Source organism: Manihot esculenta, chromosome 3 (genome assembly GCF_001659605.2).
Source record: "Manihot esculenta cultivar AM560-2 chromosome 3, M.esculenta_v8, whole genome shotgun sequence".
In the NCBI taxonomy this organism is placed as follows: Eukaryota; Viridiplantae; Streptophyta; class Magnoliopsida; order Malpighiales; family Euphorbiaceae; genus Manihot; species Manihot esculenta.
In genome coordinates this window covers 28428205-28551080 of record NC_035163.2, presented here as the reverse complement: position 1 = coordinate 28551080, position 122876 = coordinate 28428205, and the positions used below count along the sequence as shown (strand labels likewise).

Here is a 122876-nt window from a genome sequence, read left to right as displayed (position 1 = left end):
TTCCGACACCATTGAACCAAGAACAGTCCAACAAGCAATGCAAAATGAGCACTGGCGTCGGGCTATGGATTCTGAATACAATGCTCTACTGTCTAATAAAACTTGGGAATTAGTTCCGAAAGCTCATCATCATCCTATTGGCTGTAAATGGGTGTTTCGTATCAAACGAAAACCTGATGGCTCGATTGATCGGTTCAAAGCACGATTGGTTGCCAAGGGTTTTCTTCAAGAAGCTGGGCGTGATTATTTTGAGACCTTCAGTCCAGTTACGAAGCCAGTTACAATTCGTGTTGTCCTTAGTCTTGCTATCTCTAGAGGTTGGCCTTTGCGACAGCTTGATGTTAATAACGCCTTCCTTCAAGGTACTCTTCATGAAACTGTTTATATGCAGCAACCCCCAGGATATGTGAATTCTGAATTTCCTGATCACATTTGCCGTTTGCGCAAGTCTCTTTATGGCCTTAAGCAGGCACCTAGAGCATGGTATCTTGAACTTACTTCGTTTTTGCTCTCACTTGGGTTTCGCAAATCTACTGCAGATGCCTCTCTGTTTATTTTCACATCCAGTACTGTTCTTGCTTACTTTCTCATATATGTGGATGATATTGTGCTCACTGGTAGTAACACTGGATTTTTAGATGATTGTGTTTCAAAATTAGCCAACCGTTTTTCTATTAAGGACTTGGGGCATTTACACCATTTTCTAGGTGTTGAGGTGATTTCTACGCCTACAGGGCTTTTTCTTTCCCAGCATCGGCATATTCATGATCTTTTGGTTAAGTTTGATATGGCTGGAGCAAAAGAGGTTCACACACCTCTATCTTCAAGTGAAACCTTAGTTTTATGTGATGGCTCGCCTTCGGCTGATGCTACGATTTATCGTCAAATTGTTGGTGCTTTGCAATATTTGGCAATTACTCGTCCTGATGTCTCTTTTGCAGTGAACCGCTTGTCTCAATTTATGCATGCTCCAACATCTACACACTTTCAAGCCTTGAAGCGAGTGTTGCGTTATCTAAAGGGTACTATTTACTTTGGTCTGTTTCTTCGTCGCAATTCCGTTCATACCTTGGCTGCCTTTTCCGATTCTGATTGGGGTGGTGCACTTGAACATGGACGATCAACGACTGCCTATGTATTGTATCTTGGGTCTAATGTCATTTCTTGGAAGTCTACAAAGCAGAAAACTGTCTCTCGTTCTTCCACTGAGGCTGAGTACAAAGCTTTGGCTAATGCTGCAGCTGAACTTATTTGGGTCCAAAATTTGTTACACGATTTGCAATTGCCTATTTCAGACTCTCCAACTATTCATTGTGATAATATTGGTGCAACGTATTTTTGTGCGAATCCAATTTATCATACTAAAATGAAACATTTGGCACTAGATTATCATTTTGTGCGTGAGCGGATACAAGCTGGGCAGCTTCGAGTTCGCCATATTAGTACCAAAGACCAACCTGCTGATGTGCTTACAAAAGCGCTTGGACGACCTCAGTTTCAATATTTTCGATCCAAGATTGGAGTTTCTGATGGAACGTCCATCTTGCGGGGGCGTATTAAGGATAAGGATAATGTACAGCTGTAACCACATTTGTAATTTGTATTTCATATTTCCGATTCTAGTTCCTGATCTTATGTTAGTTAGTTAAAGGATTACTTGTATTTAAAGAGTTGTAAACTTCAGTTCAGATATACAAAAAACATAATCTTCATACGCATTTGGGTCTTTCATGGCTTATTGGATGCAATAAGAAATAAGTTTTCGGCTTTATTAAAGATAAGCTTTGGAAGAGAATCAATAATTGGAATAACCGTTTTCTTTGAAGAGCTGGTCGAGATGTCTTGATTAAATATATTGTTCAAATTATTTCTCTATATATATGTTTTTCTCTTGCCTAAATCACTTTGTGAGGAATTGCATATTATTATGCTTAGATACCGTTGGAACAGCAAGAAAGAAAGGCATTAACTTGCTTTTTGGGGAATATATGACTAATTCGAAGAGGAAAAATGGAATGGGGTTTCGGGATCTATACCATTTTAATATTGCTATGTTAGGCAAGTAGGGTGGCGTTTATTGACACAGAAATATACTTTGTTCTATCATATTTTCAAAACTAAATACTTTCCGTTAGGAGATTTTTTGAAAGCTTATAGGAATACTAACTCAACCTTTATTTGGACAAGTATCTTTGCTACTATTAATTTGTTAAATAAGGGGTTAGGTGGAAGGTGGGTGACGGAATAAGCATTTTTACGGGTAGTGATCATTGGATTTCGAAGCATAATTCCTTTGTTGCTGAAGATGAGAGTATTTTTGTGGATACAGCTCTGCCTAAGATATAGGTGCAATTTTTTCTATATCTCTTAGTTTGTTTAGATGTAGGTGCAATTTTTTCTATACCTCTTAGTTTATTTAATATTCATGATTCATCGTGTTGCATTATGAAAGAAGAGGTAATTATTGGGTTAAATACGGATATCATCTTAGTCAGCAAATTAAGCCTCCTAATGCTACTATCGTAAATGGAGAATTATGGAAGCATATTTGAAACTTAAAAATTCTTTTGAAAATTTGTGATTTTATGTGGCATAATGATGAGGAATGTATTACCCACTAAACATAATTTGTAAATAAGAGGGATTAGTGTGGATGTTAGTTGCCCGTGGTGTTTTGTAGTTGAGACGGTGGATCACATAATTTTACATTGTCCAAAAGCTCTAAGCTTAAGGGACACAAGTGATACCTTCTCTAACAAATTTATACAGGTTTAGAATTCTATGGAAATGGAGAGTGGCTGAGTTATATACTTTTGTTGCTTGGCATATCTGGACTACCATAAATAATTTTGTTTGGTTCGCTAAAACTTATAATCCTAACCAAATTGTTTACAATGTTGTCTCCCATCTCACGAAATGGAGATTGTCATAGACTGCGTACTAGACAGACTTAGCCTACTAGTCTTCTGCAGGTACAGTAGCGGTGATTTCTAGCTTGAACTCAAACATTAATAATTCAGGTTGAAACTTGTTCGTGGATGCAATGACCTTTCAACATGAAGGTGTGTGTGGCTGAAAATGCAGAAGGTGGCTATATGGCTTCGGTTTCCAGCTATCAGGAGGGTATTTGTGAAACCGCTACTGCAGAGGCTGTGACTTGTAAAATAACCATTTTATTTGCGATTCAAAGCTTGAAGATAGTAGCTATATCTATTCAGATAATTAGCTGATAGTTAATGTTTTGCAAGTCTTTTATTTCGCATAATTCTATTTTTGGCTTAATTATCCATGACTGTACGGTTTTATTTCAATCTCGTCCTAATGTTAAGACGAGATGGGTGCAATGGATAGGTAAATAGAGCAACTCATTCTTTTGCTAGAGCCTCTATTCGTTGGGGTGCAATGGATAGGTGAATAGAGCGACTCATTCTATTTATTATGTTGTTTGAGAAGTGATTCTGATAGTACTCATTCTCTTTATAGTAATTTATGAAATTGGTCTTTGATCTTAAAAAAAAAATAATATTTTAAAAATTTATGTTCTCTATTTTTACAAGATTTTATTTTAGTTTTAATTAAGAAGCCACAACAAATAGCAATGCTTTAAATTAAATCAAAATATCTTTACATAAAATAAAATGAATATTATTTAAATATACTTTTCACAAACGGAGGGATGAAAAGTGATTAATGAATAGTTTAGGGACTATATAATTATTTATTTAAAAGAATATTTAAAAAAAATTAAATATTTAAAATAATTTATATTTATATCTAATGCTTTAAATTTTGGACAGTAAAATTAAATTTTTTTAATTTATCATAATTATAGTTAAGAGAATTTTTTTTAATTGAAATTATAGTTAGGAGAATTAAATTGAATTTAAAAATTTAATGATAAATTATAATATAGTTATTAAAGTTTTATCTTATAAATAAAACATATAATTTCTTAATTTAAAATTTATATTAAAATTAAATATATTTTATATTTATTATATATAATATTAAATATATTATAAATATTTATTACAAATAAAATTATATTATATAAAGTAATATATATAAATAATATATGTTAAGATATTTAATTGAATGCTTATATTTAATATTATAAGTTACATACATTTTTTATATTTAAAAAACTTTACTTTTTATTAATAATATTTTAAATAAAATGAAATATTTTATGTTTTAAATTGTAAATTTTTTTTTACATTTTAAGTTTTTATTAATAATTTATAAAATTATGTAAAAGTAAAAAAAGGGAATAAATAATAGAATTAAAAAAATAATACTGTTGTAATAAAAAATATATTTAAGGAGTATATTATTTTATTAGTCAAATAAAATTTTAAGTACTATATTATAATTTATCATTAATTTTTTTAAAATTTTATATAATTTCTTAGCTATAATTATGGTACATGGAAAAAATTTATTATTATCATCTAAAATTTAAAGTATTAAATATAAATACCATTTAAAATTTAAAGAATTAGATATAAATATAAATTATCCTATATATTTATATTTTTTATTCAATTACCCTTAATTAAAATATTAATTTGTGAAATATATAGAAATATGTTAAAAAAATTTATTGAATTAATGATTTGAAATGTAAAATAGTATAAAATTTTAAGAACATTTTAATGAATTTTTTAAATATAATAATTAATTTGTAAATAATAATACTAGTTAAGCTTTTATTGTCCCATTTATATTTTTTAATATTTGAAATAATAAAAATATTTATTGGTCAAAAAATAAATTAACTCATTCAAGAAAAAACATATTATTTTAAATTTTTAAAATTTTATTGATATAATTAAATAATTAAAAAATATAAAAAATATTTTATAATTTTACTCATTTTAATTTTAGAATATATAATTCAATTTATAATAAAAAATATTACTTGTGATATTATATCTTAATAAATAATAATAATTTTCTAACATTATTAAAAATTATTACACCGTGATAATTAAAATATAATTATAAATTAAAAAGTGAAAATATAAAAAAATATATTATTTATGTATTTTCATTTTACCTTTATATGTAATTATTTTTGAAAAAAATTAAATTATATAAATAGAATTCAATTTATTTTTATGAAAAAAATTATTTATTCGAAATCAATTTAAATTTAAAAGAAATAGAATTCAATTCAACTCTTTTATATTAAATAAATTAATAATAAAATTTAAATTAAATTTATTTATACTTTTATTATTTTTTTAAAAAATATAAATATTTATTTTTATAAATAATAATTATTTTTATCACAAAAAAATTATTATTATATTTTTATAATATTTAAAATTTAAATTTTACATAATTTTTTATTATTAAAAATATAAAAATTAGTTTTTTAAATTAATAAAATAATATAATAAAATTTTAATATTAATTATAAATATATTAAATATTAATAGTTACTATTAAATTAATATAATTTTTATATTAATATTTTTATCGATATTTAAAAATTATCACTTTAGTAATGATGTAATATTATAAAGATTATTTTAATATAATTTAAATTATAAATGTGAAATAAAAATATATATAATATTTATATATATTTTTCAAAATATTTTAATATAATAATTTAATATTTTGCTATTAAACCAAAATATCAATGATATACATTTGGGTCTGCTAGTGCATAAACTCTTTTTAAGAAATTGTCTTTGTACCATCTAAAATTTTCTAATTTTCTGCATTTTAAATTTTGTAATATTTCGCTATTCCTTTCTGTGTATAAATCTAAGTCTCCTATAAAATGTGATATAATATTGTAAACTAGGTATTCTAAGATAAAAGATTGTGGTTGTCCTGTTGTTGGGTCAATAACTGGTTCTCCTGTAGTACTATCAATTCTTCTTGCTGTTAATATATTAGTTTTGATTTCATTACTTAGTAATTTGTCCCACCAAGTTCTTAATTCTCCTGTAAATCCTAATATGATATTTTCAGCTGCTTGTCTTTCTGTAACTCCTACTCTCTGTTTATATATGTTTCCTACTATTACTATTTCCTTGGTGATTTGTATAATTTCTACCTCAGATAAATCATCTATATTCCACTCATATATATTTTTTGCATTATATTGTTTTTGTTTTCTGTCGAAAATTTTTAAATCATCTGGTTGATTATTATATTTTCTTTCTATGGTATTTAAGGGAATATCATATTCTTGGTCAGAGTCTGATATTTCTAAGGGAGTGTATATAGTTTCATTTTCAGAAGAAGAAGTGTCATTATATTCAGTTAAAATTGTAATTTTACCTTTGTCTTTACTAGTTTCTGGTTCTTCTATCTTTATTCCGCCTGAAGTGCTAGTTTGTGGAGATTTTCTTTGTTCATTTATAATTTTTTGTAATAATTTAGACATATCATTTAACTCTGTTTTTGGATTTATAGTTGTTATGTCTATTGGATTTTTTGATGGTGGTATCATTTTTGTAAATGGTTTATTTGTTGGTTTTATAGCAGGATCTATATCATATGGTTTTGCATTACTATATCTCTGCAATAAATATGTTGTGTTTGGTTTGGGTGTTAGGGGAGATGGTGCCTGAGGTGTTTCTATATGTTCTATATTTATTATATTTTCGTGGTTTCTATCTATTTTGTCTTCCATTCTATCTAATTGAGTTCCTATGATATGTAATGCTACATTTGTCCAATTATTTTGTAAATTAATATTTCTTATTTCTTCTTTTTCTATATTCTTTGTATTTATGATTGGTTGCATTCTATGATAAATATGTTCCTTTTTAAAAAATGCTATGTCCATCGGTGGTTTTTCACATTCATAATATTGATCACTCGGATCTCCCATACTATTTACTTGATGCCATTTATGTATTTTCTTTTCTAACACATTTAACTTATGTTCATGAAAATATTTTAAATATGTAAAAAATGGAATAGTTTTTTCTACTTGTTCACAAAATGCAAAGAATTGTTTCTTAATTAAACTTTGTTCTTTTCGGGAATAGGTTTGTTAAAATATATCTCTTTTCCCCAGGTTTTTATCTGACATATAGTTAGCTTGAATTTGGTCTCTATCGAGGATAAAAGTCTGGGTTAAGGTATTAATAGAAAAAGTGATATCTTCATATGGTTGACTAAATTGGCCTTGTCTAAAGATGCCTTCTTGTATGTTAATACCTTTGGTGGGTTTTGGAATGGTTTGATGATTAAATGTGTCTTCTACAGGTTTGGTGCCAGAGGTTTCTCCAACAAAAAGTCCTGTATATGGTGGGATAGTAGTGTCTTCAGAAATACTAGTATCTGTATGGATTTCAATATTGGGTCTTCTTTGGGAAGATCCTATGGAATGTCTGGATGGCTGATAAATGGTTGAACTGGTTTGTTTAAAAGAGTTTGATCTTTTATATTTCAATTCTATTGATCCATCATCATTTTGTATAATATAATCTATGTCCTTGTTTTCTTTTGCAGGTAATGTTGGTATTGTTCTAACTGGGTATTTCCAACTGTCTGGTAAACTAATATCTTTCCATTGTATGGTTTTTGGTATATTTATGTTTGCTTTAGTTTGGTCAATTTCCCAGAAAATTGTTTCTCCTGTTTGTCTATTATGATCAATAGCATTTGGACATAATCCTGTGTTCATTATTTTATAATTTAGTCTATAAAATACTTCATAAATATGTGATCCTTTAAGCATATTGTAATTATGAGTTAAAATATCTAATGTTAATATTTTCATTATATGGGACACAACATATTTATCGCAGAGATATAGTAATGCAAAACCATATGATATAGATCCTGCTATAAAACCAACAAATAAACCATTTACAAAAATGATACCACCATCAAAAAATCCAATAGACATAACAACTATAAATCCAAAAACAGAGTTAAATGATATGTCTAAATTATTACAAAAAATTATAAATGAACAAAGAAAATCTCCACAAACTAGCACTTCAGGCGGAATAAAGATAGAAGAACCAGAAACTAGTAAAGACAAAGGTAAAATTACAATTTTAACTGAATATAATGACACTTCTTCTTCTGAAAATGAAATTATATACACTCCCTTAGAAATATCAGACTCTGACCAAGAATATGATATTCCCTTAAATACCATAGAAAGAAAATATAATAATCAACCAGATGATTTAAAAATTTTCGACAGAAAACAAAAACAATATAATGCAAAAAATATATATGAGTGGAATATAGATGATTTATCTGAGGTAGAAATTATACAAATCACCAAGGAAATAGTAATAGTAGGAAACATATATAAACAGAGAGTAGGAGTTACAGAAAGACAAGCAGCTGAAAATATCATATTAGGATTTATAGGAGAATTAAGAACTTGGTGGGACAAATTACTAAGTAATGAAATCAAAACTAATATATTAACAGCAAGAAGAATTGATAGTACTACAGGAGAACCAGTTATTGACCCAACAACAGGACAACCACAATCTTTTACCTTAGCATACCTAGTTTACAATATTATATCACATTTTATAAGAGACTTAGATTTATACACAGAAAGGAATAGCGAAATATTACAAAATTTAAAATGCAGAAAATTAGAAAATTTTAGATGGTACAAAGACAATTTCTTAAAAAGAGTTTATGCACTAGCAGACCTAAATGCATATCATTGGAAAGAAAAATTCTTAACAGGTCTACCTAGATTATTTTCAACAAAGGTTAAAGAAACAATTGAACAAAAATTCGGACACATTTCTTATGATGATTTAACCTATGGAGACTTAATAACATGTGTCAACTTAACAGGAATCAGATTATGCAGAGATATGAAACTACAACAAAAATTAAAAATGGAAAATAAACAATCTCGAAAAGAATTAGGAAATTGGTGTGAACAATTTGGATTCGGTACCATAAAGAAACAAAAACATAAAAGATATAGACATTTTAAAGACAAAATTTATAGACAATATAGATACCCTAGAAGGAAGTTATATAATAAACAAAATAATAAACAGCTTACTAAGAAACCTTTTAACAAGCGACCATTTAAAAGAAATAATTATAAGAAAAACAATTTTAGAAGATCCAATGACAAAAATAACATAACCTGTTATTTGTGTAACCAAAAAGGACATTATGCAAAAAAGTGTCCTGCAAGAAGAAAAATATATGAACTAGGCTTGGAATTAAAAATAGACAATATAGAACAATTATTAGAAAAGATTGACCAAATTAAGTTATCTTCCTCAGAATTAGATGATGACTATCATAGTGATAATTCTTCAGATACAAAAACTAGTACAAATAGTGATCATGATTGTAAGGGAGAAATTTGTAATTGTAATAATAAAATAAACGTTTTAACAGAATACAATCAGATATTAGAACAAATAGAACAAGTGCAGGACTCAAATATTAAAAGAAAATTCTTCAAAAAATTAACAAAATTAATTAATGAAGAAATAAAACAAGAAACTGAACCACCAACCAAATTCGAAGACATTGAACAAATGTTTAAGCACAAAAAATCAGTAACAACAATTTCTTCTATGGATTTACAATCAGAAATAAGACAGTTAAAATTAGAAGTAAGACAATTAAAACTAAGGTGTGATTATTTAGAACAAAATCAAAAAATAAAACAAAATTTAGATTTAGGACAAAGTTCAGGAAAAGATAAAATAAAGATAGAACAAAACCCAGAAGAACTGGATTCAGACACTGAAAATGATAAGGATTTAAAGTTTAATGATATTACCAGAATTAAGTATCAAAAATGGTATGTAAAAATTAATCTAACAATTAAAGATTTTAAATTAGAAACCATAGCTATGTTAGATTCAGGTGCAGACATGAACTGTATAGACCAAGGTATAATACCAAGTAAATACTTTCATAAAACAAAACAAACCCTGTCAGCCGCAAATTCAACAAAGGTAAAAATAGATTATAAAATACCAAGTGCACATATATGTAACAATGGTATCTGTTTTAAAACTAGTTTTATGCTAATAAAAAACCTTAATACACAGATTATATTAGGAAACCCATTTTTACAAATGTTGTATCCATTTAAAGTAACACAATTAGGTTTAGAGACAAATGTATTAGGACAAGACATTATTTTTAAATTTATAACTCCAATTAATTATCATGATATTAATATAGTCCAAAAAGAAAACATAAGCAAAATAGAAAACCAAATAAACTTTCTTAAAGAAGATTTACATCTAGTAAAAATTGAAGAACAGTTAGAAAAATCAACTATACAACAACAGATAAAAGGAATACAAGAACAATTTGAAATAGATTTATGTTCAGATTTACCAACTGCATTTTGGAATAGAAAACAACATATAGTCACATTACCATATGAACCAGACTTTAAAGAACAAAACATTCCTACTAAAGCCAGACCTATTCAAATGAACCAAGACATGCTAGAATTTTGTAAAAAAGAAATACAAGATTTATTAGATAAAAAACTAATTAGACCCAGTAAATCACAATGGTCCTGTGCTACTTTTTATGTCATAAAAAATGCAGAAATTGAAAGAGGAGCACCTAGATTAGTCATAAACTATAAACCTTTAAATAAGGTTTTACAATGGATTAGATACCCTATACCAAATAAGCAAGATTTATTAAACAGATTATACAAAGCACAAATATTTTCAAAATTTGACATGAAGTCAGGTTTCTGGCAAGTTCATATAGCTGAACAAGACAAATACAAAACTGCTTTTACAGTACCTTTTGGACAATATGAATGGAATATCATGCCTTTTGGACTCAAGAATGCACCAAGTGAATTCCAAAAAATAATGAACGATATATTTAATCCATATGATTTTATAATTACTTATATTGATGATGTTCTAATTTTCAGCCAAAATATAGACCAACACATAAAATATTTACATATTTTTTATAAAGCTGTGAAAAGAAATGGTTTAGTTTTATCAAAACCAAAAATGAAATTATTTCAAACAAAAGTTAGATTTCTAGGTCATGAAATTTATCAAAATACTATAATACCAATTCAAAGAAGTATAGATTTTGCTGATAAATTTCCAGATGTAATTAAAGATAAAAATCAATTACAAAGATTTTTAGGCTCTTTAAATTATATTGCGGATTTCTTACCAAACTTGCGAATATTATGTAAACCTTTATATAATAGATTGAAAAAGAACCCTAAACCATGGACAGAAGAACATACTAAAATAATACAAGAAATCAAAAAACATGTAAAGACTTTACCCTGTCTAAATATTTGTAATCCAGACCTTCCCAAAATTGTAGAAACATATGCTTCTGACCAAGGTTATGATGGAATATTAAAACAAAATATCAATAATAAAGACTATATTATAAGGTACCATTCAGGAGTTTGGAATTCAACACAAGAAAAATATTCTACAATCAAAAAAGAAATTTTATCGATCGTTTTATGTGTGACAAAATTTCAAAGCGATCTTTTAAACCAAAAATTTACTATTAGAGTTGACTGCAAAGCAGCCAAAGATGTTTTGACCAAAGATGTAAAAAATTTAGCAGCAAAACATATTTTTGCTCGATGGCAAGCTTTTTTGTCTATATTTGATTTTGACATTATACATATAAAAGGAATTGACAATTCTATTGCTGATTTTTTAACTCGTAAATTTTTACAGGGAAAATGACTGACAAGGGAAAAGAAGCAGAGAAGGTCTCTTTGAGATTACAGACTAATGTTACTAAGACAAATTTGACAAATTTACAATTATTCAACTCTGGACAAACTTCAGTTCATCGACCAATATATACTAGTACTTCAAGCATTATGCATAGACCAATGAGCCAAATGTCAAGTGCCCTTATTACTCAACCAAGTTATCCCAGACCTAGGTCACCGAGACCCAATTTTGTTTCACTCAACAGATTCAGCCCACTACAAACTCCTATCAAACCAATAACACCTTCTACTTTCAAACAAGCAGTCACTGGTCCATCTTCTTCTAGCCCAAAACCAATAATCTCATCCGACCAATCTCAATCAGAATATAAATATAAATCTGTTGAAGACTATATTCTTACCATAGAACCTGAATATTGGGCTCAAAATCCTAACTTAAATGTATACCAACTTTGTGATTCTATTTTTCCCAAAACTCATTTCTATATACCAGATAATTTTCATAAATCCCAACAATTCTATGAATCCATTCTCATTAATACCAATTCCATTATCATGCATAACAATTTTGATCCGCAGATTCCAAATAAATTGAGATATTGTAAAGTTAGATTATTAAAAATTTGGACTCTCACAGATTGGGGTCAAGAACCCCATAAAACAAAAGAGATGACTATGACAAATGGACAAATGAGACAAAGTATTAAATACAATTACTATGATTATCAAATTGCTTGGGAAAGAACCTTCCTAAAGCAAAATGACCAATTATCAGTTTCTTTCTTTTTCTTCTTTTTAGATAATTTTACATATCCATTACCTTATTGGTTTCACCAATGGTGGAACAAATTTGGTTTAAATGAAGACGTTATTCCTGACCAAGTAAAATTAGCCAAAGACCAATTCTTTGCTAAAAACCAATTACCTGATCCCATTACTTGTTCACCCCAATGGCTAATCTATTGCCACTATTTTCATATTCCTTGGATTCTTATGATTAAATATCAAATAAAGGACCAGACTATTGACAATTTCCAAATACCCATTTTAGTGCGACAATATAAAACCAAATGGTGGAATAAAATCAATGTGCAAGCCTGTGGCCCCACTGCTATAGACCAATTTTGTTCAGAACATCCACAATATTGTAAAACTCCAAGTCCATCTACTATAACCAAACATGAGACTTTTCTAGCCCGAAAACAACACATAATAGCACAAATGGCAGCATGCACTTCAGAAAAGGAATATGACAAATTATTAGAAGAATTAAAAGAAACAAGAAGTTCTACTGCATCACCATCACCAGTAGATCTTTCAGATGACAATGATGATTTCTTTACACAAGTAGAAATGTGAGACAGAGACAAAAATATTGTTGTAAGCAATGACGTCACAAAGCATTCATCAGACAAAAACAAAAGAAGTTGACTCAGCATGGCCCACCAAGCATTCAACGTGGCAGACAAAGTGGCAGACACTGGGACCCACACTGGGACCCACAAAGCACTCACAACCAAGTCACAGACAAAGTGGCAGACATTGGGACCCACAAAGAATTGACCAAAGACCGCTCAACCAAATTGAAATCCATTCTGACGTCCGGACCGCTCAACTCCATTAAATAATTTTTGGCGTCTGCGACTATAAATAGGAGGTTCCAGACCATTTGAAGGACACATCAAAATTCACCAAGAAATTTCTCTCTCTTTCATTATGTATTCCAAAGATAGCTTAGTTGTATTTTTAACAATCTGTAAGGAAATCGCTGTTTACAACAACGCGATTGTAGCAGTATTTATTTAAATATTTGTATTACAAAGTAAGTTTGTTTGTATTTGTAATTTATACTCAATAATATTTGTATTATACAAACTGTTACTGTGTAAGTCCGTATTGACGGCAAACTATTCTCTCTCCCTCCGTTTATCATTCTGAGCTAACTCTGGGAATCCAGAATAGCGTTGCAGGAACCTTAAACCTAAAATACTATTTGCATAACATATTAAGTATGGTCTGTAGTTGCAGCTTCGGCTGATCTTCTACATCAGAAATATTGTTCATCATTAAACCATGAGATTTATCACATCTGCACTAGAAAATTTAAGTTTAATAGATTTAACCAATAAAAATGAAGTAGAATATTTTAAGAGATATTTAATTAGACAAGGATCTTATGTCATGGACTGGCATGTATCAAACCATAATGAATTCTGTGATTGTAGAGAAACACAAAGAACATTAGAATTATTTAATTGTATGATCATGTACTTAGACATATTATTAAGAAATAATAATTTTTAAGCATGTATATTACCATGTATTTATTTTTATATTTATCTGGTATGATGTATGCATGGACCATTGTAAGTATACTTTATGAATTATGTTTCAATTATTGGTATTTTGCTGACAATGACATCTAGATATACTGTTCATATTTATTATTGTTTAAATAATAGAAGATATATAAAGATTATTACAAAATATTACGAATATTATTGTTTAATTCGTAGAATGTATGTACAAGGTTATACAGAATATTATTATGTATATGTATAAAAGTAATACATGGGATCGTAATTATGGTATCAGAGCCTTGTGAAGACTCTAGCTATATTAAACTATTCAAATTAAGACTTTAGGGTTGTAACTGTGTCACGAAAGTCATAAGTCAGGCAAAAGGTGTAAGACCTGCAGAACGAGTAGAGAAGGAAGTGTATGTGAAAACCCTAGAATCTTACAATGAATATGTTTCGAAGAACTAAATCTTCTAGGACCAGACAACCTGATGACGAACTCATAAATGATTTAAACATTAATACAGATAATACTAAAACTATATTATCAAGAGAAAGCAATTGGAATAATCAACAATTAACCAATTGGAAACCACCTAAGACTCCAATAGAAACAATCTATAAAAAAGGCATAATAGATTTTAAATCACTTAGATCTATTAAAACCAAAGAGAAAGTAGTACCATTATATTCTGAAAATCAATCGATGAGTCTATTAAGTAAAAAGACAATATTGAAATATATCAATCAAGGATACAGGTTTATGCATATAGGATTAGTACAAATTGCTATTAAACCATTAACTGTCGAAGGACTAAATACAAGTATGCATGTAGCTTTAAGAGATTGTAGACACATGAATTACAAAGACTCTTTGTTAGGATTATTTGAAACTAGTTTAACAAATGAACCAATTTATTCAAACTGTTTTCCTAATTTTACAATTTCCTTAACTGATCCCCATATAATGAAAATATTAACATTAGATATTTTAACTCATAATTACAATATGCTTAAAGGATCACATATTTATGAAGTATTTTATAGACTAAATTATAAAATAATGAACACAGGATTATGTCCAAATGCTATTGATCATAATAGACAAACAGGAGAAACAATTTTCTGGGAAATTGACCAAACTAAAGTAAACATAAATATACCAAAAACCATACAATGGAAAGATATTAGTTTACCAGACAGTTGGAAATACCCAGTTAGAACAATACCAACATTACCTGCAAAAGAAAACAAGGACATAGATTATATTATACAAAATGATGATGGATCAATAGAATTGAAATATAAAAGATCAAACTCTTTTAGACAAACCAGTTCAACCATTTATCAGCCATCTAGACATTCCATAGGATCTTCCCAAAGAAGACCCAATATTGAAATCCATACAGATACTAGTATTTCTGAAGACACTACTATCTCCCCATATACAGGACCTTTTGTTGGAGAAACCTCTGGCACCAAACCTGTAGAAGACACATTTAATCATCAAACCATTCCAAAACCCACCAAAGGTATTAACATACAAGAAGGCATCTTTAGACAAGGCCAATTTAGTCAACCATATGAAGATAGCACTTTTTCTATTAATACCTTAACCCAGACTTTTATCCTCGATAGAGACCAAATTCAAGCTGACTATATGTCAGATAAAAACCTGGGGAAAAGAGATATATTTTTACAAACCTATTCCCGAAAAGAACAAAGTTTAATTAAGAAACAATTCTTTGCATTTTGTGAACAAGTAGAAAAAACTTGGGTCCCCCTCCTCCCAGGGCTCCCAAGTAGAAAAAACACGAGAAGAAGCATGGAAAGAGGCCTGAGCCATACAAGCAGGCCTGGGAAAGAAGGGATCAAAGGCCTCCCCCTCCTCCCAGGGCTCATGAACCAAGAGTGCTCCCTCCTTGGGTCCCGGAGAAACCGACTCCATTAAATGCGTCCAGAGCCGAGGTGCTCATGGCTGTCCAGGATAAGGAGTTTCTCCAGTGGCCCAAACCTTTGAAGTCAGAAGCAGATTAGAGGAATCCTGACAAGTATTGTCAGTACCACCGGACGCATGGCCACGATACAAATAACTGTTTTCAGTTAATCGCGGAAATTGAAAGATTGATAAAAAGGGGGCATCTCAAAAATTTTGTGAAGAAACCGGAGGGGCAGAGGCCTCAACCCGGTCCGGCAGCCCAGATGCCCAGGAGAACTGGAGCTGGACCAGTGAATGATGGGTCCAGTGGGACTATTAATATGATTGTTGGAGGAACTGGAGGACGGATGAACCATCGAGGAAAGAAGAGAAACCGGGAAGGGGAGACCAGCAATGGCGAGGTTATGCAGATCGTTGAACACTCTCCCATGACCATCGCTTTCTCTTCGGAGGATGCACAGGGCATTCAGATGCCCCATGATGACGCGCTTGTCATTGAAGCAGTCATTCATAATTTTCGGGTGAAGAAGGTTTTGGTGGATGATGAGAGTAAGGTCAATTTATTGCCATATCGGGTTTTCCAGCAGATGGAAATCCCAGAGGAACAGCTGGTTCGGGACCAGTCACCCATCAAAGGGATCGGAGGAGCACCGGTACTTGTAGAAGGGAAGGTGAAGCTGGCCCTTACCTTGGGAGAAGCACCCAGAGCTCGCACCCATCATGAGGTGTTTTTGGTGGTTAAACTCCCACTGAGCTACAATGCGATTTTGGGGAGGCCGGCGTTGTTCAACTTTGAAGCTGTCACTAGCATCAGGTATCTGGCACTCAAGTTCCCAACGGAAGAAGGAGTGGGAATGGTCCAGGGCAGCCAGGAAGAAGCAAGGGCAGTATACTTGGCCACAGTGACGGAACCGAACTCAACCGGAGAAGCGCTTGATTCGGAAGTTTTGGAGGTCAGGGATGAGACAAAGGAAGCCCGGACAGAGCCCGTTGGAGAGCTGGAGACCTTCTCCCTATCAAAAGAAGAAGCGAGTAAGGTCTTCAGTCTCAATGTCGGCCTCACCAAAGAACAAAAAGGTGAAGCCATGGCCCTGATCCGAAGTCACTCGCCGACCTTCGCATGGAAGCCCTCAGACATGCCAGGAATTGACCCCAAAGTGATGACACACCGATTGAATGTCCTCCCCGAGGCCAGACCAGTAAAGCAAAAGAAGAGAGTAGTGGGAAGAGAGAAGCAGCAGGCTACCCAGGAAGAAGTGCAGAAGCTAGAAGAGGCAGGCTTTATTAGGGAGGTTATGTACCCACAGTGGTTGGCAAATCCTGTGTTAGTCAAAAAAGCCAATGGCAAATACAGGATGTGTATAGATTTTACCGACCTGAATAAGGCCTGCCCTAAAGATTGTTACCCCCTCCCCGATATTAATAAGATGGTCGACTCAACGGCCGGTTTTGATTATATGTCTTCTTTGGATGCTATGTCTGGTTACCACCAAATCCCAATGGAAAAGACGGATGAGGAGAAGACCTCATTTATAACTGAAGACGGGACTTACTGCTACAGAGCTATGCCCTTCGGATTAAGAAACGCCGGGGCAACTTACCAACGATTAATGAATAAAATCTTTAAGAACCAGATCGGCAGGAATGTAGAAGTGTATGTGGATGACATGGTGGTTAAAAGTTCAACTTTTCAACAACACATAACGGATTTAAGGGAGATATTTGGGGTGTTAGACCAATACAGGATGAAGTTGAATCCAGCAAAGTGTGCTTTCTTCATCAGGGGAGGAAAGTTCTTGGGATACATGGTGAGTGGAAAAGGCATTGAGCCCAATCCGGAGAAGGTGGAAGCCATATTGAATATGCCAGAGCCGACCTGTGTAAGGGACGTCCAGAGATTAACCGGGAGAGTAGTGGCGCTTCACCGATTTATGTCAAGGTCGGCAGAAAAGTGTTTGCCATTCTTCAAAAAATTGAGGAAGGTCCCGAATTTTGAATGGACAGAAGACTGCCAAAAAGCCTTCACAGAGCTTAAGGAATACCTCAGCTCGCCTCACGTGCTCAGCAGCCCCATAAAAGGGGAAGAACTCCTGATATACTTGGCAGCCTCAGAGCAAGCAGTCAGCGCAGTACTAGTAAGGGTGGAAGAAGGAGAGCAGAAGCCTGTCTTCTACGTTAGCAAGGTGCTCAGAGATACCGAAGTCAGGTATTCAAACATAGAAAAATTGGCGTATGCCTTGTTGTTAGCAGTCCGGAAATTCAAAGTTTATCTGGAAGGCCACCAAGGAATTGTGATGACGGACCAACCTTTAAAGAAGATCCTACGTAGGCCGGAAACTTCAGGACGGATGTTAGCATGGTCCGTGGAAATCAGCCCTTACTGTCTGGAGTACCGACCTCGGACAGCTATAAAGTCTCAAGCGCTGGCTGACTTCATAGCAGAATGCACATTCAACGAGGAGAAGGAAGGATCATCCTCGGAGATACCAAGAAAAGAAGGAGAGGGAGAGCTTTCCCAAGAGTCCAGCTGGAAGCTATATGTAGACGGAGCATCAGGCTCTGAGGGCAGTGGCGCTGGAATAATACTTAAGGGGCCGGAGGGCCTTAAAGTATGTTATGCCTTACGGCTAGAATTCAAAGCTTCTAATAATGTGGCCGAATATGAAGCCTTGGTGAACGGAATGTTGGTAGCTTTGGAAATAGGGGTAACCGACCTCGAAGTAAATAGTGACTCTCAGCTGGTGATCAACCAGGTAACGGGAGTATATCAGGCCAGAGATCCCATCATGCAGAGTTATCTTGATAAAGTAAAAACTGTGGAAGCCGACCTCACGAGCCGAGGAGTTATTACCAGATTTCAGAGGATACCTCGAGATGAAAATGAGGAGGCAGACCTGCTTAGTCGACTGACCAAAGAAGAGTTAGAGCAGCTCCCTGATGAAGTATACATACAGCATGTCAGCACACCTGCTTTCAAGAAGACAAACACAGTACTGTAGGTGGAACAGAGCCCAACTTGGATGACTCCATACCTGAGATACTTGGAAAAGGGCGAACTCCCCGAAGATAAAGTTGAAGCCAAAAAGATAGCAGCGCGAGCTGCCAATTACCAAGTAGTAAGGGGAACTTTATACAGAAAAGGGAAGTCCAGCCCATGGCTCCGGTGTGTGAGTCCGGAGGAAGCTGCAAAGGTAATGGAGGAAATACATAGAGGCCTATGTGGGGCTCACGAGGGAGCAGGGACATTAGCTAACAAAATATTCAGGCAAGGATACTACTGGCCCACTGTTAAAAAAGAAGCCGAAGAGTTTGTCCGGAGGTGTGACGTATGTCAGAGATTTGCTAATGCCATCAGGACCCCTGCCACTCCTCAAGCAAGCATATCCAGTCCATGGCCTTTCTCACAATGGGGAATTGACATCCTGGGACCTTTCCCCAAGACTACGGGGCAAAGGAAATTCGTAGTGGTGGCTGTGGAATATTTCTCGAAATGGCCAGAGGCAGAAGCAATAGCCACAATCACAGCTCGCAAGATGATAGATTTCGTATGGGGACATATCATCTGCAGATTTGGCATACCAAGAGTACTTATCTCAGACAACGGCAGACAATTCGACTGCAACACTTTCAGAGCCTTCACAACGAACATGGGCATATGGCATAAGTTCTCCTCCGTGGCTCATCCTCAGACTAATGGCCAAACGGAAGTCACTAATAGAGCTATCCTTCAAGGATTAAAGAAACGGCTGGATGGCGCAAAGGAGAATTGGGCAGAAGAACTCAATAGCACTCTATGGGCACTCCGAACCACTCCAGGGCGCCCACTCAAGAAACCCCGTTTGCACTTGCTTATGGCACAGAGGTTGTAGTCCCAGTTGAGTTGCAGATCCCCACTCATCGAGTTCAATTCGTTAGTGAGAACGCTAATGGGGACAAATTAAGGAGCAACCTAGATGCTCTTGAAGAAGTTAGGGAAGAAGCCCAAATCCGAACTGCTGCTTATCAACAACGAGCGGCAAGATATTACAATCAAAAGGTCAGAGAAAGAAGCTTGAAGGTGGGAGACCTGACTTTAAGAAACCTGGAAGCTACAGGAAAAAGAGCAGCTGTAGGCAAGCTAGCACCGACCTGGGAAGGTCCATTCAAGGTGACAATAGTGGTTAAGCCCAGGGTATACCGAATCGAAGATATGCAAGGAAACCCCGAGCCCCACGCTTGGAACATCCAGCACCTAAAAAGGTATTTTCCTTGAAATATTCGTAAAAAAAAAAAAAAAAAAAAAAAAAAAACGTTGTATTTTGACAGACATGAGTAAATAAAAATTGTTTATACAATGTGATTATCCTTATGAATAACGTTCTACAAGGCCTCAGTTAGGCACGAAATCAGCTGAGATGACGAAGCGACAGTAAGGCCAATGAGCCTGAATCTTGTACAAAACCCCAAAGCGGGTACCAAAAAACAACCGGCGAGGCCCCGAGGTCGTCCCGGAAATTCAAAGAAAAACAGGATCCCGTAAGATCTCCTGGAATCAAAAACAACCGGCGAGGCCCCGAGGTCGTCCCGGAAATTCAAAGAAAAACAGGATCCCGTAAGATCTCCTAGAATCAAAAACAACCGGCGAGGCCCCGAGGTCGTCCCGAAAATTCAAAACGAACCAGGATCCCGTAAGATCTCCTAGAATCAAAAATAGGTCGGTGAAGGACTTAAGAGCCTCCCGAAATAAAAAATCTTTCCCACACCACAGGGACAACTTATAAAATCCAATTTCGACCTTGGAAAGAGAAGAGCCCAGAGCTTGTAAAAAAAAAAAAAAAAAAAAAAACCGAGCTCCCAGCTCGGATAGACTTATCTTCGCAAAAATTCAAGGTACGAACGAAAAAGGCCGAGTTTCCAGCTCGGATAGTCAGGTTCCGACCTATGAAAAAAGGAACAAAGGCCTAATAAGCTAAAGCAGCCCCAACCTCGAAAAAGACGCTAACGCCAAAACTTTGGCTTTCGAAGAGGTCGAGCTCCCAGCTCGGACCAATATTCACAAAGGCCCAAGACCGAGCTCTCAGCTCAGATAGACTCATATCCTTAAAGGATCAAGATACGAAGGCCAAAGAGAAAGGCCGAGCTCCCTCCATAGAAGGACTCATAAATGAAGAAATCCTTAGGAGGATAAAAAGGCTATAATCAAAGCCTAAATCAGTTTATCTGGAACAAATATACAAAATCACAACCACGAAAGAAGGACTAAAAGCCAAAAACTGACATGATAGTTGCCATTAAAAAGGTACGAGATTTGTTCTCTCAGACTATCCGCCACGAGCTGAGCTCGCACCTTCAGATTAATTCCGAGCTTATGAATGAAAATATGTAGTTTACATCACAAGTACGAAGAGTAGAGATAAATTTCAAGAAATATAAAAAACAAGAATAAACAAGAAGGAAACTGATATTTCATTAATAACTATTACAATTTATCTCTCCGGCGAGGCAGGAGGATAAATAGTCCTTAAAGGACTTACATCAGTAAGAACACCCTCGCCTGCATTATCTCTATGTACAGCCACCTCTGATGGAAGCTCGGTGTCCCTTGGGCCAGAGCTTTCAACATTAATAATAGGGGCAACTTCCGCCCCAGGGTGGAGGCCATCTTTCTCAAAATCAAGATCATCTTCCTCTGACCCTGGCTCGGATTCCCCTGAAGAAGACTCAGCTGGCCGGTCTATGTTCCTCCGGGAATCTCCTCGGGGCAAAGGAAAATCATCCTCCCCGTATAGCACTGACTCGCCATCTGAGTCCACTTCGCGCCTACGAAGCTCGGCCAAAGGAATATCAGGAGCCTGTCTAGCTTCTCTTAAACCACGATTGTAGCCAGTTACATACATGCGGTAGGCCTTATCATAGATTGCCTGTTTCATTTCACCAGAAGCTTTATACTCATTAAGATGTTCTTCACAAGCCTCAGCTACAAACTCCTTAAACTCAGAAGAGTCTTTGTAGTCCTGAAGATGAGCTTCACAGGCCTGTTCAATTTTAACCTTCAGCTCATCAGACTCCTGATACTCTGCTAAATACTGTTCACGCTTTAGCTGAGCCTTCCCTTCGGCACACTTTACCACCTCGAGCAGGGCTAAACATTTACGCTCCAAAGCCCTGACTTCATTCTTTAGCTGTTGTTGGCGAAGGTTGAATTCTTCAGCCGATGAAGACAGATCTTTGATACGTTCAGAACTTGTGCCCAATTCCTGCTCAAGGACCTCCACCCGGGCTAGGGCACTTTCCCTCTGAGCCTTCACCTCATTCAGGTGAGCTTGAAGCCCTTCAAAATCGGCCTTTAAGGCCTCATATTGGCGCTGGACCTTAGCTTTTTGGCTTACCGCCTCATCCCTCTCTTGAAGGGCCGCTGTCATAGAGGACAGCTGCTTCACAACCTCTACACAACGAGCTTCCACCTCAGCTGCTCTCTCATCGGACTCCTGGAGAACCCTGCGAGTACGAGACAGCTCTGATTCCAGGGATTTGCTATGTTCTGCCGCCTCAGCCGTTCTGTCCTCAGCTCTTTTAGAGGCCTCCAGCGCAGAATGCAACTCCCTTTGGAGAGCCTGGATCTGCTCCCGGGCGGCTGCCAGGTGACCCCTCGCGTCGCTGGTGGCAGTCAGGTTTTCATCGCGACGCGCTTCCTCGATCCGGCGGTCCACGGACTCCCGGAGAGAGAGGTCACGGGCATCCACCTCCATAACCAGGCCTAACACCTAGTACGGAAGAACAATTGTCAAGAAAAGAAATAAAGCAAACTCAAAGAGAAGTGAAAAAAATAACTTACCATCAGAAGCATTTCTCCAATCGAGGATCCGAGCTCCTCACGAGAGCGAGATTGGAAGGACACCTGCTCCTTGGTAGAACTGGCCAAGTGACCAGTCAGGGCCAGCAGACGAGGATCCGAAGCCTTTGTTATCCCGCCGAACATCCGCTCCCGGAGAAGTGCGGCAACAGCAGAGGCCGGAGACTCAGAGGAAATGCTTGACAGGTCCAGAAGGTTGTCAGCAGGGGACGACGAAGGAACAACAGAAACACCCTTCCCCTTCCCAATGGAAGAAAGAGGTGGGGAAGGACCCGCAGCAGTCCTGGACTTCTTCCGAGCAGGAGATGGGACAGGCGTTCCAGAAGAGGTCGGACGCTTGCCCCCGGTCTTTGAGGAGACGCCCTCAGATCCCTCAGGCTCAGTCCTCACAGGGGCAGGGGCACCTTCACCAGAAACCTCTGGGCTTTGATCCTTTAGGAGGATGATCTCCATCCCTGTCCCAGAGGTCTCATTGTCTTCAACAGGGGACTTAGATTTCCCCCCTGACACCCCCTCAGTAGAATGGGCAGCACTCTGCCCCACTTGTTCAGTAGCTTGGGTCTGCTCCACAATAGCTAGGGAAGTTTCCCTCACGACCTCTGAGGAGGCTGGAACGGATCTAGACCCTTCAGCAGGCATCGAGGTTGAGCTCGACCCACCATGGCTAGATGGCCGAGCTGATTTGATGCTGCGAGAGCTCGGCTTGGAAGTGCGAGAAGAAGCTTTGACGGGAGGTCGGCTGACCTTCTTGGAGGAAGCGGCCTGAGCCAGCTCTGCAGCAATCTCAGTTACAGAACGCCCATCCCCAAAGGCGTCAAAAATTGCATGCATGTTCTCCCGAGACAGGTCAAAATTCTTGGGGAATTTGATGCCATCCATTCTAACCTCAGAAGCTGCAAGAAACAAGAAGTTATAAAGAGTCAGCATACTTCCTGATATTATGAGCAAAGAAGAAACAGAATAGCCGGACAAAGCACTATACCCGTGTCCCGGATATCCCTAAGGTTGGACGCAAACATACACTTCTCGACATCATACTTCCTCTCAACGGAAGTCAGTCGAAGCAGCCCGACCTGCTCAATAAGACTCAATTCGGGCAGATCGTTGCAGCCCGGAAAGATCTCCCCCCACCTTAGGTCCACATCCCACGATCGGCAGGACCCTAGTTTTAACTCCGCCACAAGGAAATTCTCTACCCATCCCTTTATAGAATCCTTGTAGCCCGTAAGAAGAGACAGCCCATTACGGGGGGAAAAGTAATAGAAGTTTTGCTTCGCCCTAACCAGGCGGAAAAAAGTGACAAACAGACAGGCCGTAGGTGCGAAACCCCAACCCAGACAGATAGACTCGAAACAGGACATGAATAAAATGGAATTTGGGGATAACATTCGAGGAGTTACCCCAAAGTATTCAAAGACCTCGACAAAGAAAGGGGTAAAAGGAAACGGTAAACCAAATTCTCTCTGCTTCAGGAAAAACACTATGCTACGAACCTCTTAGGGATCCACCAAACCAGGAGGACGAGGGTAAGGAAGAACTATCCTCTCATTTGGAAGAGGTGCTCGAATAAGATACAACGGAGTATCTAAAAGCCTCCGGGAAATGTGATTAGTTATGTTGGAAGGTGTAATATGCGACTCAAGGTCAAAAACATCAGGAAGCTTTGAACTTGCCATGGAAGAACAAGGAAGCATACCTGAGAACACGATGGGATGAAAAACCGTACAAAGAGTTGCAGGAAGACAGAGAGCAGACAAGAGCTAGTTCTTCAAAAGACAGAAGGAATTCGAAAAGAAAGGCAATTATGAGGCAGGGCGTTGATCTGAACAGTTTTGTCTTGGAGCGGCGCGATCATTAATTGTTCTCGAAGTTTACCCTCTCAACGGTTAGGTAATAACCGGCGAGACGGTAAAGGGGCAAAAGGATGATCGCTGGGCTTATCTACATCTATCAAGGGCCAAGTATACGATGACAGCCCATCATTTAAAAGCCCATTCGCCATCCACATAATACAGGCCCAACTCATCAGTCAGAGCAACTTAGCTTACTACTTTACCATCCCTATGGTAAATGCCGAGGAAACAGAGGGGCAAGTCATGAAAAGACTCAAAAGTACAGGCAAAAGGGAGCATGATAAAGGTCAGATTTGCTCATCACTTAAAAAGTTATAAGATTTGATTTATCGTTATTAAACAAAGGATGTGAGATCGGAAAGAGGCGCCAAGAGCACCTCGGAATCATACAGAACTGAGAGCTTAGAGTTCAACTCATTAGAAGCCGAGCTCAGAGGTCGGATTATTCCAGCTCGGACAACACGACTTGAGAGCTCGGTCAGCTAAAGGAAACTCAGAGCCCATTTCACTAAGCAAAGACAGAACTCTCAGGTCGGTTAGTCCAGCCCGGACAACATGACCTGAGAGCCCGGCCGGAGGAAGGAGATTCAAAGCTCAATTCATCAAGGTAAAGACCGAGCTCATAGGTCGGTCAGGCAGCCCAGTTCGGAAACTTGAAAGTCCAGTTAGCTGTGGATCCGGAATTCAACTCATCAGAGCTCGCAGATATGGTTAGATCAGCTCGGAAAAAAGCAGGACAGAGCTCAATTGGTTAAAATTATAAGGCGAGCAATCTAAAGTATTTCACACATGATAAAGGAAGAACAGCTTAAGCATGAGAGCAGAACAAGAACTTCATTAAAAGAAAAGTACATTACAGCACGTTACAAAGGCCTACACTACGGGATGAAAGACTATCCTTAAAGGATTTATATATCCAGATACTTCATCATCTACGATTATCACCTACCCTACTATTCTAGTCTTCAGCTCGGAGAACTTCTCGTAGCTCGGAATGTGAATTTTTCAGAAAAGGCCAAGATCTGTCCCGCTATTATAGGGAAACTGAACAAGTTGATTCCCATAAGCATTTCTCACTGTCCCCCTGGGCAAACGTTCGGTTACCCAAATGTGATGCACGATACATTCGAACAAGCTCAGATATTGTATGCCGGCCATGCACCACACATGAAAAACATAAGTCTCCGGGCTATGGCCCCGAAGAGATCGCGAAGTACACATTCGAAGAAATCGCTGGACACCTGACTGAGTGCAGCAGATCCCAGTCTCACGTAATACTGGTACTTCACACCAAAGGGAATAATAATACTGGTACTTCACATCAAAAAGAACAACAAGCTGAGCGCCGGCGCCACTCCCATTTATATCAAAAGAGGACAATAGGGGCATCGAGGAAATTCCCCTTTTCTCTGCGGGAAAAGGTGAAGTTAGAGTGAACCCCTCAATAGCCCAGAACTTCTTTGGAGCCCGGGCAACAAGCAGAGGAGGAGGCCGGCCAGACGACCTGGGTAAAGCAGTTTCAGCAGCTTCCCGAATGGTCCCACCCTTCGACTGCCATACCAGAAGGATCTTCAATGCACTATCCAGACGCCTTAGAGGTAACATCAAATTTTCAAGAATTTTGAGCTGACCCATTTTTATTTCAGGAACTGCAAAAAGTTTCGAAATAGAGACAAGTCAGAAACAGTTCTCCCTTAAGATGATAAGAGCAAAATCAAAACAAACCTCTGAGGCACAAGGCAATCTGTTTGAAGAAGGCGTCAAATAGACCTGCCACAGATAAAACAAGAATTTCTCATTTCAACAGAAGGCTCAAGAATGAAGAAAAGCTGGCGCTGATATATACTCGGAGCCTGAGGACTTAGTACGGGGCAGAGCTACACTAGACTTTAAGCCAGGGATGTCAGATTCTTAAAATATATTCACGGGAAAGGAAAGAAAGGAGATGTCCAGATAATGATGACAAAAAAAAGCAAAGGCGGCAGAGGACAAGAAGAATAGAAAAAGAAAAAAAAAAAGACAGGAAGAGAAAAGAGCAGATAGAATTCAGAAGCTGCGCAATGACTGAAAGATGAAAGGATGTTATTAAGGCACCTGAACCCAAACAGACGCGATCATACTAGTTCTTGGTATTCACCCACTCGGCAGTTGGAGCAATAACTGCCGAGAAGGTGAAGGGGCAATTGATGACCGCTGGATTCCTTCACCCCGGGCCAGGGGCTTGACCACAGCCCAAGGCCCATGACGTAGAGGCCCACACACCTGATACACATAACAAGCCTGGCTCATCCAACCCTCAAGGCCGGATTCGACCCATCCTCTCCACTCAGGCTTAGCGTCCGGCCCAACTCTCGGCCCAGCCCAGGATCCAGAAAAATATTCACCAGACAGCCTGGCAGATCCGCTCGAACGTACGCACGAGGGGAATCAGAGGCCGTTACGCATGGAGCAGGCGGCTGATACCCTAGTACCTCCGAATCCGCATGGCAGAGACGCGTGGCCCAATCCTAGAGAGACCTCAATAAGGTCTTGACAAAAGAAGACCTCACTGAGGTCCTAGCAAAGGAAGGCCTCAATAAGGTCTTGACAAAAGAAGACCTCACTGAGGTCCTAGCAAAGGAAGGCCTCAATAAGGTCTTGACAAGAGAAGACCTCAATAAGGTCTTGACAAGAGAAGACCTCAATAAGGTCTTGACAAAAGAAGACCTCAATAAGGTCTTGACAAAAGAAGACCTCACTGAGGTCCTAGCAAAGGAAGACCTCAATAAGGTCTTGACAAAAGAAGACCTCACTGAGGTCCTAGCAAAGGAAGGCCTCAATAAGGTCTTGACAAGAGAAGACCTCAATAAGGTCTTGACAAAAGAAGACCTCACTGAGGTCCTAGCAAAGGAAGACCTCAATAAGGTCTTAACAAAAGAAGACCTCACTGAGGTCCTAGCAAAGGAAGGCCTCAATAAGGTCTTGACAAAAGAAGACCTCACTGAGGTCCTAGCAAAGGAAGGCCTCAATAAGGTCTTGACAAGAGAAGACCTCAATAAGGTCTTGACAAGAGAAGACCTCAATAAGGTCTTGACAAAAGAAGACCTCAATAAGGTCTTGACAAAAGAAGACCTCACTGAGGTCCTAGCAAAGGAAGACCTCAATAAGGTCTTGACAAAAGAAGACCTCACTGAGGTCCTAGCAAAGGAAGACCTCAATAAGGTCTTGACAAAAGAAGACCTCACTGAGGTCCTAGCAAGAGAAGACCTCAATGAGGTCTTGACAAAGGAAGACCTCAATAAGGTCTTGACAAAGGAAGACCTCAATAAGGTCTTGACAAAAGAAGACCTCAATAAGGTCTTGACAAAAGAAGACCTCACTGAGGTCCTAGCAAAGGAAGACCTCAATAAGGTCTTGACAAAAGAAGACCTCACTGAGGTCCTAGCAAGAGAAGACCTCAATGAGGTCTTGACAAAGGAAGACCTCAATAAGGTCTTGACAAAAGAAGACCTCAATAAGGTCTTGACAAAAGAAGACCTCACTGAGGTCCTAGCAAAGGAAGACCTCAATAAGGTCTTGACAAGGAAGACCTCAATAAGGTCTTGACAAGAGAAGACCTCAATAAGGTCCTGACAAAAGAAGACCTCACTGAGGTCCTAGCAAAGGAAGACCTCAATAAGGTCTTGACAAAAGAAGACCTCAAAGAGGCAAAGGACCTCACTGAGGCAGAAGACCTCACTGAGGCAGAAGACCTCAATGAGGCAGAAGACCTCAAAGAGGCAGAAGACCTCACTGAGGCAGAAGACCTCAATGAGGCAGAAGACCTCAAAGAGGCAGAAGACCTCACTGAGGTCTTCTGCCTCAGTGAGGTCTTCTGCCTCAGTGAGGTCTTTTGCCTCTTTGAGGTCTTCTTTTGTCAAGACCTTATTGAGGTCTTCCTTTGCTAGGACCTCAGTGAGGTCTTCTTTTGTCAGGACCTTATTGAGGTCTTCTCTTGTCAAGACCTTATTGAGGTCTTCCTTGTCAAGACCTTATTGAGGTCTTCCTTTGCTAGGACCTCAGTGAGGTCTTCTTTTGTCAAGACCTTATTGAGGTCTTCTTTTGTCAAGACCTTATTGAGGTCTTCCTTTGTCAAGACCTCATTGAGGTCTTCTCTTGCTAGGACCTCAGTGAGGTCTTCTTTTGTCAAGACCTTATTGAGGTCTTCTTTTGTCAAGACCTTATTGAGGTCTTCTCTTGTCAAGACCTTATTGAGGTCTTCTCTTGTCAAGACCTTATTGAGGCCTTCCTTTGCTAGGACCTCAGTGAGGTCTTCTTTTGTCAAGACCTTATTGAGGCCTTCCTTTGCTAGGACCTCAGTGAGGTCTTCTTTTGTCAAGACCTTATTGAGGTCTTCTCTTGTCAAGACCTTATTGAGGTCTTCTCTTGTCAAGACCTTATTGAGGTCTTCTCTTGTCAAGACCTTATTGAGGCCTTCCTTTGCTAGGACCTCAGTGAGGTCTTCTTTTGTCAAGACCTTATTGAGGCCTTCCTTTGCTAGGACCTCAGTGAGGTCTTCTTTTGTCAAGACCTTATTGAGGTCTTCTTTTGTCAAGACCTTATTGAGGTCTTCTTTTGTCAAGACCTCATTGAGGTCTTCTCTTGCTAGGACCTCAGTGAGGTCTTCTTTTGTCAAGACCTTATTGAGGTCTTCCTTTGCTAGGACCTCAGTGAGGTCTTCTTTTGTCAAGACCTTATTGAGGTCTTCTTTTGTCAAGACCTTATTGAGGTCTTCTCTTGTCAAGACCTTATTGAGGTCTTCTCTTGTCAAGACCTTATTGAGGCCTTCCTTTGCTAGGACCTCAGTGAGGTCTTCTTTTGTCAAGACCTTATTGAGGCCTTCCTTTGCTAGGACCTCAGTGAGGTCTTCTTTTGTCAAGACCTTATTGAGGTCTTCCTTTGCTAGGACCTCAGTGAGGTCTTCTTTTGTCAAGAGATCTTTGGGAATCCTGGTCTTTGTTGCTCCAGGAGATCTTGGAGATCTTCGCCGGCTATTTTTGTTTTGTTTTCCCGAGAGTTCTAAGGGATCTCGGTCTTCTTTATTTTCCTGGGAGTTCTAGGGGATCCCGGTCTTGTTTGGTTACCCGGGAGTTCTTAGGGGATCCCGGTCTTGTTTGTTTACCCGGGAGTTCTTAGGGGATCCCGGAGTCTTCTTTGGTTACCCGGGAGTTCTTAGGGGATCCCGGTCTTGTTTGGTTACCCGGGAGTTCTTAGGGGATCCCGGTCTTGTTTGTTTACCTGGGAGTTCTTAGGGGATCCCGGAGTCTTCTTTGGTTACCCAGGAGTTCTTAGGGGATCCCGGTCTTGTTTGGTTACCCGGGAGTTCTTAGGGGATCCCGGAGTCTTCTTTGGTTACCCGGGAGTTCTTAGGGGATCCTGGTCTTGTTTGGTTACCTGGGAGTTCTTAGGGGATCCCGGAGTCTTTTTTGTAATTCGGGCTCTATGGCCTTACTGTCGCTTCGTCATCTCAGCTGGTTTTGTGCCTAACTGAGGTCTTGTTTATTTTTCTGAATTTTTCTGCAAAATAAGAGCTTGCACAGAGCGTATATAACGAGAATGCTTATTGTTAATTCAATAATATCCGTCAATAAATAATATGTCACACATGTCACTCGGTTTCACCTTTCAGATGCATGCAAGTATTAACTCATGCAATTTCAGGGATGCAATGAACCATATTTTTGCATGTGTAAATTTCTCCAGGATTTTTCAATTTATAAAATGCGTAATCTTTTTCTCAAGAGTGTCTGCCTTAGCATTAATAATAAAATTTCATGGCAATAAGCAATTATCAAGATATTTGAGAGTGGCACCATTCGCATATAAATCGTTGTTATCTTTGAAGTTATGAAAAGCGGAAGCAATAGCACCTGAACAGGGAGCTGACCTTCCTGCTGCAGCCACTGTAGCACCAGTTACTGTATCCCTCCAGCAATTAGATCCATTCCTTATTCTGCTGATAACAGACAGAGTAACAGGGGGACCAGGTACGTAAATGCTCTGTTGTTCGTGCATTTGTACACCCAAGTTAGGTGGTCAGCAAAACAGGTGATTTCATCATTACACCTAATCCACTATTTTTACTGGTGTGGCTAGCATCTGAAGTTTGAAAGTTCACTGACCCTCCAAAGGGATTAATAGCAAATAAATGGTTGGCCCCCATTGAGGAGCTTATCACAACCCAGTTGCTGTCATCATGGAGATCAATGTCTCGTATAACTGCATTAGTAAATCCACGTTGATTGTAAACTCTTCCTCTGTTCATTTGTTCTTGAGTTCTGCTATCTTTCGTTTTCTCTCCTCTTGTTGCTGGAACCAGCAAGGTGAAGACTGCACCTTTAGGTCTCAATGCTGAGACATAATTATATTCACCAATCACTCGACTGAACTTTCCTTCCATCTCTGCCTGAGATATATAAACTGCATAGCCAGAGCAATCAAGTAAAGGACTAACTTGGATAACATGATTCAATACAGATGCTTTTGCAAATTTCTTCACATCCCCAGTAGGTGAGATTGAGTACAGAAATCCATCCAAAGAACCAATAGATACCCAACCTTTAGAATCCACAACTGGAACCAATGCAGCTGCATTCAATGGTCCAATGCTCTTCTGCCATAAAATATTGCCCGTAGAAACATCTAGTGCCAACACAAGAGCCTTGATAGGTACAGTTACATACAAATGGGCATTGTTTCCGGGTGTTACAGTAAAATCTTTGTCAAATGAGCTTAGATCCTGGATCCAATTGAAGTGAGGGCTACGAATAGACAGAGAGTAAAGTTCCCCTGCAGTATTCGAAATATATATACTGCCCTCACATTGAGCAATCACAGGAACTGAATTAAAATAACAATCTGTAACGTCTTTCCTGCAACCTAGACGGTAGCCAAACTGAGAAGTCATAGGTCCAATACTCCATAGTAGTTGTCCTTGTCCCCCAATTAAGTACACAAATAATCCCTGGTTCCTGTGATTGATGAATACAGATGAACTCAGCCTGCTCACCGCAAGGCCGATAATTTCACCTGCATCTTCTTGACCGAAGAAAACTTCTTTCGTGGGCAGAGAAGTTTCAAGATCAAGAAAATTTATATTCAGGACTCTGTTCTCTGCAACCAAAAAAATCTACCAGAAACCATCACAATTCAATAATTATTGTACAATAAGCTATGATATATACTGGTTACCTTCCCTCTACTGCCATGAACAGGAGGTAGGCTTGCGTTGCAAGTGTAAGCCAAATGTAATTTCCAGGCAATGGACCCATTACTTTCAAATGCCAAAAAATTCCTCTCACAACCCAGGAGAAGAACTCGGCGAATCACATCACCCTCATCCTCTAACTTGTCAAACCCGGCCCAAAGGATCTCTTTCCTTTTGACTGAGCAAATGCAGATTTGCATGGTCGTCTTTCGCAGAGGTTAGCCCTCTCAGCCGTAACCATCTCGTCTATTTGTTGGTTGGGATCTACAGTTTCCAAGTTGGCTATAGTGCGGCAGCCGCATCTCGATTGAACTCGTCTTCAGATTGGCCAGTATGTACAGCCCGAATCCCTCCTCGATCGGCTTGGGTCTCTAATCATCTCCTGTCTTTTCCCTATTGCACCGATACTTAAAGGGTACTGTTATCCAACCAAGTCGGATAGTTATGAGTCACGCCCCAGCTGCTCGGCGACATCATTTTGTCCGACCTGAGATATGAACCCGACTTCAAACACGGCTCCGACCTTGATCAGAGATCTAAGCTCGAGCCCGGATCCGACCTCAATGAGTGATCTTATGCTGTGGTCATCGGATTTGCCGAGTTCCTCTTTGTCTTGCTAAACACAGCTCCGACCTCCGACATTACGCGATCCCCAGCAGAGAACGGCAACTGGACCCGACAGATCATTTTTATCTGACCTGAAATGTGAGCCCGATCTCCTCCGCGGCTCCGACCTCGATCACAGATCTAAGCTAGAGCACGGATCCGACCTCCATGAGTGATCTTATGCTGTGGTCGTCGGATTTGCCGAGTTCCTCTCTGTCTTGCTAAACACGGCTCCGACCTCCGACATTACGCGATCCCCAGCAGAGAACGGCAACTGGACCCGACATATCATTTTTATCTGACCTGAAATGTGAGCCCGATCTCCTCCGCGGCTCCGCCCTCGATCACAGATCTAAGCTCGAGCACAGATCCGACCTCAGCGAGTGATTTTGTGCAGTGGTCGTTGGATTTGCCGAGCTCCTTTCATTTCTGCTACTCCGACCAGCGAAACCATTGACGGTCTTACTAGCGGTGCTTGATCAGTCGTTCTCTCGACAATCAGACGGACTAATGCCGACCATGCCGACCTGGGTATCTCATCTCACCTTGTCTTTGAGCTGGACGGCATACCACGTCCGAGCTTATCCACCTTGCCTGGATATTTGATTGTTTCCTATTATCTCCAGGTTGCTCTGATACTTGAGGGGCGTTGCTCTGCAACAGAGTTGGATGGCTGTGAATCGTGTATCCTCTGACCTCATGTCCTATCCGACCTGAAATGTTAGTTCGACCTCGTCTATTTTTTTTTATGAATTTTCTCTCTAACTTGCTAACCTGGGATTTTACAGCCGACCTCACAACTTCAACAAATATATATATATACTTCTCATCCTTTTTTCCTTTTACAGAAAAGATTAAAATCTACATTCAGAGACAAGCATTTCGATTTGAAGTTTCACCTCATCAGTTCTCAAAGAAAAAGTTATTAGTAATAAAATTCAATAAATGTTAAAATAAACAACGAGGGTAGGAAAATGAAGATTAAGAGACTGTCAAGATATTCTTACACCAGCTGGGTCTTTCTTTTCAGCTGGGTTACTGTAAATCTCCAGCTTTCTTTTTCGTGTAAGCTTTCTTTTTTGTATTGTCTCCCTGTCGCCCCGATACTTTCCATCTGTCCTGAAATGCGACTCCAACCTCGACCACGAATCTAGTTTCGAACATGGATCCGACCTCAACGAGCAATCTATCGCTGTGGTCGTCGGATTTGCTGAGTTCCTTTCTGTCTTGCTAAACACGGCTCCGACCTCCTTTTTTCTCACGGACTCCTCTTCTCTTTCTCTCACCTTCTTCTTCTCTTTTTATTTTTTTTATTTTTTATATATACAGCGGACCTCATAATTTCAACAATACATATATTCCTCACCCTTTTTTTTTTCTTTTACAGAAAATATTCACCAGACTTCAAAGAAAAAATCAGCCGTAATAAAATCTAATAAATATTAAAATAAATTATCTGAAAGACCATCAAAATATTCTTTAGCACAATGAACCTTTCTCAATGGGTGGATCTGAAAACTTTTGAGATAGTAAAATCTCTTTCGTGGAGGGCACATTCCCGGCCAAGCTCGGCGAGGGGTTAAAAGGAATGGGTGGTTGGTTGTTTGGAGTTGTAGGACTGGAAAATAAGAACCGCTGCCCCTCTTGGGCAGAGCTCAGATTATTTGGAATGACGTTAAGGTTATTTTCTTGGTGGTTTGCCATTGTGGATCTCAGTGGGTTTTGAAAGTGAAAACTCCGGTGATGAAAAGATCTCCTTCGTTTCCCACAGACGGCGCCATTTGATAAATATTTTCCTCTTCCTGGTCCATGATAGATCTGGTTTTCTTCTGGGTCCCTTCTTGCTGGGCTCCCTGGTGGATCTCTCCATGTTCTTCCTGGTGAAAGGACCTGTAAATAAGAAAGAATGGTCAGGGGCCTACCGGGTGTGCCCCGGCAGAGGCCCTCCGACGCTCAAGTTAGATTTTACGGCTCAGAGTAGTATACTTAGGCAAGGGTTACAGTAAGAATAAAAATGGTGTCCAGGAAGGAGAAGGAAGAAGAAGAGAGACCCCCTCTGCGTGGCCTCTACCGTGATATATATATCTGTCTCTCTGCCACAATGCTAGCTGTCTTCTGTTGCCTAGCTCCATATGTACGGATGTGTCAGGCGCCTACTCCATGCGTAACGGCCATTAATTCTCCTCTGATACGTATGATTCTCCTCTGATACGCATGCGGAAGGACCTACCAGCGGGGCATCTTGGTCATTTTCCCCTTTCCGGGCTGGGTTGAATGGTAGGGCTGAAGTTGAACCTGGTGAGGGCCTGATTACTGGGCCGAGAGGTTTGGGCCGGTTTGATTGAGGAGTCTAGGCGGAGTCCGGCCCTGTGACTGAGCGGGCTGGACCTGGCTCTCGAGGGGAATATTGAAGCCTTCGGATCATGGACTTTTTTTATGGGCCTGACCTTTTATACCGGGGTGAAGAAATCCAGCGATCATCAAATATAATTTATATTATTAATATTTAAATTATTTTGATTAATAATAATAATATTTGAATTAATTTTTAAATAAACTATTTAAAATTTAATTAAAAATTAATATAAATTATTTAAATTCATTAAATTTAATTAAAATATAAATTATTTGAATTTATCTGTCAATTTTAATTTATATTAATAATATTTAAATTTATTTTAAATTTAACTAAAAATTAATATAAATTATTTAAATTCGTTTTAATTTTAATATTATTATTTAAGTTTAATTTTTATTATTTGAATAGAATTTAATTTTTTTAGTGTGATATATTTTAATTAATAATTTATATAAAAAAATATTTTTTATTAATAATTTTCATATAACAATATAATATTTTGAAAATATTTAAATTTTAAATTTTAAATAAAAATATTTAAAAAATTTTATAAATATTATTATAAAATATATACTTGTATATTAAATTAATTATTTATATAAATGATAATATATTTTACAAATAAAAATTAAAAATTGATTTTTTAATTTGAATCTGTTATAAGTATTATTTCTTAATTTGAGTACTTTTCATATTTGAATACGTTTTAATTATAATTATTTAAATTAGAGTTAGTTCAGATCACTCGATCCGTTTCTCATATTTAAATTTAATTATAATTATTATAATTATTTAAATTAAGTGATCCATTTTTGATATTCAAATTTAATTATAATTATTTAAATTCGTTTAGTTCGGATCATTCTATCCATTTCTCTAATTTTAAATGTTTAAAAATATTCTTGTTATTTTTGATTTTACCAAAATTTTGTTCACTTGAATTTTCAACTGCCGGTTCAACCTTGATTAGATTTTCACTTGAATCTTCAACACTCGGTTCAACCTTGGTTGTGGTGGATTGTTATTCAAACATGAATTGAATTTTGATTTTCCTCTTACAGTTGACATACACTACGAAATTCATTTCTTTTAAGATGAAATGTTTAAATTATAAATAAGTTTTTATGAAAATGATTCAAATAATTTTTGAATTGAATTTTTTTATTTTAAATAAAATTATTCTAAAATAAATAAATTGAATTATACAAATATAAATTTTATTTTTTATATTTTAAAAATCTGCTTAGTTTTTTTTTTCTACAACATTTTATTTTAGTTTTAGTTATTAGATAAATAAATAAATCAGTTAAATAAAAAATTATGTATGAAATTCAAATTTTGGTGGCAATCTCGAACTTTAATATTTCGGAAATGGGATCGCTCACCAGCCATTAAACCCACCAACTCTACCGAAAATGTCCTTTCCCCTAGCATGCACAATTTTTGAGGCTGTGAGAGAACACGACAGCATTTCTGATGTTTAACTCGATGATTTATGTATGTTAAAAGCCTTAGTAATATTTTTTATAATTTTAAAATTAAATTAAAATATTTTTATATTTTTATTGTTAATTTATTAGATTTTCATTTTGAATTGAAAGAAAATAGGTGAGGAAGGAAATAAATGTGAAAAATAATAAATTAAAATTATTATTCACTCTATTTCCAATTTAAAGAGAAATTGAATGAAAAATAAATGTAATTACTTTTTTTATCATTATAATTATTTATTTTTATATAAATATAAAAAAGGTAAAATAATTTATTTTACTATTTAAAAGTTACTTTTTCACTTTTTTTTTTTAACATCCAACAATGGGAGGAAAATATTTTATTATTATTTTCTTCTTTACTTTTCACCCTTTATTTTCTTTCCTCCCAAAAAATTATCCAAATAAGGGGTAAAGTAGAAGGAGTGATTTCTTATTATCTACAAAATGGAAATAAGTGAAGGAGTTTTTTCAATTCAATTGTTATTTTATATATAAAATAGATAATTTATCTTTATTAATTTAATATTTTTAAATTTATTATGCTATTAATATTTTAATGGAATATTCATCAATTTTTACCATTTTATTTTAGAAATGCATGAATTAAAAAAAAAATATTCAGATAATATTATAAACAATATTTTTATATTTTTAAAAATCTATTAAAAATGTTTCTATATTTTAACTTTACTAAATATCTTCATCCCTCTATTCATTTACTTATTAAATCAAAATATCTTTACATAAAATGAATATTTTAAATATATTTTTCACAAAGGGAGGGATGAAGAGTGTTATTAATGAATAGTTTACGGACAATATAATTATCTCTAAAATTAAAATATTTATAATAATTCATATTTATATTCAATACTATGGTAAAATTAAACATTTTCATTTTGTCACAATCATAACTAAAAAATTTAATTTAATTTAAAAAATTAATAATAAATTACAATATAGTCCTTCAAATTTGTATTATTAATAAAACATATAATCCTTTAATTTAAATTTTATATTGAGATTAAATATATTATAAATAAATTCATATTATATAAAAAATTACATATAAATAATATTTATTAAATATTTATACTCAATATTATAAATTATATGTATATTTTTTATTTAAAAAACTTTATTTTTTTTATATTTTAAATTTTATTAATAATCTATAATATTATGTAAAAGTAAAAATAGGGAATAAATAATAGAATTAATAAAAAATAATATTATTATAATAAAAATATATATTTTAATAATATTTTATTAATCAAATAGAATTTTTATATTATATTATAATTTATCATTAACTTTTTATAATTGAAAAAATTTAACATTGCTATCTAAAATTTAAAGCGTTGAATATAAATATAAATTATTATAAATATTTGAATTTTTTTAAAATAATTTTTATTTAAAATATTGATTAGTTTAATATATGGAAATATGTTTAAAAACTTATTGAATTAATGATTTAAAATGTAAAATAGTATAAAATTTTAAAAACATTTCAATGAGTTTTTTAAATATAATAATTAATTTGTTAATAATAATACTATTTAAGCTTTAATTGTCGTGTATATTTTTTGATATTTAAAATAATAAAAATTATTTATTGATAAAAAAATCTATTATTTTGAATTTTAAAATTTATTGATACATAATTAAAAAAATAATAAAAATATCTTATAATTTTAGTTATTTTAACTTTAAAATTTATAATTTAATTTGTATTAAAATAATATATAATATTATATTATTAATAAATAATATAGCATTCAATAAATATTAATATGATAATTAAAATATAATTATAAATTAAAAAATATATTATTATTTTACTTAATTTTATTTTAAAATTTTAATTTATATTAAATTTTTACATTATAATATAATTTTTATATTAATATTTTTCACAATATTGCTACTTTTAATTAAACGGTTTGATATTATAAATATTATTTTTAATATAGTAAAATTATAAATTTAAAAAAATGATTGAGTCACATAATTGTTTTTTATATTTTTTAAAAAATGTTAAAAAAAATTGTTATGTAAATATTTTTTAATAAAATAAATGAAGCCTTACGGACATTGTGAATCACACATTGAACGCGTAGATAATTAGAGCGATTCATTTAATTTAAAATTGAATTGAATAGATTAAAATTAAATTAAATTAATTTTTAATTAAAAATTAAATTAAATTGATTCGGTTTAGTTTAATTGGATTGATTTTAATTTTTAATAAATATTTTATTTTTTATACTTTATTTTTAATATTTTAAAATTTAATTAAAATATTTTAATTTTAATATAATTAAATTTTTATATATTATTAAAAATAATATATTATTATTATTAATTTTATTAATTTAATTTTTTTTATTTTTTTTTATTAAAATTGAACCAAATGAAAATAATTAAAATTTTTAAAATTAAAAATTAAATTGAATTAAAATAAATAAAAAATTAAATTAAAATTTTAAATTAATTTAATTTAATAAATTTTTTCAGTTTGAACGAACATTGTTTCCTCTGTATCGTTACCTCTATGGACATCACATCCGCTGTTAATTTTTATCGTTTGTTTTGGGAAACGGTGCAGTGGACCGGACAGTGTATACCATTAATAATCAATAATTCTTTTTAAAATTTAATTTAACAATTAAGCTGCAAAATATCCCTTTTTCCCTTTATATTTTAAAAATATATTAAATATTTCTAATTATCAATTATTATTTAATTTTTATCGTGTTAATAGTAAAGATTAAATAATGTTTATTTTTAAATAATAAAAATAAAATAGTTACTATTTTAAAATTATAAAATGACGTACACTACCCAAATCCCTTGAATACAAAAAAGCAGAGTGCAGCCAATTTTTTTTCTGAAACTAGAAAGTACAGCTAAATTAAAGTATTTTTTTAGATAAATGTATTATCTCCTTTACTATTTCGGATGAATGGACTCCGTCAAAATGCGGATGTGAAGGTGGTTGCTCCTTTGACTCAACCATCCACCAGTTTTGTACGTTTTGTTAGCGGCAGAGTATATATAATTTCCTTCATTTATTGCACCAACCCTCGGAAATCAGCTCTATTTTTAATATATTATTTTCATTTTATTATTTTTAATTATTTTAAAATTATTATTTACTTTTTATATAACATTAACATATAAATTAACCACTGTATATATAACTCTATTTAATTTATTTTATTTCTAATATAATATCCCATCGGTTATTATTTTTTTAATTGAGTATTTAAAATATTAATTAAAATTTAATATTTTTAAAATTTAATAAAAAAATTACTTTTTTAATATACATAAAAATAAGAGGGGGACAAAAATTTATGAAATATAGTAATTTAACTGAATTTAGATCAACTTTAATTAGTTTAGATTCAAATTATTGTAAATAGACATACATTAATGTATCTACACTTTCTACTTGCATAGTCTCAATTTTGATTATTAATTATTAATTTATAAATTTTTTAGGGCGTGTTTTATTAAAGAAAATATATCTATTTTTTTTTAAATTATTTTTTTATTTTTAAAAAATTAAAAAATATATTTATTTTAACTTTTCCACTATAATTGATAGACTATTTACATAAGTAAAATATAGTTTTTAATAATTATATTTATATATTTAAGAGTGCAAGAATTTTTATTTTTATTTTAAATTAATATGAAATGCAAGAAATTTTTTTATTTTAAATTAATATAAACATAAAGATAGAGAATATTATAAAAAAATAAATATATTTTTTAAAAAAATGATAATAATAATTTAAATATATATTTTAATTTTTAAATTGAAAATAATTTTTAATATTATATGAAATCAGTGGTTTTTAATGAGAATAATGACCAGGATACTATTGATGCGTCCTTTATTCAGCTTCGAGCAAAAGAATATATTCATGCATGGAGGTTTTCGATGCAGGCTGGGTCTGGACCGAGAGGCCGGTCTTTGAAGTATGTTGGGTGGAAGCCGCCAGAAACAGGCTGGGTGGTAGTGAATTCCGATGGTAGTGCATTGTTGTCAGCAGGAAGGGCAAGTTGTGCAGGTTGTTTTCGAAACAATGAAGGTAGATGGCTTTTGGGCTTTCAACGGTTTTTGGGCAATTGTGGAGCAATGGAAGCTGAGCTATGGGGAATATATTATGCTTTAGTATTAGCATGGGATTCAGGGTGGAAGAAGATTGAAATTCAAACGGATTCTCAACTCGCGTTAGATTTACTTGCAGGTAGAGGTGCAGGAGTTTTTAGAGTTGCTAATTTGGTGAGGAATTGTCGTGATCTTATCAATAGAAGCTGGGAAGTCAAGATGGTAAAAATTTACAGGGAAGCAAATGCGGTAGCGGATCGTTTGACTAGTTTAACCATTGGTGATAATTTTAATTTGAAAATTCATCAATGGCCTCCTGTTACTATTAAATTTTTACTGGATGCTGATAGGTTGGGGCTTTCATGGCCTAGATTAATAAAATAAGGGCTCTATCCCTCTTTTTCTAAAAAAAAAAAAAAATCAGTGGATTTTCAAATTTTCCATAAAAATAAATAAAAATAAAAAAAATATTTTTATAACTAAAGGCACCCTTAAATCTTACTATAAAATTTCAACTGTATCAGCCGCAATACCTTAACGGCCGCAATCATCGTAGCTACAAGAGTATTATCCCACGCTAAAATTATTTTATCAAATAAGCCTTTTGAAAATCAAAAGTTTGAGCGGTGGAAGATATGACTTTTAGCAATGAAAAATTGTTCAACAAAAGCATTTTTTTTTAATAATCTACTTATAAAAAAATTCATTTATGGAAATAAGCTGGAGTGGAGCGATTTCTTGATTCAGAGGATTTCGAGGTGGAACATATCTCAAATGCAGCCAGAAGCTGATAAGCAGGGGAAGCATACTTTTCCATTTTTGGGTCAAATAGGGTCCTGGTACTTGGATTTGGATGTTTAGCTTCTGAACAGGACATCAAAGATGGACATGCACCGTTTGGACATGGATTGGGAGATTCCAAAGAGAGAAGGCTTCATATGAGACGTAAGTTGGAAGTCGACAACTGTCCTACCACCTGTAATCCAAACCAAGCATGCAGGTCGTTGTCTGTTTACACGTATGCTCAGAGTTTGCACACCCACAATATTTTAAGCTTCCTCTTTCTGCTTTCATGTCTATTGCCAGAGCTTAGCCATTGGAGTCCACAAGTACTGAAATTGCAATCTGAGGGAGAATTTCTTCTGGGTTTTGGAGTTTTTGAGTTGAAGAGTTAAAGGGCAAAAAGAAAAGAGAAGGACATGGCAACTGTAGGCAGGAACCTAGCAGCTCCACTGCTGTTTCTTAACTTGATCATGTATGCTATTACGTTAGGCTTTGCTAGTTGGTGTCTTAATAGGTATATCAACGGCCAAACCTACCATCCGAGTACGTTCTCTCTCGGACTAATTTCCTTCTGCTATATATTTTTTTACCTAGATTAATAACGCCAAAATTTTATAGGTTTTGGTGGTAATGGAGCAACATCTTTCTTCCTCACCTTTGCCATATTAGCTTCTGTTGTTGGCATAGTATCAAAGTTCGCAGGTGGCACCCACATCAGAGCTTGGAGGAATGAAAGTCTAGGTGCTGCTGGTGCAACTTCATTGATGGCCTGGGCCGTCACTGTCCTAGCTTTTGGGTACAGATCCACAAATCCCTACCTCTCACTGTCATTAACTTCGTAAATGGAGAATATGCCAATTTGTTTGATTGTTTGGATTATTTTTCAGGTTGGCGTGTAAGCAAATAAACCTAGGAGGGCACAGAGGTTGGAGACTAAGGGTGGTGGAAGCATTTATAATAATCTTGACATTCACCCAACTCTTGTATCTACTGTTGCTTCATGCTGGATTGTTTAGCAGCAGGTATGGCCCTGGCTACCGGGACCGTGATTACGGTGTGACCACCGCTGGAGAACCGGTGCACAAGGGTGGTGTTACGGCAGCTGAGCCTAGAGTTTGAAGTGTTTGAAACACGTTATAGGTACCCGTATAAATACTTGATATAAACGTTTTCAGCCCTTTGTTTGGGACTATTAGACTTGTATTTGGAATTTTTTTTTTTTTTTGGGATTTTTAGGTACAAAGTTGTGTTCAACATATTGTAAATATGTGTCTGTCGGCTTATTGTTTACTTGAATGTTTAATGTATATCCATATATCACGGAGATTGTTTTTTTCCCGATTTGAATCGGAGAATTGATCATAATTAAACCATGTCGAAATCATAGTTTTTTTGGATTGTTTTTCTGAGATTTATAATTTAATTTTTGAATATTGTCATTAAATTTTTTCGTCAACGAAATAGTCTTTCCGTGTTTTTGCCATCAAGATTTTATTTTATTTATTTTCGTTAAAATTAAATAAAGTTTTTCTTTTTCATTAAAAAAAAATTTTTAAATTTAATTTTACCTTCAAATAAAATTTTTTATTTACGTTTTAAGTATTATTATTATTAATAAGTTAGTACTTATATTTTTAATATTTTTATTTTTTTTCGTATCTATTAAAACGTTCTTATCATTTCTTTTCGTCAACGCAATAGTCATTTCTCATCGTTTCTTTTCTTTCCGTCAATGAAATCATCCTTTTTTATATTTTTAGAAATTTATTAAAATGTTTTTATTATTTTTTTTTCAACAAAATAGTCTTTATCTTTTCTCAAATTTATTAAAACGTCCTTATCATTTCTTTTTATCAACGAAATAATATTTATCTTTTTTTTCTTCCTCCTTCTCTTTCTCTTCTTCCTTCGAAAAAAAAAAAAAAGAAGAAGAAGAAAAAGAAGAAGGGAAAGAAGAAGAGAAAGAAAAAAAAAAGAAAAAGAAGAAAAAGAGAGAAGAAAAAAAAGAAAAAACGAAGAAGAAGAAGAAGAACAAAAAGAAGGAGAAAAAGGAAAAGAAGGAGAAGAAGAAGAAAGAAGAAAAAGAAGAATATAAAACAGAAAGAGAAAAAAAAGAAGAAAAAGGAGGAGAAGGAAAAGAAAAAAAAGTAGAAGAACAAGAATAAGTAGAAGCAGAAGCAGTGGAAAGAATTGATGAAGAAGAAAAAGGAGGCGGAAGAAGACAAAAATAATAGAGGGTAATTTAATTTTTTATTATATTTTTAACGGTAAAAATAGATGAAATGACTATTTTATTGACGGAAAAAAAAGATAAAAATATTTTAATATGTTTTTATAAATATAGAGACCGACTTATTAATAATGATAATATTAGAGACTAAATCATAAATTTTTCTTGTGTTTTTTTAATAAACCTTGTTCTCTGGAATCTTCTATCTCGAAGGGAGAGCGGATTGTGTTTAGCGGTCTTTGATCGCGTTGGCCCAGCTCTAAGTAGTTGGGTTTTGGGGCGGAATGTATTTTGATATTAACAATATTGATAAATTTGGAATAAATAAAATAAATATGAGTATTTACTGAAGAATAATTATGATTTTTTAAAAATATTTTATGAACATTAATAATTCTAATTTAATTATATTGCCAGTTATTTTATGTTTTTTGATAGGAGTTGTTATTGATCTTAATGTTATGCAATGATATTTTTAAAAAATAAAATGATATTTTGTAAGGAATCAAGAATTTTGATAAAGAATTGGAATTCAAATCTAGTATCATTGTTATTTTCCTTTTTACAGTTGACATGCACTTGGAAATTCATTTCTTTTAAAATTAAATGTTTAAATTATAAATAAGTTTTAAGAAAATGATTCAAATATTTTTTTAATTGAATTTTTTTTATTTTAAATAAAATTATTTTAAAATAAATAAATTAAATTGAAGGGTACAATGTTGGTGCAAATATATTGATGTTATTTAATGATAGTTTGTATAAATCATATTTGTTATTTTTGATAAATAACAAGATGATTACAAATACAATATTTACTATTATTTGAATAATTAAAAATAAAAATATGTATTATAATTTTTTCAACTTAAATTCAATATTTTTTTATTGAAGTGAAATGTTTTCGTCTCTCTTTCCGTATATATTCATTAATTAATTTTTAGTGAGAAGTATATTTTTTTTTCATCATGCAATAAATTTGCATATTAAAAATATTTTAAATTTAAAAAATAAATTAAAAAATCTAATAAAAGAATGAATTGAAATTAAAAAAAGGCTATGCAGCATATTATAATCCAGCTAACAAATTAATTAAATGGCAAGTGCTTAACCAAAGGATAGGATGATAAGAAATATTAATTAATTAATCAATTAATTATATTCTTGAGAGAGTTTATCTAGTGTGAGCCAACATTGTACAAAGTAAATGGAAACACTAGGGATTGGTGGATAACGAGTTGGGTTTATCCGTTCAAAATTATGAAACGAAAAAAAAATATTTTTAATAAATGGAGAGGTGAAGCTAGGGAATTTAATTATTGATGTAATAATTAATTTTTTTAATTTATTATTGAACTAATATCTAATAGATACACTTTAATTATGGATGCCTACCTAAAAGTACATAAATTAATCTCTCTTTCTATTTGTTGGTGTGAATGATATTATTCTAATAATAAAATCTAACTAAAATTATTGTATTTCTATATTGGTTAGCTGCTTTTTATGACCAAAATTACATTAATTTTTTGTATTTATAATAATATAATACAATATTTTTATAAAATGAATGAATCGCAATATTTTAAAATAAAATAATGTAAAAGTATGATTTTTTTAAAAAAAAATTCACTTTTTTAATAATTAATTTTCTTTCCTTTTTACCTTCCTTGATAGATACAGTCAACCCCATAGAAGTTTCTTCAAACAAAAAAAAAACAGTTTTTAAAGATTTTCATAACTTAGATTTTTTTATAAAAAAAAATTCATTGATTTTTTGGATAAACATACAATGGCAAAAGTTTAGAGAATATGCAAAATTAAAGATACGAAGATAGAACTAGGCAACTTGCATTGATCAACTGGTGTCGTGTATCATGCTTGCTGTAAAGTTCAATACAGAGATATGGTTAATTAGTCTAACTAAGATACTAATTCTGGTATTTATTATTATATTTTTTTATTAAATTTTATTAATCCTGGTATATATGCAATTTTAAATTATTTTTTAATAAAATTGAATATATACTTACTAATTAGAGTTCTCTTATTAAATTATTTACTTGTAATTGATTTCATTAAAAAATATTATGCATGCCACAGCTGTAGTTAGCCGTAATCCTCCACATAATCAACTTGCTAGTGAAATTCTGACTCAGCTATTCCTTAATTACACTAATAATAAGGCTGTTTAAAATCGAATCTCAAATTTGATACCCAATATTCTACGATATTGTAAAATATACTTTATAATTTAATTTTCCCCAGAATCAGATTTGATCTGATTATTATTATTATTTTTTTAAGATCTTGCTTAAAATTTTCTTTTATTGATATAATAAAAATATTCATAAATTAAAATTAAAATATTTTAAAAAATTATAAACCAAGTTAATTTTGAATCGGCCTTGTTATGAGGGAAAAAGAGTTAACACATGGACAAAGTCACAACATTCTCTTCCAATAAAGTAGAAAACAAAAAGGAAATTAGTTATTAAATGCCCAATGCTTTATCCTAATCTACTTTGAAAAGACACCCAAAAAAAATTTTTAATAAATAAAAATTAAAAAATCTTAATCTAAGTGCCCCCATAATTAGCTGTTAAACTACCAGTTTAAGCAGGACAAGTAAGCTTTTAAACAAGGCTTAACCAGGCCAATTACTACAAGTAACACAAAAATCTTTTCTTTTTTTAAAGAAAAAAAAATTCCATAGTAAATTAATTAGAAGAGCTTTCATAGACTGATAGGATGACATTGGAGCTGACAGTCTTTTCATACATCTGCATAAGCTTAGCCCGTTGGTTCGAGTCAAAATTTAGTGGTGCAGCAAAGCAACCTGACCCTTCAGCTCAAAGCTCTTGTTAAAACATGGAAAATGCATACCCCGGTTCTCATTAACACACTTTTCCAAACTCAAAACCATGAACCTCCACCTGTCACCAATGTGACGAACGAAATCCACCAGTAGCACCAATTTTTTAATCCCCCCAAAATGGCATCCAACAAAACTTATTTAATTAGGGTTTATAAGAGACTACATGATCAATCTCCTTAAGAAGAAAGCAAAGCAGAACACCTGTTAACAACCCATTGGAACACTAGTAATTTTCAGGTTAAAAAATTCTACCACTCACTTCAATTTTCATTTTTTAATCTCCTAAATCTTGGATTACTTTCTGGGGCTATTAGATTTTGATGTCCAGATGCATAAACCCTAGAACATACGTGGCAAAAAGCCATGAGATTAATCTTTCTCTTTTGTCTGTCTCTAGAGTCCCAGTCTCATTAGAACATGCCACCCAATGCATTGACAATTTTTGAGATTTCCCAAATGCCCTTGTGTGTCACATGTTGTGGCATTCATTATGTAATCACAGCCGCTTGATTACCCAGAAATTAGAGGACACAAAGGTCAATATGGGAAATGATGATGGCATCTCATGAGAAGATGATTTGATAGTGACACTAGATTAAGTGAAGGGCTTTAGTGCAGATATAAATATGCAATAAGCAATGACCCAAATGGCATAGAATTTGGAAGACAAAACTCTCAGTACTATACAAAACCTTGAGGTTTTTTGTGCCTTCATATTTTTACATGTCTTTGGGAGTTATGGCAGGGCAACTGACTTGGGGTGGCTTCATTGAAGAAGGTTGGAGGAAGGGTCCTTGGACTGCTGAAGAAGACAGGTTGCTTATTGAACATGTGAGATTGCATGGTGAAGGAAGATGGAACTCTGTGGCCAGGCTTGCAGGTGTTTAGCTCAGTTTTGTTTGACAATTTCTACTTCTTCTAGTGCCTGCTGGTGCATCGATTGCCATTTATGGTTGTTTTTTTCCACTATTTTTGCTTACAGGATTGAAAAGGAATGGAAAGAGCTGCAGACTGAGGTGGGTGAATTACTTGAGTCCAGATTTGAAGAGAGGGCAGATAACTCCACATGAAGAGAGCATTATTCTTGAGCTGCATGCTAGGTGGGGAAACAGGTAACTTTTTGAAATTAAATTTAGTTTTATGAGTTTTCTTCTGAATCTTCAAAACAAAAAGCTTGACTGCTGAATTGTAAAAAATTCAGGTGGTCCACAATTGCAAGAAGCTTGCCTGGAAGAACAGACAATGAAATAAAAAACTACTGGAGGACCCATTTCAAGAAAAAGGCGAAACTCTCTCCAGAAAACTCTGAGAAAGCAAAAACTCGTCTCCTGAAACGGCAACTATTTCAGCAGCAGCAGCAGCAACAGCAGCTTCAACAACAGCAACAGCAGCAGCAGATGCAACTAAACCAGTTGGACATGAAAAAGATCATGTCTTTGCTTGATGAAAATGAAACCAAAGTGCCATATATGAATCAAACAAGGCAAGATATGACAACTACATATCCCAACACTACAGAGGAGCATGGATTATTATATAACTTGTTGAATGCAAATGCTTCAGTTCCTGAGGCCAGCAACGAGGAATTTCTGTGGGATGGATTGTGGAACTTGGATGATTTCCACGGCAATTTTGGTGTGGCATGTGCATCTACCAAGCTAGCATTCACAATTTAGTAGCACCCTTCTGTTAACTAAAACTTTTCAGGATTTTCCTGGTTTAGAAAAAAAATGTAGGAGTGCTGAAATGAGAAAGCTCTTAACCTGGAGCTTTAGATTGATGCTCGAAGTGTGAAATTTTGGTTGATTAAAAAAAAAAAATTATATAATAGGCATCCTCTTTAATATATTAGTGAAGTTTCTCCAATTGGGATTGGAAATTTTAGAAGCCAATTCAAGCATTAACTCTGTCTTGGTTATCTTTTTTTTCTTTTGTTACATAAAATAAAAATAAAAATAATGAATAAATGGTAATTACAAATTGGTTGAACTGGAACTTGCAAAATTAAATAAGTGCTATAATCAAACTCTAAGTTGTGGCCTAGTTGGTGGAATTACTTTTTATATTATTAGTTACCATTTTGATTGCGAACAAAGATCATAAGAAATTTATTTATTTATTTATTTCTTCATTTCCCAAAATTTAATTTAATTAATTTTAAAAAATTTAAAATTTAATTAATTTTATTCTAAAAAAAATTACTGGTATTTTAGTTCAGATTTTTTTTTAATTATACCAATTAGCATACATACATTAAGAAAGTAAAATGGTTTTAATCGAGGACTGATCACTCGAAGCAGTTTAGTTTAGGCTCCAGCCACCGATTGCACAGAAGAGGCGTGCTCAGGTCAAGCATGTCGGGCGGGGCCGGCGGTACTGTGAACACTTATAGTATTCGGTGATCAGTATGCTTTTGTCCTACAAGAATCACCCGCCAACTTCAAAACAAGCTATTAAATGATCCTACTCTCTCCATTCAAAGCATTTGTCTTCATAACATCCCCTTATCACCGCTCTGCCGCTCTCATCTCTCCATCTCGAAATCTTCTACATTTGCTTCAGCTTTCAATTGCCCACAGCTCTCTGGATCTCACCCACCAATGCCATTCTCGTATTCTCTCGCTTGGTTTCTCTCAAAACCCCTTTCTAGCCACTAAACTCATCACCGCATATGCTGTTTGCGGTTTCCCAACTGAGTCTCAACTTGTTTTTAACTCGCTTGAGCATAAGAGCGTGCATTTGTGGAACTCATTGATTAATGGGTATGTTAAAAATCAGACATACGGTGAAGCTTTTCGTCTGTTCTGTCAGATGTGTTGCTCTGGCGTGTTTCTAGATGATTATACGCTTTCAACTCTCTGCAAGGTTTGCGGTGAGATGGGTGACTTGAATACTGGGAAACTGATTCATGGGAAAAGTGTAGCAACTGGGTTTGTCATAGATATCGTTGTCACCAATTCTCTTATGTCTATGTATTGTAAATGTGGGGAATTTAGAGAATGTTTGAAACTGTTTGGTGAAATGCCAGAGAGAAATGCGACTTCTTGGAATGTTGTCATTGCGGGATATGCGGATTCGGGGGATCGTAATTTCAATAAGGAGATTATACGATTTGTAAAAGACATGCAAATTGAGGGTTTCAAACCCAATGGATATACAGTTTCGAGTCTGTTGCTGTTGTGTAATGATACTACTGAGAAAATGGACTATGGAAGGGAGCTTCATGGATTCCTAGTAAGAAATGAACTGAGCTGGGGGTTTGCGGGTTCAGATATTCATTTGGGATGTTGCTTGATTGATATGTATTCGAGGAATAATAAAGTTGATGTGGGTAAACGAGTGTTTGATCTGATGAAGAGGAGAAACGTTTATGTCTGGACGGCAATGATCAACGGTTATGTGCAAAATGGAGTTCTGAAAGAGGCCTTGGTTCTTTTCTATGAAATGCAGGTGAAAGATGGAATAGAACCTAATAGGGTGTCTCTGTTGAGTGTTCTTTCTACTTGTGGATCACTTGCTGGTTTAACTGGGGGGAAACAAATTCATGGATATGCAATTAGAAAAAAACTGAACCATGACGTGTCTTTAGGTAATGCTTTGATTGACATGTATTCCAAGTGTGGTAATTTGAACTATGCAAGACGAGTGTTTGAGGACAGATCTTTTTGTAGAGATGCGATCTCTTGGAGTTCCCTGATTTCTGGATATGGATTGCATGGGATGGGAGAGGAAGCTGTCTGTTTATATGATAGAATGCTTCAGAAAGGGAATAAACCAGACACGATAACAGTAGTAGGGGTTCTTTCTGCTTGTGGCAGGTCAGGATTGGTAGATGAAGGCCTTCGTATCTATAACTCTGCAATAAGTGAATATGGAATTAAGCCGACGGTTGAGATTTGCTCTTGTCTTGTGGACATGTTGGGTAGATCAGGGAAGCTTGGACTAGCATTAGATTTTATTAAAACCATGCCTATGGAACCTGGTCCAAGTGTTTGGGGCGCTCTTGTTAGTGCTTCCATACAGCATGGGAATCTTGAGATGCAGGATCTAGCTTACAAGTTTCTTATTCGGTTAGAACCTGAGAACCCCTCAAATTATGTCTCTCTCTCAAATTTACATGCTTTTTCTAGGAGATGGCATGATGTAGCCAAGGTAAGAAAAATAATGAAAGAAAGGGGTTTAAGGAAAACTCCTGGGTGCAGTTGGATAAGCATTAATAACTCAACTCATTGTTTCTACGCTGCTGATAAAGCACATCCTTGTTCCAACTCAATATATGAAATGCTGGATGGTCTTATATTATTGATGAAGGGAACTGTTCATCCTCCCGATTTTCAGTTCATGACGTAGATGTCAAGTGATGATCAATGATAGGTTATATTTTGCAGATCCTGATTGTTGAGGTATCATCTTGCCATAAGTGGTATAATACTATAATTTAACTGTTGAAAATACTTTTGATTGTTACCACTCCCTATAATACCTTTTATTGTTTCAGGTAACATTGTTTTCTTCATTTAAAATGTTAATACGAAACAGATAAGAATTTTGCGGCATGCATTAGGCTTACAGTCAGGTATTTAGGAGGTAATAGAATCATGTTATTTGGAAACTATTTGCAATCCAAGTACCTATACTGACTTAAATTTAAGCTTTTGCAATTTGCAGGTGAAGGGTGCACAGTGCACCCTATTACCAAAATTGTTTAAGCCATTTCAGGATCATCTGTATGATGTGCTTCTGCACACAATTGAAAAGAGACCATATGGTCCTGACCTATATGGCACCGTCAGTTGCTTAAGTTTTCTTGATTTCCTTTTGCTTAAGTTTTCCTGATCATGAAATCATCCTCAGCAACAGTTGCAACCTTTGCCAAGCACAAAGCGAGTATGCAACTGTATTTTTTGGTTGACCTATTGGATGAAGCTGAATGATAATCCATTGTTGAAAGTAGGCTTCTGTAATTTGTGTATAAATGTTGTTGCCATCCAATTTTTATTCAATACGACACAAAAGGATTGAGTCAAGAGTTCCAAAATAAAATGCATAGAGATTGTACTATTCGTTTGGATGCTTTCCTGCTTAATCCCCATCACTTTGGCTGCCTGGTCATAAGCACATCTACATTTCTAGCCTCTGGGCTTTGGCAATCAAAATAATCTTCTGAGAACTAATCTCTCGACACCCATCAACAATATCCTAACGTAGAACTTCTTACTTAATGGAGCTAGCACAGAGATGAACGCACCTGTGAAAAGCAATATTTACCACCTTTGGCAGGTAAGTCATTGGACAGACGGTTTCAATCCTAGTTGTGGCTGAACTAACCAATGCAAAATAACGGCACATCATACCTCACCTTATCAGATAGCTTATTAATCCAGCAGCAAGAGACTTGGACAGTTCCAAGTGTTCCAAATTTTTGCTCTTCATAAAATATACGCCACTTTACCTCTGTATCTCAGACTCCCTTTCTCGCCGATAAACATAAACAGAACCTAACACCACTCTTCCAATCCTTCTTGATTTTTCGACTTCTTTTACTTAGACTTCTCTTTCTTTCCTTCTCAACAATGGGTTGGGAGTGTAAGTGCCGAAGCCATCCCAAAGGCAGTAAAGCTGCGAGAACTTGTATCAAAATTCCCACTGGCAGTTTTGAGTAATTACCAGCTGTTATTCCCATAAGGAAAGCTACGCCAACACCCAAAAACCCGCCAAAAATTGATGACAAGCACAATGTTGATGCCAAGAAAGAAGTGAGGGAACCTTCACAGCCCTTGGGACATAAACTCGCCAGTAAAACTGAAAAGGGAAGAAGCTTAAACTGTGCAAGAGTTTCCGCTAAACCCGAAAAACAGCAAACAAATACCTCATTGGGAATCCCAAGTCTAAGATTGATCTGTCCCACTAGAACAAAGTCGAGAAGAAGAGAAGCAGCATACAGGAACTGCACTGCACCTATCAATTTCCTCATGGGCACTTTTTTCCAATAACGGTCATAGAGTATAGTCAAAGAAAGAAGCATCAACTGGCCAGTTACTCGTGACATCCCTATAACTGAAGGATCAAGATGTAGGCATTGCATTTGATAGCAAAAAACAGAACCTGAGAGAGTAGGGACTATGGCAATAGAAGCCACCACCCAAATAAGAGGACATGAGATGGTGTCCTCTAGTAACGCCAGTTTAAGATCACTTATCTGTTTTCTGATATTTTCCCAGACTGATTTCTTTGCAAGATTGTAATGTGCTAGTTGTTGTGATACACCAAGAGACTCCTCTCTAGCTGTTGACGAAATTGCAAGTTGAAGAGATAATAGGTAGGCAAATATGAGAAACATGTTTTCTGGTGGCATTTTCAATAAGAAACAACCACCAAGTAAGTTGCCTAGGATTCCACCCACGGCCAAAGCCATGAATGCATAGGATTGGAGGCCTCTCTTTTTGTGTTTTTGGCCATACTCTGCAACAAGTGCATCCTTAGCAACTTCTGTTATGGACGCACCAAGATTACCAAGAAGAATACAAGCCAGAAGGGTCGGAAGTGCTTCACGTGCAATTGGGGTCAATCCCATTGGCCCCCATGATAGGACCTGCAACAAGACTGAGAAATTGATTTCTATGAGAACCTTCATTAGTTTGATTGATCAGCTATGATGAAGCCTTCACTAACCATAAGATTATCAAGTCAACTTGAAACACACAAGAAGAAAAGGACAGCAGAATATTGATCCAAGAATCAAATGAAAATACAGGGGGCAATTTTCAAAGAAATATGAATTTCGTGTAAATCCAAATATGAATAATCTGAAATTATGAATTAATCCTTATAACACGCAGGAAATAATCCAGACCAAGCCAAAACAGAGGATGCAACAATAAATGAAAAATAGAAAATAAGACTTGAAAACTCACAGAACGTCTAAAATAAATTAATATTAACAATAAAAAAAAACAACCAACGTGGTAAAGTAAAACAACTATAAATGTATGTGCAATAAACAGGAACCACGTCAAGTAAAAAAGAGAAAGGAGATGTGAAACTGACCCCCAATGAGGATATAAGGTATTCTATGAGCACCACCAATGCATATAGCATCAGAGAGGATTCCATAGAGAGGTTTCGCCACCATGGGAAGGTTAGCAGAGTGCTGCACAAGCTGCAATATTGATGGGTGCAAGTTGAGATTGTGGGCCATGTGGAAGTTGAGAGCCAACCATGGAAAGCACCTATAACCCTGCATCCAATAACCAAACCCACATATTACAGCCATCTGTTGACTACACATTTGGGCAAAATCTCTCTTCCCCTCATATCCCCTGCTCGTATTGCCTTCCCGAGGAAAAACCAGTCTCGGAGTTATTAATCCAAAAATATGGGTTCTGGGTTTTGCAAGTTTGTTGCTGGCTTTGAGATTTTGATTTTCAAAAGAGCATTGAATTGGTCTCGAGTGAAAATGGGATAACAATGGAGGAACAGAACATAATTTTGGGTATTTAGGAACTATTGTTGTAATCGGATTTTTAGTAGCAGATGACGAAGGAATCATGATGGTTGAGTACTATGAGGTTGATGGTAATAAATAATTTTTCTAAACTTTCTATGTAATATTGACCCAAAACAAACTTGAATAAGTTTGCTTGGAGAGGGGGAGAAAGGAGGGCAGAATACAACAGGCACTGCATAAATAATTATAAGAAGAAGGCAGCAAAACCCACTTCGCGAATTGCTCGAGATAGAAGGAAGAATAAAGATGACCGTGAAGAGAAGGATCTGGAACAACAAGGGGAGAGAGAGTCAGAGAGATGTGCGAGTCTCTAGCCCATAATACCTTGTTTTTGTTGTTATGGTAATTGAAATGGAGGATCTGAAGGGTCCCACAGGAAGTACAGAAAGAGACAGGAATGGTGGGTACCATTAAGGAAGAGGATTGGACGTTAACGTTGCCAAAATGAAACGTGTTCTCGTGACTCATGACAACTGATGCATGTGCGCTCCGCTATTGCTACCTATCTCATCTGTAGTCTCTACAAGACATGAGATGAAATAGTGGCATGTTTAATTTTGTGATAAATATGCCTTTTTCCAACACAGGAAAAACTAGAGTTCAAATTCATGTCTCCTCTATAAGCATTGTCTTTCCACAAGTCATTTTTCATGGTTAATGAAATAAATTTCAAATTTTGACTGTTGCAGCACCCTTGGTACTAGATTTTTTTTTTTTTTTTTTTAAGTACAAGATGTAAAATTGTGTTTTGCATTATTCACAGGATGTGCAAAATGAGCAACAGAACCTCCCCAACAGCCTCATTCGGCTGTAATGCATTGATCTTTGCAAGTATAAGAATACTCTCTTTACTGACTTTAATTCACTGATATTGGAATTGCTTATATGGTTGTAAGCTCTCAAACTTGAGCCCAATCGAGCTAATTGTATCAAAATGATAATAATAAACCAGTGGATCTGCGCAATGAATTTTGTCATACTAAGCCTAACTTTATAAAAAGAAAATCCTACGTTACAAGCAATGTGCTGAGAATCCATGGAAACTAAGTGTCACTTTAAGCCAGTTTTAGTAAATTCAATATTCTACTCCAAGGCCATTAGTTAACACATACCTTGACAACTGAGCATATAGATAATCTACCAAGTTCCTACATAGAGAATGAAAAATTAGGATACCAACACCAGATTTCAATAGTTTTTTGAATGCTTTTTTGTGGTTAAAGAAACAACATGAAGCACACAAAAATATGATTTTATCTTTTATGTTATGAATAGTCTTATATCAAGAAATGACTATTACCTTTGTGGTTAAAGAAACAACATAAAAGATAAATCATATTTCACAATCATCAAAGGATGACAATCTAAAACAGAAACACACAAAAATCAGGCATGAGAAAAGGACAAAATAAACTTGATTCAAACTTTCACACGCCAAAACCAGTAAAATTCATTCATTAATCATTCCCTGGAAGAATTCCAACAGAGTACATACATCAACTGTACACCCAACATCACCCTTCAACTTCATGGATTATTTGTTCCCCACCTTTAGAATACAATCAACGGAGAGCGGCCCTGGCATATCCTATCTATCTCGGTTAGACACGGTACAGAGATGAACAGTAATCATCTAAGCTGACATTCAAATTTAAGAGAACATCATTTTAATTCCCAAAGAATGGTACAAAAAGGACAGGGACCCTAAGGCCTAGACATCTGATGACTATACAGAAATGGGTAGGATGGACCAGTATCAATCCCAAAAAGAATTTTAATTCCGAAGGATGATAGAATTTAGTCTAATCTAAGGATTAGTACTTTACCAGAAGAAGCTATCCTCTAAAAACAGAAAGGAGAGACCCAAAAAGATTAGTATATAGTAAATGAAATGGATTCATCTAAGAATTTTAGTAGAGAATTCAAATCTAAAAAGAATGAGTACTCTCCCAGGATCAGGATCAGGAATCAGCATACTGGGCCACTTAGGTGCTACTAAATGAGCTTGTAGTAGCACTCTCTTCCAGAGAGAAGAATCTGATAGCCTTTGCCACAGGGGCACTTAAAGTGGACAACTAAGCACTCCCCAGTTCTCTCAACACAAACGGCTTCTTCATATTCTGCCACTGAACCAGCCTGCAAGAAAGAGAGGGAAAAAAAAAAAAAGAACACCGCAACAGCATAAAAAGCAAAAACTTTAAGAATGAACACATCAAAATTCTGAATCGTGGGGGTTTCCATAATTTAGGAATTCCAGGTCCATACAATAACTAAGCAGAAATTAGACATGAGATTCAAAATTTATTTTCATTCGTTTTCACTCTCATACAATTTTTTTGGCAGCGGAAATAACCATTATATATACCTTAATTGCATTGGCAGTATTGCCTCGAGTGCCTTTATCTTCTTCTTCCTCTTCACCCATCACTCCATCCTGCATAAGTTCACCACACCACTGATTCATTTCCTTCATGCAATCTCTCATCTTCCTCAGCCACTGTCATCGGCCCACTTAAATTAAACCAAGTTATCAAAAGATCCACATTAACAAAAGAATGCCAAAAATCTTATTAAAAGAAAACACTAATCCATATTGAGATCCGTAACAACATCTCAAATACCATTGTAAATCCCAACAATATACCCATAGTCAAATCACATAGCATCAACATAATCTTAGCCAAATTATCAAGACTTACTAAAAAGATAGAGAAAGAAAGAAAGAAAAGAAAAGAAATAGCAAATTGACCCAAGCGCAGCAGAAGTTCAGAATCCCTAATGAAACTTAGCAACCACTGCAAACCTTATATTGGGGACTGTCTTCAACGGTAATATCGTCAGAACTCGATGACGGCGAAAAGCTTTTGTTAGATGATGGGTCCGACACAGTTCTCCTGAGTATCGGCGGCCGTGGTGGCAGAGAAGCAGTTGCCTTTGACCCGGGCGTCGACACAGCGATCGCCCCAACCGTCTTGGCGCTCTCTGGTGGTGATTGTGGCAGCAGGCTTGCTGCAGAACCAGTGCCGGCCCCAGAAAGAGTGTCCGTTCCTGCCACTGGAGGGTTGTAAGGATCGGAATGGCAGCGGCGTAGGACGGGAAGGGAGTTTGCGTGAGTCGGTTTGGCGGGTCCAAAATTAAACACGGATGAGATGCAAGGGAGGGTGATCTTGGAGAAATCACTGAGTGAAGGACCAGTAGATGTTGCCTTGGTGTTCTCATGGGGTTCAAGAAAGAGTTTCTTTGGTTTTTTGGGGATTTGATCTTGAGGGTTCAAGAAAGGAGTAGTGGATTCAGGAGAGCGGCGTTTGTTGGCGGACGAAAAGACGTTAGTGGAAGGAACAGAAGAGCCGGAGCAGCCACAGGCAATGCAGGGAGTATGGAAGTTTGTGGCCGCGGCAGAAGTGGTAGTGGTATTAGGCGATGAATTGAAGCTATCAAGGCGGAGAAGAGCGAAATCGATGGATTCTTCAGAGAGATTTTCGGGTATGCTTTTGCCATTATTGTTGGTTGTGGGGGGGATTTCCAGCTTTTGACCTTCTTCACTCATTTTCTTGAATTTTTACCACTCTGTGCTCTCTCTTTCGATCAGTTCTCCCTGCAGGAAGTGAGAGAAGTGGACTTTAAAGGGGCTTTAGTGTCTACTGGATAGCCAACTGTAAGATAAAACGCCATCAGGTTAGTTGATCTATAATCTGAATAAGGCAAAATTCCAAGTTTTGGCGCCAATTTAAACGATCATGTTAACAACACTATGATTTAAAAATTAGTTGATAATCCAATATGCAAGCCCGTCTAGCTCAGTCGGTAGAGCGCAAGGCTCTTAACCTTGTGGTCGTGGGTTCGAGCCCCACGGTGGGCGTTTTTGTTTTAATTTCCACCGTGCAGCAAGATTAAGATATCTATATGTAAGATTGCAAATATGATCAAAAGCCCGTCTAGCTCAGTCGGTAGAGCGCAAGGCTCTTAACCTTGTGGTCGTGGGTTCGAGCCCCACGGTGGGCGCTTAAAATTTTTTTTTTCCTCCACCGTCCAGCAAAATACCCAATAGCCTTCTTACACCATACATGAGAATGCGAACATGAGCAAATCAGTACGGCAGAATCTTTCTAATAACGCCTTTTCTTTAGGGATCCTTCTTTTCTAATTATAAGTGATCCTTTGGTGAAGCAGAGTTTCGACTCTCAAGTGTCAAATTTTCTATTACTGAAAATCATGGGTTTAAATCAAAATTTGCCTCCAGTAGAGAATGAACTTCATACAGAGAAGATATTTTAAAAATCTGGTTCTACATCTAAGTTGGCGAAATCAGCAGAACTCTATCTCCCTTCTTCATCCAGCAAGCATGTGAATGTTCCGGCTAGTTTCCTTTTCCCACAAGTGATCTGTAAAATTGTGATATCCACAATCAATAATCATATAAGCAGAATAATTCATCAATATCACAAACGCCCAACTTATCAGAACTAGAAAAATATGGTCTAACTGGAGCAAGAAAACACATTCCCCATGTGATCGGACCGTTATTTGTGATGTGTAGAAAAACTTCCCACTTGAAATAAGTTTCGAAGACCAAAAGAAAAAGGCAGAAATCAAAGTCTTTGACAAATAAATTTCAAAAAGATCAGGATTACATCATCTTCAAGACCATCACCAGCAATCATGACCTCATTAGGCAGCAAATCCCAAGTTGAACAGATACGCAGGACATGAGCTGGGTCTGGTTTATAACTCCAAAGAAGAAAATGAAGGAAAAGCATAGCAAGGACCATTTCTCACACTAAAACTAGAATATCTTCACAAACTCGGTAGTTAGGTTATTCTCATACGCTATTCAATACTCTTACAAATCAAGCATGAATAGATTAGATTCTAATAGGAGATATCAGACTCAACTATCCACCTCAGCTCACCACTTGAACAATCCAAAAATTCCAGTAACGGGAAAGATCAAGAATCATCCTACAGACTCAACTATCCACCTCAGCTCACCACTTGAACAATCCAAAAATTCCAGTAACGGGAAAGATCAAGAATCATCCTACATTGTAGAAAAGGGAAAGCAACATCTGAGTAACGAACATAATAAACTCGGACAAAGGAACATTTGCAAATAAAACAGAAAAATCTTAAATAAAAAGAGGTTGAGCATTGAAACTTTACCTTATTTTCTTTGAATCGAGAAACCCACACAGCTCTACTGCGCCTGCACCACAGTTAACTCCTAAAATTTTTAAGGCGATCGAGGCCCTGGTGCTCAGAATCAAGGATAATCTCATACCTCATAAGCTTTTCGCTGCTTACCGGGACTCCACTTCTCAATACGATACAAGAAATCAATTCCGGAAGGATTTTCTGCTTTAATCTACGACACTCGTCATCTCCGAAACGGCCTTGCACTTTGCGGAAAAATCGATATAAATTCCAGACAAAATTAAAAGTTGATTGACCATATTCGGCGGGAGATGGCTCCTTTCCAGGTATGGCTAGAATGCTGGAGTGGTGGGCGTGATACGGAAGCTGTTGGCTCGTAATTGGGCTGTTCATATTAGCCATGCTTCACGTTCAATGAATGTGTGTGCAGATACTATGACGAATAAGATTGTTGATTGCTGGAGTGCAGTTTTTCCAGCAGCCTCCTCCGGACGTGATGCCTCTTCTTCATCTTGATGCTATTTTTTTCCTTCTTCGTAACTCGCACAGCGTTTACAATTACACCAATGCAAAATTTTTTAGACTTTGGCCTCCGTTTAGTTGATGAAAAATAATTTATATTTAAAACATATTTTTTTATTAGAAAAATATTATTTTTTTCACTAATTTTTCTCTCGTGTATGGAATGTTAACAAGAAATGGTCATGTTTGAATGGAATTTGAGCACATCCTCGTCATTCTTAACCACAAAAGCTTTAACATTATAAGAAGTTTTATTTTCAACAATTTTGTGAAGGTGGTGAAGTTATGTGTCCATGTGGAATGATGGAGCAAGTAACTGGAGGAAGAATGCATGAGCCACTCATTCTCTTCTGCTTGGCCTTTTGCCAAACAGAGATTGGGTTTGTGAAAAATACAAGAATCTGGCAACTATTCAGCCATCGGTTCTAATGAATGGTCTCCAGATTCTTCCCCATCTCTTTCACCGTTTCCAGGAGAAACATGTGAGGAAGTAGTGTGCCTTTTTTTTATTTTTTTATAAAAAAAAATGTTATTATAATCATGGCCAAATGGTAAATTCAAATTTTTTTATTAGTTAATTTCGGTCTAAATTTTTTATAAAATTTAAAATGAGTTGCTCCAAAACATCAGCATCCTAAATATGAATCAAAATCAATTGTCAACTGAATACCAAAAACATCCCTCTAGGGCAGTGACATTTTCTTAGAGAAAGGACCACTCAAATTAATATGAAACGTCGTTTATAATAATAATAATGTGAAAGGGAAAAATTTTCCACTCCCTTTTGACCCCTATGGCTATATTTGGATCTTACAACCATGACTTTGGTCTATAATAGTTATATGTATTGTAATTTAATCATATTGTTTAGAAAAAAAAAATTATTATTATTATAATATGTGAAATAAAAAATTTTAGAAAGGAAAAAATAAAAATTAATATTTTTTCTTTTTAATACATATTCCCAAAATATAAATGAATTCCCACTATTTCTCCAACCACTTGTCCTCTCTCCAAGAAGACTCTTTCTCTTTTTTCCCAACTCTACGCATTTAGTTCTTTGAGTTTCTCTGCCTCCTCTGTTTCCATGGCCTGCTCAGCCAACGATTTGGCCCAGCTTTTCGGCCCCAACATCACAAACTCCACTGCCGCTGCTGACTTCATCTGTTCTCGCTTCAACACCTCCGAGAACAACTACTCCGCTGCCAAATATGCCATCGACAGTACCTACCTCCTATTCTCCGCCTATCTCGTTTTTGCCATGCAGTTAGGCTTTGCCATGCTTTGTGCAGGCTCTGTTCGGGCAAAGAACACCATGAACATCATGCTCACTAACGTCCTTGACGCCGCTACTGGCGGCCTTTTCTATTATCTCTTCGGTTTCGCTTTTGCCTTCGGTACCGGTGGCTCAGCGAATGGCTTTATTGGCAAGCATTACTTCGGCCTCAAGGCCGTCCCTTCCCAAGATTTCGACTACAGTAATTTTCTCTACCAGTGGGCTTTTGCTATAGCCGCAGCTGGGATTACTAGCGGCTCCATCGCTGAAAGAACTCAGTTTGTGGCTTATTTAATATACTCCTCCTTTCTAACCGGGTTTGTTTACCCAGTTGTTTCTCATTGGTTCTGGTCTGCCGATGGATGGGCTTCTGCTTTCAAAACTAATGATCTCTTATTTGGTAGTGGAGTCATCGATTTCGCAGGATCTGGGGTGGTGCATATGGTGGGAGGTATTGCTGGGTTATGGGGCGCTCTAATTGAAGGCCCAAGAATTGGCCGTTTTGACCATTCTGGCAGGGCCATTTCTTTGCGTGGGCACAGCGCTTCTCTGGTGGTTCTCGGCACTTTCTTGCTCTGGTTTGGGTGGTACGGGTTCAATCCTGGGTCTTTCAACAAAATCCTAGTAGTTTACGCCGATGGCAGCTATAATGGTCAATGGAGTGCAGTTGGTCGAACTGCCGTTACCACTACCCTAGCAGGTTGCACTGCAGCCTTGACCACTCTTTTTGGGAAAAGGATTTTATCAGGCCACTGGAATGTAACAGATGTGTGCAATGGTTTGCTTGGTGGTTTCGCTGCCATTACTTCTGGTTGCTCCGTCGTTGATCCATGGGCTGCAATAATCTGCGGGTTCGTTGCTGCTTTGGTATTAATAGGCTGCAACAAGTTGGCTGAGAAGTTAAAGTTCGATGATCCACTAGAGGCTGCCCAGCTTCACGGTGGTTGTGGCGCTTGGGGAGTGATATTCACGGCGTTATTTGCCAGAGAGAAGTACGTGGCTCAGGTTTACAAGCCGGGTCGACCACACGGGTTGTTCATGGGTGGAGATGGAAAGCTATTGGCTGCTCACGTCATACAAATTCTTGTGATTACTGGGTGGGTTAGTGCCACTATGGGTCCATTGTTTTACATTCTTCACAAGCTTAAACTTTTAAGAATCTCAGCTGATGATGAGATGGCGGGTATGGATCTGACCCGGCATGGTGGGTTCGCTTACATTTACCATGATGAAGATGAGTCTCAAAGGCATGGAATCAAGTTAATGCAAATTGAACCATCAGCCACAACTCCTAATTCATCAAGTGTTTAGATTTTTGGGAATTATTAAATATTATCTTCTAGATTTTGTGCAAGAAAAAATAAGCATTTGATGGGTGGGTGGTGGCTGCCTGGTGGGGATAATGAATGTTTGGGCTAGATTGGTTTGTTTTCTATCCTTATTTTTCTATGTTGACATAACATAAAGAAGATGATATTTTTGTTTCTGTATATATAAATGTGTAATAAATAAATTACCCTTTAATATCAGTTTATGTTTTTAATTTTAATGAAAGGAAGAAGGTGAAGAGCTTTTGCAAAAGTCTTGGGAAAATGGTGGAATTGCTTTTTTGATTAGAAACTTTTGAATGGCTTGAATTCCGGTGAGGTAATGGAATGGAATTGTACTGAAATGAGCAACCAATTGAAATTGGAAGATGTGTGATGTTTTTGACAAAGCTCCACTTGAGTTGGGATTGATTTAGGTCATGTCTTGTAGCTATTCTCTTGGGCCCCTCTCCTAAGGAAGAGGAGAGAATCTTGAGATGCAATAAAGTTGGAACTGGTAATACGCATCTAAAAATATTGAATCTTTATGTGCTTGCCCATGATTACGTGCCATTTTTTATTTATTTATTTTTATTATTATTTATTATGTACATGAGAAGAAGCAGCCAAAATATGCGTCTATAATGATTAATGAGACACGTCTATCCATGTTACCCACTTTCTTGTTAGGCAATAGGGTAAGGCTGCAAGTTGCAGTTCAACTGGTGGTTAATAAAATTTGGCTGCTTTTGCAAGGAAATTAATATTTCACATACTTCCCTAATTATTGATTTAGCCCAACAATAAATTTATATAACTGAATTTGGCATTATGATAGGCGAAGAATCTAAGTCGGGATACCACATAGCTCGCCAGCTTCGTGGTTTGAGCTAAAATAGTAACATTGCTCGTCACGGGCCAACCGCAAATCAAAGACTCGAATCCTTCTGGAGGAAAGTCTGGAACATCAAGTTGCCTAGCAAATTATCCATTTTCCTATGGAGTATGTTAAAGGAAAAGCTTCCTTCAAATAAGGATATTCACAGGCGTATTCCCTCAGTCCCACGGGAATGTCGCTTCTGTGGGAATACTGAGTCTTGCAAGCACATCTTCTTCGAATGTCCCAGAGCAGCTGCAATTTGGTTTACCTCACCTATCCCCATCAGATCAACGCTTATTTCAGGTAATACTGTGGCAGATTGCTGGGAGGAGCTTACAAGCTGGCTTAGACCAAGAAATGATGAATAAGTCAATGTGCAACTTCTGGTCTTCATCTGTTGGAGCATATGGAAATCAAGAAATGACCTCATTTTCCGATAGAATCACCAAACCCTTTTCCGGCCCAGATTCGTGGATTAGGGTTTGACATTAGGTATATTGAAATTGAAAATTTATTCCAATGTTTAATATAAAATTAAACTTACATTTATGTATAAAATAAAAAATTAAAATTTAGTATAAAAATTTTAAGTTGCTAATAAATAAAATTTATTAAAATAATTATAAAAAAGCAAGAATTTTTTTAAGATTTCACATTATTAATTAATTTTTGAATTGAATTAAGCAATAATATAATTCTCTTATTTAGTCCAACATTTTTCATGAGGTGAATAATTTATTAAGTACTAATTCTTTTATGTTATTCTATATCCCATATAGTTATTATTTTCTATTTTAATTATACTAAAAAAATTTATAATTGCTGAATTATGTGAATAATAAATTTGTAAATTATACTATAAAGTATAAATAAATTAGAGATTATATTTTATTTTCACTTTAAATATGATATATTATAATTCTCAATCTAAAATTTTATTATTTTTTAAATAAATTTAAAAGGGAAAATGGGTTTTTCAGTTTATTTTTTCAAAATATTCTTGTTCCATCATGTTAAAAGCATTATTATGATTTTTCAGCTTTACAATATGAAAGTAAAGTTTTTTTTTATTTCCAAAATTTTTATACAAATCAATTTATTTTTTTAGATTTTTTTAAATATCTAATATTACCACTCATACTAAAATCATTATTTTAAATTTTCAGTTTTATATTGTGAGAGTAGTTTTTTTATTTTATAATTAATTTTTACAGAAAATCAACTTAAAAAGGATATAAAAGGTTTTTTAAGTTTATTTTAAAATAAATATTTAAAATTACATCACACATTAAAATCATTATTTTAATTTTTCAGTTTTATAATGTGAAAGTAATTTTTTTATTTTAATTAAATATAATAAAACAAAACTTAATTAGGAGTTTAAATACAAAAAAATCAATAATTACAAATTTATATAAACTTTATATATAATAAAAAAATTAAAATAAACATATAATTGTTAGCTAATTTTAAAATAAAATTTTGATATTTTTTTATAAGTCACGTTCTTAATAAATTGCATACTCTTTTAATTATTCTATAATTTTTTCAGTTAAAATTTAATATAAATACAAGATAATTTATATTTTATTTTACTCAAAATAATTATGTGTAGTCATTTATAATTCGAAAAATATTAATAATTTTTCAGCATATATATAAATTTATATTGATAATTATTTTATTTATAATTTTATTTTATTGTAATAAAAAAGTATTATTTATAAATTTTACTCTTATTAGAAAATTTTGATTTTTTTATTTTGATAGTTTATTTTAATAGTATTAAAATTTTATTTATTATAAGTAAAAATTATAAATAAAAAAATAATTTAATTTTTTTAAAAAATAATTTAATTTTTTCGTAAAAATAAAGTCAATTAATTAATCAGACAATAACCACATTTTTTCGAATTAACTTATTTTTGTTTTATCCAAAAGTTAGATTTTGTGATTTTGTATGAGTTTACTTGTATTAATAGAAGAATATAATATTTTTTTGTCAATCATGGTTCAACAATTATTCTGTTAATGCTATTTATTTATATGAATTTTATTATGCTTAGAATTCTTTATTTGTATTTTAATTATATACTAATAATAATATATTTTGTAAATGCTATATATTTATATGATTCTTTTTTGCTTCCCCAACCTAGCTACTCCAGTTTGATCTCCATAACAACTCACTCTATGGACAGTAACCTTGACAAGCCTTGATTTGAGATACAACAACCTGTCTTGGACACATTCCATCTAACGTTGGCCTTCTTTCCGATACCTGATTCCATTGGAAATTTAAGCAACTTGAATATCATAAATCTATTCGAGAATGAGCTTTCAGGACCTATCCCCCATGAAATAGGAAAAATCAGATCCCTTGGTCACCTGAGTCTTAACATAAATAAACTCAGTGCCCAAATCCCTCAAGAGCTGAATAATCTCACATCTTTAAAACTTTTGGGAGTGAGTTCCAACAAAATTGTCTGGCTACTTACCTCCAGATATATGCCTTGGAGGAATGCTTGGCACGTTGACACAAATGAAAACAATATCACAGGTTCCATGCCCAAGAGCTTGAAGAACTGCACTAGTTTAGTTAGGGTGAGGCTGGAAAGGAATCAACTTGAAGGAAACATGTCAGAAGATTTCGGCGTATATCCTGAGTTACAATAAATTGTGTGGTGGCCTATGGGGGCAGTGCAAAAATTTAGCAAGCCTGGAAATTTCCAACAATACGATTTCGGGTAGCATACCAACAGCGATTTCCTTAGCAACTCAATTGCAGGAGCTTGATCTCTCCTCCAATGAACTGGTAGGAGAGATCCCAAAAGAACAGGGGAATATGCCATTATTGGTTCTCGAGTTCAGTGATAATATGTTGTCAAGCAATATTCGTACAAAGAACTGAGAATGCTATCAAATCTAGAGCAGCTTAACCTGGCAGCAAATCGTCTAGGCAGACTTATTCCTAGAGAAGTGCTCCAGGCTGATTTTCTTGAATTTAAGTAAGAATACCCTGAGTAATAGCATTCCCTTCCAAATTCGCAATTTACGCACTCTTCGAAGTCTTGATCTAAGCTACAATAGGCTTACAAGAGAATTGCCTTATAAGCTTGGTTTCCTTCGCAGCTTATAAGTGTTAAACATCTCCCATAATGATCTCTCTGCTGGCTCCATCCCGTCAACTTTCAGTAAGATGGTTAGCTTGACATCTGTTGACATATCCAATAATCAATTGGAAGCTAGGGTCCTCTCCCCAATAATCCAGCTTTCAGCAAGGCATCAACAGAAATGCTTGAGAACAACAAAGATTTGTGCGGCAACAACACGGCTTTAAAGGACTGCCTCATGACATCTAGAAGGAAGACAGCAAAGGAGTAGTGGTCTTGATCATGGGACCTGTTTTAGGCATTGTAATCCTGCAGTTTGCCATACTTGGAATATTTGTTCACCGCAAAAAGAAGAAGAAGAAAGATAAGCCATCAGAAGTATTCAACGAAAATTTCACAACAATACTGGAATACGACGGAAAGATGGTACACGAAAGCATCGTTGAGGCGACTGAGGCATTTGACTCCAAGTATTGTATTGGTGTTGGAGGAAGTGCGAGTGTTTATAAAGCTGAGCTGTCAGCTGCCAACTGGTCAAGTTGTTGCCGTGAAGAAACTTCACCAATTGGATGACGGTGTGATCAATCTCCAAGGTTTCACAAGTGAGATTACGGCTTTGGCTGAAGTGCGACACAGGAACATTGTGAAGTTCTGTGGGTATTGTATGAGTTCCTGGAACGAACTTGGCAAAAGAACTAAGAGATGAGGCATCAGCCGAAGATTTAGGTTGGTTAAAGAGAGTTAATATCATAAAGGGTGTGGCAGATGCTCTATGTTACATGCACCACGAATGCTTTCCTCCTGTAATTCATCGAGACGTATCAAGCAATCATGTTTTGTTGAATGGTGAATGTACAGCTCATGTATCTGACTTCGGTACGGCTAGAATTTTGAAGCCTACCTCATCCAATTGGACTTCATTTGGAGGCACATTTGGGTACGCTGCACCAGGTACACAATTCCTAGGTTCATGAACCTTTTTTACCATATTGGGTAATTACTTGATATGTTAATCAGAATCCCATAAAGAGTGATTAATTTATTTCCTTGGCAGAGCTTGCCTACATAACCGAAGCAAATGAGAAATGCGACGTTTATAGCTTCGGAGTGGTAACATTTGGAAGTGATGATGGGAAGGCATCCAGGTGATCTCATCTCCTCCATATCAGTATCAACAGGCCATCAAATTCTCTTCAAGGATGTATCAGACCAACGCCGTCGTACTCCTAATAGTCGAGTAACTGAGGAATTGGTTAATGTCGCAAAACTAGAATTTGTTTGCGTAGATGCCAGCCCCCAGTCTCGGCCGACCATGCAACAAGTTTCTCACAAGATGTCAATTCGAAAGCCAAACCATGCAAGTCTCCCACAAGTCGTCAATTCGAAAGACACCTTTGTCGAGACATTTGACGCAGTAGAATTAGCAGAACTGTTCGGTCGTATGCGCCCTTGATTTCTAGTCTTCATGATCTGGCTATTTGCTTTCCCGTGTGTAGCTTTGGATGTTTGCCTATTCGATACATAGAACGTCGAAGTCGATGAAAATCAATGGAACTAATCGCCCAATATTTAATGGTCGGCTAAACTTCACTATGGCCAACGCTGTATGTTATTGTAGATAGTGAGAAAAATCCAACAAAAAGTAGAACTTGGCAGGCATGTTAATAATTAACTAAACTAAAAATTCACCAATAAATGAGCTAGTAACAAAGGAGACAACTCAATAATATAACCTTAGTAGACAAAAACTTGTAAATAACATAGAAAAAGGGATAAACTTCAATTTGGCCCATTCGCAATGCTACAGAAATTGCATTTTCAGCCAAATTAGCACATAAATATTCCAATCAGCTCATTTAAGCCGAAATTAGAAAGCATGAAAAGCACACAACAAAGAATGACAGAAAACGAACACAAGCTCATATTTTGAACAATCAAGGCAAAATACAATCAACCATTATTAAATCAATAATCAACAATAAACAACCAAATCTCTAAAGTCCAATAAATCAATTAAACACACACATAGGCACAAAAGCCAAGGCCTCCCTTTATACATAAACCGCTAAAATTCAAAGAGTTGTATCTTAGCCGCTAACAGGAATGTCTAGGTGAGGGTTTCATCACTTCATTCACATTGAGAATTGCAGGGTACTCCCCATTCAAGAACCCTGCTAGAAATTCTAGGGTTGCAACTCCTTCCTTACCTGGTTCGCTTCTCTTTCCCCTTCCCTGACAGTGATTCACAGCCCAAAATCGCCGTATCATTTGCTCTCCCCGATCAGATCAGATTGATGCCTCTGCTACTTGCCTTCAATCTTCACACAAGGGAAAAAAGTCTAAGGTTTGCAAAGAAGAAAATGCAGCAAGTTTCATTATTATAAGAGGGAATTTGCGGGCACCATGACTGTAAAAGTAAGGGGAAGCTCTAAGCGCTTGTGAATAGCGTCTGTAGGAGGGGGGAGCTATGGGTATTGCAATGACAATAACAAAGGAAGAGGACTAGAGAGAGGTCATGATCTGAATTTTTGTTTTGGCTCACGCTTCTTTGTAGTGGATGTGACACAAGGGAAGATTATTTAGCTTCAAAGATCTGACTCGAGTGATGTGTGCTAATTTGTCCAAAAAGTTCAATTTTGGGCAACAATGAACACGGTTACAAGTCTGGACGCCAAAATTGAACTTCATTTATAAGGAAAACACCATCTTTTCAGCATATCCCTCAAAATACTACGCTAAATTAAATGATTCACGGCTAAGCTAAACAGCAACAACCAGATACAAAGATATTCAAAACCCAGAGTGTATTAAACAGCAAATAATTGTTGGTGCTGAGAATTCATGCCTGGAACCCAAAGCCGAATACAGATTATCATCAAGAAAAAAAAAATTAAAAAAAAATAAATAAATAAAAGAAAACAAGCAAACAAGTCAGCCTCGTACATAACCAGCAAGAAATAAACAATAGAAAGCAAGAAGATTCATCCATAATGTTTTTGTTTCTCGTGGAATTGTTTAATCAGAACTGAGATTATTGCACCATAAATACAAAAATCAACATAGAAAATAAGTGCATCTCATTTGCTTCACTTTTAACCTAAAGTTCCTGAATAACTAGATAAAATCGCATTTTAGTTAAATTTCAGAGAAACCTGAAACCCCAAAAAACTCGCATATATTTCCACGCGTATAAAATAAGGGGAAATCAACAAGGGCAAAGTAACTTCACACTTCAATTAAAGCACATAATCATCCAAACTACAAACAGTTTTCAAGCAAACCCTCTCTCCTCTTACTTCCCCCTCAATTTTCCTAAGATAGAAAGAAAAGAAAAGGTACATAATCAGTGGCGGTAAGGAATAAGATAGGATCAATTGATGTCCGAGTCATCGAAATCGTCCTCGAAATTGTTGAAGAAATCAGCGTCGGCAAGCTTGTTGTCGACGTTGATGACGCCCTCGCCGAATATCTCGAGTGGGTCTACGTCGTCTACGTCCATCGCCACCGTCGATCCCTGCTCCTCCATGTCGGCGAAGAAGTCCATCTGCATCGGTCTCATCTTTCTTTATCAGCTTCAAGAAAATGGCCCGATTTGTTTTTCAGCTGCATAAGAGAAGGGGCTTATAAATAAAACCGCTTATATCAAACGTCGTCGTTGGGTGGAAGAAGATTAAAGCTACGCCGTTTAACACGTGGATTATTCGAATTTTATTTTTTAATGAATGAAAAAGATGCGCCCTCTTCTGGCGATGAATTGAAGCAAATCAAAATTTAATTAGGATAATGAGAATGTGGCAAATGGAGAAGCTACGTAGTTCTGCTGCTTCTACTAGTTGTAGCGGCTGCAATTGGCAATGGAGAGCGGTGGTGCTGGCGGCGGCGGCGGCGGTAGTCTCGTCTTGTTAACGAAACCTGGCTTCATCAAATTTCATCAAAAACCTCTTTTCCCCTTCAAAAGCTCCCGTTATATTTCTCGCAGATCATACATTGCTATTGTCACACCCACCACCACCTCCGCCAGCTATAGGCCCCGGGACTCCAATGCCGAAACCGTTGGGTCTAAGAAATTCAAATTCAAGTTTCGAGACAAGAACAATAAATATAGAGGAATCGATGAAATGGAAGAACAAAATGAAGATTTAGAAGGCTATAGAAGGAAAGGCAAGAAGCGGATGTGGTGGTCAGAAGGTTCACCGGATATGGTGGAAGAAGAAGATGCTGGAATTTTAGAGGAATTTGTTGATAGTCTTTGGATTTTTAAGGTAGTTAATTTTCATCGCTTTTCTCTTTACTATACCTAAATTCTATCGTGCTATGGCGTTTGTGTGTTCCTTTTTGAGTTATTCTTCAACAATTCTTTTGAAAAGAAGTGTGCTGTTTTACTTGCCTGTCAGCATAAGTATGTAATAAATCACAGGATGGGTGCTTATGTTCTTGCGAAAATTTGTATATGAGGTTACTGAATAATAATTTTATAATTAATTAAACTTAAATATACCCAGATCATTGATCGTTAAAGGTATGACGGTAGATTACAGATTTTGTTGACAAAATGGCATATTGGCTGTTGTCATGCTGCCTTGAAAAAAAAAAAAAAAGGGAAAGGTTCTCCTGCTTGGAGTTGGCACCTTTTGCCTTTGATGGTAAAGCTATAATCATTAGGAACTTCATATGCTCTGTCATTCAACTGATTAGGCTCTGCTGCTTTATTTGCCCATGTTATAAGGTTTCAAACCTCTGCTTCCCTTGGATTTATGCATGCTTGTACACGCTTTGTTATGCAGTCATTAACTAGTGCAAGTGCTGTTCTTTGAATTAGGTTTGTGATACTGCTGCAATGCTGCTTCTTGGTGTCCTTTGTGTTTAAGAATGATTTGTGTTTAAGAATGATGAATGCGTTGAGCAATTTATATAATCAGTTTCCTTTGCAGACACTATGTCGATAAATTACATTCATTTGGTTCGAAAATCTGTTTTGGAATTTCTATTGGAATTGAATTTGAAATAGTTCCAAAATATTTCTCAATTGTTTTGCTCAAATTGGTCAGTGCAGGTATTCAAATCCTATGGTTGGGCACTTCCCCCCATCATCTTGTCTTTGCTGCTCGCTAATGGCCCCAAGGCTTTCCTTATGACATTAGCCCTTCCTCTTGGGCAGTCGATCCTAACTTTTTTGTTTGGAAAGTTGTGGGGAAGGACACAAAGTAAGCCAAAATCCAAGGCCAGAAAAAAGAGGGAACCATTTGGCAGCTTTTCCAGCAATGTTGAAATGGATGATGAAGAGCAAGAAGAAAGGCAGAAGACTATGAAAGGAGATGAATTTCAATCTTGGGTGGTTAACGGTTCAGTTAATAAGGACAGCCAAGGCACACCCAATTTTGGTGGATGGGATGAGCTGGATGGAATGGAATCAATGCAGCAGCCACCTAAAAGGGCACGTCAGACTCCAAAAACTTCTTCAGCAACTGGCAAACTAGGTAGGAGGAGGAGAGAAAGGGATGCACCCTTACTCTTGAGATTGTTAATTGCACTGTTCCCATTTTTAGGTTCCTGGACAAAGATGCTTTAGTGATTTCTGGTTTCTCCACTCTGCCAACATTAAATATGGTAGTGTGGTGCATGAATTCGATGGGTTTTGCTAGAACTAAAGCATGAGTTCAGGATTTCAAAGGATTTATTACTGTGAGCACATTCCTTGCCATTGGAATTGAGGGAAGTAAGACTTGTAGAATCATTATTTACACCCTAATCATCCTATTAGTTGCTTCTTGTTGGGATGTAGGGTGATTTTCAAAATTTTCTATTCACTGCATTTTTTCCTCCGATATTATCAAACTATAAATATATATATATTGACATGAATACCACAAAATTGAGATTTGTATTTGACTTATAATGATATGTTTTGTCCATTCTATTCGGGTGTTTTTGTTTATGCTAATCAACTTCTTCCCTCAGATCGCAGCGGTTCCATTCATTAAGAAACTACTAAACTTTGACTTTGTTGGGAAATCATACCGGTAACGGCACAGGGGTTTAGGTCACAGGGGTTTAGGTCGATTAAGATCGCCAGACTCATAACAAATCTATTATATATCATGTTCCATCACATATAATTTCATATGTGGTCATACAATTTTATATATGATTATACAAACATATAAAAACATTTTTATAACATGAATAAAAAATAATTTCATATATGATCATATAATTTTACATATGATTATACAAATATATAAAAACATTTTTATATTATTAACTAAAACTCAATCTGAGCATGCATTATAATTGAAAAATATAAAACCTATATTAGAATTATGATCAATGTTACGTGCCTCAAATTTGACTCAAGTTGAATTCAAACATAACTTGTATTTAAAAACTTTTATATAAAAATATAAAAAAACTCGGACAAAACATAATTTTAACTCACAATTTAAAACATGTCCTTAAACAATTCTTTTGACATTTCGAACTAACTTTGATTTTACAAACCTACGATTAAAAGAAATGAATAAGCTATAAGAGCTTTGCAAGTAGAAATATAAATAAAAGCAGTTTAATAAAATATATTATCATATGAATGCGTTATAACACTGATAATTCATATCAAAATTCAAAGTGAACTCGTTACCAGTAATCCTCCATAATTTCAACAGTGTTCGGCTCACAACGGGTGAGTTTCAGGACTTTCTCCTAGATCCAAGATAACATATCCATAGTATCAGGGATATAGAATGGCCCTTATCTAGACTTTTCCTTATATAATGCCAAAGGCGTAGAGTAAGTCTTGATCTGAACTTTCGTATCCATCATAATATATCATAACATGCTCGAGGACTAGTGGGTCATCCAATATCCATCCATAACAACAATAAATTATGCAATGTATAGTGAATTCTAATACAAAGCAACATAATTATATATATATAGTATTCGTGATACTTGAGTATCCTTAAAATGTTTGATTTCCTTAAAGTAGTAGTTCAGTTTAGTTCTATTCACCTCTAACGAATGCAAGTATAGCTCTAAAGCAGTTATCTTATTGCAAACCTCTACGGTTTTCTAAATTCGATCTTATACAAATAGATTTAATTGAGGGACCAAATATAACTTTTACAACATTTAAAATTATTTCAAAAAAACCTATAAACACATAAATAAATGTGCAGGAAAATGAGCTGAAAATAGTTAAGTAGGAGACTTTTAGTAGCAAGTTTGGTGACCTAAAATCCCCTTACAAATCCGAAGGTAAAATCTTCAGAGACAAGTTAGGCAGTCAAAAGGCAACCTTTACAGGCAGATTCAACGTAATACAGAACGTGATTTAACCTCAGCCAACAGCCTTGAAAACGCTTCCAACTTACATGCAACAGCTCACAAACCACCATACACACTCAATACACATAAGGACACTTAAAGCTAACCTAATCTTCATCATGCATTAACAACATAAAAAAAAAATCATCTATTGTCAAAAACTAAAAACTCAAACTCCAAAACATCTTGCATGCATCATCAAACCATAGAAATAACTAATTTTTCTTTTTAGAAAACTCCAACAACGGATAAGGATTAAACTTACCTCCCGAATGAAAACCAACACAACAATAATGGAGAAATTCGGAAAAAAAAAAAAGAAATGAGCTTTGAAGACCAAAAAAGTTAAAACTTGAAAATTAAACTCGATTTTTCAAAAATAAAAAGTAAAATAAAAAATAAAATTCAAGAAAAAATCATTTTAAAGGAGGATTTGTGAAGAAGAGGGTAGGAAACTCATTTCTACTCAAAATAGAGTAAAAATTCTTTTCTTTCGGTGTAGAGTCCCTTCTATAGGTGGTCGGACAAACACTTTCAATAACCGAACCTTAAAACTTTTTTAATTTTTTTTTAAACACATCATAAAATATTTCAAATTCATTTTGTAAAAATCTATTTTACCATTTTAAAATTCAGTTTTCAAACTCTTTCAAAATTTTGCTTTCAAAATTTTGAATTCTAATAAAATTCTGTCGATAAATTAAATTCCAACACCAGAATTTAACTACGTCCTTTAGAACCAAGGACAACGAAGTTCAATAGTTACTCGTTCAGGAATTTTTTGCCCTCCTTTATCAAATTCCCACGGAACACTACCCTAGCCGAGGTGGGCAAGGAAGGTGGTTCCACGTTAACGTTTTCCCTTCGATATCAATGGTTCCATGTTAATGTTTGCTTCTGTTTGTTTAAGAACCCAACCTCTTTGCAAGGACATCAATGGTTCCATGTTAATGTTTGCTTCTGTTTGTTTAAGAACCCAATATAATAACCTCTTTGCAAGGATTGGAATGTTAATTCAAAAGCTCCCGAGGGACTAGGGAGTAGAGAAGAGGGTGGATGTGCAGACGCCAATTTCTTGTACTCTCTAGAGAAGGTGCTTGTATTATCCCATGATAGACCCACGAACATGAGTTGATCATACCCATGACATGATCAAATGTAAGTCTAACATGGTCGTATGATTTCCAAGCAAAGGACAAGCCACAAGGAATTCTAATTATCATGATCAATTACATCCCTGGGTGCATTCTCAATTCATTTTTCAATCCTATTGACGCCCACAGGGGTCAATGAACCATCTAAAGAATGTTTAAACTACATTTCAGAAAGAATTTTGCTGCTTTCCTCAAAGAAAATGTCAAAAACGCAAAAGAATATGTCACCGAGCAAAGAGCTGGACTCTGTTAATGTAGCAAGAAGATGCAGGGTCCTGGAGACAGCCGCAAAAACTCTCCTCATCCTTCGGGAATGATTTGGGTAGCGGATGGTCTGGAATAACACCAACCTACATCATAACAACATAAAATTTAATGTGAGAGAGCAGACATACAGGCAAAGCCAGATGCATAGAATCACAACAGACCTTGTCAATATCAATGTGAGCAGGGGTTTCATAACGAGCAACAGTAACAGCTAAACCAGAGCCGTCAGAAAGCTGAAATACCGATTGAATCTTGCTGCAGCATGGGATGAATTCACCTATTAGAAATAAATAATATCATTCATAAATGCTACAGCAGCAGAAGCTGTTACCCTTTCCCAAATGTGGGTTCTCCATACAACACAGCACGTTTATTGTCTTTCAATGCACCAGCTAAAATTTCACTTGCACTTGCAGTTCCCTTGTTCACCTAATTGGAACTCAAAAGACAGAGATGTCAATGGAATGAAGAATTTGCCAATAACGTTTATAACTTTTTACAGGTAAAGTCCAATGCCAAGGCATGCACACTGAGAGTTAATGATATTGTATAGGATTCTGGATAGTGGAAAGCTTAGCACTAAGCCTGGAACAGTAATAAGAAGGAAAGATAGAGTTTACAAAAGCATGAATGAACTTAAGGATGCAAGTTTCTTAAGTAAAACACAACTCTACCACAAATTGAGAAAGGGGAATGAGATTATGACTGCAGAATCAACTGAGTAAAGCCTGAAGATGTTCTCTCAATTCCATGACGCTAAGTTATAGCAATCTAAGAATTCAATACATTGCATACCAGCACAGCTAAGTGTTCTGAAGTTGCAAAAGCACCACTTCCATCTGCATCATATATGTCTCGAACACCACGGCTATCACAAATATAGACAATCACGCCTTTGTCTAACCTGAATAATAAAAGCTAAAATTAGTAGTATGGATGACTAAAACTAGACAGAGAAGGCAATAATCAATTATTTGGATGATTAGGATTGAGATCACATATAATTTATTTTCTTCATTCTAATATAATTTATCGTCTTCATTCTTGGTTCCAACAATTCTTTTACTGAAAATAGAAACACAGAAAAAGAGAAACCATTAAACCCTAATCCCAAACTAATTACAGTCTGCTATGCAGTAAATATCCACTACCTCCTGCATAAATGATATCCAAACCGAAATTCTATTAAGTTTATCTCTGAAAAATTATTCTTACTAGCGTTTTACTATAGGGGGGAAATGTGGAATACATATTTAGACAAAGCATAACATACATGTAATGTAATCACATCCAGCCATCATCTAACTTACCAAATCTTGGCAATCTCAATTCCTTCTGGAAACAGGCCACCACTGCAGCAAATTTAAGCTTTCAGAAAAGATGCCAAACAAGTTTAAAAATATTTATTATCAAAAGCAAATCACCTATTGTCTCGAAGGTCTAACACAAAGGCATTAGCATTATTACTCCGTAAAGTGCCAATAGCTTCCCTAACAGCACCTACAAAAGAAATAATTGTCAATAAGCATGTTAAGTGGATTGAAATTCAACAATATTGTACATGCAAACAGAAATGGGGGTTTGACTGTTTGAGAGACGGAGGGGAGTCTGCAGGACACTGGATTCTGTTCCACAACCCACAGTCACTCCGCACATATGTTTGTTTTTTCTACTGCTTAAAGCGGTTGTCACGACAATAGTAAGAAATAAAAAAAATGAAAATCTATTTCAACCTTTTAATTTCATCATTCTTTAGTTTTAACCATCTGAGACTCCTGCAGACAAATTAAACAAAGCATGTTTGGTAGGATGTGCATGAATAGGAGGAGAATAAAATAAGAGGTTTCTGCTCCAAATGTAATAGTACAATGTACATAATATACACATGTTAAGTAAACAATTACTTGCTTTCTAGAATAGCTTCTTTTTCTGCATATTTTCCCCACAATTACCCTTGTTAATTCTTAAGCCTACGAGTTATCAAGTAGATATTAAATTTCAACAGAGTGACAGTAGTTGACAAAAGGTCAACTTTCCCAAAAAAAACAAAAAACAAAACAAAACTATAAGGTTCAAAAAGTCAGAGGAACATTGGAAGTCCAAGGACCAAATTAAAATCTTAATGGGGGCTATAGAATCAGAATATAAGTTCCCCAAAAATTCCATATCCACAAACAGCTCATTCTAACCATCGTTAGTTTATAATCACAGCAAAAACAAGCCTCAACAGGTACCCATGTAAAATGTAATTACTCTGCAACTTAAACTATACATATCTCAAACATTTTCCATACCCAAATAATTCAATTTTCTGTAAAAGATTTATATACACCAGTGCATTCATTTATTACTGACAATTTTATATGAGAAAAAGTGTGTCCTGTCATCTGCGACATTTCAGAATGATTCATGAATGATTCTAAAATATTAATAACTACATAACCATCTGCACCTACCTGAAGCATTTTGGCTGAATGTTGATAGTTTAATGTACCCAATCCTAGGAGAATCCCTTCCTGAGCCAGGAATTTCACACAGTCTAGACTTCACTGGATTCAGAGACACCCTCTCTCGACTGAAAAGCAGCAGTTGGTTAGTATAAAATCAACTGGAAATACAATGGTGATACGAATAGTCCTATTGTAGCTTAATTTACAATACAGCAAAGCATAATGAAGAACCATGTAGGAAATATTAGAGGAACCAAATTTCTATTAATAGAAAAAATCACAAACAATAAATACAAGATGTGAAAGCAGCAATCTTACATTAAAGCAATATGTTTTACTTCAGGTCCACTGCGAACAGTCAATTCCACTGAACTTCCTTCAGGTCCCCTACAAACCGTATTAGCTTAGAGAAAACAATACATAAGACAAAGACAAATAAAGTACCAGAAAGGCTTAATATTTTTTGAATTATTAGCTCTCCAGAATCAATGCTTTCCAAACTGTAATTGCTTAACAATGACAATATAGAGCAATAATTTCAAAATTTAGTAGCCAGTGAACCTCAGAATCATTTCCCAACTAATTAGCAATTTAAGGACACAAATTCAAGTTGACCAATGTTTAGTTCCAAATCAAAGATCCTAACCCATCTAGAGTGATATTCTCAATGAGATACTTGGAAACCAAATCCTATCCTACATCATTTTCACTTTACTATTTTCCATTTAGGTCCCTCAACTTGAATGCAATCTTTCTTTTCTCCTGGATGCATCATATAAATACCTGGAACTGTGTGTTTATTTTATGCATCTTTTGCAAGTAAAAAGACTGCATTAGAGAACAAATGTGCGGCTTAAATGATAATATATTTATCAAAGAAAACAATCACAAAAATACCATTTTCTGAATTGTAATGTCATATAAAGGATAACATCTCTACTATAGGTTAGACTCAAACATTTGATGAAGCAACAGAAACGTGTCCAACAAATCTTTCAAGACTAGTTCAAAAAAATCCCTTTAATGGGCTTTAGTTTCTAAATCCCTGGTGGCTGAGAAATTTAAATGGAGTTTTAGTTCAGTGCAAATATCATACAATAAGAATAAACTAAATAGACTGATTTGCCTGGTTTAGGTGAGTTAAAAGTCAAGATACTTACTGCAACCTGTCTGCTGCATCATATATGCCCATACTTTCTGTAGTTGTATCATCTATTGCCAAAATGACATCCCCAGATAAAATTCCAGCCCTGCTTGCAGGACCTCCTGGAGCTGCTGAAATAACAACAAGTCCAGCAGGTGATCCATCGGACCCTGTAGGATAGCCTATTGAAAGACCTACACCAGTAAGAGCACCTTGTGTTCCAGACTGCCTTCAGAGAAGATGGTAATAGATTTTAGATAAGAATGTCCCACTTTATAAATAGCCAGTGATATATTTAAATTTGTAAACTAGCTTCCACAATATTGAACGCAAAATGCAATGGATTATGATAACAAAAGACTTCATACCCGCAAACTCTTAAACTTTTCAGGCTCTAGAAACCGAGTGAAAGGATCATCCAATGATGCAAGCATCTTTCTAATAGCCACGTCTGCTTCCAAGATATAAAAATAGGACTTAGTCAGAGGTAGTGCATTAGAAGGGGGCTGCTTTAACTACTACAAATGAAACAATGCAACAATGATCGACTCTTTGTTAACTGGTCCTGGGTTGAAACTTGAAACGGTGGAAATGATTATCAAAAGGCAAAAAGTCCCAAAGGTATTACTGAGCTGGGTCCTCAACAACAAGCAAAGAATAGAGTGAAGGTTGTGAAAAAAACAAGCTGACATTATTTAAAAAATATTCAGAAACGAGCTCCAGTTAGCATTAGTATATGACAAATTATTGCTTCTATCAGCATGCATTTCAATTTCACAAGACCACAATGTCCAAAGATATTCATTATCGAGTTCTGCAAACCAAAGTTCAGAGATAGCTATAAAAACATTACTCAAATTGAAGCAAGAATTTAAACAGCATATGGATAGAGGTCAATATGCTGACACAATCTAACAGGTCTTCTTGGAAGGCATGAACGTTTGGGAGATAATACAGATATTCATGGATGCATATTTAAGCGCATATAAAAACCCTGCAACTTCAACACAATTTTAGTTTGGTGAGGTGCAGCAAGCCACCAAAACAAATTATTTAAAGAACAGATTCATACATGTCTCTTCTCTGTTGTTCATCGGTTCATTCCGCAGAGCATTTTCTCTATACCTAAACCAACTCTGTCCATTAAAAGTTTTATCAACATAAGCACGATCGATCGTTCTCCATGCCTCGAGGAACAGAAGATTCTCTTCACTGAGCGCCCCTAAATAACACAAACAACAAGAATTAGCACCAAATGAACCACCATTCATCAAACTAAATCGTTTAGTTCACTAAGTCAAAATTAAACTCACGAGAGGGTGAATTGCAGGCAGCAAGAGAAACTGAGGTGACAAACAGCACCGTAACAACCAACCGGACGAAAAGAACGGACGCATGATTTCTAAAATTTTCTGCAGAATTCGTTACGCTTTGTCGGTTTTGTCGAGATGAGAAGCATTTCCGGAGAATCCGTATCGGATTAAGCAATAACAGCTCCTGTCTAGAAGTGAACGCTTCATATTGACTGCAATTCCTACTCCTGCTTCTCAAAGAACGCCATAATCGAGCTTCTAGAGCTTGTACAGCTAGAGATTTCGACTTGCATTGAAAAACCTAGATTTCAAACGTCCAAACAGAAATATAAACATGAGAATCGAAATTGCATCAATGGAGCATGTAAGCAAGCAAGTTCGGAGATGTGGAAATTGTACCCGAGTATTGGAGGAGCTGAGAAGAAAACAAGGGCCACTGTTAGAGAGCCGAAGGTGAAGAGAGGCGGAGAGAGTTGCAGAGCTTGCAAGAACCGTCATGGCAAAGCACACCATCAGAGATGTCAGTTATTCTTTGAGCGTTTCCTTTTCTACTTATCTTTATTTTATTACAATATCCAAAATTCCCGTACTTTTTAAAATTTATTTTGTTGGGAAATTTTAGTATTTAGTCCCTTTTTTTCCAAAAATACTGTTTAGCTCCTCAATGGGCATTAGATTAAGTATTTAGTCTTTTTTTTTTCTCAAAAATAAACATCATTTAATTAAAGATTAAGACCCGAGAACATAAAATTCAATTCACATGAAAACTAAGACCTTACATAAAAGAAAAAGGGCACAATTACAACTCAACACTAAAACTCTAGACCCCAAAACAGAAAGACCTGAAATCAAATTTGAAAAAACTACAGCAATGTTGCCTCTCCAGCACAAGTTGGTGGCTGCCAAGAAGAAAATGCCTCAGAGGCTTACCAATGCTCCACATCACTAAAAATTTAGCCTTGCTATAATAACCTATTAAAAACAAACAGAGAAAAAGAAAAAACTTAACCAATCCATAATAATAAAATACACAAATTAAATTATAAAATAATTACCATTAAAAAAAATAATTTTTTAAAAATTACAGTCAATTCCAATAATAAAAACTATGTAAAAACCCTTAAATGAGTATAATAGTGGTGAATTTAAAAGATGGTTATAATATCAAAACTAAAATTGAGATCCATCGTTGCCTCTTAAACACTCATATTTAGCTTCAAAATGTAGATTTGAGGCCATTTCACCTTTATAGTACAAAGCAATCAAAATTAACTAAAAAATACGATAAGAAAAAAAAAATCTTCATCAATAGACACCATGTATTAGAAATAAAAATAAAACAATAGAAAAAGGCCTCATTTAGATGGGAGGAAAGGGACCCATATCTAAATAAGAATGGAAGAGCAATCCCAAACAGAAAAGGGTAAGGGTGACCACATCATTAAGACCTATTATCTTAAAGAGGAGACGAGAAATTGTAGAAAAATAACTCAGAGCATTATATAGACTAATTTTTGTTTTTCAGTTATTAGGTGTAATTTTAAAATATAATTATTTAGTTATGTAATTTCAAAACGGTAAACATAGCATTTACAATCAATGAAAATAATTAAAAGAAAAATTCACAATTTAATTTCTGGATATTACTATTATTAACAAGTAAGTACTTATATTTTTAAAAACTTATTAAATCTTTTATTTTCAAAATAGTCATTCCGTTCTTTTTTCCGTTAAAATTAGATAAAAGATGAAAGAGAAAATTTTTAAAATCTAATTTTACTCTCAAATAAAATATCTTATTTAGTCATTGGATATTGCTATTATTAACAAATCAGTTCCTATATTTTTAAAAGACTATTAAAACGTTCTTATTTTTTTTTCATATCTATTAAAACATTTTTATCATTTATTTCCATCAATAAAATAGTTTTTATCTTTTCTTATATCTATTAAAATATTCTTATCATTTCTTTCCGTTAACGAAATAATCTCTCCTCATCGTTTATTTCCGTTAATGAAATCGTCCTCCTATATTTTCAAAAATCTATTAAAACGCTCTTATCTTTTCTCATATCTATTAAAACGTTTTTATCGTTTCTTTTCGTCAACGAAATAGTCCCTATCTTTTCTCACATCTATTAAAATGTTTTTATTATTTCTTTCCGTCAACGAAATAGTCCCTCCTCCTCTTCAAAAAATAAGAAAAAAAGAAGAAAATAATGATGATGAAGAAGAAGAAAAAGAAGGAGAAGAAGAAGAAGAATCGATAGAGGAGGAAGAGAAGGAGGAATTTCTTTCCGTCAACGAAATAGTCTCTCCTCCTCTTCAAAAAATAAGAAAAAAAGAAGAAAATAATGATGATGAAGAAGAAGAAAAAGAAGGAGAAGAAGAAGAAGAATCGATAGAGGAGGAAGAGAAGGAGGAAAAGAATGGGGTAATTTAATTTTTTACTAATTTTTTAACAGCAAAAATAGACAGAATGACTATTTCGTTGACAGAGAAGAAATATAAGGACATTTTAATAAATTTTTAAAAATATAAAGACTGACTTATTAATAGGAACAATACTCATGAATTAAATTATAAATCTCCCTAATTAAAATGCATAACTTTCCTTTTCTTGCCGATGAAATCTTAAACTTTTGTCTAAGATTTTATCTTTTAATATTTGTTATGATAATTGAGTCCATTAATTTTGAATTAAAATTGATTAAATCCTTGAAATCTGATTTTAATCAGGTGCCACGTACAAAGAACGTGATTAACGGACCCTCAAACTGTCTGTTTAATCTATCAAGGAAACAAAAATACTCTCTCTCAAAACTTTACCATTTTTTTCTCCACCATTTGATTCTCACAATTTGTCATTGTTGGTTTGTAAACTGTTATATTGGATGAAGCAATTTCTATATTTCCTTTATAAAGCGTTGAAATTTGAAATTAAGACGTTTGTGGTGACAATTCGAGGGTGTATGTATGAAGTCGGGAAATCAAACTGATGAAAACACAAATTGTAACAGATTAAATACAATTCACATTTCTTCAATGGAATTGTAATAGAATGAATATATATAATTAAATTTAGAATAAATTCAGTTTATAAAATTAATATCCGTGATTGATTTAAATCGATTATGTTTTAAATATCTAAATTTATTTATATAAATAATTAATTTAATATAAGATTTATATTTTATAATAATTTTTTAAAATTTTTTTATATGTTTTCACTTAAAAGTTAAATGTTTTTTAAAAAATATTAAAACTTTTAAATGAAAATTATTTTTTGTATAAATTATTAATTAAAATATATAAAATTAAAAATTTTATTTAAATAATAATAATTAAATTTAAAAAGAATTCAAATAATTTATAATAATTTGTTATTGAATTTAATATGAAAATTTTTAATGTACCCTACAACAATAGCTGAGGCTCTGTTTAAGCTTGTTGCAGGAGCTTGTATAAATAACGTTAGATGAAAAAATAAGATTAAGTAGCAAAATATTTTTATTATTTAAAAGGTTTAATACAAATGCATCGATAAATACAAAATTTTAAATTATATTAAGAATAATATGGATATTAAGAAAAAGATTGCTTATCAAAAAATTTAAAAATTCATCAATTTATAAATTTGAGATTTTAAAAGATATAAAGCCTTTATTTTTTTTTTTCAGAAAATAGTCTATTTAAAATTTACTTTTTGTAGTAATTTATTTCTTTTAATTTTAATATTTATAACAATTTACTCCTTATAATTTTTATTATTCCTGAAAATTTAATCATTTTAATTTAAATTCAGTTTTTTCATTTATTATTGATTAACAGAAATTGGTTATTTTATTAATAAAATAAAAATTAAATTACTGAATTATTTACGATTAAAAAATAGGAAATAATTTGCGAGTGTTACTAAATTATATTAATTTTTTTTACAATAATAATATTTTATTTATGCAATTAACAAAAAGAAAAAAGAAAAAAAAAAAATCCCCCCACATAAATTGTCCCCTTCTCACGAAGCAGTTCCGTGTCTTTCCCTGCTTCTCAGAGTTGCCTGCTATAGAATTTTATCGGAAACGCTGTCTCTTTCCCGTGAGTGCCTGTTTTCTCGGGAAAATGATGGAAAATTCCGAAGCATGATAACGTTCATGTTCTCAAAATGAGGGGATCATATTGGGTGGACGAATCTAATGCCCCATCAACCTCCAGCTCGCATCGTCGCATTCATCATCAGCCTCCATCTTGCGCCCGTCACAGGTCTTCCATATCAAGATATCCAAATTTCAATCAATTTCTGGACGTTCTGGTTTTCTTAACTCGGTTTCTCTCGTTTATTTTTTTGTCGCACGATTAAATTGTGATTTGATTTTTGTTGTTTGATAACCATTGAATTTCGTTTCTCCGATTTTGCTTTTGATAATTCAATCATTGGTTTTTTCAGAGGCGATAATGTGTTTCGACTGCTGGCACGAAGAGAGATTTGCCCTCGAGCAAAGCATGCATCGAAAAAGTTGTGGAGCGAATGCTCCGATCAGCAACTGGATTCCTTTGAGCTTAGGTCTGAATCAGCCCTAGATGCCAGGCGCGCTCTCATTTCATGGTAAGTTTGTGGAAACTTTATAGCAGTTTCCTTCGTGTTTTGTTTCTGGGAATATTTATTTTCTCTTTTAGATAATAGTTTGAATTTTGAATTCTTGTTTTAATCAGGGTGGAGACAGAATCGTTGCTGCATTTATCAGCCAAATATTGTCCGTTGTCACCTCTTCCAAGATCAACCATAGCTGCAGGCTTCAGCTCTGACGGGAAGACCCTTGCTTCGACGCAGTGAGTTCCTTTTTTTTTTTTTTCGTCATTTTGTCTTTTCTTTATTTTCCCAATATCAAGAGGTTATGCATGACGCTTGGTCGACGTAAGTTTATATTTTGATTCGTTTTCTTTGCCAAACTGCATCTTGTATGTTTGTGCAGTGGGGATCATACTGTAAAGATTATTGATTGCCGAACAGGGAAATGCTTAAAGGTCTTGAGGGGTCATCGGCGGACACCTTGGGTTGTAAGTGGCATTACCTGCGCTTTTTTTGTGTTACCATATTGTTTTTAAATTTTTTGACAATGGCCTTGTATGAGAGCACCTATTTGAGGCAGTTTCATGTGTGATGTTCCCCCTTTTTTCCCATTGTTGTTACACCAAGTGCATGTTTGATGAACCCCAATTGAGCATAATGGAAGATATTAGAAGGAAATTCAACTTCTTATTCATTTCTCTCTCTTGTATTCCATTTCATTACACACTATGACAATCCATTGCAATTTACCTGACATGCTCTAAGCTTTGGTATGGCATGTTAGCATTTGGACTTGGAGTCTTTCATTCAACAATGTTCTGTTAGCAATATGCTACCCAGTCAATTATTTTGCTTGTTAGACAGTTGAAGTTTACTTTTATGGTTGGTGGTACCTGAAGATGTATTATCTTCTTGATAGCTTTCTGCCTACCCTTTACCCTGCTACAATTTCATTTTGATCAATCCTTTTTGTACACAAGCTTTTGAATGCCACAACTATCTTTTTGTAAAGTGTGGTATCTATTTCTAATATTTTTTTCCATTCATTTTGCATATGATTGTATGCTTTAAGAGGAATGAAAGATGAAACTGTATTGTTACAGAAATTGAAAACCAGGCATAGTAATATTAAAATTTTGCTGTTTTAATTTTAAAAAAATGAAGGAAACTACGGAAGAAGGATAAATTTGAGTTCCAAAATAGTATATAGAATGTTCAGGAATTATAAAAGCTCTTAATGGATTTGCTTTGTACAAAATGCTTGACTATGTGAAGTGTTGTCATGACTCAAAATGAGGTTTAAAATAAAATGAGAAACTGTAATGAACAGTGTCCGAGCAATGAGGAGCTATTAGGCTTAAAGTTGAAGTCATGGTGAGAAGAGGGCTGTCCGATGGGACAAGGATGAATGCTCTGATAAATTTTTGATGGCAAATTTTGGGGATTTTGAAGAGGAAAGGAGGAAACTCTGAGTTGCTTGGTTTACAAGAATTTGGTGCATTTGGCTAGACCCAAATGCTAGGATATTTAAGGATAAAGTTTATTTCTTTGAAATTATTACATATTTAGAGTCCTCTAATTTCATTTGTGCCTTAATGGCTTTTTTGCTAGGAGTTGCACTTGCATCACTCTCTTGGTGCATATGGAGCAAAATTGTTGTCTTAAGGTTTCTGTCATCTGTCTCATGTGTAGGATCTAATCATGAGTTTGTGTAATGAGTCTTTTGGCAAGGTAGGAGAGAGTAAGGATGGATTTTTCTTTTTGCGATCTATTTTGAAAAGCTGTCAGGCTCATCAGATAGAACCTGTAATCTCTTTGAATTTAAAGTACTCAAAGACTTTTTGAAAATTTTTTTAGCTGACATTTATTAATCTACTTCAACTTAAGTACAAATTGGAGATTTAACTACCTCCTAAAAAATAAAAAATAGGAACTTAAAATAGTATGGTGGAGGCTAACCTCCTACAAATCAAGATTTGGAAATAACTAAACAGAACATGCAATTAACTAAATAACTAAACAGAACATGGTGGTAACATCATAAGACCCATGATTTTTGCCACTACCCATTACTATGCATAAATCCATAATTTATGCCACTATCCACTACTGAATAACTATCCACTATTGCATCAGCAATGAAGAATCTGTTGAAGTGGTGATTTGCTAACATCATCTTTCTCCCAATTATCACTCTGAGATCCTCCTTATACATGTCACGTTATATATTTATTATCAATTGAAATAGACACACACTTGTGAGAAATAAAGAGTATAAGAGATATTAAAGTGAAAACTCAATTCTAAAATATAAGATAATAGGGTATTTATAGAGTTTTAATTCCTATGCTGATTAGGATAGAAATAGAGCTCTTTAGACAACTCCTACTTTACTAAAGTAGGGATAAACTAATTTAACTAATGTAGGAGTTACAAAGTAGCTTTCTACATAAAATAAAAGACCCTTAAAGCTAAAATAGAAATAGTAGAAAAGTTTTAACTAGGAATTCCAAACAACATAGGAGTAAAAGAAGAATTCCAATCAAAATAGAAGATAAAAATTTTCTATTAAAATAGGAGACAACTACTCTTCAACTCTCCGTATCTGTAAGTTATTCAATATTCTGATGAAAGTTGATGCCTCTTGATGGACATTATGGTTGTGCATTTGACTGCTCCATTATCTCAAGTGCACATAAAAAGGAGATGTAATAGAATATAGAGAAGTCCTATATCATGTTATTGAAATTTAGATTTACTTAATGCAAAGTTTGTTTTTGCTCCTAAAACTTATATATGGTGCTCTCCTTGGCTTAATGTGTATTGGTCCTTATGTGGTTCTTATTACAGAAAACTTTTGTCTATGGCCTGTTGCAATAGGAAAAGTTTGAATATTTTCAGGCATATTTTCTATTGTTGCTTGAGTCTTACCTTTTGCATATAAATACACCTGTTCTTTGGTATTATTTTTATGATGAGATGTTTCTTTCCATCTTATGTATCAGCTGATCTTTTTCAGGTTAGATTTCATCCTTTGTGTTCAGAAATACTGGCAAGTGGAAGTTTAGATCATGAAGTTCGTTTGTGGAATGCAAATACTGCAGACTGTATAGGATCTCGTGACTTCTGTAAACCCTTTGCTAGAGTCCTTATTTGTTTTTCTATAAGCAATGTCGTTAAGGTTTTACGGTCAATGTAATTACTGAAGTTGATTTTTTCACCATGCAGACCGTCCTATTGCTTCTATTGCGTTTCATGCTCATGGGGAGCTTCTTGCTGTAGCTTCTGGACACAAGGTGGGGAATATTTTCCTTTTCTTTTTTTCTCCTTTTCTTTTTCATTTTTTATTTGGGTTCACTTACCTTCTGATGGCCTTGCATTGGAATTTTTTGTGATAGCTATACATATGGCAATATAACAATAGAGGGGAGACATCCTCACCAGCTATTGTGCTAAAGACACGTCGTTCACTTCGTGCTGTGCATTTTCACCCTCATGGAGCTCCATTTCTTTTAACAGCAGAGGTGAAATCCCTTTGTTGCATCAAATTAAGATTGACTTTATTTAACCATGCTTTGTATGTTATATTTTACAAATTATGATTTGCTTAGTTTAGGATTTTGCTAATATTCAATTTGTTTGTAGGTAAATGACCTTGATTCATCTGATTCGTCAATGACACTTGCAACTACTCCAGGGTACCTGCACTATCATCAGCCTTCGGTATATTTGGCAGATGCTCATCGTGGTACCCGCCTTAGTTTAGGGGATGAACTGCCTTTAGCAGCCTGGCCTACCCTAATATGGCCTTCTTTTGCTAGAGATGTTGCTAGAATACCCCGCCAGCAAACTAATGGAGATGTTAGTTCAAGTCGTGTGCAACAAAGACTTGATCATTCCACTCCTATGCAGCTTCTTACATATTCAATTTCATCAGGGCAGTATGAACTTCGGCTGTCTCCCATTGAACCTTATAGCTCATCTCCTGTGCCAGAAGAAACTCAGACTAATTCTTTCATGGATAATGAAGCTCCCCAATTTTCAATGGATACCGTTGAGACTGCAGAAGTGCAGACTGTTGAGAGAAACAATTCCATGTTACCCTCTGGTGATCAACTATACTGGGAAGTTCCTTTCTTGCATGGGTGGTTAGCTGGCCAGAGCCAAACAGGAAGCCATGCAATGGGTTCCCTTAATGTTTTGGCCCATGAAAATCTAAGAGCATATGGTGAATCAGAAAATCACATTTCTTCCCCAGTAATCCCGATAAATATTGGCCTATCTAGGGGCAATGAGAGATCTGATCTGCATTATCGATCTTCACGACCGCAAACAATATCTGCAACTGGCTCTCATGAAACTACTGCTTTTGATAGAGTGGCACGCAGTGAAATTGATGCTCTGGCTGTTGCTAGTAGAATCCAATCTGAACTTGCTACGTCTTTGTCTGCAGCTGCTGCAGCAGAGTTACCTTGCACTGTCAAGTTAAGAATATGGCCATATGATGTAAAAGATCCTTTTGCCCCTTTCAATGCTGAACAATGTCGCCTAACTATACCACATGCTGTACTTTGCAGGTACAACCCTTCCTCTCTTTTAAATTCTTTGCAATATGCAAATTTAAGTCCTTTAAAATTGCTATTGGCTCAACTTATCCACACTTTCTAGGTATATGATTCATGATTCATCATCTAAATTTCATATGAAGCAAGGGTCAAGATTAAAACAATTGCCTTAAATGAAATTTATGAGCTTTTATATGTCTTACTTGTTTTACTAATATTCAAAATGCTGTGCTATCTCAAACTGCATCCTTCTGAGTTACATATTAGATTATGTTTGCAGTGAAATGGGCGCCCATTTTTCACCTTGTGGGAGATTTTTAGCAGCTTGTGTTGCATGCTTGCTACCTCATCCAGAAACTGATCCTGGCTTACAAGGCCAGGTGCTCCGTGATAATGCAGAGGCTGCAACTTCCCCAACACGACATCCAATTTCAGCCCATCAAGTCATTTATGAGCTTCGGATATATTCCCTTGAGGAGGCAACGTAATACTTAAACATCTTATAAATCTGAACTGTTGCATATATATTTATCTGTTCTATTCTTATGGAATATTATGTGTGAATCTAGATTTGGGTTGGTGCTTGCATCCCGGGCGATAAGAGCTGCTCACTGTTTAACTTCGATTCAGGTCAGTTACTTTTATTAGATCAAACCTTCATCTATATTTCGGTACTAAACATAAACTGTACCATATATGGCTTTTCCTATATCTGTGTGGGTTTTCCTTTTGCTTTTCCCATTTTTGTTTTCATAACTTTGGATATTTATGGAATTGTGTTATAATCAACAACTGTATAAATTTGTTGCTACTTCAATGGAATACTCATGCAAAACTGCAAATGCAATTAATTTGAATGCTGATTGAATTTCACCAATATATTCTGTAATTGGCATGATACTCCTTCCTCTGTTTGTCATAGAGGATCAATAAGAATCATATTTTCTCTAACTTCTTTTTTCTTTGTTTCTTGAAATTGGGTAAGAGTATGTGTCTGGGGGTTGGACTCTTGTATTTTCCAATGTTTTCATTGACTTCCCACTAATATGAAACCCTAAATTTTATGTAACTTATGACTGAATATGCTTATTTGACATGGATGCTTTATGGTAAATTGAAGAATCAAAGTCACCGTCACTTCCTATCCAACAACTGTAATTGTCCTAATAGGCAATCTTTTATAATATTTTTCCAACGTTATGATAACTGTTAAATTTGGATCTAACTCACCCCAAAATCTAGTTCAAGCAGAAGAGCGCCTGAAGCCGCTTATACACGTTAACTTTATCTCAAACCGATATCGGATTCAACATACTCCTCAAGCTCAGAACTACATTGGAACTATATTGGAGCGTGAAATATTTACAGGAAACCCAATATTGGTGGGAGGCACTGATACCATGTTAAATTTGGACTAGGCTTAATTCACCCAAAGTTAGCTCAAAGAGGAGTATCTAATGCCCTTACAGGGTATGTTTCCCTATTCCAAACCGATGTGGGATTCAACAATAACAAAACTACTTAGTATATAATGAACAAATGAATGGGTTTCTTATCAAATTGGGAAGTTGGGGTGCGGGGACAAAAAAAGGATGCATTTTTGGCATGTTTCCATTTTCCATCTTAACTCTTCAGTGGTCTCTCTCTTTCTGATTCCATGATCTTACATGTCCTCATTTCCACTTCTTTTAGTGGCCTAGAATCATAAAAACTTAATTGCTATACCATTCTGGAGCAGTAGTTTCAGCTTACAAGATGGTCAACTAGTTTCAGCCTCGCTTGATTCAGTGGAAATGGAAAAGTTTAGAGGACAACCTTTTTATGGTATTCTGGATCCTGAAATTTAATGCAACTCTCATGCATGAGCGTATATTTGTTGAATATGAATGGATCCAACCAAGTAATGCCTGTATTTAATTGTAGAGGTTACTTTGTTTGCTCTTATAAACTTTCAAATGTTTTAATTTTTGTAGTTCTCCCCCACATCAGAGCACTTACTGCTTGCCTATGGTCGTCGCCACAGTTCACTACTTAAAAGTGTGGTCATTGACAGGGAGACATCAGTACCAATTTATACTATTCTTGAGGTATAACTTCAAAATTTTCATTGTTATGTTTGTGATCTGGTTTAGTTACTCTGTCAATTCTTCTTGCCTAATGAAAAGTGCATTGTTAGTAAGATTGTCATTTGTATTGTTAAACATGCAATAAGATGCAGTTTATGTAAGCAGACTAGCATCACAGAATTTGATACTGTAAATAAAGCATTTTGGTCTTCAGCTTATTTTGTAAAAGAGTATCTCATTGAATGGCAAAATTATAGTTTGTTCATGATATAACAGTGTATCTTACATAATAAAGGTAATAAAATTATCAAAAGAAGAGGGAAAAAATGATGGTTGGTGCAAAATTTGCAGCGTGCGTATGCTTTGATCAGCTCCAGAAAACCAGTGATGCATCAACATGCAGTGCATCTAATTGCATGTATTTATGGTCCCACATGTAGATTTTGAAGTATTTTGGTGGTCTTACAGTGTGTACACACAGAATTAGCATACTAGGACGTTGAATGTTGGGAAAGCAGCAGCACAAATTAAAAGCAAAACCAAATAATAGCTTACTTGTAATTTGGTGATGGTGGCACCCAATTATTGGAGGTTATCCAAGATGATTCAGCCATGGAGGACCTTTTTTGAAATTTAACATTGCTGTGTGGTGGAATGTGATATAAATAAATAGGTATCTGAGTTATTCCAAGTGCTCTTATATGGTTGGAAATCTTATCTTTGCTGTGACTTGGTATGCAAGTTCTTTCTTTCTGTAGCCCTCAGATGTTCAAATGAATAGTGGAATTATTTACAATAGATATTCTTGTTTTGTGGTATATTTGTCGAAGTATCTGTAAAGGATGATGAACAAGTTCATAGGAAGATTTCAAAAGTGGATATAGTTTTGAAATTCATATTTTTGTTTCATCATTATATTCAAAAATAATTTGCTCTTATACTTTTGTTGTTTGATAGTGTTTCTACTTCTATATGACAAACATTGTAAACAAAAAATAATTTGTTTGGATGTCTATTTCTGTTTACTTTTTTCTGTGTTTATTATTTTTGTATTAGGTCTACCGAGTTTCTGATATGGAACTTGTAAGAGTTCTACCTAGTGCAGAAGATGAGGTCAATGTTGCATGCTTTCATCCCTCAGTTGGAGGTGGGCTTGTATATGGGACTAAGGTATGTAGTTTGCTGAGAAATTCTGCTTCTTAAGATCCTTCACTGACTATCATCAACTTAAATGTTGATTATTGTAAAATGCAGGAAGGGAAGCTCAGGATCCTCCAGTACGATACCTCTCATGCTACAAAGTTTACATCCTCTTATCTTGATGAGCACATGCTTGAGGTAGAGGCAATGACAGATGTATGGTGACTTTCTCACTTCCCATATTGGCTGTATTTGTTTTTGTCAAAAGATGATTATTATTGGAATAAGTTTTTTTTCTCTTAAAAAAAAAATAGTTGGGTGGTCTGAAGGGCTTTGGGCTACACAATGGGGGTACCCTCCCTCCGTACCTATTCTATATCCCATCCTTGTTTAATAAAAAATGTTTGTACATCACTTTGCTTTTGTGCATTGATTGCTTATGTTACTGTTGTTCTATTGTAGGTCCCAACTTATGCATTAGAATGCTAATTACCGGTGATCAGGAGCCATGTGAGTTTTTGCTTAATTTTTTACGTTCCGCTTGTGAAAAATATGCAGTGCAAGGTCTCTCCCCACCATCCCCACCCCCAATCACCCCAAAAAAAAGGACGAGTTTCCTTTATCCAGTTCTGCTGATGTCAAAAAAAGCATGAAGTAGTGGATCTGGAAATGTGCAATATTTGCATTGCTTCAGATGATTTTGATCTACTTACATCTAAAAAACAACTTGTTTCTTAGGTTGGGAAATTTAGAGGTTGCAAACAGTCTGTTTGGTTTCTAAACAGAAAAAATGAGAAAAAAAAATTATTTATGAGAGATTGAATTGAATTGAATCAAGTTGATACATTGGTTTGGTTCCAATCCCTCAATTTTCTTCCTTGGCCATTCACATGATTGTATTTTCGTATCCAAACTGCTTTTTGAGCACAATATTTACAGAATTGGGAGAAGATAACTAGCATAATTCTATTAACAGAATTGATAAGAAAATAAATTAAAATTATAGAAACTACCATATTTCACGGCACGCACATCCCCTATTAATCTATTCAAGTCAGGAAATCTTTCTTGATTTTGTTCATCCCCCCAAATTTTAAACAAGAAAGAAGAGATGGAACTGTTAAATGTTGAACAAAATAGCTTCGAGGTGGGTGCAAGGAGATGTGGTCATTAGGGCTGGCAACAGGTCGGAGACGTTTGACTACCCAATCTGACTCCATAAAATAAATATGGTTCGAGTTTAGAAAAATAATAGTTGTGTCGGGTTTAGATTTTATTTGTTGTGCACTCGTTGGCTGAAACATTTATATAAATCATTAATTAAATATAAAACATGTTTAATAATTAGGTTTATAAATTTATAAATATTATATTTTAAATAAATTGAATTTAAATATTTTATAGGATTACTAAAATTTTAGAGTATAAATTATTAGTTAAAAGTTCATATTGTTACATGGATTAGTAATGAAAATATATAAAGTTTAATGGGTTTGGGTAGCATTCAGGTAAAGATCATCGGTTTAGAATGGATTTGAATAGTTTGTAATCAAGTTTTGGACGAATTCGTGTATTTGAATCATTAATCCAAGTAAGGTTGGTTGATTTCTGCAAATAACAAGCCCGTTGACCTCTATAATGTTCATCCTCCAATATTCACACGGCTCTACGCAACAAGGCATGCAGGGAGTGGATGGCAAGGTGATTTAGTAATGGTGACGAGGTCCTTGGTTGCAGGCTGTGGATGATGTGGGCAAGGTTGTGCAATGGTGCCAAGGTTGCAAGTAGTACTGCAAGTGAGAGAGGCAGAGGTCTCATGGTTTATGGGTTTCATTCCCTTAAAGAGTAATTTTGGAATGAGTTGTGTTGGGCTTTGTGAGCTAATGGAGGAAAGGGTAATGGAGATCAGAGAGTGTTGATAGTGGAGAAGAAACAAAAACGAAGAATATAGGGTGGTTGTAGAATTAAAAAAAAGAGAGAGAATAGGATTTGAATGGCATGTGCTTTTGATTTTTACGAGAGCTGATTGTTGATGTCACCAATGATGTCTATCTTTCTCCCCCCACCCCCACTCACAACACACACACGTACTCAGAAAGAGAGATGGTTTGTCTTAAAACACTGCATTATGAGGTGTCTGAGTGCCTGTTTCCAACAACTTAGGTCTCTTCGCCTGCCATTCACATTCTATGTGAAGTTGTAGTTGTGGCAAAAGTGAAACTATTCAACTAATGTAATTATTCAAGTTGTGTGATTGATACAAATTCTCATTGGCAATGCTTTTGATGCTCCCAGGTGAAATTCCAGAATGCCGGGGACTTTTCCTATGCTTGCTGAAAGTTGGCAGTGCCTCTTCAACTAATCCTAACACTTCATGTTGATTGTGTTTGAATCCTTGGAAGCTGTATTGGAACCAATTGTGAATTTACATTTCTATTTTGTTTATGGAAGCATGTTGTATCATCAGTGCACATAATTTTTATATGTATTAAAAAAAAAAAAAGCATCCACTGTTCAGTCTTTGTTGAAGAAGTGCACAGAATTATTAGCTATAATTTTTTTTTCTCATTATACTAGCAATTATCACGCTAATACAATTGTCATTAGAGGTAAAAATTTGAATCCTTTAGCTTTGTATGGGACACTTTACGTCGACGGCTGGGATGGTCAGGAGAGAATAATCGAGTACCATGTGACAACTGCAAGAAATTGGGAAAATAAATATTATCAAAAATAGGAGAGGCTGACAACTCCAAGTCGAGGTAGGGATTTTATAAATGAATTTCTTTAATATTCAATTGAGAAAAAAATATAAAAAAATAAATTAAATCTCACTCATAAATTAAAAAAAAAAAATCACCGTTAGGACAACTTTTAGGGTTGGTAAATATGATTTTTTGTTTTTTTGAAATGGGGTAAATATGATTATTAAAAACCATAGTTTTAATATTTTATTTTTTCAATTAAAATAAAAAAAAATTAAAAAGAACATAATATTTAATCTTTTGAAAAATATGAGAATAATTTTAGAAAATAAGCTTGTTTTCTATAACTAGACAAGCATATAGATTTTGTTGAAGTAACTCAACTCATAAATTTTAAGTTTTAAAAAATTAAAATTTTACCTATTTGATTGATGTTTTAAATTTTAATATTTTTATTGTTTAATAAAAAAAGTTTTAAAAAATATTAGAGATTTGAAAAAAATATTTAAAGAAACTAAATAAAATATTAAAGTTCTATTTATTTTATGGAAAAAAATATTTTTAATTTTTAAAAATTAAAAAAACTAATAAACAAAAAAATATTTTTTCTATTTAAAAATTAAGTTATTTTTTAAAAAATATTTTTCTTCTTTTCTATAATTTAGAGCTTTATAAATAAATTTATTAAATATTTATTTTTAATTAAAGTTAAATAATAAAAAATAAATTATTTTGTTAAGAAATGTTATCTAAATATAAATTATCCTTTAGAATAAATGGAGTATAAATTTCTTTAAGGAAAAATTAACTTTTCATATTTAAAGTATAATATAATTAATATATTTATTTAACTATTTTTAAAATTTAAAATTTTATTTTTAATATTTAATTCTATTAAAATCTAAAATTTTTCATAAAAAATATTGTTTATAAACTGAATAACCTTTTTTAAAATTTAACGTTTTAATTTCCAGTCAATCATTACATTAATTTTAGTTATTAAATATTATAAAATATTTAAAATATTATTGATATAAAAAAATTAATTAATAATTTTTTTAATAATTTAAAAAAATAATTAATAAAATTTTTAAAATAATAAAATATTTAATCATAAAATTAACAGAACTATTAATTAATAAATTTTTTAAAATATTAAAAATATTTTAATATATTTTTAAAAATTATAAAACTAATTAATGAAGAAAATTATAAAAATTAAATAATAATTTTTTATTTTTTATTTTTTATAAAAATATTTTTAAAATTATATTTTAATTTTTTAATTAAATATTATTAACTTAACAAAATTTTTTAATTAAATAATTTTAAATTTTAACAAATTTAAACTTTAAAAATAAAATTTTAAATTTTAAAAATAAAAAAATATTAATTATACTATATTTCAAAATTTTCTTTTCTTTAATTACACTTTGCGAATCACACTAGTCATTCAAATAAAAAATCGATCCTCAATTAATCAATCAGAACCCGTAATTCACAATCAATGACCTATCCAGAGAGTAGGCGCATACGTGTCACGAAACGACAGATCATTGGACTATATAAACCACTCTATTTCGACACGTGTCAGTCCCCACCTCCTATCATCTGCTTCCTTAATCCTCTCGTAGATGTCAATATATCCTTACAAAACTTTCACAAATAAGACCACAAGTTTAACATGTCTTAAGCCACAAGAGCTGGACACGTGACTTCTCTCTTCCTCCCACGTCTCCGCTCGCTTCGTCCGCCTTCTATTAACTCAATTCCTCCTAAAATTAGACACAAAGCGCGATGTTCTCGAACCTTCACCCTCATTCCAATCCCACCGTCCATAGGAAGCGATCGTAGCCATCGCCTTCTCACTAGTGTTTCTTGACGCCACGTGTCGTCTCAACACGTGTCGCTGAGATGGGCTAATGTTATCCTTTCTTCCTCTCTATAAATGAAGCTCCCCCGCCTAATGGTCACCTCCTCCACATTCAAAATTTCCAAAGCTCACATTGTTGTGAGAGTTTTCTTTTCTGGAAGAAAAAGCTTGCGGAAATAAGCTTAGTTTTCTTTCATTTTTTTTTATATCACTTTATCTGGAAAAAAGGGGATAATTTTAAAAGAAAATTCTGTACAGAAATCATGGCTTTGAATATAACCCACCAGATTGGAGCACTCGTGGGAACTCCAATCTCAGTAGAACCGATCAGCACCACCGCAAGTGAATCTACGGCCACGGTCAGTGCTTCTGCGGTGTGGAAAACTCCTACGCTTATTCCACGGTCCAAAATTCAAAGAACAAATGGGGTTGAGCCAAAATCTCGGCTGGCGAGCCCTTGTCCGTTTCCAGTACAAAGCGGCATCCGAGCAGATCTTTCCGCAGCTTGCCACGCTTTTGCGATGGAGGAGATGACATTGGAGACCACAAAGGAGGGAGAGGAAGAGAGGATGTATAGAGAAGGTTCTGGGAAGGAGAAAGGGAAGGGAGTGCCTGTGTTCGTGATGATGCCGTTGGACAGCGTGACCATGGGCAACACTGTGAATCGGAGGAAGGCGATGAACGCCAGTTTACAGGCGTTGAAGAGCGCCGGAGTTGAAGGAATCATGATGGACGTATGGTGGGGATTGGTTGAGAGAGAAGCACCTGGGGTGTATAATTGGGGAGGGTATACTGAGCTTTTGGAGATGGCGAAGCGGCATGGGCTCAAGGTTCAGGCAGTCATGTCGTTTCACCAGTGTGGAGGAAACGTTGGCGACTCCTGCACGTACGTAATTTTTCTTTTCTTTTATTTTTTTTTTTCATTATTACTTTTTCGTGGGCCTTTCGTTTCTGATCCATATGCCCCTGTTTTCAAACTCTGACACGGAGGCGTGTAGAATGGAAAAGAGATTGGGTGGCGTGCAAAACTTAAGCGAGTGTAGATTATTGAAAAAGTTCATGTCTTTCGTTTGTTTGTTTCCTGGGTTTGAAAATGACCCATGGGAAAATTTTGTTTCTTCCAGTTATGATGATTATTGATTATTTTCTTGCGTGCAGTATCCCATTGCCCAAGTGGGTTGTGGAGGAGATTGACAACGATCCAAATCTTGCATACACGGATCAGTGGGGAAGAAGGAATTATGAATATGTATCTCTAGGCTGTGATACCCTTCCGGTCCTTAAGGGGCGAACGCCCGTGCAATGCTACTCCGATTTCATGCGAGCATTCAGAGACAACTTCAGAAACCTTCTCGGTGATACCGTTGTGGTAATTATTCATCATTGTTCTATTAACCCTTTTAGTTTGTAGGTGCAATGAATCTTTGGATTTTTGGTGAAGGGTACGTAGTACAAATTTAAAGGAGGTTATATCTCTCAAGTGTCAAAAATTTGTATGATTCAGGAAATTCAAGTGGGAATGGGTCCAGCAGGCGAGCTTCGCTATCCCTCATACCCAGAACAGAATGGAACATGGAAATTTCCAGGAATTGGAGCCTTCCAATGTTATGATAAGGTACTTACAATTCTTTTCACCTTTTGATTTGCAATTGTCAATTTTCTGTTTCTAACTTAATATGTGCAACACAATGCAGTATATGCTTAGCAGCCTGAAAGCTGCAGCTGAAGCAGTTGGCCAGCCAGAATGGGGTAGCACAGGTCCTACTGATGCTGGTCACTATAACAATTGGCCAGAAGATACCCAATTTTTCCGTAAAGAAAATGGTGGTTGGACTTATCCTTATGGTGAATTTTTCCTTAGTTGGTACTCTCAGATGCTCCTCGACCATGGTGAGAGGATACTTTCATCAGCCAAGGCCATCCTTGAGAACACTGCCGTAAAGATTTCAGTAAAGGTTGCAGGAATTCACTGGCACTATGGGACACGGTCCCATGCCCCAGAGCTTACTGCTGGGTATTATAACACAAGATTTCGGGACGGTTACCTTCCTATTGCACAAATGTTAGGACGCCATGGTGCAGTTTTCAACTTCACTTGTATTGAGATGCATGACCACGAGCAGCCACAGGACGCCCTTTGCTCACCGGAGAAGCTTGTCATGCAGGTGGCTTTGGCAACTCAGGAAGCACAAGTTCCACTCGCTGGAGAAAATGCCCTTCCCCGATATGATGACTACGCACATGAGCAAATCTTGCGGGCAGCTTCACTGAACATTGATGAGAATTCTGGTGAGAGAGAAATGTGTGCATTTACATACTTGAGGATGAGTCCCCATTTATTCCAGGAAGATAACTGGAGACGATTCGTAGCATTTGTGAAGAAGATGAAGGAAGGGAAGAATGCAGAACGGTGTCGGGAGGAGGTTGAACGGGAAGCTGAGCATTTTGTGCATATAAGTCAGCCTTTAGTTCAGGACGCTGCAGTGGCTCTCTAATTCAATAAGGATTTGGTTAACTTGCAAGCTTTGTTTCACAGCGAGGCAACCGACTCTTTTAGCTTTGTTATAGCTGCCTTTTTAATGCTGTAGCAATAGACATTTGCTCCTAGTGATGTTGTACCAGAAAAGTGAATTCAGGAAATATGCTGTTAGTATACAAATGTTAGTAAATTCTTTTCCTTTTTCTTTTTTTTCTTGCAATAGCTTTATTGCTCTCCTAATGAATTTGCTTAATGTAAAATTAAATGAGTTGAATAAATAATCCATATAAAAAAAGCCAATCTACCTTGATCATGTCAAACAACCATTTCTAAAATTGAAAAGCTACTAAAAACAGAGTTTAGCAAGTAAAAGGGAGAATATAATTTTAGAAAAACTCCATTAGTTTCACTGGCTCCCTCAACATGCAAACTCTTTCAATACCAATTTAGAAAGCTTGAAAACAAACACAGGGAAGAAAAACACAACAATTGATCAAAATGATGGATCTCCAACTATAATAAAAATCAAATATAATCCTCACCCGAAATAGGAAGATAGAAAAATCTCATATTTAAATCGTGCTATTGATAATTTCCACTAGTGGAGGATAGGATTCATGAGTGGGCTCTGGCATTTGATGCTGCTCTCAAAAAGCACCTGCCTTTCTTGACTTCGTAAAAAAGTAAGATCTACGATCTTGTGCCGTACTGAAAAACATATATAAAAGAAAAAAAAAAGCAGGATCATCATGTTTAGTTTCCAGAAATTAATTTGATCACGTGACGATTTGATTTTTTAATTCCTTGGCAAAATCTTCACTAGTTTAAAGGTCTATTAGCTAAAAAAAAAATAATAAATTTATTATTTTATATTTATAATTTAAATTTTTAATTTTAAATTTATTATAATTATAATAATTTTTTAAATTAATTTTAATCAAATTTAAATTAAATTATACAATATACTAAATATTATTATTTTTATCACATAAATAATTTAATTAATTAGAATTAAATCTTAATTAAAATTTTAAACTCTTAATACATAAATAATTTATAAATTTAAAAATTAAAAATTTTTTAATCTAAAATTAAAATTGTAAATTAAAAATATAAAAATCCGTTGAATAGGTTTAGTTTTATTTTTATTTTTTTTTTCAAAATGAAAAAAAGAGAAAGAAAATGGACTATAAATCAGCTGTTATTTAAATCGTGCTATTGATAATTTCCACAAGTGGAGGTTGGGATTCATGAGTGGGCTCTGGCATTTGCTGCTGCTGTGAAAAAGCACCTGCCTTTCTTGACTTCGTAAAGACGTAAGATCTAAGATCTTGTGCCCTACTGAAAAATATATATAAAAAAAGGCAGGATCATTTAGTTTCCAAAAATTAATTTGATCACGTGCAATTCATGGGTGAAAGACGATTTGATTTTATAATTTTTTGGTGCAGAATCCAGAAGGAAAGTTGTGAATAGGGATGTAAATGAGTAGAGTATCGTAAAATTGAGAGTAATTCGAACCTGATTATATATTTAATTTTCGAAATCGTACTAAATTTGTTTAATATTTTAATTTTATTATTCAAACCCGTACCAAATCCGTTTAACAATACCCCTTCAATACCCGAACTCGATTTTTTAAATTCAATTCAATGACAAAAACTAGCAAATAAACTACTTAATATTTGCACAACCCAGCAAACTCAGCAGTAAAAGGAGAAATGTTCAATGACAAGAACCAGCAACTCAGCAGCAACCCAGTAAATAATGATTTATAACCAGATAATTAGATTAATTGTTCATAAATTCTAAAAATCAATCCAGCAACCCCAGCGGAACCCCAGCAGACCCCAGCAGACCCCAGCAGACCCCAGCAGACCCAGCAGACCCCAGCAGACCCCAGCAGACCCCAGCAGACCCCAGCAGACCCAGCATTAGAAGGAGTTGATTACAAACCTGAAGAAATTTCAGTCAAATTACAAACCTGAAGAAATTTCAGTCAAAGGAGATGTCGCCGACAACTATTAGGGAGAGGTAAGGATCCAGCGTCAGTGAAGTGGGGGAGAGAAGCGTCAATTGAAAAGAGTAGATGTCACCGACTGGAAGAGAGAAGGAGATATCGCCTATGCCGACCGGGGAGAGGGAAGAGTTGTCTCCGGGAAGTGGGAGATGTCGCCGCTGGAGAGAGAGAATGAGCTGATTGGGGAGAGAGAAGATTTATCGTCGACTGGGGAGAGAAAGGAGACGTGCCGGCACTCGTTAGTGAAGTGGGGGAGAGAGGCCTTGACTGGAAAGTGGGAGATGTCGCCGACTGGACAGAGAAGGAGATATCGCACTGTGGAGAAAAAAGATTTATCGGGGAGAGAAAAGAGACGTCGCCGGTGCCGACTGGGTTACTGGCAGTCGTCAGTGAAGTGGAGGAGAAGCGTCGACGAAGAGAGGAAAGGGACGCAAGGGAGAGAGACGCCGACGGAGAGAGGAAAGAGTAAAATGAAAAAGAAAATTATGATTAGTTTTGTTAATATAGGTAATTGGGTTCGAGTAACAGGTATCCGATTACCTAATTCCGAATTCTACCCGAATTCGAAACGGGTAAAAATTTTTTAAATTCGAATCCGCCCAAATCCGTTTTATAAAAATTCAAATCCGTCCTAATAGGGTTTGGGCGGATCGGATATCCGTAAAAACTCGCCCGCCTGACATCCCTAGTTGTGAAAGCCGGAAAGTCACGTGCGGAATGGGTATGAGCGTTCTGTTCTCCGTTATGCCAACTTAAAGCATGGGGACGTGACTTCCGTAACGGTTGAGGAATTGGGAGATTGTAACAGCTAGAAGAACATATACTACACTAGATTGGAACTATCCTTGGTGTAGCATCAATCTATTCCTACATAAATCTATTCTATGCTTTGGATAATGATCATGATGAGGATCAATATGGCAAGCATTAATTTAAATATTTTTTTATAAATTTATGCAATAAATTGAATAATTTCAAACGATAAATGTTTAATTTTCTATTCACTAAAAGTATTAAATTTCAAAATAATTTTATATATTATATATTCAGTAAATCAAATAATAAGGAATGTATTACAAGCTTCTTGATTTCAAAAAATAAAAATAAAAATAAAAATAAAAATAAAAATAAAAATAAAAATAAAAATAAAAATAAAAATAAATAGAATCCACAAATTTCTCAAAGCTTCTTCGTTGCTGCGTGCACGTTCTTCGCGCTAAAAACACATTCAGACAAAAATTTCTCCACACACCTAATTAGCGATAAACCACTGGCTACTACCATCATCGCTGCGCATAGCACCAAACAACCCTCTTCCACTATCGCAAGCCATGGCTTCTCTGCAAGCGAGTCCTCCATTCCGTTGCCATTTCAGTTCTCCTTCTCTTAGAAATCGGAATTTTACCTTTTACCGGCGGTTTCCGGCCTCTTTTGCACGCAATGTTAGGGTTTTTGCATTTAGGGGGAAGAGTCGTCTAGGCAGAGATGGAGTTTACTCGATTGGTTGCCCTTGCAAAGCGAGTATTGCTGCAATTGAGAAGGCTTCAGTTGAGGAAGAGAATGAGCGGCCTCCTTTCGATATCAATCTCGCTGTTGTTCTTGCTGGTTTCGCTTTTGAAGCATATACAAGTCCCCCTGTAATTCATTCTCCTGCCTCTATACTGTGTCTCGCTTTATGTTTGAGAAATGTTAACACACAAAAAAAATGTTGAGCTTTTCATTTTTCTCCCCCCTCTCTCCTTCTTGTTTTTTTTTTCCTTCTTTTTCTTTTGGGGATGAATTTAAGATGATGGGATTAGTAGCGTTTTCAAATTAGCAAAAATTTGATTGTTGTTGTTTTGGGGATTTGTTTTGTTCAGGAAAAGTTCGGCAGGCGTGAGGTTGATGCTGCAGGTTGTAAGACTGTGTACCTCTCAGAGTATGTAGACAATTTGATTTTAACACATAAGGCTTAGAAATTAGTCGTTCTCTTTGATGTTCTAGAGTAGATGCATCGACCTTTTCCTTTTACTATCTATTGTTAGTTTGCTACTGTTCTACGACTAACTATATGTTCAATGCAGCAACTGATGCGTGGACGTACAGGTTTATATGCTTGGAAGCAAATAATAATGTCAAACAGGGAATTAAGTTACACTTTTGGTAACCATTTAATAATGTCTTCTATATGTTTGCAGGACATTTGTACGTGAGATATATGACGGCCAGTTGTTCATAAAACTGAAAAGGGGTTTCGATTTACCTGCAATGGATCCATGGGTGCGTGATTCAATTACCCCTTTCTGCATTTAGGACTAGGAGTTCTTATTTGTGTGCACACAGTACATGCATGTGCGCACATACACTCTCTCTCCTAATGCTTTGGAGATTTTGATTGGCTCAGAATCCAAGCACCTTTTTCTCTCAATGGCCATTATTTCAAACTTTGCTTGAATATTTAAATTCAGCCATTCTGCTCCAATTTTTTGTCTTGTTTATTCAACTTCTGATGTTCTTCCAGGGAACAAGTGATCCATATGTGGTCATGCAATTGGATGGGCAAGTTGTCAAAAGCAACATTAAGTGGGGGTACGCTATTTTGCAATATGAAACTAAATAATATGTTCTGAAAGTTGCCCAGCAACTAATAGCAACTACTAAGTTTTTAAATATATAATTGAATGGTTTCAGGAAAAAGGAGCCAACTTGGAATGAGGACTTCACTTTCAATATTAAGCAGCATCAAATAAAAAATCTTCAGGTCAATACTTGCTCTCATTCAATTTCAGTATCTAGTTTTATTTCTCATGTGGAAGCGACTTATGCTACACTTCAAGTTCCAATATTTTACTCCACATTTCTTTCTAGGTGGCACAGAATTAACATGATTCTTGTAATAAATTATGTGCTGGGCATGTCTTCTGAATCCTGATAAGTTATCTGCATTTGTCATATTCATCTCACCACTTCTCCTAGTTTATTACTGCGACTGCTATGCTAGCATACAACTGACAATTTTGGTGATTGATTGTTGTATTTAACAATCTAAAATATCTACAATCAGTTGTTAAGCTTTAGAAAATGATGTGTTCAAAATAAAATATTATTGCAGTTATTTACAATTGCAGCTAATCTCTGACATGCAATAGTGAACTTCAGGTTGCTGCTTGGGATGCAAATCTTGTAACTCCACATAAACGCATGGGTAATGCAGTCATTGGTGTGGAATATCTCTGTGATGGTGAGGATTCAGTGAAAGATGCATATAAGATGCACACATATTGATGCTTTGAAATTGATGAATCATGTTTAACCATATAATCAGTCATGTGGTTTCTGTATTTTATCGATGCACTAGCTAAACTTTGGGTTTCATTCTGTAAACAATTTTGCTGTTAAAATGAGCTAGTGTAGATAACAGTGACTGTTGTTCTTTTTCTAAAAGTTCTACAAAAAAATGTTTTGATAGGGAACTTACATGAGATGCTGGTGGAATTGGAAGGGATGGGTGGTGGTGGAAAGTTGCAGTTGGAGGTAAGTGCTTGTAGCAAAAGTAGAAGTTACTGATGTTATTGGGCAAAAGAATGCTCCAATGCCTTATTTCTTGTTGAATTTGGTATACGCCTACTATCTCTAGTTGGCTGGCACAGCAAGTATTTTGTTATGTAATAGAGAATTAACCGTGGGCAGATTCTTGCAAGCTTGAGATTCCCTTTAATTGTGGCTCTGACTTTGATACTGGTTCTATTATTTCACACATGTATTTTGACATGGATGGAGAAGTGGGTAACTTGTATGCGGTACCATTGATTTTCTGCTTGGAGATTCTCTGAATTCAAGGTATTTCTTCTTTTGTGCTTTTTTGACTTCTGCAATGCACTCTTGTTTCAGTTCTATTTTCACCTAGGTGCTTGCTTATCATGTTAAAATGTGATTTTAAATTTAATTGTGGTTGTTTTAACTTTAAAACATGCATCCTATTGTGTGTTTTGGGACCTTATGTGATTTTTATGTTTTGTAATTGCAGAGACTATAGCATACCTGAGTGGAAGCTAGGTGAGAAGGAATGGGGTCTCTAGGAAAAATGGCAATCTTATGTTGATGAAAAGAGAAATAGTGGAATGCAATAGACAACTAGTAAAACAACAGTTATGATGGACCAATGAGGGTAAATCATGTTGGTGAAGTGGATGTTTGCCAAACAAGACACTTTGGAGTGAAATTTTTTTCTAAAATCTAATGGATGGATTGCCATGAGACTTTCTGTTAGTTGTAATGATGGATCCAGCTGGTTAATTTCCTTTCTATGATCTTGTAAGTTTCTGTCAAACAAGCCCCACTTCCGTCTTCAGAACACATCATTATGAAAAATGTTATGAGGGAATCTGTTGGGAGTAAAGAGGATATAGCAACAAATGTAACTCAATGCCTTATGGCATGTAGAAACTTTTTTCGTGCTCTAAATTTCCATGCTCTCGGCTGCTGCAGGATGTTCTTTTTATGTCGAGCTCTCTTAACTGCTATGGATACATTTGTTCAGCAAAATTTTGACTTCACACTGAACTGCATGTTATTCAATAGTTCTAATTACTTATACTTGGTAGCTACTGTTGAGGTTTCAGGTTAAGTATAAAAGTTTTGGTGAAATTGAAGAAGAAAAGAAGCGGTGGAGGCTCCCCCTGGTCTCAGAATTTCTTCAGAGAAATGGTTTTGATTCTGCATTAAAAAAGCTTGTTGGCTCTGAAACTGTGCCAGCACGTCAATTTGTAGAATATGCTTTTGGACAATTGAAGTCATTCAATGGTGCATACCTTTCAAAGGATCTATCTTCAAACAGTGATGGTTCAGAAGTTGCAGGGAATCCCAGCAGTTCTTTAGCGTCAGATATTCCTTCACAAACAGAGAACATTTCAGAAACCTCTTTGAATGAAACAACTACCAGCCAGGAGAGTAATTTAGAGTTGTTCCACACTGATAATGGTGACTTAGATAATGGACACTCAACAGAATTGGGGGCAAAAGCTGGTGAAACTATGCAATCAAATAAGCATTTTTGGAAGAACTTTGCTGAACTTATCAACCAAAATATAGTTCAGAAACACGGTCTCCCTGTTTCCATGGAACTCAAGTGGGATGGATTTGACTTACTGAACAAAATTGGATTGCAGTCACAAAAGATTGCTGAAGCAGGTTATATTGAATCTGGACTTGCTACACCACAAGTTCAGGATGCTGAAAGTGATAAAGCAAGTGGCCCACATACCATTGGCCCAATTAAGGCTTCACTTCCAGATATAAAAAAGGCGACAGATGATTTACTAAGGCAAACTGATGCTGTCTTGGGGGCATTCATGGTTTTGACAGCAGCAATTTCTAAATTAAACAAAGAAGCACAATCAGGAAAGAGTTCTGATGATAGTGAGAAGTTCATTAGCTCCCTCAATGTGTCTGAATTGGATGAAAAGAAAGCTGAGGAGATGAGAACGCTTTTTTCAACCGCCGAAACTGCAATGGAGGCTTGGGCAATGCTTGCTACTTCACTGGGTCGTCCGAGTTTTATTAAGTCTGAATTTGAGAAAATATGCTTTTTAGATAATCCATCCACAGATACCCAGGTCAGCTTTTTATCATCAGGAAAAAAGGAAAAAAAAGGAAAAACTTATTTCTTTCATATCTTTCAACTTATTATTTGAGTTGAAAACAGAATGATTATGCTCCATTGACCACTAAGTTTATAAAACCGCAGGTAGCCATCTGGCGTGATTCTGCACGGCGAAGATTGGTAATTGCTTTCAGGGGGACAGAACAAGTACGTCATATCTTCTTACTCTTGAAGTGAGGTTATCTGCCTTATCAATTTTATGGGCTTATCAATTTCATTTGCTTATTTGCCAACTTTTCCAGGCTAAATGGAAGGACTTGCGAACAGATTTAATGCTTGTTCCTGCTGGGTAATGTCAGATATCTAGCCTAATCTCATAATTTCTTGCATGTGCAGATTATTTAAATTGTTGAATGTTTTCCAATGTTTTTCAGTTAGTATTTATAACTCATTATCATTATATTCCCTGAAATTGTGCTTTGCTAATGTGCAGAGATGGATTGTGCCTATATAACTGAATTTAAAATTTCTGATTTGGTATTAGCTAAAACCCTGTTTAGCTAGAAGGAAAAAAGAGGAGAGAGCAATGAGGGGGAAATGGGGTTGTGGGGGCCCACATCTGATATGGAAATGGATATGGGCTTAACTCATCCCATACCCCAAGTTCTTATAAAAGGGCATATCACCGACTTACTTAACACCTCTCCTCACGCCTAGGCCAACACCTGGAGCGTGAAACACTTATTGGAGGTTTTTCAGTTAGGGAGGTTTTGATACCGGGATAAGAAATATGGACCTGGGCCTAGCTCATCCTCAAAATATCCATCTCAGGAAGGAGAATTTCCCAAGTCTAAGGGGCACATTACCCACATACCTAACCAATATGGGATATTTAACAACAGCTCAAGAAACAATGTTGTGGAACCTTGCCCCTTTTTCCCATCCCCCAACCCCATTTTCCTCTCTCCCCTAACAAAGCCTTATTGTATTAAAATAAATATGAAAAATGTAACGGGCTTTCAATTTGGCAATATCTGACAAAGTAATTGCATAACAGCCCCAGGGATAATGGATGAATACAACTGCCATGCCAGATTATTTATTATGAAATACATTGCATATTGCATGTAAACATTATATATTTGTGTATAATTTTCTTGCCTAGGGCTTGGGAAGCAATTCAACTGCACTATGTTTCCTCAAAAATTTTGTTAGCTGATTTATCCTTATTATGATTCTTTTTATTTAACGCTAACTTCTATTCCACATGTGTAGCCTAAATCCTGAAAGAATTGGTGGGGATTTTAAGCAAGAAATCCAGGTTTGCACCCATTGAATTGGTTATTATTTGGAGAATATTTATAATATGCATAGCATTAATAGAAAATATTATCAACTTTTATGATTTAGTTGATATTGCTTAACCTTTTCAGGTTCATAGTGGTTTTCTAAGTGCCTATGATTCAGTCAGGATAAGGATCATCTCCATCATTAAATTGGCAATTGGTTATGTGTAAGTTGAACCAATACAAGTTCCTCGCCTTAGTGCGCAGAGTACATGCATAGAAACAAGTGCATTAAATGCCATTATTTAATGTAGTTTTCTAACAATGCAAAAATATACTAAATGGCTGATCCTTTTTGTTTGAAGAACATCTAGTTTATTGCTAAACAGAACAGCCTGAAGATTATTGTGACATTTGCATATAAAGGAATCATAACTTCGCTCTCCCCCCCCCCCCCCCCTTCTTTTCCTCCTCTCTTTCTTTTTGCTTTTCAAGCTAAGGCATTAATATTTTCAGTTGTAACATAGTTATTTTTTTCTTTCTAATTTTTGTTGACAGTGATGATGGAGCTGAACCACCAGTCAAATGGCATGTTTATGTTACTGGTCATAGTTTGGGTGGTGCATTAGCTACCCTTCTTGCTCTTGAACTTTCTTCAAGTCAGCTATCAAAGTGAGTTCTCTCTCCTTTTACACACTGGGTTCTGGTTAAGTGCAATGAAATTAAGCACTTCTCTATTACATGCGAATTATATATTTATATCAATGCTATTTCATTGAGTGCCTTAGGCATGGTGCAATTTCTGTGACTATGTATAACTTTGGATCTCCTAGAGTTGGTAACAGAAGATTTGCAGAAGTTTATAATCAGGTAATGGGCAATTTTATTATAATTAAGTTGATTTCATTAATTAGAGTTATGTCTTCATTTCTGAAATTTTTAAGGGTCCAATAATTTCAATAAATTTTAGGAGGTTGAAAAATGCTAGGGATGTGGTTCATTGCAAAAAAGAATACTGTCCGTGTTAAATCTTCGTAATTCTTATATATATATGTATATATATGTGTGTGTGTGTATAAATATATATATGACATAGGAGTTCTATATCATCTTTAAATTTTGCTAAGAGCTATTGTTATTGGATGTTATCTTATCTTTTAGTCGCACGTAAGTTAAATTATTAATATGATATCAGTAGCAGGATTTATAAATTAGTCCTCTCTTATCCAGTTAAAAAAAATTATCCCTGTACATATATATATTTATGGTTGATTATATAAATTTCAAATGTTTGTATAGGAATTGCTTTTCTCATCTTGATTTCTTAAAGTCCTAAGAAGAGTGTCCGAGTGACATTTAATGCTCACATTTGCAGAAAGTCAAGGACAGCTGGAGAGTTGTGAACCACAGAGATATCATACCGACTGTTCCTCGATTGATGGGCTATTGCCATGTGGCTCAGCCGGTTTATTTAGCAGCTGGAGAGCTAAATGAAGTTTTGGTGAGGCATCTTTTAATTGTTGATTTCTTTTTTCTGAATATCTAAGGCTGTGAAATTAAGTTCTGCTGTTTCCTCTTGATGTTCATTTTGAATGTACCATTTACACTGACCTGTATCTTTCATTGATTGAAGATATGGTCTTGGTAGATTTAAGATTTAACTGTTAACTTGCAGTGCTAATGGCTTAACTTTACTGCTAATATGAGAGGCTTTTAGATATATCTTAAATATAAGCCAACTGCCCTTGTGTCACTGTGCATCAGGTTATGTTAATTATTTGTCTGGACCCTGACATAATTGAAGAATCATAAATCATAAAAGGAAAAATATTTTATATTTTCTCTTACCTTTTCCCCCCGAAGTTGTTTTTTCTGTTCTGAAATTGCATCATCCATCATGGATTATCTGATCATGATTTCATAAGTTAAGTAGGATTAGCAGTCTGGAAATCAATGAAAATTTAAAGTTCTGTTTGGTTTAAATTTATGCTTTGTTTTTCAGTCTGTCTGTTAGGTTTGTATATCAGTGTTAAAGCTTAGGAGTTATCGTTCACAATTGATTACACGCTCGGTGTCTGCCAAAGGGCCCGACAGCCACATTTGGTTTCCTTCTTACAGTAATAATTATCTTAGCAAAAAGAACTGACCACTTCCATATCCAAAGGTTTTTGTGTCATTATTACTTATTCTTTGACCATGATTCACATTACTGTGAAGTTACAATTCAAGGCACATGGATGGTGGAAAAGAAATGGTAACTGTAATGTATGTAGTTTCCATTTCCAAATTATTTGATGATTGCAACTATTTATTGGTTCAGTAAATTTTTCCGTTCAGGGAAACCTAGAACTTTCAAAAGATGGTTACCCAGTTGATGTGGTTGGAGAGTCTACACCGGATGTGCTCGTCCAAGAATTTGTATGTTTCTTTCACTTGTCATGCTTTTGTTATTTTCAGTTTGTATATCTTAATCATTCACTTGGTTAACCTGGGGGGCCAAATTTAGGAAATACAAACAAGTTTAATCCTATATAATTAATTTTCCATTTAGGAACTAATAACTGACTCGAATTTACTTTCAGTGGTTAAGTTGCTTTAGGTCTCATCTTTCCGTTTGGCACTATGTTGGAGCTTCTCTATTTATTATAAACATAATGTTCTAAGATATACCAATGCTAGAATACATAAACGGGAGAATTTATGGGAGTCAAAAGGAACCTTGTAGCTGTGAGAATCTCCATAAACTTGTGTTGGTGGTGTTCTTTCATCGATCAACTTAGTTTTGGTGCTATGATGCTGAAATACATTTTTTTCCTTCCTTGCTCTGTTTTTCCCTTCTAATCTGTTCTGTATGTGCTATTGGATCCACTGTTGCCAAGTCTCTTTCAACTCTGCCCATAAGTAGAACGCCAGTAACTTGAGGCTTTGATTTAACCTTCAGTTGCCTTTGCATGTCATAATATGCATGTATGAGCAATTACAGTAATCTATTTGAGAAAATAAGAACGAAGATCGCGATTGTGAATGTTTAATCATACGTTAATACGCCCACTTAACATGTCAGAATAAATGCTGACAATGGCTCTTTTGGATTATCATTGACAATCTGCTTAGCTATGTTTCATGATATATAGCCTCAATATGGTAGCTCAAAAATTCAATGCCTAGTTTGTGAGCATTAGTCTCCGAGTATTATGAATTTGTGAACATATATGAATGGATAAGAGTTATTGGGATTGATATGAGGAATGGGTAGCTTGGAGTTATATGGAAGGACTTCGGTAAAGGGTATATTCTGGGGGGTTATTCTATTTGTCTTAGTTTTTACTGTAGTCATAGATATGTGTTAATCCAACAAATTCTTATCCGACTGGTCTTTTCATACAGATGAAAGGTGAGAAGGAACTCATTGAAAAAATATTGCAAACTGAGATAAATATATTTCGTGCAATTCGAGATGGTACTGCACTCATGCAGCACATGGAGGATTTCTATTATATCACATTGCTAGAGGTACAGTCATTTAGTTGAATGATTAAACATTACATTTGTCTGCCCTTCTCTGTTTCCCTTGACTGTTGATGTGATAAGCAAAGCAAACCAGGGTAGTTTTGCTGAGTATTGGTTCATGGATTATATTTACCTATGAAATTATTCTCAACATTTGTGGCTTTTTTTCAGAATGTGAGATCAAGTTACCAGACAGCTAGAAATACAAGGCTAGAAAGCAAAGAACAAGACAGCGCATCGATCATCTAAAAACGCCAACATTTGAATGGTAACAGCCAAAGCTTATCTACTTTTCTATACTTCTCACAGAATAAATTCTCTGCACTTCTCATGCGGGCTCCATAAACTGCAGCTCCTGTTGGAAGCCCATGAAAAAGTTTACTTGTACAGACAGAAGAAAGAAAAGAAATTGTACTTGTACAGTGTTTTTTTTTTTTTTAATCTCAATTATCATTATGAGATGGTAAACTTTGTAGACAAGATATTCTTCACCTGTTCAGTAGCATGGTACCCAATGTTAAGGGGACCACAAAGTATTCTAAATATGAAAAGACATCACTCATAAGATTCTCATTCTGTTATTGGTCTCAATGTCTGTACGTCGTCTATTCTCCTTCTGGTCATGGTTTCATTGTCTGTGCTTCATTTCATTTGCACCAGAGGACTTTGCATCGCATTTAGCGTTTGGTAAGCATCAAACCATTTCAGATGCAATGTATGTGGGTGTTCCATAATTTCTTGTGCTACGTATTGCTTCTTTTTTCCTTTCTTTCTTTCTTTCTTTCTTTTGGCTAAAGATAAATTTTATAGATTTTAATTAGAAGGTCCGAATATGCTCAAACTTAAACCTGGAGATGGAGAAGGAAATTGAAGACCGAATCAGTAAAGTGAAGCTTCCCCTGTCCAGAGGGCCGGGGAATCTGACGGTCCAACAGTTCAAGGGTCTGAAAGAACCTAGAAATGAAAGAAAATGAGTATAGATGGAGGCTGTAGTAGCTGTCACTTCAATTAGTGTAATTGAATAACCGTGGTAGCAACAAATCTTGCTTTATTCAGCTCGACTAAACTTGGGGGTCGGTGTGTCTTAATTCTGATAAAAAAAATAAAAGAAAAAGACTCAGATTCGGTATGCAGGTATATTGTGGTATGGAAAAAGTATATTGTTGTATGAAGAAAATGTATTGTGGTATGAAGAAAAAAAAATCTGAGAATCGTGGTTGCTAGTAAACTGGACCAAGTTTATGATAAGAGTGAAAAGTCGAACTTGAATTTCTCGTTCAACAAATGCTCCAATATTATGGAAGTGAAAAATGTTAGAAATCTATTTTCGCATGTACCTTACCACAAGGGAAAACGTTTATTATTTGGCAATACATCGGATCCGGATCCAGTTGCATAGAAACGTCTAGTATATGTTGACTTTTTTGTGAATAAGAAATTCTTAACTTGTTTCTCTCCTCTCAATCTCTCTCTCTTCTCAAGGAAAACACCAGGGAAAATTGGAATATCCTGGAAAGTATTTTATCAAGCAATATTTTGTGGGACTAACTCGGACTCTCAAGCTAGACTGATTGCAAGTTAAATATTTCATCAGAAGCAAAGTCAAATGAAGAGTAGTAGAATATCAATCTGGGTCTACACAAATCTTGCATGGTGTCCCACATTTTCTTGTCTTTTCTCCTAGAGTCTAATACCTCATATTTATTAATCCTTACAGTATTTTCCAAAGTTGTTGCATTGGACTGGCAAGCAATTATAGCAATGGCTAGAGTTAGGAGATTTTGCTTCACTGAAACTTTAATAGCCATACATACAATCTACCAGAAAATAGAATTTTACTTAAAATTTTAAACTTTTCTAGGCTGTTTCACAAGTGTCAACTTGGGTTTGCTGAGATCAAAGCTTGGATCTTTTTTACTGCTCATGATTCTCAAACTCTGCCTCAGTATATCAACCTCTCTTGCTCTCTTGTACTCTTCATGCTCCACTAAAGCTAATCTTGCTTTCAGCTCTTCAATGATTTCCTCCTTAGCTTTCACTTCCATCTTTAGTTCTTCAATCATGTCTTCTTCCTCTGCTTTCCAATATAGTCCATCCCCTAGTAAAGAAAAACAAAAATTATCAACCTAATTATCAATAATGCTCATGATTAGCTATTCATTGAACTAGTTAGTTGCAAAAATAATGTCAAATCCACATTTTGGTATTATCTGCAAATCTTTCTGCTGTGAGATGACAATATGACATGAAATAAAGTGGATCTACAGTGCATGTTCACTGTCATTTTCTTGTGAAAATTTCCAGGAATTGGTGAATAATCTATGAGCTTGTGCATGAAGATGATCTATGCAACTATTTGAATGATTGCTGTGCAAAAGAAAAAGAAAGAGATGCACCACGATGAGTTCTCTGAATGAGATCATCTAACTCAGTCTTGATAGTAAGATACAGCTTCTTCCATTTATCAACAGCTTCATCTCTCCACACTCTCTCTTCCCTCATTTGCTCCACCAAGAAGCTAGAATTCAGACCTGAAAACGACCAATTCTTCTCATTTTTCTCTTCCACTAACCCATCTTCCATTTCTCTAATCTTCTCTTCTTTCTCTTCCAACATCTTTCTCAACCTCTTCACTTCCTCTTTAAGCTTCTTTCTCTCTTGCTTCCACTCAGCTTCCTTAAATGTAAAAACCACCATGTCTCTCTCATAAGCTCTGGTCTCTTTCTCTCTTTCACACAGTATAGCCTTGATTTCATCTTGGAGAAGCCTGACCTTTTCAGCCAACCCTCTAAGGTCTTTCTCACATTGGTTGCTGCTCTGTTTCTTGCCGCCGAAACAATCCATAAGCAGCAGCTTCCTTTTTTCCTCTTTGCGCTTGTTGGTCTCACTCATAAATGGAGGTGAATCTTGAATTGTAGATTGATATAGGGAAGAGAGAAAAGAGAAAGAGGAAGAGATATGGTGGGGTTTTGGGTTAGAAAGGAAGTGTGTGAATGACATAAATTCTTTGCATAGGCTCCTCCATCAATGAAGAAATGCTCCTTCCTCAAAATCCACATATTATGCGTATATATATACACGCGCGCTTCAAATGCATACTCTAAACTTTTTATTATTTAAATAAAAAAAATATTTAATACTTCAATTCATATTAAATATAATAATTAACAATATTATCTATTATAACTTATCAATTTTTTAATACCATTGATGCCACGGGAATTCAAATTTTAAACCTTTTGCTATTGACTTAACTTTTATTTTTTTATGAAAATTCGGTTTTCTTTTTAATAAATTACTATGTCTAATTATTTTAATTTTTATGAATTAAACGTTTAATAAATTATGATGTTAATTAAAAATTCAGTATTATATATATTTAGCCATATGTACATATACACCATAGGAATTATTGAAGCTAACATGAATAATTGAAGTCCTAAAACATGCCCGTGAAGAGAAGTGTCTATGTCTAATGTCTAATGTCCAACTTACGTACAAAAATATTCACATGCATTATTTTTGGAGAAACATATGCCTAAATTTCACATCTCCATTATTAACCTATGCTATGCATCTTGTTCCTACCGAGCTTCCTCCATATTCTTAGTATCTTAGTCTTACCGAACTTTTTTAGACATGTTAAAATATGAAATTTAATAATATATTATAAACTATATACTATATTTATAATCACGGATTTAATTCCGCACTGAATTGGTGAAGGGTGTAGGGTGAAACCTTCATTTGAATTTGAGAGTTCAAAACTATTTTATTTTTTTATATATTTTTTAAATATATAAATATGTAATATTTTTTTAATATATTTTTATTGAAGGGAAATAAGAAAATTTAACTTCAACATATATCGTTAAATTGGTCAATCATTATGTGTTATTTATTTATTTTTATTTATTTTTTAAATTGTGTACGTATTTGAATTATGTAATTATTTGATTTTTAACCTATTACTACCAAATAATTAATCATTTCTAATAAATACAATATTAAACTTGTTAATATTCACTTAAAAGTATATTTTATATTATTTATTACTTATTTTACATTTGTAACATAAAAAATTATATAATATTGGCTAAATTCTATCAATTTGAAATTAACCAATTAAAGAGCTAAATTAAAATTTAAATCTATTGAATAATTAAATTTATAAAAATCATACCAATAAACTATAATTTAATTATTTATTTTTATCAATAACTTATCAAAAAGTGAAAAATTATCTCACTTATTATTTAACATACTTTATATTTTATTGATTATATTCTAATTATTTTTTACAAAATAATAAATTAAGTTACTCTTTTTAACCTATATTATATATATAGGGGTGAGCAGTATTCGGTTCAAATCGAAAAAATTGATCGAATGGAACCGATTTAAATATTTAATTCGGTTTTTTATACATTTCGGTTCGATTCGATTTTTAATTTCAGAAATTTCAGTTATTTCGGTTCGATTTTAATCAGAAAAAAATCAAAAACAACTGAACCGAACTGATTAGTGATAATAATATATTTTTTTTAATAATATAGAGAAATTAAATTATATTAAGATTAAAATATTTTAATTAAATTTTAAAATATTAAAAATAAAGTGTAAAAATAAAAAAATTATTAAAAATTGAAACCGATCAAACCGAACCAAATCGGTTCGGTTCGATTTTTATAAACACTAAAATTTTGGTTTTCGGTTTATTCGGTTCGATTTGATTTTGAACCGAACCGACCGAATGCTCACCCCTAATTACATATAAAAAAAGGCAAATTTTTATTGTAATTTCTTTATATATATTATTAAGGAAAATTTACAATTTAGTCTCCAAATATTGTCATTATTAACAAGTCAGTCTTTACATTTTAAAAAATCTATTAAAATATTTTTCTTTCTTATCGTTAACAAAATAGTCATTCCATCTATTTTTACTATTAAAAATATAAAAAAATACCAAATTACCATCTTCTTCTCCTCTCCTCGTCCTTGTCCTCCTATTCTTCTTCTTCTTCTTCTTACCCTCTTCTTCTCCTCCTCTTCCTCTTCCCTCCTCTTCGTCCTCGTCCTCTTTCTTCTTTTTTTTTTTTGAGGAGAAGAAGTGTCTATTTCGTTGACGAAAAGAAACGATAAAAACGTTTTAATAGATATGAGAAAAGATAAAAATATTTCAATAAATTTTTGAAAATATAGAGACTGACTTGTTAATAATAATAATATTCAAGGACTAAATAAAAAATTTTATTTGAGGGCAAAATTAGATTTTAAAAATTTTCTCATTCATCTTTTATTTATTTTTAACAAAAAAAGACGAACTATTTCGTTCATGAAAAAAAAAATAAAAAATATTTTAATAAATTTTTAAAAATATAGAGACTGACTTGTTAATAATGGCAATACTCAAAATATATATAGTAAATCTCCCCATTAGGTTATCTTATAGACATTTAAGCAGTAAAAATAGCGGTTTTGGTAGTTAGAGAAATGGCAATTCTCATTCATAGACAAGGGAAATTGTCTCCTTGGTAGTTGTTAGTTAGTGACCTACCTATCAGTATTTTTACAAACATTTCTACGTGACATTCTAATATATTAAATACTGAAAATAAAAATTGCATCTTTTTAACTTTTAAGAAAGGTTTTAGATCTTAAAGAAGAAGAAGAAAGAAAGGTTCTAGCCTATACCTCAAACAAATAAATAAATTTGTCTTCTATTCTGTCAGATACTTCACCTCTAAACAAAAATAATATTAGCATCAGAGTTACTCCAACTCTTATGCTGCACTATGCAAAAATCCAACGTCATGGATCAGTATCAGACACTTCCAAAGCACATTCACTTGCAGAAGACATTTTTTCTTTGGTGCCAAACAAAATCCATAACAAATACGTACAAATATACATTTATAACTACAATATCTACATGTCTTTGGATTCGCTGTCTGAAAGGGACTTTCGGAATTGTGTGTATAAAAACATGGGGTCCACCCTGCATTAAATTTGACACCTATAACTTTGTTATTTTTCATGCAGTAGCTGTAATGGGTTGATTGATGGTACATTCTAATTTTATGCAACGAATGATAGTGCTTGGAAAATATTATCTCTTCTTGTAATCATGGTGGTTCCTTCTCATCACATGTTCTTCTTTGAGTCATCACTTGCATTTGTTTTCTAAAATGTTTATTTTACAAAAATTAGGTCATTTAAGTTAAAAAGATACTTAAGATTGTTAGTTAGTGTCTTCTTATAAAGTTGGTCACCAACTGAAACTGTGTTAATTATGTTTAATTTTAGATTATATATAAAAGTTTAAATGTCTCATTTAGAGCAGTTGGTAACTTAATTGGTTGATATTCAATAAATGTATAAATTTAAGGACTACCCCACACTAGTAAGAGCTTTATGAGTCTAGGGTAGGAGCCCAGCCAAGTCCATAAAATTTGTTGCCCAAGCCCAGGCCCAGCCCATGGATTACAATTTAATATTCAACATTCCATTTCACTCATCAGGACTGCCCTGGATTCTCTTCCTCCTGGCATCTGCTCCTTCACTGTAACATGATGCTTCTTATATGTTTGTTTATATTTTTGTTTTTTATTTAAAATAGAAATGGAGGAGTCGAACCTTTGACATGACACTTTTTATATTTGAAATTATTTATTGTAGTTATCTATTCAACTTATTAAACAAAAATATTATTATAATTTAATAATTGATTACTTTTTCTAATAATTTTCCATTTCTTTTCAATAATATATCAAAAGTTATCAACCATAATGTCTATCATAAAATGTTATTAAACTCATAATTCAAACCGACAAATATCTACGTACCCCATGGCCACGGGATGCTTCTATTTTTGCAAAATCCAACGGCTGATATCACCAAAGCGGATCTGCAAATGGAATCCCAAGCCATTGATTAGAAAGCCTTGTATCAGACGAGTGGGGCCTATTTAACACGTCATCCAATGCTACAAGACAAGGAGAAGTCTGTTAGAACAAGGGGAATGGGGCTCCGGGTCAACCGGAGACGTTTTTTGTTACCTGATTGTGGGAACGCGTATCAAGATATAAAATCGTCGCCGTTCGTTCTGATTACGTGGCAATTATTAGCGGACAGGGATTGTTCATTTAATAAATTATTTGATCACTCAAATGCCCTCGGCTTCATCAGATATTACAAATATGCCATCATTTTGTTATTTCGAAAGTAAAAAACCAAATAACTTTTACCTATGTTTAGAATCATGAATCTTATATAAACTTAATTAAATTAATTTTTTTATAAAACTTTTATTGAAAATAAAAAAATAAAAAATTTACACTCCGAGACTTAACCTGGTGGAAAGTGCAAAGTGCATCCTGATAGACCTGAGAGATCTAAGGTTCGACTCCCCCAATCCCTTATTTCAAAAAAAATAAAAAATAAAAAATTTTTAATTTATAAATTATAGATAAAATTATAAATAATTTTATAAAAATTTATTTAATTTTTTTATAAAATCATTTATGACAAATAAAAAAATAAATTTTAATTAAATATATTTGTAATTGAGTTAAACTCATAAATGCAATCATAATTTGGTTCAACACGATAGTTTTTTTATTGAAAAAATTATTTATTTTAAATAAATAAGAATGATTAGAATATATTGAATTAGAAAACAAAATAGTTGTTATTATTTGAAATTACTAAAATTAGTCAATATTTCTTTTAATTTATAATTTTTATCTATTTTATTTTTAAAAAAAATTAAAGAATATATTTATTTTAATTAAACAATAGTTTTTTATTAAAAATAAAAAAAATTATGAAACTGAAAAAGAATATGCGTGTATGAATAAAAAAGGAAAAGAAAATAACTAAGATAAAAAAAAACAAGACACTTTCTCTCGTTGATCCAAAATAGAGAAAATAAAAGGAAATAATTTTCTTTTTATTTTTTTCAATATTTTTCTATCCGAAAATAAAGGTAGTCCACAACTTTTTATTTTATTTTATAGTTTATTAATTTGAGTGTATAAGTTACTGCCATAAATATTTACAGACTCGTATTCTCTTCTTTGCAAATTTAGTTAATCACGATATAATTTTATTTTCTTATTTGCAAGTTTAATTAATTATAATATAATTTTATTTTTAGCCCTTTTAGGTATATAATAAAAAATTATTTATTTTAATATTTTATTAACTACTGGCTAATAATTAAAATAAATAATGGCAGTGACCAACATTTTTAATATTGTTTTAAAGATGAAAATAATTTCAAGTATTAATTTGTAATTTTAATTTTTCAACTCATATACATTTAAAAAAAAATCAACACATATAGTCTTAAAAAAAGAATGATTTTCTTAAAACAAATAAAGATTATACTAATAGATAAATGAAAAATTATAACACCTCACCCTCATAAGATAATTTGTTAATTTGAAAATAGAAATAATTTCATTTTCATCCTTATACTTATCTACCGGGACACTAGCTTTTTTCGCTTTTTAATTTATGAATACATATTTCTAATATTAATTAATTGGAATCCTCACTTTAATTACTTACACCTTGATAACCTCCAGATCTTTCCTAACTCAGGAATAAGGTCGGGTCCAAAAGAAGGTCACAAGTCCAAAACCCATCAGATCATACACTCGAGAGGCGGCTCGACTTCACGAGCCTGGGCCGGCAACCCAGGATGATCCGGATCAGATATGAGCACAAGCCCCATAAGGGAGTAGGCCCAATCACTCACCAGCCTTACCCGCATGCGCTCTGGAGAGCATTAAATGGCCGTTACGCATGGAGCAGGTGCCTGACACGCCCGTACGTACGGGCCTGAGTAACAAGGACAGGAAGCACTATATACCGGAGGGTCTTCTCTTGCAAGGGGTATCTTCTTCTTTTTCTTCTCCTGCTTGGACTCCATTTTTATTTTATTTGCAACTCTTGTCTAAGAACATGACTCTTATTCAGGAAACCTGACTTGACTTGAACGTCGGAGGGTCTCCGCCGAGGCATCCCCAATGGACCTCTGACTCCTTTTCCCTTGATTTATAGGTCATTTCCTCAAAAAAAAAAAAATATAGAGAGACCCATTTGACAGACCCATCAGAGAGCTCAAAAAGGAATCAAATCCATATAACAGGGGACGAGGGAAAACCCGATCTATCGGATATGGAGCACAGGTAGATTTAGAGTTATCACACGTTAACTTTTATTGTTTTTTATATAAAATATTAAATATTTATTTAAATTTTAACACCAGTGTTTTAGGTCTGATAATGGTCCTTAATTTTTATTGAGCATTGGCTTTATTTTAGTAATGTTTTTTTAATGCAAAAATAAATAAATAAACTTATAGTATGCATTTGTACTTATTCAATTATATTGACTAATCAAATCAACTAAAATTGATATTTCTTTTTAATAATTGGATTTCTAATTTTAGGTTTGGTTATTGTGATTTTAAATTTTTATTTTCTATTTTCAATTCAATCACATCTAATTTGACTAACTAATTAATTGAATTGGTCAAATTTTATCAATTAATATATAAATTTCACTTTACTAATAATCATAATCATAATAATAATAATACCATCATTTATAGTTGAAGAAAATTATAAACTAACATGGATTCAAACTCAAAAATATTTATTTATATAATTAAATTTTAATATAATTACACGTATTTAACAAAAATTATATTTAAAATTTTTATTATTTAAATATATATTTTATTTGCAGAATTAAAATACTTCATAAACTTATTTCATAAAAATTTTCAATCATAAATACTAAAGTATTAGTCTCACCTTTCTCTGCCACTATATCATGTGGATACACTTTAATATAGTGCATTAATATTAAATAATTTTAAAATAATTTAAACATACATATAGTTTAAAAATTATATAAAATTATATTGAAAGGATATAATTTTTTATATTTAATTTAGGTACATATCATCTGTAACCACATGTCTTATGAAATTGGATTAACATATATAAGTGATTATAATTTTTAATAATATTTATTAATTTAACATCATACTAATTTCATTTTATTTATTCTTTGTATTAAAAATATATTAGAGTGGTTATTTTTTATAAATAAAAAATACTTAAATGAATTTCAATAATATTGTATTAATTAAAAATGATTACAAAAAATCACATTAACTATATTTAACGAAAAATACGTTGATGGGAAAAGACGCGGAGACTCACCGCATCACTGTGGATATGAGATGCGCTTAATCCAAATTATTGATTAATAATTTTTTCGATTGTGATTTTTTTTAGTAGGATTCTATTGTGATTTTATTTTTCAATAATTATTAGTATTTTTAAATAATTAATTATGACATTTATTTTTTTAAAAAATTTAATACTGAAATTTAATTTAATAAGAAAAGTAAAATAATCTTGATAGACATTGATTAACCCTAACCCTTAGCCAATGTGAAGAATGACTTCGATTAGGATGCAGGGGCACCGCGAGTAAATAACTGAAGATTTGTGGGGGCAAATCAGGGAGCATATGAAAAATGTTATGTTCGAGTTAATGCGTTCACGTTGTTTTTCGTTGGAGAGGAAAGCCAAACGAATGCAGAGAGACAGCAAGCGAGAAAACAATTTCTTCGTGAGAAACAGAAGGAAATTGCGAGAAAATAAGGGAAAATAGTTGCAGGGAGGGGTCTCGGCTTTTACTTATGGTCCCTAAGGGTTTTCAGGTTCGGCATTGTCAGCTCTCTGCAACAATAGCTTCCCCCGTGTGACCTCCCCTCTGCCCCTTCATTTCTTCGCAAACAGAAGAAAAAAAGCCTTAAATTGCCGACACTTTGAGAGAGCGAAATCATTAACAAAGTTGTTACACTTATTAACACATAGAGATACAGAGTCAAGGCTTGAGGAGCGAAAATCTGATTTGGAGGGAAGAGATTTGATGTTTATAGCAACCGCATTTCTGTTGGAATCGAAGAATTCCTTGATGGTGCATTGGTATTGGAGTGGTGAGGGAATCTAGGTTCATTGGCTTGACCTTGGATCTAAATCTGATAAATTTCTGTGGTCGACATGGTACGTCTATTTTTCTCGTTCCTATAATGTTGTTTTTGTCATTTCTGTTAAAGCTAAGGTGTGTTATTTCTGTTTTCTCGATAATTTCCTATTGCATTAATGTTTTGCTCAATGTACCGATGGAAGTTCAACTCCGATGATTTATTAGCAGAATAATCACTTGGGTGCATGTTGTAACTGCAAGAATTAGAATGCAATTCAAATAAAAATCTAATATATAATAAACTAAAAAGTAATAAAGTTATATAATAGGCTTCATTATAGTTGTTTT

The 122876-nt window shown here is 34.6% G+C and overlaps 13 protein-coding genes, 2 non-coding genes and 3 pseudogenes across 20 annotated transcripts in view; 12 read left to right on the top strand and 6 right to left on the bottom strand.

The window, feature by feature from the left end:
- Positions 1 to 30653: 30653 nt before the first annotated feature.
- LOC110611666 (protein GAMETE EXPRESSED 3) lies at positions 30654 to 32032 on the bottom strand. Its single transcript, XM_021752051.1, has 2 exons — positions 31817 to 32032; positions 30654 to 31754 (listed from the first exon to the last, which is right to left on the bottom strand). The coding sequence occupies exons 1-2, from the start codon at positions 32030 to 32032 to the stop codon at positions 30654 to 30656; spliced, it is 1317 nt and encodes a 438-aa protein (XP_021607743.1).
- A 9344-nt stretch (positions 32033 to 41376) lies between these two features.
- Positions 41377 to 42497, top strand: LOC110610579 (membrane protein PM19L). The gene is made up of 3 exons (XM_021750558.2): positions 41377 to 41742; positions 41818 to 41995; positions 42087 to 42497. Exons 1-3 carry the CDS (start codon positions 41616 to 41618, stop codon positions 42316 to 42318), a joined length of 537 nt encoding a protein of 178 aa, XP_021606250.1. The 5' UTR covers positions 41377 to 41615; the 3' UTR covers positions 42319 to 42497.
- Positions 42498 to 46950: 4453 nt separating this feature from the next.
- Positions 46951 to 48029, top strand: LOC110612318 (annotated as a pseudogene).
- A 518-nt stretch (positions 48030 to 48547) lies between these two features.
- LOC110611959 (pentatricopeptide repeat-containing protein At1g20230) lies at positions 48548 to 50863 on the top strand. Its single transcript, XM_021752547.2, has 2 exons — positions 48548 to 50710; positions 50806 to 50863. The coding sequence occupies exon 1, from the start codon at positions 48765 to 48767 to the stop codon at positions 50655 to 50657; it is 1893 nt and encodes a 630-aa protein (XP_021608239.1). The 5' UTR covers positions 48548 to 48764; the 3' UTR covers positions 50658 to 50710; positions 50806 to 50863.
- A 408-nt stretch (positions 50864 to 51271) lies between these two features.
- LOC110611960 lies at positions 51272 to 54224 on the bottom strand (annotated as a pseudogene).
- A 1015-nt stretch (positions 54225 to 55239) lies between these two features.
- Positions 55240 to 57522, bottom strand: LOC110611961 (mucin-5AC). The gene is made up of 3 exons (XM_021752551.2): positions 56618 to 57522; positions 56180 to 56311; positions 55240 to 55950 (listed from the first exon to the last, which is right to left on the bottom strand). The coding sequence occupies exons 1-3, from the start codon at positions 57359 to 57361 to the stop codon at positions 55810 to 55812; spliced, it is 1017 nt and encodes a 338-aa protein (XP_021608243.1). The 5' UTR covers positions 57362 to 57522; the 3' UTR covers positions 55240 to 55809.
- A 78-nt stretch (positions 57523 to 57600) lies between these two features.
- TRNAK-CUU lies at positions 57601 to 57673 on the top strand. Its single transcript has one exon. It is a non-coding gene; the product is annotated as a tRNA-Lys (tRNA).
- A 70-nt stretch (positions 57674 to 57743) lies between these two features.
- On the top strand, positions 57744 to 57816 carry TRNAK-CUU. Its single transcript has one exon. It is a non-coding gene; the product is annotated as a tRNA-Lys (tRNA).
- Positions 57817 to 60461: 2645 nt separating this feature from the next.
- LOC110610509 (ammonium transporter 1 member 1) lies at positions 60462 to 62292 on the top strand. The gene has a single exon (XM_021750454.2). It carries the CDS (start codon positions 60575 to 60577, stop codon positions 62072 to 62074), a length of 1500 nt encoding a protein of 499 aa, XP_021606146.1. The 5' UTR covers positions 60462 to 60574; the 3' UTR covers positions 62075 to 62292.
- A 4053-nt stretch (positions 62293 to 66345) lies between these two features.
- LOC122723322 lies at positions 66346 to 67516 on the top strand (annotated as a pseudogene).
- A 1758-nt stretch (positions 67517 to 69274) lies between these two features.
- On the bottom strand, positions 69275 to 69672 carry LOC122723372 (small acidic protein 1). Its single transcript, XM_043955490.1, has one exon. It carries the CDS (start codon positions 69620 to 69622, stop codon positions 69434 to 69436), a length of 189 nt encoding a protein of 62 aa, XP_043811425.1. The 5' UTR covers positions 69623 to 69672; the 3' UTR covers positions 69275 to 69433.
- A 97-nt stretch (positions 69673 to 69769) lies between these two features.
- LOC110612210 lies at positions 69770 to 71978 on the top strand. Its single transcript, XM_021752921.2, has 2 exons — positions 69770 to 70325; positions 71117 to 71978. The coding sequence occupies exons 1-2, from the start codon at positions 69918 to 69920 to the stop codon at positions 71630 to 71632; spliced, it is 924 nt and encodes a 307-aa protein (XP_021608613.1). The 5' UTR covers positions 69770 to 69917; the 3' UTR covers positions 71633 to 71978.
- A 2567-nt stretch (positions 71979 to 74545) lies between these two features.
- Positions 74546 to 80283, bottom strand: LOC110610602 (carboxyl-terminal-processing peptidase 2, chloroplastic). The gene is made up of 13 exons (XM_021750595.2): positions 80114 to 80283; positions 79715 to 80015; positions 79474 to 79623; positions 78770 to 78852; positions 78418 to 78626; positions 77576 to 77644; positions 77264 to 77382; positions 76232 to 76307; positions 76118 to 76159; positions 75603 to 75711; positions 75139 to 75236; positions 74969 to 75062; positions 74546 to 74890 (listed from the first exon to the last, which is right to left on the bottom strand). The coding sequence occupies exons 1-13, from the start codon at positions 80225 to 80227 to the stop codon at positions 74765 to 74767; spliced, it is 1590 nt and encodes a 529-aa protein (XP_021606287.1). The 5' UTR covers positions 80228 to 80283; the 3' UTR covers positions 74546 to 74764.
- Positions 80284 to 83740: 3457 nt separating this feature from the next.
- LOC110611224 lies at positions 83741 to 94577 on the top strand. 2 transcript variants are annotated; one of them, XM_021751413.2, is made up of 15 exons: positions 83741 to 83977; positions 84162 to 84320; positions 84428 to 84544; positions 84688 to 84772; positions 87304 to 87412; positions 87513 to 87580; positions 87683 to 87808; positions 87930 to 88861; positions 89130 to 89333; positions 89419 to 89479; positions 90823 to 90936; positions 91972 to 92085; positions 92170 to 92253; positions 92518 to 92565; positions 94351 to 94577. In XM_021751413.2, exons 1-14 carry the CDS (start codon positions 83880 to 83882, stop codon positions 92542 to 92544), a joined length of 2298 nt encoding a protein of 765 aa, XP_021607105.1. In that variant the 5' UTR covers positions 83741 to 83879; the 3' UTR covers positions 92545 to 92565; positions 94351 to 94577. The 2 variants fall into 2 exon arrangements, with proteins under 2 accessions (XP_021607105.1, XP_021607104.1); XM_021751412.2 differs by having other exon boundaries at positions 92170 to 92271.
- Positions 94578 to 96569: 1992 nt separating this feature from the next.
- LOC110611864 (beta-amylase 1, chloroplastic) lies at positions 96570 to 99317 on the top strand. Its single transcript, XM_021752395.2, has 4 exons — positions 96570 to 97519; positions 97792 to 98002; positions 98138 to 98248; positions 98328 to 99317. Exons 1-4 carry the CDS (start codon positions 96897 to 96899, stop codon positions 99126 to 99128), a joined length of 1746 nt encoding a protein of 581 aa, XP_021608087.1. The 5' UTR covers positions 96570 to 96896; the 3' UTR covers positions 99129 to 99317.
- Positions 99318 to 102323: 3006 nt separating this feature from the next.
- On the top strand, positions 102324 to 112085 carry LOC110611164. 3 transcript variants are annotated; one of them, XM_021751317.2, is made up of 19 exons: positions 102325 to 102769; positions 102992 to 103050; positions 103310 to 103391; positions 103633 to 103700; positions 103803 to 103872; positions 104271 to 104352; positions 104581 to 104645; positions 105734 to 106726; positions 106858 to 106920; positions 107016 to 107062; positions 107989 to 108034; positions 108147 to 108226; positions 108558 to 108671; positions 108788 to 108869; positions 109375 to 109500; positions 110337 to 110417; positions 111387 to 111512; positions 111681 to 111777; positions 111862 to 112085. In XM_021751317.2, exons 1-18 carry the CDS (start codon positions 102464 to 102466, stop codon positions 111756 to 111758), a joined length of 2568 nt encoding a protein of 855 aa, XP_021607009.1. In that variant the 5' UTR covers positions 102325 to 102463; the 3' UTR covers positions 111759 to 111777; positions 111862 to 112085. The 3 variants fall into 3 exon arrangements, 2 of the variants coding, with proteins under 2 accessions (XP_021607009.1, XP_021607008.1); XR_002487323.2 differs by lacking the exons at positions 111681 to 111777; positions 111862 to 112085 and adding an exon at positions 110002 to 110253 and having other exon boundaries at positions 102324 to 102769; positions 111387 to 111447; XM_021751316.2 differs by having other exon boundaries at positions 111681 to 112085.
- Positions 112086 to 113275: 1190 nt separating this feature from the next.
- On the bottom strand, positions 113276 to 114564 carry LOC110610712 (inner centromere protein). Of its 2 annotated transcripts, none has more exons than XM_021750760.2 (2): positions 113906 to 114564; positions 113276 to 113607 (listed from the first exon to the last, which is right to left on the bottom strand). In XM_021750760.2, exons 1-2 carry the CDS (start codon positions 114507 to 114509, stop codon positions 113357 to 113359), a joined length of 855 nt encoding a protein of 284 aa, XP_021606452.1. In that variant the 5' UTR covers positions 114510 to 114564; the 3' UTR covers positions 113276 to 113356. The 2 variants fall into 2 exon arrangements, with proteins under 2 accessions (XP_021606452.1, XP_021606453.1); XM_021750761.2 differs by having other exon boundaries at positions 113909 to 114564.
- A 7556-nt stretch (positions 114565 to 122120) lies between these two features.
- LOC110610277 (myosin-6) overlaps positions 122121 to 122876 on the top strand; it is a 20000-nt gene continuing 19244 nt past the window's right edge. Inside the window, exon 1 of one of the 2 annotated variants that reach the window (XM_043955325.1) lies at positions 122121 to 122605. In XM_043955325.1, the coding sequence (XP_043811260.1) occupies positions 122603 to 122605 (3 nt within the window). In that variant the 5' untranslated portion in view covers positions 122121 to 122602. The remainder of the gene's footprint in view (positions 122606 to 122876) is intronic. The other variant, XM_021750119.2, reaches the window with a different exon arrangement.

Coding starts and splice junctions, on each gene's coding strand:
- LOC110611666 (XM_021752051.1), bottom strand. CDS start 32,032: ATGCAAATCTGCATTTGCTCAGTCAAAAGGAAAGAGATCCTTTGGGCC. Junction 31,755..31,816: donor TTCATGGCAGTAGAGGGAAG/GTAACCAGTATA, acceptor GGTTTCTGGTAG/ATTTTTTTGGTTGCAGAGAA.
- LOC110610579 (XM_021750558.2), top strand. CDS start 41,616: ATGGCAACTGTAGGCAGGAACCTAGCAGCTCCACTGCTGTTTCTTAAC. Junction 41,743..41,817: donor CGGCCAAACCTACCATCCGA/GTACGTTCTCTC, acceptor AAAATTTTATAG/GTTTTGGTGGTAATGGAGCA. Junction 41,996..42,086: donor GTCACTGTCCTAGCTTTTGG/GTACAGATCCAC, acceptor ATTATTTTTCAG/GTTGGCGTGTAAGCAAATAA.
- LOC110611959 (XM_021752547.2), top strand. CDS start 48,765: ATGATCCTACTCTCTCCATTCAAAGCATTTGTCTTCATAACATCCCCT.
- LOC110611961 (XM_021752551.2), bottom strand. CDS start 57,361: ATGAGTGAAGAAGGTCAAAAGCTGGAAATCCCCCCCACAACCAACAAT. Junction 56,312..56,617: donor AAGACAGTCCCCAATATAAG/GTTTGCAGTGGT, acceptor GGCCGATGACAG/TGGCTGAGGAAGATGAGAGA. Junction 55,951..56,179: donor ATACTGCCAATGCAATTAAG/GTATATATAATG, acceptor TCTTTCTTGCAG/GCTGGTTCAGTGGCAGAATA.
- LOC110610509 (XM_021750454.2), top strand. CDS start 60,575: ATGGCCTGCTCAGCCAACGATTTGGCCCAGCTTTTCGGCCCCAACATC.
- LOC122723372 (XM_043955490.1), bottom strand. CDS start 69,622: ATGAGACCGATGCAGATGGACTTCTTCGCCGACATGGAGGAGCAGGGA.
- LOC110612210 (XM_021752921.2), top strand. CDS start 69,918: ATGGAGAGCGGTGGTGCTGGCGGCGGCGGCGGCGGTAGTCTCGTCTTG. Junction 70,326..71,116: donor ATAGTCTTTGGATTTTTAAG/GTAGTTAATTTT, acceptor TGGTCAGTGCAG/GTATTCAAATCCTATGGTTG.
- LOC110610602 (XM_021750595.2), bottom strand. CDS start 80,227: ATGGTGTGCTTTGCCATGACGGTTCTTGCAAGCTCTGCAACTCTCTCC. Junction 80,016..80,113: donor TCAGCTCCTCCAATACTCGG/GTACAATTTCCA, acceptor TTTGAAATCTAG/GTTTTTCAATGCAAGTCGAA. Junction 74,891..74,968: donor CTCACATTGATATTGACAAG/GTCTGTTGTGAT, acceptor GTTATGATGTAG/GTTGGTGTTATTCCAGACCA.
- LOC110611224 (XM_021751412.2), top strand. CDS start 83,880: ATGAGGGGATCATATTGGGTGGACGAATCTAATGCCCCATCAACCTCC. Junction 88,862..89,129: donor CCACATGCTGTACTTTGCAG/GTACAACCCTTC, acceptor TTATGTTTGCAG/TGAAATGGGCGCCCATTTTT. Junction 90,937..91,971: donor CAATTTATACTATTCTTGAG/GTATAACTTCAA, acceptor TTTTTGTATTAG/GTCTACCGAGTTTCTGATAT.
- LOC110611864 (XM_021752395.2), top strand. CDS start 96,897: ATGGCTTTGAATATAACCCACCAGATTGGAGCACTCGTGGGAACTCCA. Junction 97,520..97,791: donor AACGTTGGCGACTCCTGCAC/GTACGTAATTTT, acceptor TCTTGCGTGCAG/TATCCCATTGCCCAAGTGGG. Junction 98,003..98,137: donor TTCTCGGTGATACCGTTGTG/GTAATTATTCAT, acceptor TGTATGATTCAG/GAAATTCAAGTGGGAATGGG.
- LOC110611164 (XM_021751317.2), top strand. CDS start 102,464: ATGGCTTCTCTGCAAGCGAGTCCTCCATTCCGTTGCCATTTCAGTTCT. Junction 103,051..103,309: donor AAGACTGTGTACCTCTCAGA/GTATGTAGACAA, acceptor ATATGTTTGCAG/GACATTTGTACGTGAGATAT. Junction 103,873..104,270: donor ATCAAATAAAAAATCTTCAG/GTCAATACTTGC, acceptor AGTGAACTTCAG/GTTGCTGCTTGGGATGCAAA.
- LOC110610712 (XM_021750760.2), bottom strand. CDS start 114,509: ATGTCATTCACACACTTCCTTTCTAACCCAAAACCCCACCATATCTCT. Junction 113,608..113,905: donor CATTCAGAGAACTCATCGTG/GTGCATCTCTTT, acceptor TTTCTTTACTAG/GGGATGGACTATATTGGAAA.